At 45.8% G+C, this 143,482-nt stretch overlaps 3 protein-coding genes across 3 annotated transcripts; 2 read left to right on the top strand and 1 right to left on the bottom strand.

Moving 5' to 3' along the window:
- The first annotated feature begins 39,748 nt into the window (after positions 1 to 39,748).
- On the top strand, positions 39,749 to 118,057 carry B4GALT1 (beta-1,4-galactosyltransferase 1). The gene is made up of 6 exons (XM_049773662.1): positions 39,749 to 40,205; positions 86,907 to 87,142; positions 109,790 to 109,977; positions 112,389 to 112,511; positions 117,142 to 117,246; positions 117,386 to 118,057. The coding sequence occupies exons 1-6, from the start codon at positions 39,818 to 39,820 to the stop codon at positions 117,516 to 117,518; spliced, it is 1,173 nt and encodes a 390-aa protein (XP_049629619.1). The 5' UTR covers positions 39,749 to 39,817; the 3' UTR covers positions 117,519 to 118,057.
- LOC126009645 (ubiquitin-conjugating enzyme E2 D3-like) lies at positions 55,050 to 55,583 on the bottom strand. The gene has a single exon (XM_049774199.1). It carries the CDS (start codon positions 55,554 to 55,556, stop codon positions 55,110 to 55,112), a length of 447 nt encoding a protein of 148 aa, XP_049630156.1. The 5' UTR covers positions 55,557 to 55,583; the 3' UTR covers positions 55,050 to 55,109.
- An 8,162-nt stretch (positions 118,058 to 126,219) lies between the features above and the next one.
- LOC126004962 (40S ribosomal protein S18-like) lies at positions 126,220 to 129,423 on the top strand. The gene is made up of 3 exons (XM_049771042.1): positions 126,220 to 126,223; positions 126,408 to 126,863; positions 129,326 to 129,423. Exons 1-3 carry the CDS (start codon positions 126,220 to 126,222, stop codon positions 129,421 to 129,423), a joined length of 558 nt encoding a protein of 185 aa, XP_049626999.1.
- The last annotated feature ends 14,059 nt before the right edge of the window (positions 129,424 to 143,482 follow it).

The raw sequence follows: 143,482 nt of genomic DNA, 5'->3' as shown, positions 1-143,482 counted from the left end.
GAGGGGAAATGTTTTTTCCCTCTGTTCAAGAGAGAACATAGGCTTCCTCAGATTGTAGATAAGCAAGCAAAGAAACATGGAGACCAACAAGCAAGATATATGTTTAAGGAAAGAATACAGGCTGGAAGAGCAAGCCTTGAATGAGTTTTGGGAGGAACTTTTTATAAAATTCTTCCAAATGGGGTTATCTGGAGTTTTACATATATTAAAGTTAAGCTGGGGATCGTCACAGGAAATCCTTGATTTTCTGATGGTCGATTCAGATTTGTATCCTTTGTTGATGGTCTTTTCATAATTTCATAGTTTCTTCTGTAGCTTCTCCTTTTCTGAGGGTCCACCTTTTTCTGGTGGGGCCTAAATTTCTGTATCTGTGGCTCAGTTTCTCCTCTCCAAAGAGCTCAGAATTTTTATTTCAGAGGGATGTATTTTTCATGTCTTTAGGCTACTTCAGAGCTAAGCAATCTCTCTCTCTCTCTCTCTCTCTCTCTCTCTCTCTCTCTCTCTCTCTCTCTCTCTCTCTCTCTCTCTCTCTCTCTCTCTCTCTCTCTCTCTCTCTCTCTCTCTTTTTAAATAAATTATTTTATTGAAACCATTGTGATTTACAAAGTCCTTCATAGTTGGCTTTTTAGACATACAATGAATCAGGGCCAATCCTACCACCGTTGTTGACCTCCCTCCACCAAAATTCCCAGAGAACTTTTTTAAAATTTAATTTACTTTATTTAAAAAAAATGTATCATATGTTGACATAACTGATCACAATACAGTTGTTTCCAAGCGAGTGTGAGAGAATCATCAAAAAAGAAAAAAAAGAAATGAAGAAAAATAAAAATAATGTAGCAATGGCAAATTTGTGAAAATTGTTGTATCTCCAGTCATTGATGATCTTACTGATCATTAAGTCATTGTTAGAGGTTTAGTAAGTTCTTGTTGCTAGTTGACCATTCTGTTACTTTATTTTTTTCCCTGAACATTAGGTGACTTCAAAGAAACACTGGTGTCTAAATCGATGTGTTCCTCGGGGATGACAATATTAAACAAAAATAGAGTTGTTGGGGCCTGAGGGATAGCGCAGTGCTAGGGTGTTTGCCTTGCAAACACTGACTGAGGTTTGATCCCCTGCATCCCATATTGTCCCCTGAAACTGCCAGGACTAATTTTTGAGTGCAGAGCCAGGAGTAACCCCTGAGCACCTCCGGGTGTGTTCCCTCTTAAAAAAAAAAAAAAAAAAAAAGAACAACAACAAAATAATGAAGTTGTTGCACAGCTGCAAATGTGGCTGTGCGGTCTAGGAATTCCAAACACTATTGTTAATACTGTGGCTTTTCTGGGGCATATTTTTGACTGTTAGAGCTTCCAGAAATATGAGAAGGTAGGGGGAAAGTGCCCAAACTCACTCCAAAAAAGTCTTGGTGATATTAGCCCAAATACTGGCATATCTGAAAGGTTTTTTTTTTTTTTCTCCCCAGATTGTTGTCTCTGCAGAAAGCCATAGAAGAGTGGTGAAGCAGGATCATTGAAGAAGAGATGATTGTGGGTGATGAGTGTAGCAGGCTTGACCTTGCCAGGGCAGGGACGTAGCCTGCCCTCTCCTCCTGATATTGCCAGTTTTCAGCTGTGTCACCAGTGTACTCAAAAATTTTTCACAACTTGCTTGACATCTTTCAAGAACAGAGATAGTCTATGGAGCTGGCCAGGCTCAGACATGGTAACAGTGTTGTGGGCATGGTTTGACTGTCAGGGCTTCCAGAAGTATGAGAATGTGAATGGAGCGTGTCTACACTCACTCCAAAATTTCCTGGTGATGTCAGGCCAAATACCGGCATACCTGAAGTTTTGGCCAGATTGGTATCTCTGCAAAGAGTCAGAGAGGAGTGGTGAAGGAGGGTCATTGGCAGAGAGGCAGTTGTGGGTAATGGGTGCAGCAGGTGTGGCTTCAGCAGGTTAGGGACTTGGCCTGCCCTTTCTTTCTGAGATTGCCAGCTTTCAGCTGTGCTGCCAGTGTACTCATAAATTTTTCACCGCTTGGTTTACATCTCTTTCAAAAGCTGAGTGAGTCTATGGAGCTGGCCGGGTGCAGACATTGTATTTTGACAATATCTTCTTAAATTTCATTATTTCCCAAAGCTACTTGATGTGAGGGGTGCTACCTATGTGGCTCTACCAAAAGGAGTGAAGGGACCTGATGTCTGGAGAAAGTTTTCATTAGGGAAAGATCCTTGCTTGTAGAAGGAGTCTTCTTAGGTTGTCTTTCTGGTTCTTCCTGGGGGGAAAAAAAGGTAAAGTTGTTTAAGATTCTCTTACTAGAAAAGCGCATTTACATAGAACATAATTGTTTAGTATCATGCTTGCTATTTGGACATTTTACTATAACCAGTGCAGTTCTAGATCTCTTCATTTCATTGTTCTTGGTTCTCAGTGGGCCATTTCATTATGAAAATTTGTCTTTCTTCATTCTAGGAAACGTGTCATTACTGTTTCTTTTAGCCCTCCCCCACCATGTTATCTTCTTATTTTGGGAATTCCTATTAAATGGAATGGTAGGGCTTCAAGGTCTGTCCTCCAGGTGTCTTTCCTTCTCTCTCTCTCTCTCTTTTTAAATTTTATAACCTTTGTTCTTTTGAACTGCACTTAGAGGGATAGCTCAGTTTGATCTTTCTTGGTTTTTTGTTTTGTTTGGATGCCATATTCATAGTGCTCAGGGATTACTCTTGGCTCTGTGTTCACAAATCTCTCCTGGTAGTGCTATTGGGGGGACCATATGCAGTGCTGGGGATTGGATCCAGGATAGCCACTTTTTTTTGTTTTGTTTTTGGGTCACACCCAGCATTGCTCAGGGGTTACTCCTGGCTCTACACTCAGAAATTGCCCCCGGCAGGCTCCGGGGACCATATGGAATGCGGGGATTCAAACCACCGCCCTTCTGCCTGCAAGGCAAACACCTTACCTTCATGTTATTTCTCTGGCCCCAGGATAGCCACTTTCAAGGCAAGTGCCCTACCCCTGTACTATCTCTAACCCTTCAGCTTGATCTTTTAACTAACTATATTTTCACTTTTCAGTGATATATATATATATATATATATATATATATATGATATACACCTATGCATATATAGCAAGTTTTGTAGCCACATTCGACAGTGTTTAGGGCTTACTCCTGGCTCTGCACTCAGGTATTACTCCTTGCAGTGTTGGGGATCAAACCCGGGTTTGCTAAATTCAAAGAAAATGCCCTACCTGCTACAATGTCTGCTTACAATCTTATCTATTTTGTTAACTAGCTCATTAAAATATTTTTTTTTTTTTTTTTTTTTTTTTTGGTTTTTGGGCCACACCCTGTGACGCTCAGGGGTTACTCCTGGCTATGCGCTCAGAAGTTGCTCCTGGCTTCTTGGGGGACCATATGGGACGCCGGGGGATCGAACCGCGGTCCGTCCTAGGCTAGCGCAGGCAAGGCAGGCACCTTACCTCCAGCGCCACCGCCCGGCCCTCATTAAAATATTTTTAATGTGAGGCCAGAGCAATAGCTCAGTGGTAGGGCATTTGCCTTACACATGACGATCCAGGAAGGATTCTGGTTTGATACCCAGGCATCCCATATGGTCCTCCAAGCCAGAAGCAATTTCTTTCTTTTTTTTTTGGTTTTTGGGTCACATCTGGTGATGCTCAGGGGTTACTCCTGGCTCTACACTCAGAAATCGCTCCTGGCAGGCTTGGGGGACCATATGGGATGCCGGGATTCGCACCTCTGTCCTTCTGTAGGCAAGGCAAATGCCTTACCTTCATGCTATCTCTCGGAGCAATTTCTGAGTGCATATCCAGGAGTAACCCCTGAGTGTCACTGGGTGTGGCCCCAAAACCAAAAACAAATATATGTATGTTTTTTATGGTACCAAAGATCAAAGCTAGGGTCTCCCAATGCCACTTGCACTGCCACTGAGGCCATCCCATGCCAGAAGTGGTCACTAGTTAAGTACATAAGGAATAGTTCTCTTCCAATTTCACTCTGAAATCCCTGAAGTGCTTAGGACTTACTCATCCCTATGTTTAAAGGTTGCTCCCATTGGTGCCTGGAGGACCAAGTAGTATTGGGGCTCAAACCTGTGACCAGCGTATGTAAATTGTACACCTCAGCCTATTGAGCTATATCACTCTGGTCCCTGGAGTCCTTTCTTTCTTTCTTTCTTTCTTTCTTTCTTTTTCTTTCTTTCTTTCTTTCTTTCTTTCTTTCTTTCTTTTTTCTTTCTTCTTTTTCTTTCTTTTTCTCTTTCTTTTCTTTCTTTCTTTCTTTCTTTCTTCTTTCTTTTCTTTTTTCTCTTTCTTTCTCTTTCTTTCTTCTTTCTTTCTTTCTTTTTCTTTCTTTCTTCTTTCTTTCTTTTTCTTTCTTTTTTCTTTTCTTTCTTTCTTTCTTTCTTTCTCTTTCTTTCTTTCTTTCTTTGTTTGATTCTTTTATTCTTTCTTACTTTCTTTCTTTCTTTTTCTTTCTTTCTCTCTTTCTTCTTTCTTTCTTTCTTTCTTTCTTCCTTCCTTCTTCCTTTCTTTCTCTCTTTCTTTCTTCCTTTCTTTCTTTTTCTTCTTTCTTTTTCTTTCTTTCTTTCTTTCTTTCTTTTCTTCTTTCTTTTCTTTCTTTCTTTCTTTTCTTTCTTTCTTTTTCTTCTTTCTTTCTTTCTTTTCTTTTTCTTTCTTTCTGCTTTTATTTTGCATAATTTGTCAAACTGTTGTCAATTTTTTGTTTGTTTATTTTTGAGACACACTTACTGATGCATAGGAAAAACACTTAGCTTTGTGTCAGGAGCCATGCATGACCATCCTTGGAAGGCCACATGTGGTACCAGGGATAGAACCAGGTTGGCTGCATGCAAAAAGCACCTTATTCACTGTATTATCTCTGAACCCTACTGATGTCAATCTTTTATTATCTGCCTTGTGTTTTAAACTTGTAATAGTCTTCCATACTCCCAAAATAACAAAAATTCACCTCTTACTGACTTCTTACTATGTTTTGATTTCATGGCTTATATTGAAATCTTGCAACCATCTGGGATTTATTCTAATGTCAATCAAAATGTAAAACTGCTACTTATTTTTTGTTTCCTAATGGTGAGCCAGTTGTACTCATCGTAATGTGTGTGTGTGTGTGTGTGTGTGTGTGTGTGTGCGCGCGCGTGCGCACGGCGCGCACATGCACGCACTTTAAGGAAGCTCAAGGCTTAGAACTCGTCAAAAATTTGAGAGTTAAGATAGAAAAGTGAGGGGCTGGTACAACAGAGAGTGAAGAGGGGAGGAACATGCACTTTGCAGCCCAGAACCCTGGGTTTGAGCTCTGTGGCTTGTGCTTACAAGTGCTTGCAAGTAAGCACACTCATTCATAGGAAGGTAAAAACTATAAATTGATCAAATTCTAATCTGGGCTTGAGACTACTCCTATAACTAAGACAGTGCTCTGTCCTCCTTTGGGGAAAAGCTCCCACCAGTGACAAGTGGCCAGGAGGGCCAAGACAGCTGGAAAAGACTTTGCAGAGAACACTCAAGGGAAAGCAAATAGTCCTGTGTTCCTCCATTGCAAATAGTCCCTTGAAAAGCAGTTGCTTGATCTGGGGGAAAAAAAAAAAAGAAAACATACAAAACCTCCAGGGGCCTCAAACTTGCCTCTGCTGTATTTTCTATATTTAACTTCATGTGCTTTTCTAAAGACTCCACTGTGAAGCCTTTATCTGAGGGCTGAGGTGGTCCTGTTGTTTCTGCGGCCTGCATAGATCTCTAGTGATGATCTTGTAGTAGTTAAATGTGGCTGTGATGGAGAAATAAATTACTTTTTTTTGTTTTGTTTTGTTTTGTTTTTGGGTCACACCCGGCGGTGCTCAGGGGTTACTCCTGGCTGTCTGCTCAGAAATAGCTCCTGGCAGGCATGGGGGACCATATGGGACACCGAGATTCGAACCAACCACCTTTGGTCCTGGATCGGCTGCTTGCAAGGCAAAAGCCGCTGTGCTATCTCTCCGGGCCCATAAATTACATTTTTTAAAAAGGAACTAAGCTGGTTCAAAGAGCTGGTTCACAGGGCTGAAGTGAGCTCTGCATTCGGGAATACTGACTCTCATCCCTTACACCACCTGGGCCACTAGCATCATCACCCAAAAGAGCAAAAGCAAAAACAAATAAGCAGGAATCCAATCTTAGGAGAGAAACTACATGATAAGATACTGGTTTGAATAAGGCCCATTTGACTAACCTTGGTTCTATGCCAGGCACTACAAATGGTGCCGAGCACAGCCAAAAATAACCCGTGAGCCTTGTGAGGGTGACCAAGTTCGTCCCCCCACCCCACTAAAAGGCCATAACAGGGCTGGAGAAATAGCACAGCGGGGAGGGTGTTTGCCTTGCATGCTGCCCACTGAGGTTTTGATCCCCAACATTCCATATGGTCCTCCAGCCTGCCAGGAGTAATTCTGAGTGCAGAGCCAAGAGAAACCCTTGAGCACCACTGAGTGCGGCCCTCAAACCAAAAGCAACCAAACAAAAAGTCCAAAATAAAAATCCTAACTTATCAGGCTTGAAGAATACTCTTTGCCTAGTACAAGAGCAAGAAAACCACCAAAGGAAGTGAAATTGCTGCTCTACCCCTGGATGTATTTATCTGAGAAGACTGTGGGGCTCTGTGGTTCAGAAACACCATGGTTGACACACAGAGGCTGTGACTTTGATGATGTTGTTTAAGAAGCCTCTTTCCGGGGCTGGGAAGGTGGCGCTAGAGGTAAGATGTCTGCCTTACAAGCGCTAGTGTAGGACGGACCGAGGTTCGATCCCCCGGCGTCCCATATGGTCTCCCCAAGCCAGGGGCGATTTCTGACCTCATAGCTAGGAGTAACCCCTGAGCATCAAACGGGTGTGGCCCAAAAACAAACAAACAAACAAACAAACAAACCAAAAAAAAGCCTCTTTCCCCACTGGCAGTGCCGGGGATCAAATCACCTCCTGCATGCAAAACATGGGCTGAGTCAGCCATAGAATTCTCCATCAAGTTCAATACTTTTTTTGTTTGTTTGTTTGTTTTTTGGGTCACACCCGGCAGTGCTCAGGGGTTACTCCAGGCTTCATGCTCAAGTTCAATACTTTTTTTACTTTGTTTTGTTTTTTGGTCACATCAGTGGGCAGGACATAATCCTGGCTTAAGAATCACTCCTGGGGCCCAGAGAGATAGCACAGCGGCGTTTGCCTTGCAAGCAGCCGATCCAGGACCAAAGGTGGTTGGTTCGAATCCCGGTGCCCCATATGGTCCCCCGTGCCTGCCAGGAGCTATTTCTGAGCAGACAGCCAGGAGTAACCCCTGAGCACCGCCGGGTGTGGCCCAAAAACCAAAAAAAAAAAAAAAAAAAAAAAAAAAAGAATCACTCCTGGAAGTGCTTTGGGGTTGTGGGGTTGTGGGATCAAAGCTGGGCTGACCACATGCAAAGTAAGTGGCCTACTCAGTGTTCTATTGCTCTGGCCCCAACTTTTTTTTATTTTATTTTGTTTTGGGACCAACTGGTAGTACCCAGGGCTTACTTCTAGCTCTGTGCTCAGGGATCATTCCTGGCAGGGCTCTAGGAATGATATATGGTGCCATGGATTGAAGCTAGGTGGACCATGTGTAAGACAGATGCCCTACCTGCTGTCCTATTACTCTAACCCCATTTCTATTCTTTTTTTTTTTAACTTTATTTATTGATTGATTAATTTTTGGGCCATACCCAGTGGCGCTCAGGGGTTACTCCTGGCTCTGTACTCAGAAATCACCCATGGCAGGCTGGGGGACCATATGGGATACCAGGAATTGAACTGGGTCCCTCCCGGGCCAGCCACATGCAAGGCAAGCACCCTACCGCTGTACTATCTCTCCAGCCCCAACTTCTATTCTTATTGACCAAAAGGATTTCCTGGATTTCTTAGATTTCCCAGGTAAACTCAACTTTGTCTTTTCACAAAGCTGATAATCTGCTGTGTAGAAAGAATCTTGGAAGACACTTTAGGAAATGGGGAGTCAGGGAGATAACATGGGAGCCCAGGTGTACATGGTTAAGGCCCCAAGTTCTATTCCTGACATCACATTGCCCCCATAGGAAGCACCACTAGGATAGCCCTAGTGGCCCTGGCACTGGACCCTCAGCCTGAGTGGATCTGGCTAATCTGTTCAGCATGGTTGGCCAAATAGCATGAAGGTGGCCCCACTGCATGTTTTTTTTGAGAAGTTCTACTTCCATCCAAAAAGAGGAGAAAAGAACCTTCAGGATACAAAGAATTAAAATCGGGGCCGGGCGGTGGCGCTAAAGGTAAGGTGCCTGCCTTGCCTGCGCTAGCCTTGGACGGACCGCAGTTTCATCCCCCGGTGTCCCATATGGTCCCCCAAGCCAGGAGCAACTTCTGAGCACATAGTCAGGAGTAACCCCTGAGCATTACCGGGTGTGGCCCAAAAACCAAAAAAAAAAAACAAAAACACCAAAAACACACACACACACACACACACACACACAAAACCAAAGAATTAAAATCTTCAAAAAGAACAAGAAGGAGCAGAGTTATGGTGCCCGAATTTGTTCTCTGCAACTGATGCCTGCTTTCCCCTAGCCTGCTGGTGTGGCCTGGTGGCTCCTCAACACATCTCAAACCCATAAGTCCGGGCCTATTATGGGGTGTCTCCAGCTGCTCCCAGCATCTACCAAGAATAAGGAATGTAGGTGAGCTGGAGAAGGCTGCCTTATCTATAGAGTGTGCATGTATTCTATGCACATTTGTAAGTCATGACCTTTTCATTCACTTGGCCAACTGGATCCTCATAATAACTAGGTCTGGTCTTCAACCACCAAATCTTGGGATGGTGCTGAAGGTTGGAATCCACTGGCCCACAGCTTTGGATGTCAGTCAATGCTGGTCTGTGAACCAGTATGTAGGAGGTGGTCTTCATATTTTAAGAAGGTCTAAGAACACTAAACTAGGTGGCATTCCAGTCTTATGGAGTGGAAGAAGAAACCGACTTCTCGAGAGGGAAGATGATTTCCCTTGGTGACAATGTTGAGGCAAGGCCGGGGTTAACTGTCTTATCTTCAACCATCTGTTCTCTTTCCTCCTCCTACTTGGAACTACTGCGTATGTTAGGCAGAATTTTCAGTTTTGTTCTCTGGAGCTTTCCTCTATCAGCTTCCTCTTCCTGCTCTGTTCTTTCCAGCATTCCTGCTGGTAGAACCTTTCAGTTCTTTTAATGGGCAGCTCTAATGTCCTGGTCCCCAGAGGGTGTTTCCAACTGCACCACCCTCCTTCTCTTTCCCCTTCCTCTAGCCTTCAGTATAGCTGTTCAACCTAGCCTGGAGCTCTCTGATATATGTTTCATTTCAAGGTCAGCCCCCACCCTGTACCAAGACCCTCTATAGACAGACCCCAGAAGAAAGAAGGACTAATACCTTTTGGATCTCTTCAGGGCCTAACACTTTGTATGGATAGGAACAAAAACAATCATAAAATACTCATTTCTTTATCTACGTTAAGCATTCTTTTGGGGGGTGGCACACCCAGTGATGCTCAGGGGTTACTCCTGGCTATGTGCTCAGAAATTGCCCCTGGCTTGGGGGACCATATGGAATGCCAGGGGATTGAACCACAGTCCGTCCTAGGTTAGCACGTGCAAGGCAAACCCCCTATTGCCTGTATCACTACTCGGCCCACTGGCAATCTTAGGCATTCTCTTTTATTTTTTATTTTGTTTTTGGGCCACACCTGGCAGTGCTCAGAAATTACTCCTGAAAGGCTCAGGGGACCATAAGGGGCACTGGGATTGAATCTGGATCAGCTGCATGCGAAGCAAACACTTTACCCCTTATACTATCACTTTGGTCCTTCAGTATCATTTCTATAAGAAGTATCATGGTTTTTCTTTTTATTTATTGTTTTTGAGGGGGCTACTCCAGGATGGCTGCTTCTTCAGTTAGGCTTGCATTTGAACTCACTTAGGATAATTCTCTTGGTTAAGACTTACAAGTTATGATTGCCTACTTGTCAAAGTTTGCACTTCCTGGGCCAGAGAGTACCACGGATAGGGAACTTCCCTTGCATATGGACAACCTGTGTTTGATCGCTGGCACCTCAAGCATACCTCTGAGCACCACCACAGCTGTGAGCCCTGAGCCTAGAGTCAAAAGTACACCCTACTGGGTATAACCCCCAACAACAAAACATTTTGCATTTTGTATTTCCTTGGTGTGCTGTTCACACATCTTCTTTGTTTTCTAGGTTCACACCACTTTTGCATGGTGCTCACACACACAGCCGGCTGCAACGTGCCAGAAGCCACTGGTACCAGGAACTACAGACAGCAGCTCCAACTCCAGAGCTGCCAAGATTGTACATGTAAGACACCAGGATCAAACTCGCAATCACACATATGCAAGGCAGACGCTGCAAGCTACTGTGCCATTCCTCCCTGCCCCATTCAAAAATGTATTTGGAGAAATATGAAGGGAGAGAAAGGGAGATATACATGTTCAAGAGAGAACACAGGTTTCTTCAGAATGAAAAAAGCAAAGAAACAGAGAGAAATAAGCAAACAAGAGAAAACATGGGCTTGAAGAACATGGCTTCCTATGTGGGAACTATGGCTTCAGTCACTAGCACCGCACAGCATCTCAAGTACTTCCAGGATAATCTCTGAGCACTACCACGTATGACATCCTCTTCCTCAAATAAGTACACATCACAACACTGATCAGACATCTCAACTCAAACCAAGTGCACAGCACTATTCAGTGGCTTTAAGTAACATAATCTATCAGACAAACTTTTGCATTTTGCACAACTGACTTCATTCTGTAAATTAACTCTTCCATGTACCCAAGTCTCTGGAAATAATTCCTCTTTCTGGCTCTATTACTTTGATTGCTCTAGATACTTCATACATATAGAATCATGTAGTACTTAATCTTTGTTTTATGTTTGTTTGTTTTTTGGGTCACACCCAGTGGAATTCAGCGTTACTCCTGGCTCTGCACTCAGAAGTTACTCCTAGCAGGCTTGGGGTCCATATGGGATGCTGGGGATCTAACCTGGCTGGCTGCATGCAAGACAAATTCACTAGTTACTGTGCTATCACTCGAGCCCCAGTACTTAATTTTTGTGACTGGTTAATTTCACTTGCAAGATGTGCTCAAGATTAATTTATGCATAGCATGTGTTAGAATGTTAGTACATTTTGGGTGGGTTAGTCTGGACAGCTCTTCAGGGACCAGGAGGCACTAGTGGCTACATGCCAAGGCTCCCACATTTGTATATGCATTCAGGTTTTTAAGTCATCCCCCAAAGCTCCTTTATTTTAAAGGTCAATTAATATTTCCTCCAAGTAGTATTTTTGTTGTTAACTTTTTTTAGTGGATGTGGATGTGGGTGTGGGTCCTCCCTAGCAGTGCTTATGAGGCCGAGTGGCCCCTTCCTGTGAGTTTTGGCCAACTGGGCAATAGTTCAATGATAGACCACGGATCCAGTGTCAGTCCAGGGATTACCCAGGAAAAAAGGTGGGGTTGTATGAATAGAGAGCTTGCCTTGCACATGGCCACTCCAGGTTTGATCTCTAGCATCCCATATGGTTCCCAGAATACCACCAGAGTAATTTCTGAGTGAAGAGTAATGAGTACTGTCTGAGGAATGTCAGGTATGGCCAAAAAAAGAGGTGAGGCTGGGAACCTCCAGGGCAACAACTGGCAGTGTTCATGGATTTGTACTTTAACCTCAGTAAATTTTTCTAGCCTACTTTCGGTCAAATTTTAACCTTACAATTGTTTTTTATTTTCTGCATTTGCTGTCATCTCCCAGATTTTAGGCACTGGGGTTAGAGAATGCCACATACACTGCTTCTCTTTTGAGCTGTATAGCAATTTATTGTTTATGGGAAAAAATCTTTTCATGAGTTACATGCAACAACTTTTTTTTTTTTTTTTTTTTTTTGTGGTTTTTGGGTCACACCCGGCAGTGCTCAGGGGTTATTCCTGGCTCCAGGCTCAGAAATTGCTCCTGGCAGGCACGGGAGGACCATATATGGGACGCCGGGATTCGAACCGATGACCTCCTGCATGAGAGGCAAACGCCTTACCTCCATGCTATCTCTCCGGCCCCACATGCAACAACTTTTAACTGATCTATGGATACTTACAAAACATATTTTCACTTTTCAAGACAATGGGATTTGTTATTTTTTAGTTCTATCTACCTTACTAATAAGACATCTTTGATGTCTTTGCTAATTGTGTGGTCATGGTCTATTGATCATGGATTCGATGACTATGAGACAGACTAGGAGATTAACTAAAAGTTTATGCTTACTGTATTTATTCTATTTATCCACATATTTCCTATTACTTGGGCATAATGCATTTTAATTTTTAATTAGTTTTGTTTTGTTTTGGGGCTACCACCCCCAGTGACACTCAGGGGTTACTCCTGCTATGCGCTCAGAAATCGCTCCTGGCTTGGGGGACCACGTGGGGTGCCCGGGGATCAAACTGCGGTCAGTCCTAAGCTGGCGCATGCAAGGCAGACTCTTTACACCCTGCACCACCGCTCTGGCCCCAGCATAATGCATTTTAATAACATATTATTTTATGTATAAATATTTCTGATCTTCGTTGTGTCTGTGTTTATTATTATTATTATTATATTTTTGTATCTTGTTTCCCAATTATTTAATTAACCCATGCTTGATATAAATACCATAGCTATTGTTCTTGTTGCTCATATTTTCACATATTTTGTTTTTGTTTTCTATTTTTTTGACACTTTTCTCTTAGGAGCACTATTTTAGTTGTATCACTCATACATGACACCAGTTGGATTTTATTTTGAGACTCTGTGAGCTGTTTTTGAAGATTACTAGGTCAAAGTTAAAGAAAGCTTGTATAACTCTTGGCTCCATGACCAACTAAATTGTTTTCCACTGATTGAATCATTTTATTCTGTTCATAGTCCCTAGAACAGAAAGCTTAAACCTTCTCCCTAAATTGCCAGCATAGCTTTGAACTCAGTTAAATTGTTAACTGGTGAAAATGGCTTAATTTGCTTTTTATGGCACCACAAACTCCAATTTTAAGTTAATAAAGATTAAAAAAAGAGAGAGAGGGGCCGGGTAGGTGGCGCTGGAGGTAAGGTGACTGCCTTGCAAGCGCTAGCCAAGGAAGGACCGCGGTTCGATCCCCTGGCGTCCCATATGGTCCCCCCAAGCCAGGGGCGATTTCTGAGCACATAGCCAGGAGTAACCCCTGAGCGTCAAACGGGTGTGGCCCAAAAACCAAAAAAAAAAAAAAAAAAAAAAAAAAAAAAAAAAAAAAAAAAAAAAAAAAGAGAGAGAGATAGAAGAGGTCTTGGATCAGGGAGATGGTCCAAAGGGCTTAAGTGCATGCTTTGTATGCAAGAGCTCTGTGTCTGGGGCCGGCAAGGTGGCGCTAGAGGTAAGGTGTCTGCCTTGCAAGTGCTAACCAAGGAAAGACCCGGCGTCCCATATGGTCCCCCCAAGCCAGGGGTGATTTCTGAGCACTTAGTCAGGAGTAACCCCTGAGCATCAAACAGGTGTGGCCTGAAAAAAAAAAAAAAAAAAAAGAGCTCTGTGTCTGATGCTTGGCACCCATGATTCCAAGCATTATGCTGAGAGTAGCTTCATCACTACTGAATATGGTACAAAATGAAAGGAAGAAAGGAAAGAAAAAAGAGACATATAGAAAGAAAAAAGAAATAAAAAGGGAGGGAGGGAGGAACGAAGGATGAATGGGACAAAGGAAAAAAGAAAAGAGAAAGACACCTGAAGGCTCAGCAGCCCCCAGTCACATCCAACATCTTCAAGCACAACTGAGTTTCATCAAGCCTCCAAGTCACCAAATCATTCTAGTTCCATAGCTCCAAATTTCATAGTACTGACAGCCCTGTAGGTACACAGAAAATTTGATGAGAAAATTGTATATATCACCAAGCTCAATGAGCAAAACAATAACACAGAGGGCTCATTTAGTACCAACCAGCTCAGACAATGACTTTCATAAGACCATTTGAGATATAGCAATTATCACAAACTAATTTTTATTGTTCTACCAAGATTGGTGAGCCTAAACAGTAACACAGAAGGCTCAACTAGCACAAAATACAGTCCAGCAAATCTTTAGACACTGACGTTAGTAACACCATGAAGAGATATATAATTATCTCAGATTGATCCTGGTTGATCTAAATTTTGATAATTTCATTTGCCTTTGTGTTGTAACAAACAATATGAAATAAATTTGTGCCTGCTTAATGGGCAGGGCTAAGCTGGTAGGTGAAAACTGGGACATTGGTGGAGAGAAAGTCACACTGTGATAAAATTGGTGTTTGGAACATTTAAGTGCCTAAAACTTACATTATAAACAACTTTGTAAATCACAGTGTTATGATTAATTTTTTTTTTTTTGGTTTTTGTGGCCACACCCAGCGTGTTTCAGGGTTTACTCCTGGCTGTCTGCTCAGAAATAGCTCCTGGCAGGCACGGGGGACCATATGGGACACCGGGATTCGAACCAACCACCTTTGATCCTGGATCGGCTGCTTGCAAGGCAAACACCGCTCTGCTCTCTCGTCTGTGCCCATGATTAAATTTTTTAAAATAATAAGAAAAAAAGAGAGGAGCGGGAGAAAGAAGTTAGTCAAAATGATTATACTCATTTTTAGCTCGTCTACAGTAAGGTTTTTTTTGTTTGTTTTTGTTTTTGGGCCACACCCAGTGATGCTCAGGAGTTACTCCTGGCTCTGTGCTCAGAAATCGCTCCTGGCTTGGGGGGGGAACCATGTGGCATGCCGGGGGATCAAACTGTGGTTCGTCCTAGGTCAGCCGCGTGCAAGGCAAATGCCCTACTGCTGAGCCACTGGTCCCAGTGAGATTATTTTTATAGGGTGTGTGGTGAGGGGTGTATGGGTGGGTGTTTTGTACCCAGCAGTGCCTGGATCTATTCCTGGAACTGCATTCAGAAGTGACCCGCTGGCCGTGCTTGAGGAACCATTTGTGGTGCCAGATATTTGAACCAAGGTCAGCTTTATGCAAGAAAAGCGCCTTACCCTCTGTGCTATCTCTTCAACCCCAGTTCAGTAACCCAGTTAATATACTAGAAGGCATCTAAGGACAGTTCAAATCATGTCTCCTGTCCATCTATCACAAGCCTAATTGCATACATACTCTCTCTCTCTTTTTCCTCTCTCTCTTCCCCCTCTCTCACTCACACAGAGCTCTTGCTGGTGGCACAAGCCTTTACTTCTCTAATTCACTAAAAACATCTGCTCTCTTGCTCAGGCCTATGGAATAGCATTTGCTGAACAGGATGTTTTCCCGGAAGTCTGCACCCTTATGTGTACACTCCTTGTCCCTTTCTTTCATTGCCTCATTCAGGAACTCCACAAGCGCAGATGGAACTCCTGACAGACCAAGCCTGGGTGTCCTCAGAGGCAGCAAAGCTTTCTTGCTGTCTAGGAACTGCTGGTGTGTGAGGCCACCAGGCAGGGAGGTGATTTAGACAGAAGCTTGTGGGATCTCGAAGACTGAACTCTGAGTGGCCATTTGTCCTGTGTGCCCAGCTCCAGCTTTCCCCCTTAGCTAACTAACCCTGCCTGCTGCTGTCAAAGTCTCCCTGAGAACAGCTCTGCCTGGTACTGTATCTCCTTCCATGCTGTTAGGTCGCAAAATTTCCCCTAACAGAGCTCAGCCAATTCTCTCAGCGACAAGATTTATGGTTCCCCTCTCAAAAACTTTCACCATGTGCCTCACCAGTCCACTCCTCTTTGGCCTAGGGATTCCACCTAGCCTCATGCTTGGGCCTTTGCCTCACCACCAAGCCTCTCCCAGCTCAGACCCAGTCCTGCCTGTTTCACTGAATGCTATGGGATCACCTTTCCATTCTCCCAGTCTCCAAGACTGCTTGCTCTTGGTGTCTGACTGTGTGGCTAAAATGAGGAAGATTCTGTGGACCATAGATGAGCCCCAGGAAAGAGAAGGGATCAGTGAATCAAATCTTCCACGGACAATAAACTGGGTATGCATATGGTGCCAGACAGTAGGTGTGGGATTGGATAGTACAATTGGAGGCCTTTGCAGACTCTTCCAGGTTGAGGTATACTACAAACGTGTACATGCGCACACACACATTCAATATGTGTGGGTCACGCACAGTGACCCCATCAATTCCCATGAAGTCTTCCTTGCTCCTTCATAGGAAATGAATCTTTCATTCCTGAGATGTTATCCTATTTATTTATTTTTAATGCTTGATAGGTTAGGTCATGTGTTTGCAATGGTGTTGACATTGATGGTCTTACCTCATCACCACCAAAGTGCCTGGGATCCTTCACTCAGTCTTTCTGTCTTTCCTGAGCCTTTAAAAAACCTTCTCTCTATGTTCCTGTAGAGCAAAGCTTGTTCCTACCTTTTAGGGATACATTTGTTATTTTTTCTATTTATGAAGATAGATGGTAATCTACAAAGTATTTTATGAGGTAGAAGTTCATAATATGTTTAATTCTGGAGAGATAGCACAGGGATTATGGTGCTTGCCTTGCTTGTGGCTGACCCTGATTTGGTGCCCAGCACCACATATACTCCTCTGAGCACTGAACAGAGTAATTCCTAAACTCAGAGCCATGAGTAAGCCTGAACTCCATAAGGGCTCAAACCTTCACACTCTATATTTGATTTAGGGTATATAACAACAATAAGGAGGGGCTTAGTCACATCCGGCAGTGCTTTGTGCTCAAGAGAACTCCTGAAGAACTCAGGGAGAACTCAGGAAAAACAACAACAAAAAAACTTCACTCTCCTCCTTCACTCCCTTCCCAAAAGAAATAAACTATAACATATTTACCTAAAAGTGGACTCCTTGGAAATGCCACTCACCAGATCAGTATGGGAGTCACTATTTGGGGAGCCCTGTGGGTTGTACCAAAGAGCTGGTTTTCCTACAAGCCCAACATAGACTCTAAGCATATAGTTCTTTCTTTTTTATTTATTTATTTATTTATTTATTCATTTTGTTCTTGAGCCATACCTGGCAGTGCTCAGGGGTTACTCCTGGCTATCTGCTCAGAAATAGCTCTTGGCAGGCATGAGGGACCATATGGGATGCTGGGATTCAAACCAACCACCTTAGGTCCTGGGTCGGCTGCTTGCAAGGCAAATGCCGCTGTGCTATCTCACCAGCCCCTTTCTCTCTTTTTTTATTTTGGAGGGGAGTTATAAAGAGATGTCCGGGGTTGTGGGAGCCACAGGTGAGGGTTTAAAGCTCAGGTCTAGTGCTGCAGAGGGTCACCAGCGCCCCCCCTGGAGGTACTCAAGGATGACTAGAGTTATAGCCAGAGGTGCTCAGGGGATCCCTACAGTGCTGATCATCGAACTTGGGGCTTTGACCTTGTAAGACATGCATGTATTTCAGTTCTTTGAGCTCTGTTACTGGTCCAAGGTTGATACCCTTATTCCTGAATGATTTCTGTCTTGGTGGCTTCTGTTTGACCTGTCATTTGCTTATATCTTTTTTTGTCAGTCTGTTGCACTGAAGCCTGAGCTTCTGGCCTCTCTCATTCATTCCTTTACTCTTGTTACGGACATCTCTTCCAGGGCCAAATGGAGGATTCTAATTATAGGCAGAGGAAGGAATTCCTGCCTGGAATTCCATCCCTGCTTTGGGCAGAACCTGGTAGAGATGAGGAAAGACTGAGAGTAATGGGATCCCAGCCCCAAAAAAGCAAGAAGCAAAGACAGCTGGGTGAGAAAAGTTGAAGGCTTTGAGAGCAGGGCTGCTGCCATGCCTACACCCATACCCCACCCAGACAGCTCCCCCTTTCTTCTTTTGGGGGGGCACACCCGGCAGCGCTCAGTGGTTGCTCCTGTCTCTGCACTCAGAAATCGCTCCTGGAAGGCTTGAGGACCATATGGGATGCCAGGAATCAAATCCAGGTTCGTCCTGGGTCAGCCACGTGCAAGGCAAATGCCCTACCACTGTGCTATCTCTCCAGCTCAACTCCCCCTTTCTCTCTTCTCACCTCATAACCAGGCTCCTGAGGGCATAGTTCCAGGGGGCAGTGCAGACAAACAGAGACTATAAACTCCTTAGCCTCCTATCTCTGCCCACCCTACGTTGCACAAATCCAGCACTCTCCCAGTGACCCTTCCAGACGAGGGGCCTCTTTGAGGGACCTTCTCAGCAATTACAGCAGTACTCTGTACTCTGGGGCTCTGAGCATTTTAAGCCTCTGCCCCACGAACTGGTGCCTGCTGTGGGTGTCTGTGATATTTTTCTTCATCGGGGCATCTTAAAACTATGGACAAATTTACCCCCATAGAGCAGAAACCCTTCTCTGTGAGACTGGGATTTCTGATCCTTCTTGGGGCCTCTCTCCATACCCCTCCCTGCTGTCCTGTGTTGTGTCCCTCAGCATGTGTCGGCTGCAGACACAGCTGCAGAACTGTACAGCCCTGTTGGCAGGAGCTGGCTGGCTCGGGAGAGCTGGCTGGAGCAGAATCCTGAGGATCACGTTTCTCCGGCTCGTGCCAAATATTATTCAGATGTAGCCTTTCAGACAGACACAAATTGCTCATCCAATACACACAGAAGGCCTAATCCCAAGACGTTTATCAGAGTGGGGAAAGACAAGAGAAAGGAAAGTGACAAGAGGCTTTTGAGAGTAGTCCTGTAAGGCTGGTCCGAATAGAAGTGGTGAGGTCCCCTTGGGCACTCTTGGACTTTTCTCTTCAGAGAGCCTGAAACCCAGCACCCAAACTTTGGAATTCACTTTTATCTGGCACATACAGCCTGCTTTGGGCTATTGCTACACTTTGCAGGGTAAGCAGTGGAGATGAAATCTACATGGAGATTTTATTTTTAAAATCAGGTCAGGCTGGAGTTATAGAACAGCGGTAAGGCATTTGCCTTGCACACTACAGACCCAGGACGAACCTGGGTTCGATTCCTGGCATCCCATATGGTCTCCTGAGCCTGGCAGGAGGAGCCAGGAATAACTCCTGAGCGATGCTGGGTGTGGTCCAAACCCTTCCCTCACCTTAGGGTGGTGGGAGCGGTAGTAAAGTGGATAGGGCACTTGCCTTGTATGTTGCCAACCTAGGTTTCTGGGCACTTCCAGGAGTAATTCCTGAGTGCAGAACCAGAAGTAACAGGAGTAACCCCCAAGCATTGTCGAGTGTAGCTCAAAACAAAATAAAATAAACTCTTAAAAACTGGTGAAGGGGGGTGTTCTTTACATGACTGAAACCCAACTACAATCGTATTTGTAATCAAGGTGTTTAAATAAAGATATTGATTTAAAAAATCAGATAATGGGCCAGAGCAATAGTATAGTGGGTGAGTTACTTGCCTTGTGAGCAGCTGATCCAGGTTTGATCCCTGGCATCACATAAGATTTCCTCGCACTGCCAGAAGTGAATCTTGAGAGTAGAGACAGGAGTAAGTCCCGAGAAACATAAAACAAAAACATAAAACAAAACAAAACAAAAAGTCAAGGGGCCAGAGGGATCAAGTAGGACATTGTTTGATCCCTGGCACCAAATTGTCACCTCACACTGTAGACAGTGATATACCCTACTCCCATCACACACATAATAACACCACAAGGTATAGATTCCAAATTAGCTAACCAATTAAAATAGCAAACAAAAACCAAACCCTTGGTTTTTCCTGGCAGTCTTGATCATCTTATCTGGGCCAAAGTTCATTCCCATGAACTTCAAGACCCACCTATCTCTCATCCCTGCAGAACTCCTCCTCCGAGTAGCACATAATCAGGAAGATGGAAAAAAGAACCTACAGAGATGGAGTCTCTTATGGTTGCTAAGAGAGAAGACCATGATGTTAGGTCTTGCAGCAAGCCAATATCCTGGGGTTGGAGAGATAGGACAGTGGGTAGGGCCCTTCCTTGCATACTGCCAACTTTGCTTTGATTCCCAGCACTACATATGGTCCCTGAGCTCTCCAGTAGTGATTACTGAGCCCAGATCCAGGTGTGTGTTGCATTAAATAATTAACGATGGGGCTGGATGGCGGTGGATTTCTCTCTGTGCCATCCCAGGCCACGTGGCTCAGCAACCTCCATGCAGTTGGCGAGTCCCAGGCCCAGGTGAAATCACTCACTCACTCACAGTCAGGCGTTAGGAAGCAACAACTTTATTCAAGCCCTAGCCACCACGTGTGTGTGGCCTATTCATAACCTTTCAAGCACAGCAATATTTTGCTAGCCCTGCATCTTATTTCCTGTTAGCCATCTTCCCTTTGGGCTCCATGCTGGTCAAAGACCAGAACACAGAAACCCAGAAGCCAGAGCGCACAGCAGCGCAAAAAGGGCAAGGAGCCAAAAAGGCCGAATTCCCTTGGTCCAAGCCTTATCTAACATTTTCAAGACCCCTCCCAGGAATGGGAGGGTCTCGCAGGTAAGGTTACACCTACTATCCAGTTCCCAAGACCCCTCCCAGAAATGGGTGGGTCTCAGGGTCTCAAATAGGTACACCCACAGGTGTGTACTACCTGAGCATCACTGGGTTTGCCCCTCCCAACTAAATAGTAAAGAAAATAATTTTTAGGGCCGGGCGGTGGCGCTAAAGGTAAGGTGCCTGCCTTGCTACGCTAGCCTTGGACGGACCTCGGTTCGATCCCCCGGTGTCCCATATGGTCCCCCAAGCCAGGAGCAACTTCTGAGTGCATAGCCAGGAGTAACCCCTGAGCGTTACTGGGTGTGGCCCAAAAACCAAAAAAAAAAAAAAAAGAAGAAAAAAAAAGAAAAAAAAAAAAAGAAAATAATTTTTAAAAGGAGGGGGAGGGGGAAAAAAGGAGGACAGTTGAGGTTATAGAACAACAAATAGAATGCTTGACTTGTATGCAGCTGACCAGGGTTCAGTTCCTGGCATCCCATATGGTCCCCTGAGCATTACCAGAGTAATTCCTGTGTGCAGAGCCAGTAATAAACCCTGGACACCTCTGGGTGTGCACCACAAAAAAAAAAAAAAAAAGTGAGGAGGAAATTCCCAGGTGTGAATAGGCAGCCCGGCAGGCAGCCAGAACCTGGTGACCTCAAAGGAAGCCAGAGGCAGAGCCCTGCCAAGAAGGAAGTTTCCATTTCTTGAAACTTCACCTCTGCCAAGAAAGCTTCTCAATCTACCTGCCTGTGAAACACAGACACCACCTTTCCTGGGCTCCAGGCCATTACTCTCCTCCTTCTCTGCATGCCTACTTATTTTGAGATTTGTCTACTGATCAGGCCTTTGAATGGGGAGGGTCCACACCTAGAGGAGCTCATGGCTTGCATCAAAGGACCATTCAATGAGATTGAACTGGGATTGGCTGCTTTACCCTCTGGTCCAATCCTTTTGGCTGAGAAGTTCTGAAACTCACTGGTGCCAGTTGGGAAGATTTTCGAAGTAAGTGATGGGGTTCTGGCCCGAGGGCAGGAGTAAAAAATGCTCTCAGAATTTACTGGGGAACAGGGCAGGGAACCTCAGGTGTGTGGGTAATGCTCGCTCTTCATTTTCAAGTCAACGTCTCTTTGTGGTTTGCTTAGTTTTCTCAACTTTCTTTGTTTCTCTGTGTATTGGAGAACATGGAATATTTACATAATTTCAATTCCAGCCACACCCAATGACGGACTGACTGACCTGTTTTGGATCTAAAAACCAAATGCTCAGGGGAGACTGATGGACCCAGATTACAATAAAATACTTGCTTCAGGGTCCAGTGATAGCACAGTAGGTGAGGACACTTGCCTTCCACGAAGCCAACCTAGGTTCAATCCCTGGCATATGATCTCCTGAGCCTTCCAGGAGTAATTTCTGAATGCAAAGTCAGGAGTAACTTCTGAGCTGCTGGGTGTGACCCAAAAACTAACAAAAAATATACTCGTTTCTGGGCACTGGGAAATGGCTCAAAGACCTGGAAGATGGGATTTTCATTAGGGGGCCCCAAATTCAATCTCTGGCACTGCACAATTCCCCTGAACACCACTGGGTTGTGGCTGAAAGTAAAAACAAAAGAAAACTAATAGTCACTTCTGGTCCAAACAACTGTGACTAAAGGGCAGAGTCAAGCACAGGCAAACATCGACTACAACAGGCCTATCCCAGGAGGGCTAAGTTTTAGAACAATGAGTCATTCTGAGCTGGCTAGATACTTTCCCTAATTAGTATATAGCAGGGGTCTCAAGCTCAATTTACCTAGGAGACGCAGGAGGCAAAGTCGGGGTGAGGCAGGGCCGCATAAGGGATTTCACAAAAAAAAAAAAAAAAAAAAAAAAGGGACAGCGGGCAGGAGCAGCGGAAATGACGTCTGCACTAGGTGCAAAGTATTCGCGATTATTCGCTTACCGAATAATCGCAATAAAAAATCGCATTAGTAAGAAAAAAATTGCAAAAAATCGCATTAAACATTTGCATACCCCAAATAGAACTGCTTGGGGCATGCGAATGTTTGATGCGATTCTTTCTTACTAATGCGATTTTTATTGCGATTATTCGGTAAGCGAAAAATCGCGAATACTGCGATATTTGAAGGCCGGCCACGGGCCACAAAATGTTGTATGAAGGGCCGCGAGTTTTGAGACCCCTGGCTTATAGGTTTCTGGAACTGGAAGTTTGACTTTACTACTTTCTTTCCATAAACAAAATAAAAAAAAACTGTGGTGGGAAAAGTAATTGCACACACGTTATTGTTTGGGGCTAATTCTAACGATGGTCCCAGCAGATGCTGGGGGACCATATTGTCATGCTGGATACCAAACCCAGACCTCCCATATGCAAGACACACACTCCATCTTCTCACCTCTCACTTTGGCTCTGTAACTGTTTCTTTCATGATATCCTCAGTGTTTGGTTCAATGTATTCTGACTCTGGGTTTTGGGGTGTGTGTGTGTGTGTGTGTGTGTGTGTGTGTGTGTGTGTGTGTGTATAGACATACACTGTGATGCTCAGGACTACTAATGGCTTTGTGCTCAAGGATCACTCCAGGTAGGGCTCAGGGGACCATATGGGGTAAAGGGGATCAAATCCAGGTCAGTCACATGACAGGAAGGTGTCCTCATTGTGCTATCGTTCTATCACCTCTTTATTGTTTTTTAATTTGAGGCTACACCTGGATAGGGTGTTCAGTAGCTTACTGGCAGCTTAGTTTTCCTGGTAGTGCTTAGGGGATCATTTAAGCCTCCAACAAGCAAAGCATGTGCTCTCTGGTTCCAAAGGACAGTTCTTGTCTTTTTATTTATTTAATTAGTTAATTAATTAATTTGTATTAATCAACATCTTATCCTTTTTCATGTTTGTTTTTGTTGTTTTGTTTTTGCTTTTGGTCCACACCCGGCAGCACTCAGGGATTACTACTGATTCTGCATTCAGAAATTACTCTGGGCTGGGGCCAGAGTGATATAGCACAGGGGTAGGGTATTTGCCTTGCAAGCAGTCTATCTAGGATGAACCTTGGTTCCATCCCCCGGCATCCCATATGGTCTCCAGAGCCAGGAGCAATTTCTAAGAGAATAGTCGGGAGTAACCCCTGAACATCACAGGGTATGGCCCAAAAAGCAAAAAAGAAAAAGAAAAAGAAATTACTCTTGGCAGGGTTAGGGAATCATGTGGGATGCTGGAGATCAAACCCGGGTCAGCTCTGGGCAAGGCAAACACCCTACCCCCATTTCTTTTCTTAGCACTTAGATTATTATTTTTGAATATATATATTGGTTTTTGGGCCACACCCAGTGGTGCTCAGGTGTTACTCCTGGCTGTCTGCTCAGAAACAGCTCCTGGCAGGCACGGGGGACCATATGGGACACCGGGATTCAAACCAAGCACCTTAGGTCCTGGATCGGCTGCTTGCAAGGCAAACACCGCTGTGCTATCTCTCCGGGCCCGAATACATATATTTTTTTTTTTTTTTTTTGGTTTTTGGGCCACACCCTGTGACGCTCAGGGGTTACTCCTGGCTATGCGCTCAGAAGTTGCTCCTGGCTTCTTGGGGGACCATATGGGACGCCGGGGGATCGAACCGCGGTCCGTCCTAGGCTAGCGCAGGCAAGGCAGGCACCTTACCTCCAGCGCCACCGCCCGGCCCCCAGAATACATATATTTTTTAATTTATATATATATATATATATATATATATATATATATATATATATATATATATATATATATATATATATTTTTTTTTTTTTTTTTTTTTTTTTTTGGTTTTTGGGTCACACCCGGCTGTGCTCAGGAGTTACTCCTGGCTGTCTGCTCAGAAATAGCTCCTGGCAGGCACGGGGGACCATATGGGACACCGGGATTCGAACCAACTACCTTTGGTCCTGGATGGGCTGCTTGCAAGGCAAACACCACTGTGCTATCTCTCCGGGCCCTAATTTATAATTTTTTAAATAAAATCTTTATTTAAGCACCATGGTTACACGCATGTTTGTAGTTGGGTTTCAGTCATAAAAACTCTTAGATTATTGGGAGTGGAGGTGGGGTGTTGCACTTAGCTGAGTTCAGGACTTATTCCTGGTTCTGTCTTCAGGGATCACTTCTAGTGAGCTTGAAGTGCTAGCCCTTCAACTCAGGTCAGCTGCATGTAAGGCAAGTACCCTAACCACTGTACCATCTCTAAACAGAATTATATGGGCACAAACTCTTCAATGAGTATTTTATCAGTTTTACACTTTTTTTTGTTTTCTTTTTTGGGTCATACCCGCTGGTGTTCGGGGGTTACTCCTGGCTATGTGCTCAGAAATTGATCCTGGCAGACACAGGGGACCATATGGGATGCCGGGATTTGAACCAGCCCCACCAACCGTCCTGGATCAGTTGCGTGCAAGGCCCTAAAACTGTGCTATCTCTCCAGCCCAGTTTTATACTTTCTAAATGCAAAGAAGATGCTTTGTCTTGCACAAACAGAGCTTCTCCAATGTGGTAATGAAGGGATTTTTAAAACTGAGAATGGTAGTTGAAAAGGATTATTTAATTATATCTGGGCTTAGGTTTTTTTGTTTTGTTTTGTTTTTTGTTTTTGAGTCACACCTGGCAGCGTTCGGGGGTTATTCCTGGCTCTATGCTCAAAAATCGCTCCTGGCAGGCTCGGGGGACCATATGGGATGCCGGGATTCAAACTACTGTCCTGCATGAAGGCAAACGCCCAACCACTGCACTATCTCTCTGGTCCCTGGGCTTAGTTTTTAAATGATCCTGCAGAGGTAGAGGGAAGTTGGGGGAGGCTTGGTATAGATGAAGTAAAAATGGGTTGACAGAAACACAGACATTTATTATATTAGTCTCAATAGTATGTGGTTTTTGAAGTTTCTGATAACAAAAATTAAAAGAAAGGAATCATGGGAAGACATTGTAGAAGGATCAGATAGTCAAAGTCTGTTTTCTAGAAGTAAATTGCAATAACTAAGAGAACTTTCCAAGTGCTCAATCCCTCAGGGTTCTTGTCTTTGTTTTGGGGCCATGACTGATGACTGGTCAGACTGTGGGTGGTTGGTGTTGCTCTCAACTCCATCAAACCCTGTCTCCAACCTGCAAAGTAGGTTCGGCCCTTTGAGCTACTTTTCTGGCCCCCACTCAGATTTTTGGGGTGCAATAGGATGTAGTTTTGAACATTGGTCATGTACAAGTGACTTTCCAATTTTGCAAAAGGGAGGGTGATTATCAGTTTCTCTCCATTACTTCAAACAAACTTAAGGAAGAAAAAAAGAGATGATTGAGGAACTTCCCAGCTTTCATAACTGATTAATGGAGGGTGTGCCAGAAATGGCTATTCTTTGTCCACATCCTCTAGTCTTCTGGCTGCTTTCGAATGAAGAGAGCTGAGATTTCCACAGCATATCTGTGAGGAGTTGGACAGTGTGTGCAAACCTCAGAATAAACCTTATTTGGAAATAAGGACTTTGTAGCTATAACTAGTTAAGGCAGTTATTTTAAGGCAGTTTGGTATTTGGATCATACCAAATTAGGGCAGACTCTAAATCCATGCTTCTAAGGAAAGGAGAAGAGGGTACAGAGAGTTAGTACAGAAGTTAGGGTGCTTGCCTGCACACACCTGACCTAGGTTTGATTCCCAGCACTACAAGATTAAAACCTAGAGGTCCTTGATTACCATAGTACGAGAGCAGCTGTTCATCTTTGAGCTCTGGCATCAACTGAAGGCTCAGTTGGCTGAGAATTGCCAGGAGGGTCCCTGAGTCTGTGTAACACTTGGAAAGCTCCACCACCACCACCTCAAAAAAATAAAGAGGGGGGAGGAGAGGGCATATTAACCGAAGAGAAATGCATAGAGATGGCCAGTAAATACTGAGGGATGAAGCCAAGGTTTGCAAAGGATGCTGGGAGCCACCAGGTAGAAGAAACAAATTACTCTTTCCTAGTGCTTTCAGAAGGAGCGTAGTCCATTGACAGTCCATTGACGACTTGATTCCTATACACTCAGCTTTCCCAACTATGAGAGAATGAATTTCTGTCATTTGAAGCCACGGATTCTGGCAGTTTGTTAACAGGAGTCCTGGAAAAAGAACACAATTCCAGTCTGGCACGTAAGGAAGGAAGAACTTCTTTCTCAACATTTAAGGCAGAAACCCAGGGGGATTTACGAGTCTTGCTTCTTTTTACCTTGAATCTTGGATTGATGCCTGAATCACATGTACACACACATAAACACACTCACATAACATGTGGGAATTCAAGAGTGAACCAATGTTCTGATTGCTCAGATATGAGTCACCCAACTATAGAGGAGTCAATGATGAGTTTAGGCCCTCCCGAGCATCCCTCACTTAGGACAGAGGTATTCCTTGCAAGGAGTGAGCAAAGGCTTGCGCCCAATGCAGGAAGAGTTAATTCTGTAAACTATACTCCCAGACAAAAAGATCTTTTTAAAGATACAAAGTTAATGAAGATTTCTCAGAACAAGTCAGGACAGGACAATCACATTTCCTTTGACAGAGCCCTGAAATGATAGATCACAGAGCACAGAGCTGTACTTAGCAGTTTGTTTATTGGCTACTTGGGTTCTCTCTGTCTCTCTCTCCCCCTCTTGCTCTCCCCTCCTCCTTTCTCTCTCCTCTCTCTCCACTCACACCCCTATGTATTGTGAGCTTCATGGCCTAATGCATGCAAAGTAAATGCTCTATTGCTGAACTGTATCTTGTATCTCCAGCTCCTGCCATTATATGCTTATGGATAAAATGGAAAATATGAGTAAAATAAAAGCACAAGATTAAAGCAAAACAAAGCTGCTAAATATCCAGATGGAAGCTTTCTTACTGTGTTTGTGCACTGAACATGCAGACCTATTTTATTTTGGAAGGTTGTGGTGCCCCGGCTCCAGCCTGAAAGCAGAAAGGGAAAGTTTCTCCTTTTGACTTCCTGGCAGCTTGACTTACGTCCTACTGAATTAAGCCCAGCCACTCACACCACAAGCTTGGATTTTCCAGGAGATAACGCTAAGAGCAGTATAGAAAGTAGTCAAGCGGCAGCATTTGGTGTGATGTTGAGGTTTTTGTACTAAATGGTCCCTGATTCTAGTGGCTGACATGTTACTATTTTATATCCCTGACTATTTTCAAGACCCTGAATTGGTACAATGACTGTATTTAAAGTTTTCAAGGCAAACCCCCTACCCACTGTATTATCTCTCTCACCCCAGTGCAAAAAAATTTTTGAAGAAGTTAGATGGACCCGAGTTTGGACAAGAAAGACTAACTCAAATATCATGAAAACGGGAGAGATGATAGGTCTTAGTTAAGAGAGAAATTATTTTTGGGTTAGGAGATGGCACTTGACTGATCTCTTCAAGTAGCTAAAAGGTCACCTATTGGAAAAGAATTCAGTTTATTACAAGGCTCCAGGAAATATAGCTGACATCAGGTTTTGAATGCACGTAATAAGGACTTATTTCACTCACGGAAGTACTGGCCTCATTGTTTATTGCACTAAGGTTCTGGGCGGGGGCAAGATCCCTCTGCTCTGCTGCAGTCCAGGGGCTGCTCACAGATCCACCCTACAAATGCCTCCACAGCAATGGCCAGCTTCATGCCTTCTCTGTTCATGTCTTCAGAGACTCCTAGCCACCAAAATCTTCAGGTATGTAGATTTTGCGTCGGACATCTCCAGGGAGCTTTGGAGCCAGGTATTTTTGTACTTCCAGAAGTCCTGGCCCCCACGCCCTCGATCCCAGAGTCTTCCACCACGTCTGTGCAAGCAGCCAAGATCATAGACACATTTAACTATGAAGAGAAACTCAATCAGCAGGAAAAATTTATGGTTATACCAGCCTCATAGCTGATAGCACTAAGGCCCTTTAGAGGGCCCCTAGAAACCACCACTGTTGCCATATGGGTTTATCAGTCCAGTGCTACAGATTCTCAACTTCGTGGACTATGCAGCCGCGTATTTCCCAGTAGGAATACGCTAAATTAGATGTAAAATTATCATAGGTGCCATATAACTTCTACACACAAAATTAACAATAGAACTTTCAGCTGGTAATATACATCTTTATTTCTTTTGGTTTTTGGGTCACACCCGGCAGTGCTCAGGGGTTACTCCTGGCTCCAGGCTCAGAAATCGCTCCTGGCAGGCTTGAGGGACCATATGAGATGCCAGGATTTGAACCAATGACCTTCTGCATGAAAGGCAAACGCCTTACTTCCATGCTATCTCTCTGGCCCCTGGTAATATACATCTTAACTTCAGAGAATGACATAAGACTCCATTGCAAGATATGACAATTTTCATATATATATATATATATATGAAATATATATGTGTGTGTATATATATATATAGTTTTTTGGGCCACACCCAATGATGCTCAGGGATTACTCCTGGCTCTGTACTCAGAAATCGCTCCTGGCTTAGGGGATCATATGGGACACTGGGGATCGAACCTAGGTCCGTCTTGGGTCAGCTGCGTGCAAAGCAAATACACTACCACTGCGCTATTGCTCTGGCTCCACAATTTTCTTTCTTTCTTTTTTTTTTTTTTTTTTTTTTTTTGGGTCATACCCAGCAGCGCTCAGGGGTTACTCTTGGCTCTGTGCTCAGAAATCGCTCCTGGCAGGTTCAGGGAACCATATGGGGCACTGGGATTTGAACCACCATCCTTCTGCATGCAAGGCAAATGCCCTACCTCCATGCTATCTTTTTTTAATAAAGTTGTCTTTCCCTATAAATTCATTACCATTTAATTGTACCAATCAATATAAAGTAAATTATTGGTAACTGCCAAGTGGCAGACTATGGAGAGTTTGGAAAATCAACAACTTGGTTGGACAGAATGTCTTATTGGTAGTGGGATTGGTGTTGAAATATTGAATACCAGAAATAACTGTATTATGAAAAACTGTAGACCACAGTGTCTAAAATTTTTCAAAATTAATTAAAATAAATAAGGGCTTACTTCTTTTTTTTTTTTTTTTTGGTTTTTGGGCCACACCCGTTGACACTCAGGGGTTACTCCTGGCTATGCGCTCAGAAGTTGCTCCTGGCTTGGGGGACCATATGGGACACCGGGGGATCGAACCGCGGTCCATCCAAGGCTAGCGCAGGCAAGGCAGGCACCTTACCTCTTGCGCCACCGCCCGGCCCCAAGGGCTTACTTCTTGAGTCAGCCATAATCATGGGATGTATCTTCCTCTGTCATGGTTCCCTGTCACTAGAGGTGTGCAAACAAACCTGATGAGGCTCTCAAAGAGTACAGTGTGTTTCTTTTTGTGTATATGTATGTTTATGTACATGCATCTGTGTGTCTAAGTATGTGAATGTTCATGGACTTATGTATCTCTGTATATGTAAGTATATGTATATATGTGCATGTATTTGTGTATGTGAGTATAGGTATGTGAGTACATGTATATCTCCATGTGGAAAGACTTTGCAAATGATGAACTGGAGCATAGTTCCCAGGCATGATCCTTGGTCTATCTTTCTTCTGTATGCCACAAGAAAAGTGAGCCCTTTTGCAGTCTTCCCAGGTCTGCCTGTAGAAGAAAAAACCTTAAAGCAGAGCTGTCTTGGTCATCCCTTGGACATGTTAGAGACAAATGCTTTATTGTTGCATGGCATTGAGACTTGGTAGTTAGTGGCTACCCTGGGATCTGTTGTCCTTTGTAGGTTCCAAAAAGAAGTTTTGGCAACAAGAAACTTATCCCAAAGGATGATGGGCACAACTTGACCTGGATGTAAATGCTGTCAAGAGCAGATGGTTCCATGTGTGATGTAACTGAGCTCCTGAGCTGTTTAGTGGGGTGGAGTTAAAGAGGTGAGAGAATGAGGCCAACCTCATTGTAAAAGAAGAAAGAAAAAAAAAAGAAGGAAAAAGGTCTGCTGGGCACTTAAAACAAAGCAGGACAGGAGGAGCATACTAAATTACATTTGTTTTGTGGTGGGTTAAAGGTAGTCACAACTTTTTATTTGGGGGGGGGGTAGGAATTTGGGTCACACCTGGTAATGCTCAGGGACTGGTTATGGCTCTATGCTCAGAAGAAAGCCCTGAGGTGGTCAGAGGACCACATTTTGTGCCAGTGAATTAAGCCAGGTTTGGAGGAAGACAGGGAAACATCACTTTTAAATTATTTTTATTGTATCCCACAAATGAGTGAGATAATTCTATGTCTACCTCTCTCCCTCTGTCTCATTTCACTTAGCATAATAATCTCCATGCCCATCCATGTATAGTGAAACTTCATGACTTCATTTATCCTTATAGCTGCATAGTATTCCATTTGTAGATATAACACAGTTTCTTTCGACACTTATCTGTTGTCGAGTGCTTGGGTTGTTTCCAAATTCTGGGTTTTGTAAGTAAGACTGAAATTAAAATCAAAGTGCAGAGGAGATCTCTGTATTGTGTTTTTGTGTTCCTAGGGTATATCCTTATGAGTGTTATGGGGCTGGTGAGGTGGCGCTAGAGGTAAGGTGTCTGCCTTGCAAGCGCTAGCCAAGGAAGGACCACAGTTCGATCCCCCGGCACCCCATGTGGTCCCCCCAAGCCAGGGGCAATTTCTGAGCGCTTAGCCAGGAGTGACCCCTGAGCATCAAACGGGTGTGGTCGAAAAAACAAACAAACAAGTGTTATTGCTGATCATATTGGAGCTCAATTTCCAGTTTTTTGAGGAATCTCCATATTGTTTTCCATAAAGGCTGAACTAGACTACATTCCCACCAGCAGTGGATGAGAGTTCCTTTCTTCCCACATTCCCGCCAGCACTGGTTGTTCTTGTTCTTCATGATGCGTGCCAATCTCTGTGGTGTAAAATGCTATGTAATCACTTTTGATTTATAAAAACAGAGAAGGGTTGGATTTGGGCTAGGGAACATGTTGCTAATCCCTGAGACATATAATTGAAACAAAAATTGGCACCAGAAAGTGGGAGTGTGTATAGAAGTTTCATAACAAAAATCACAAAATTTACTGACATTGATTTTGGAACAAGGACGTTCATAGCATAGCATCCTAAGGAGAGTTAAGGAGGATGCAGGAGCTCTAAGAAAATTGTTACTTGGAGATCATACTTGAAAGAGATCATACTTAGGAAGGGGTCCTAAGTTACATATGGTAACATGGATGAAGCCAGATTTTTTTTTTTTTTTTTTTTTTTGCTTTTGGGCCACACCTGGCGGTATTCAGGGGTTACTCCTGTCTCTGAGCTCAGAAATTGCTCCTGGGGACCATATGGGATGCCAGGAATTGAACCCAGGTCCATCCCGGGTCAGCCCGTGCAAGGCAAATGCCCTACTGCTGTGCTATCACTCCGCCCCAAAGCCAGATGTTTTAAATGCATTTGTGGTATTGCTTTGGAAATTGCCAGGCAAAAATTTTCTGTTTCCACTGACCTAATTCAATTGTCTTCTTATCCTTTATGTGTAGGAAGAAGAAACTGTTTCAAGCAGTTTCTTCTGAATTAGAGGAACTGCAGAGGACCCTGCAAAAAGACACTCAAAACATAAGCTTTGTTTAAGACTCGAAGCCAGAGCCTCACAGATACAGAATGAGCTCTCTGTCATGTACCTACACCCTGCGTCTTCTGGCTTGCTCTTGAAATGCTCCTTCCAGGAAAACCCCCCTCATGTTTTATTGTGAGCAAACACAAAAAACAATGTGATGGTAAGACTGTATGGAGAGGGGCTGGAGAGATAGCACAGCGGTAGGACATTTGCCTTGCATGTGACTGACCCAGAACAGACCTGGGTTCAGTTTCCGGCATCCCATGTGGTTCCCCAAGCCTGCCTGGGGAGTTCTGAGTGCAGAGCCTGGAGTAACCCAAGTGCTGCTGGGTATGGTCCAAAAACTAAACCAACCAACCAAACAAACAAACAAACAAAAAAGACTGTATGGAGAGGTGTGAGTAAAGAATCAAGGACTCGGGCCCGGAGAGATAGCACAGTGGAGTTTGCCTTGCAAGCAGCCGATCCAGGACCAAAGGTGGTTGGTTCGAATCCCGGTGTCCCATATGGTCCCCCGTGCCTGCCAGGAGCTATTTCTGAGCAGACAGCCAGGAGTTACCCCTGAGCAATGCCGGGTGTGGCCCCCCCCCAAAAAAAAAATCAAGGACCCCTCCTCATGCAGCCTCCACCCTCATCCTCCACCTGTCAGTATCAAATGCCAACTATTGGAATGAGGCCATTTTGGAACTTTCAACTGTGTCAGTGTCCCAGCTAAAAGCATATGAAGCTATGACACTCTTGCCAACTTACATAACCAAGAGAAATAAAAAATGTTTGTTTTAAGACGAAAAGTTTGGGGATGAGGAGTTAGAAAGCAAAAGATACCTGAAATAGAGGTCAAAGAGATAGTGCAGTGGGTAAGGCACTTGCCTTGCACATGTTTGACCCAAGCACCTCCAGGAGTGACCCCTGAGTCCAGAGCCAGGAGTAAGACCTGAGCATTGCGAGATGTGGCCCCTTCCCCCAAAATAAAATAAAACATCTAAAATAACTGTCTACCAGGTATCAGGACTATTCTGTACCCTTCTGATCTACTGGGGTGAAATGCAAATGTATATTTTCATGTGTAGCTGAGGGTGCAATGAAGGGCTAAGGAAATTCCACTAAGATGTTGAAGGTAAACTTTAGAACAAAGCAGAGGGTCTGGGGATTTGTGGGGGAGTGTAGAGTGAGCATGATGGGATGAACAACCAAACCCAAACCACAACTATGGCCAGCTTCTTCCTCCAGATTTCCCGTCAGGATGAATATTTTTGTTTTTGCTTTTTTGGACCACATGAGGTTGTACTCAGGGATAACTCCTGGTGGGGTACAGAAGACCTTATGTGGAGGCAGAGATCAAATCTTGGTCGGCTGGTGCCTTCCCACTGCAGTCTCTCAGGTTGCCTCTCATCCCAAGTCCAAATGAATTTTTTGGGCCACACGTGGTGACACTCAGGTGTCATTCCTAGCTAGAAATCGTTCCTGGCTTGGGGGACCACATGGGACACCGGGAGATCAAACCGCAGTCTGTCCTAGGTTAGCATGTGCAAGGCAAACGCCCTACCGCTGTGCCATTGTTCTGTCCCCCCCCCCCCACCCCATGTGTATTTTGACAAACTTGACAGTGAAGAAAACTTGGGAAGGCTGTACTTGGGTCTATCTTAAGCATCAACTGGTGTCTCTCCAGTTAGACTCTCTTGTTCTGACAGGGATACTGGTGTCATGACTCATTAAGTACACAGTTAGCAAGTGTTGTTCCCTTTTCTTTACTTCCTAGCATGGAGCAGAGCCTGGAGCAGGCTTGTGACCCCTTATCTCCTCTCAGACCAGCTTGCTAGTCATTTTGGGGATATGTAGATGACATACTCACTTCTCTCTGTTAAACTAGGTTTGCTTAGTTGAGCACATGAAGAAAGTTTATGGTGGGAAACAAGGAGGTTTTATTTGCCAGTGGGCTGGGTCCAAATATCAAGGTTGCCTGAGAACATCAGCAGAGAGCAGTGTTCTCAAGATATTTTATAGGGCATTCCTGTGAAGTCATCCTTCAGATTCATGCTCAGTAATACAGTGTAAGCATTGTGGGGGTACACTTACACCATGGCATCAAGGACAGCAATTATGTTGGACTACAATAAATGCAGCAAAGACATCATAAGGAGTTACAATCATGGTTATAGCAAGCAAGGTTTACAGCAAGAAAATGAGGTTTTATAGTTAACGGCATGTACAAGGTAAGTTACGAAACACACATTATACCTCTTCTCTTCTTCTAGAGGAGGCCAATGTAAAGTAGCCTGATTCATTTTCTTTTTTGGGGGGGCCACACCCGGTGCCTCTCAGGGGCTATTCCTGCCTATGTGCTCGGAAATTGCTCCTGGCTTGGGGGACCATCTGGGACTTCGGGGGATTGAATCACAGTCCATCCTAGGTTAGCGCTGTGCCACTGCTCCACTGATCCATTTTCTAGTTAAGCATTTTCCAGCTAGGCACAAGCTGCCGGCTCATCTGCTCCCTTCCCAACTCCTTGGTGAACAAGTATGTTTTTGGGTCACACCTGGTGACACTCCAAGGTAATTGTCATTGATGTTTGGAGGCTCATGCAGAACTGGGGATTGAACCCAGGACTCGAGCATGCAAAGTATGTGCTCCAGTTCTTTGAGCTTGTCCCTGAGTGAAAAAAATTCTTGACTGGGGCCGGAGAGATAGCATGGAGGTAAGGTGTTTGCCTTTCATGCAGGAGGTCATCGGTTTGAATCCCGGTGTCCCATATGGTTCCCCGTGCCTGCCAGGAGCAATTTCTGAGCCTGGAGCCAGGAATAACTCCTGCCCGGTGTGATCCAAAACCCACACACACACAAAAAATCTTGACTTTCTTGTTCAAAAACAACTATACATTTCTTTTCTTCTTTCCTTTATACACCATTAAGGTTGTAAGTATTCATTCACAATGTATTTATTCAGTACCAGTGATGTGCCAGGTTTAGTTCTTGTTATTAAGGATACAAGAATGAACAATAAAGTTTCTGCATTCACAATACCTATATTGTTTTGTTTTTTTATTTTATTTATTTATTTTTTGTTTTTGGTCCACAACTGGTGAAGCTCAGGGTTTACTCCTGGCTATGTGCTCAGAAATTGCTCCTGGCTTGGGGGACCATATGGGATACTGGGGGATAGAGCCGTGGTCCATCCTTGGCTAGCATGGTCAAGGCAGACGCCTTACTGCTTGTGCCACTGCTCTGGCCCCACAATGCCTATCTTCTAATATGGGAGACAGAGAATAAAGGTAAAATCTTGGGTATTAGGGCCTGGAGAGATAGTATGGAGGTAGGGCATTTGCCTTGCATACAGAAGGACTGTGGTTCGAATCCTGGCATCCCATATTGTCCCTCAAGCCTGTCAGGAGTGATTTCTGAGTGTGGAGCCAAGAATAACCCCTGAGCGCTGCCAGGTGTGAACCCCCCTCCCCCAAACAAAACAAAGCAAAACAAAAAATCTTGGGTACTGATAACATCTCTGAAGAGACTGGGTTGGTGGGTAATTCTTCATAGGGTGGTTTGAAAGGATTTCTCTCTTATTCAGCGTTAAGCTTTGAAAAAACTGAATGGAATTTGGAGCAGCTCAAGTTAGGTTAACAGCAAAAAATAAAGATTCTAAGGCTGGGAAATAATGGGGGAAGGTTTTTTTTTTTTTTTTTTTTTTTTAAAGAGGGGGCTAAAGCAATAGTACTGAATCCCTGGCATTCCATATGGTCCTGCAAGCCAGTCGGGAGTGATTCCTAAGTTCAGTAACCCCTGAGCTCCACTGGAGTGGCCCAAAACAAAACAAAATGAAAAAAAGAATCTAGGCTAGAAACAGAGATTGCATTTCTGTACATAGTTTTTTATTGAAAGAAATTTACTTGGATATGAAGGAGGTATGGAGAGATAGTACAGTAAGTAGAACACGTGGCACATGGCAAATAGGGGTTTGATTCCCAGTCTCCCATACAATCTTCCAGGAACTGAGAGGAGTCATTCCTAAGTGCAAAGGCAGGAACAACCCCTTAATATCACTGGGTGTGGCCAAAATATAATGTGAGAGAGAGAAGGAAAGGAATATGAGAGAACACAGCTTGGAAGAGTAAGTAAAACAAGAGACATAGAGATAAACAAGATACATGTTCAAGAGAGTACATGCATTGGAAGATCATGACCCTAGTTTTGTTTTATTTTATTGCCAAAAGTGGGATGAAAGCATTGCAAGAAGTTTTTTTAAAAGTATTTCTTAAAAGTAGGCATGACAGTTTTGCAGTGACAAAGTTTACACACTAAAAGCAAACCCAAACGAACTTTGTTTTGTTTTGTGCCACACTTGAGGTTGCTCAGTTTACTCCTGGCTCTGAGTTTAGAAATTACTCCAGGCAGGTTCATGGGACATATGGGATGCTGGGGATTAAACCCTGGTCAGTCTGAAAAATCCGGACGACCCGACCCCCCAGTTGCCCAGCACAGAATAGTGAAAAAGGCACGTGCTCAGCAAATTGCAGGCAAGTTCCAAGTTTAATCTGATCGATCAGAGGTTCGAAACGTGCTCAGAGCAGAGCAGAGGTTGCGAACCCCAAAGTCTGAAATCAAGGGGTTTTTATACAGTTTTCAGGTGGGCTGTGTTATTTTTACAGAGGAAACAGGAATGGGCTTTGATATGGGGGAATCCGGAGGTTTTGGGGGTAGGTGTGAGTAGGGTCCAGACTTCAAGTCTCCAAGTGAGCGGGATCCAGACATTAAGTCTCCAAGATGTCTTCAGCACAATTAATGCAGGGTCTGTAAAACCATGGGGAGCCAGCAAATGGATCAGCACCTGTAACTCAGTAGATAAAAGACAAGCAGGTAGTTAACACAGAGGGGAGGTTGAGGGGGGAACATTGCATTGCATGAGAAAGAGACAGACAACTCCCATCAGGAATGTGTAGGGGAAAATATGTTTTTCACTTCTTTCAAGTCAAGGCAAATGCCCTACCTGCCCTACCTGCTGTGTTATCCCGCCAGCCCCCAAAGAACTACTATGGTATGGAAGAGATTGAAAACAGATTAGGCTTATTTATACAGATTTAGATTTTGTACTGAATTGAATTGCATACAAAGATCTCCTTGGATGTGGCATGGAGAATAGCCTGGGGAGGGTGCATGGAGGAAATGGCAGCTGGGTGACCAATTAGGAGGATGTCATAGAACCCAGACCAAGAACATGGAGGCAAGATGGTTAGAGCAAGTTAGAAAGTGATGTATTCTGACAATTTAAAAGTAAGATTTAGGGCCCGGAGAGATAGCACAGCGGTGTTTGCCTTGCAAGCAGCCGATCCAGGACCAAAGGTGGTTGGTTCGAATCCTGGTGTCCCATATGGTCCCCCGTGCCTGCCAGGAGCTATTTCTAAGCAGACAGCCAGGAGTAACTCCTGAGCACCGCTGGGTGTGACCCAAAAACTAAAAAAAAAAAAAAAAAAAAAAAAAAAAAAGTAAGATTTACCCAGGGTTTGGAAATAAAATTGGATAGTAAGAGAGGCACATGGAGAACCACTGAGGTCTGGGGAACAGGATAAACAATGGTACCTTCCTCTTCAGAATGACAGTGGAGTAGGGTAGTGGAGGGCAAGATGCAGTAGAGTTTGAGATGCTTGATTAAGAGTCTGGAGGTCGAGTTGGAGGCATTTTTTTGGGGGGGGGCATTATCATGCAATTATTACAAACTAGCTCCTGAGGAGAACAGTCAGGGCTTCATTCAGGGTGGTGGGCTAGAAAGACAGGCATTTTGTAGTTATTAAGCATGCAGATAAAAAATTCAGTCATACCCAGAGTGTAGACAGAAACAATCTGGCCAAGAGGAGACAGGAGTTGCCAGTGAGCAAGGAAGACCAGAAAAGCCAGGAAACCAGGTGAAGGAAGTATGTTCTGTACAATCAACACCCAACTCCTAAGCCTCAGGTTTCACATCTGTAACATGGACAGAAACAGCAATCTGCTTCAAGGTGGATGGGGCTGGCCGTACGAGGTGGGTAGGCCTTAAGTCTGGCTGGCATATAGTAAAGACTAGATGGAGCACAGTTACTATGGGGGCCCCTGGGGCACTACGAGGATCCACCTCCCGTGTCCTTCTTAGGGGATCACGTCCAGGTGGGCCTTGGCTAAGAGACCCCTCGCCTGGGAATCCTTGGCTAAGAGAATCCCTCGCCTCCCTCTAACATCAAATCTGAAGCAAACAACTGGGTTCACAGTCTCCAGTCCTGACTTGCAAAGCCACGGGGGCCAAGCAAGCAAGAAAGCAAGCGGCTGAGAAAACCATTTTGGAGCCGAAATTCTGCTTCTGCCTCTCCCATCCGCGTCGGAGGGCTTTTAGACTAAATGAGCTTTTGAACCTTTGCCTAAATTTTGGTTTGGGCCCCAGGGTTGCCCGCCTGGCTTCAGAGGATCAGATTAGCGTCCAGGGTCGTAAATAAATAAAAGCAGCCGCTCTCCTCTCCTCTCCGGAATGCCGGCCAGTGTGGGAGTTTTCAGAGGCTTACTTGCCTTCCCACCATGTTCTTCCACTGAAAGTTCAACGGGTGGCGGGGTGGAGTCTGGGGATGCACTGAGGCACATTCTCGCGTTCATCCCCAAAATGTTTCGGAGCGGGGAGGGGGAACAGCCTTCGTCTGGGGGCAGTGAGATGTGAGAAGGGGGCACTCGCGGCCCTTCTTTCGCGCCTCGCTGAGGTACAAAATGTGCTGCCTGGGCCGGAGAGATAGCATGGGGGTAAGGCATTTGCCTTTCATGCAGAAGGTCGGTGGTTCGAATCCCGGCATCCCATGTGGTCCCCCGAGTCTGCCTGGAGCGATTTCTGAGCCTAGAGCCAGGAGGAACCCCTAATTGAGCGCTGCTGGGTGTGACCCCAAAACCAATAATATTAAAAAAGAAGTGCTGCCCGCGCTACCGAACTCCGAACGCCTCAGCGAAACCCTCGAGCATCGGGGGCCGGAGCGCGCGCCGCTGGTCTAACTCAGATCGTGTCCGGGGCAACCTTGCCCACGCCACGCCGCCTCCAGAACCCCAAGGCGCCAGAGGCCTGCGACCCGCCGGCGGCTCCTCCGAGGCTCCCAGGAGGACGCGGAGTCAGTCGCCCTCAGCCTCAGCGGGCGGGTGCAGCTCGTGAGCACCCCAGGAAGTGGCGGCGCCTCTAGGGGGCCCGCTCGCAGCCGGCGGGACGGCGAGGCGGCGGGGTGGGGGAGCCAGTTCTCCCGAGCCCCCGGAGAGCGCCCGGGCTAGAGGGCGAACCCCTGTGGTGGTGCTGAGGCTCCCCAGAGAGCGGCTCCCCTCCACACAGAACCGACTCGGGCGGGCACCGACGACGTCTGACCTCGATCAACGCCAGCCCCGCCCCTGCAGCCCCGCCCGAAACCACGCCCACAGAAGGGCACGCCCACCTCCATAAACGCCACGCCCACCCGCTCTTCCGCCTCGCCATCGCCACCCGCCGCGCCCACCCGCATCCTCGACGCCGCGGCCCCGCCCTGGCCCCGCCCCCTGCAGCCTCTGGGCGGGGCCTCCAGCCTCGGCGGCCCGCATCCCGCGCTCCTCGGGCCACGCCCACTCGGCTAGTCCGGGAAAAACCCCTGACGAGGCCCCGCCTCCGCCCCCGCCCGCGCCCCGGGCACCTTCCTCGCCGGGCCGCGGAGACCCGCAGGACCGACTGACTCCTAGTTGAGCCGCGCCGCGCGCGCCCGCCCGCCCCGCTCCTCTCCTCCGCCGCCAGGTCGGGCAGGGTCTGGCCGGCGGCCCGCGGGCGGGCCGCCCTCCGGCAGGAGCCCACCTCCCTCTTAAGGCGGCGGCGGGAAGATGAAGCTCCGCGAGCAGCTCCTGAACGGCGGCGCCGCGATGCCCGGCGCCTCCCTGCAGCGGGCCTGCCGCCTGCTCGTGGCCGTGTGCGCGCTGCACCTCGGCGTCACGCTCGTCTACTACCTGGCGGGCAGCGACCTGCGCCGCCTGCCGCAGCTCGTGGGGGTGCGCGCCCCCCTGCACGCCGAGGACACCCGCGTGCGAGCCGCCGCGCCGCCGCCGCCTCCGGGCGTCGCCTCCGAGCCGCGCCCGCCGGGGCAGCCCAGCCGCGGGCCCGCCGGCCACTTGTCCGCCCGGCCCGCGGCGTCCTCCTCCGCCGCCGCCGCCGCCGCCGCCGCCTCGGCGCGCTCGCCGCTGCCCTCCTGCCCGGCGGAGTCCCCGCTGCTCGGTAAGCGCGCGGGTCCGAGCATCGATCGGGACGGGCTGCCTCGCCCGGCTGACACGGTTCCGGGGGCGCTCGGCGCGGCGCTTCCCTTTCCGGAGCGGAGCGGAGCCTCCAGACTTGTTGGGGCGAGGGCTGGGTGGTTGGGGAGGCCGGGAGGGTCGGCCGGGCGAGTGAGTGAGTGCTTGGGACAGACTTTCGAGTTGGCAGCCCGAGCCCCTCGGGCCCCAGAACCGGCCGGAGGAGGCCTTGGAAAACTTCCCTTCTTGGGCCAAACTGCAAGAATGTGACCAACTTTGAGATCGCGTGTACCGCCTGCACCCCCGATGGCTAGTTTAGGACCCTCAAAAGGGATCGGGAAACTTACCCCAGTTTGGGGTCCCTGGTGATGGCCCCTAGTGTCTATGCCCAGCTCCTAGGCCTCCACCCTTTGCCGCTCCTGAAAGTGAGTGGGTGGAATTTACTCCTGGATTTTTTTCTTTTTTGACTATGGACTTCATGGTAATCCTTTAGTTTCACGCCTCTTTAGGAGGACAAATAAATAAAGCTCGGGCACCTATTTCCTGGGAGATTGTTTGGGAAGATGAGCTGATACAGTGTGTGTTAACAAGAGTGGACTTTAATGAGGGTTGAATGGTCACAGTTGTGTTCAGTTCCTTCTCCTTGTCGGTGCATGCCCCCGAGCTGTCCTCCCTTGCTTCCCGCGGTGAGGTTCCCCAAACCTCAGTGAGTTGGGGCCCTCCGAGGTGCAAGAATATTTTCATTTTTGTGTATGTGAACGCCCTGTTGCTGTGAACGGGGCTCCTGGTTTCTGTCTCTCTAGTCTGTTTCTGAGTACATGGGGAGAGGAGTTGTGTTATTTCTGTCTGCAGGAAGCTATTTCCCTCCTCCCCAAATATAACACCTCTCTTTGGGTTGTAATTCACAGTTCTTGGGTTTGAGGCAGCCACAGGTGCTCCCCAAATCAACAGGTGGTTGCTCATCTCTAGCTGCCAGTTTAGAGAATGTTCTGGGGGCCCCTGGCAAGCTGGCAGTGAGGCATTGTGCCAGTAGGAACTAGCTCACTTTTCCTTCTAACTCTGGCATGCAGACCCCCTCCAGGATTCTTGCTCAATGTCTCCCAGAACCACTCTAGCCTTCTACCGAGTCTGGGAGGAAGAAGCTCTTGGAATTGTTCAGACGAGAATTGTGGTCATCTAGGAGGCTTTTCTATGCAGCAGAAGCTGGAATTCCTCTGGCGCGCTGGTTAGCGTGGGAAGCTGACCAGTCCTGGGAAACCAGGGAGAAACTGGGCCTAGCTGTTTCATGTGGGATCTGAGGCTTGTTGGAGAGTGTCTCTGAGACCCTTCACAGAAAACAAAAAAATCTAGGCTGCCTGTCCATGGAAAACTCACAGGGTTATTTTTAGGACTAAATGAGACTGTGCTGAGTACATGGCATCTTGGAGGGTGCTCAGTCATCATTCCCCCAGCATTGGCCTTGAAGTTCATTCCCCAACTCCAAAGGAGAGTGCTGTGAACAGTGGAGAGAGGGCAAGGAGGGAGGTTTCCATAGACAGCAGTGAGTGCTGGAGGGAGAAACCAATGAGCAAAGCACAGAAAGTACCTCAGAGTCAGTTTGGCCTTTGTTAGAGACTGGAGCAAAATGAAGCCCCTTCTGTTTGTTTTGTTTTGTAGCGGTGTTGCGAATGCTTAGTGCCCCTGCTGCCGACAAAATGTGTTTGGGATCCTGAGGACTTGGGCTTTGTGTGGTTCCATTGCTAGGGGTTGCTTAGGACCGTGGTGGCCAGACTGCTTGTTGAACCAACCTCAGAAAGTGAGGTGTAGAGTTTTTCTTTATCTTGGTGGAACCCACCCGTTTGAGTGGTTGGGTCTGAGGCGCCCAGGGGAGGTTTCTGGCTAGGATGATCCCCTCAAGAGAGCTGAAAGTCTGTCTGGGAGCCTGTGGGTTGAGGGAGTCAACCTCATCTGTGCTGGTGGGCAGGTGTGGAGTCTTGGGCTTTGCAGGTGGTTTTGAGGTCGGTGGGAGAAAGCATCCAAAGACTGGAGAGCTGCCACCTTTTCACTACTTGCAGTTCCTTTCTTTTTTCTTTTTTTTTTTTTTTTTTTTTTTTTGGTTTTTGGTTTTTGGGTCACACCCAGCAGTGCTCAGGGGTTACTTCTGGCTCTATACTCAGAAATCCCTCCTGGCAGGCTCGGGAGACCATATGGGATGCCGGGATTCGAACCTTCGTCCTTCTGCATGCAAGGCAAACGCCTTACCTCCATGCCATCTCTCCGGCCCCTTGCAGTTCCTGTCTGAGACTTGGCCCTGTTCCATTCTGTCCAGGGGTCTCAGCCCAAACCTGCCCTTGTTCCAGGCTGGGAGGCTGGGGCAGCTGGGCCTCATGCCAGTGATGATGAGTAATGTGATCTATCATGGGTGGGCAGAGACCTTTGGTGAACTTGGATATGGAGCCCATTTGTGCTACTCAGTATTCTTAGATATTTGGTGCCTCCTGGTGTCCTGCCTTCCTCCTCTCCAGGTCTGGGAGGGAAGTGCAGGGCATTTCCATATGCCCTGAGCTATTCCCTGAGGCATATTGACTATTTTATTCTCTTTTTTGTGGTGGGGGGGTTGTAGCGTGCCCGGGGATTGGGCCCCACCTGATCTTAGGACTTACGTACTCCTGGCTCTGCTCAGGGATCATCCTTGCAATGCTTGTGAGACCCTGTGGGATCCCACATCAAACCCAGGTCAACCACATTCTAGGCAAGAGTCCTACACTCTGGGCCCCTTACTGACAGCCTGGACCCACAGGGCTGCCTGCCTCCACTCTAATGAGCAGCGTAGCTCCCTTGTTTCTGTTCACGTGGCTGTTGGCCTGCAATGGGAAGGCAGCCTGGGAGGTTCGGGGCCCTGCATTGTGTTTCTTTTCCTGGAATGTTATTCTCTGCTCTCATTTGGCAGCAGCTCAACCAACTAAACTGGCACTGGTACTTCGAGGTGAGGCCAGAGGGAGGGGGGCTTGCTGGGGGCTGGGCAGTCTTTCAAATTGAACTGGTTCCAGTTTGAGAAGGCAGAGCTAGGGTAGTCACCTCAAAGGTGCTTTTGAGGAGACCGTGAAAAGTTGTAGACTCGGGGCCGGAGAGATGGCATGGAGGTAAGGCGTTTACCTTTCATGCAGAAGGTCATCGGTTCGAATCCCGGCGTCCCATATGGTCCCCCGTGCCTGCCAGGAGCAGTTTCTGAGCACAGAGCCAGGAAAAACCCCTGAGCACTGCCGGGTGTGACCCAAAAACCACACACACACAAAAACAAAACAAAACAAAAAAAAACCCGAAAAGTTGTAGACTCGTTAAGTCCCAGAGACTGGCGTGGCAGGAAGTCTTTGAGCACTGGTCTGATGGTGAGTGGAGAGAGCCTTCAGGGCCTGAAGACAGCAGCCACAGGAAGTCAGAGTCCAGATTCCCACCCCACCACCTACAACCAGCCTATGTGGGGAACTTTAGCCAGGGCCCCACTGGGTCCCTGGGCTCTGAGCAGTTGGATGTTGCTACCATAGCACTACTTAACCCTACTCCCCCCAGCACTTGAGTAGACAGACACCAGTAATCTAGCCGACCTCAAGGACCACAGTCTTGGCCTCCACTTAGAAAATGGGTTTCTCTGTCTCCCCACGTGGGAAGGATTCTTGGTTCCTTATCTCCTTTATGCTTGGGGTGGAACCTCATCCTGGGGGTGTGCATGGAAGCACAGGAGGCCTCCCTTGTACCCCACAGAACTTAACATTTGGGTGCTGAGTTAACTGGTCTTTCATTTCCATTTTACTTGATTGTGTTGTTGTTATTTGGCTTTGGGATCTTGTGAACTCAGGTAGTGCTCTGAGCTTACTTCTGACTGTTCAGGTCTAACTCCTGGCAGGAGTTGGGGAAACATATGGAGTACTTGGGTATTGAATACTAGTCAGCCGTGTTCAAGGCAATTGCCTTACCTGCTGTATAGTCACTGCCATTTCCTCATTTTAAATTTTCATTTCTTGTGGGGCCAAAGTCAAGGAGACAACCCAGAGCCTCACACATGCAAGGCAAGTGCTCTACCAATGAGCTCCTTTATTATTTCATAATTTTGTTATTATTTTAGTTTTTGGGCCACACCTGGTGGTGCTCAGGGGTTATTCCTGGTGGCCCCTGGGTGACCATATGGGATGCTGGGGATTGAACTGGAAGCCCTCCTTCCAACCAGTTTTGTTTTGTGATCTTTCCTGCAGGGAAGAATTTATTATTGGGGCCAGAGCTATGGCACAGTGGATAGGGCATTTGCCTTGTATGCAGCGGCAACACATATGGCCGACCTGAGTTTGATCCCCGATATCCCATCTGGTCCCCCAAGCCTGCTAGGAGTGATTTCTGAATGCAGTGCCAGAAGTAACCTCAGAGTGCTACCGGGGTGTGACCCAAAAAACAAACAAGATAAAGGAATTTATTATTATATACACAGATACTCCTTATCTTAGTCTGAGACTGAGTCATAGCCTGAATTTGTCTAGCTTGCTTTCTGCCACCTAATGGGTGGCAAAAGTGATTTCCGTTTTACACTCTTTCCGCTTTGCAAAAAGTAGGATCTTCCTGCCAAGTTTATCCCAGGATGAGCCAGGTGGAAGGCCTTTGAGGGCACAGCAAACAGGAGTCCTATGTAGGGAAGATAGAACTAAGACTGCTGTTTAGAGGCATCCCCTGAATGAAACTCTCCAGTCTTCTGGCTGTTCATCTTGCTTCAGACACAACCAGGGGCTAGTAGTGGGTCAGGATTCAGATATACTATTCCCAGCCTTCTGTTTCCTTTGCACACTGTGGCTCAGTTGACCCTTTAGGATGGTCTGGGTGTGCTCTGCTAAGGTATGTCTGGATCGCTCTGAAAACCACACGTGGCTGTGACTTATCTGGATGTCCTTCTGGCTGACTCTGTATTCAATTCTGATAATGTGCCTTCACTAAAGCTGCCTGCTAGGACAACCAAACTATGTTTAGGCTTTGCCTCTCTCTCTCTCTTTTTTTTTTTTTTTTTTTGGCCACACCCCGTGACTCACAGGGGTTACCCCTGGCTATGCTCTCAGAAATCGCTCCTGGCTTGGGAGACCATCTGGGACGGGGGTGAGGGGATTGAACCTCAGTCCGTCCTGGGTCAGCTGCGTGCAAGGCAAACACCCTACCACTGTGCCATTGATCCAGACCCTGCTTCTTTTCTTTTCTTTATTTTCCCTTCTTTCTTGCATTCAGAAACCCAAAATTGACATCAGAGTTCTCCAGTCCTGTGGTTTTTGGTTTGTTTGTTGATTTGGGGCCATATCTGTCAGTGCTCAAGGCTTACTTTTAGCTTGAGGGCACTCTTTTTTGCTGGGGGGCAGCCACACCTAATGATATTCAGAGTTTACTACTTGCTGTGAGATCATGTGGGCTCAGGACCAAATGGAGTGTTGGAGATTGGTTACTTGCAAAGCAAATGCCCTCTATTATTTCTCCAGCCCCAGAGAATGGCTTCTGATGTAGCTCCAGTACCATATGGGATGCTGGGGGATTGATCAGCCTTGACTATGTTCAAGAGAAGTGCTTTAATCCCTGTGCTATTTCTTTGGTCCATCTTTTCCTGGTCTTTTTTTGTTTTGTTTTGTTTTGTTTTTTTTTTGTTTTTGTTTTTGGGCCACACTGGCATTGCTCAGGGGTTACTCCTGGCTGTCTGCTCAGAAATAGCTCCTGGCAGGCACGGGGAACCATATGGGACACTGGGATTCGAACCAACCACCTTTGGTCCTGAATCGGCTGCTTGCAAGGCAAACGCCGCTGTGCTATCTCTCCAGGCCCTCTTTTCCTGGTCTTAACTTGGTTGTATGAAAATCCTTTTTCAATTTCTGAAACTATGTATTCGCTCTGCTGCTTAATTTTTAACTTGGCTGATTCCTGTAGTGTAACCTTGCTGCCTTGCCTGCCTGACTTGGTTTTCAGGGTCTTGGCAAGCAGCAGGCAGCAGGGTGGGTCTGACAGGCAGGGAGGGAGTAGAGGAATTGTTGGTTGGAATGACAATCAATGCCAAGATAATCGCAGGCCTCAGATGTCCCAGATCCACATTCTTTGCCATACCCTTCCAGACTTCTGGGGCTCTGCTGGACTATGAGGAAGGGCTGAATGTCTTGTGGTCCTCACCCCTGCTGCTTCCTTCACTGCTCACTTACCAGTGCCTCCTGTGTCTTGTTTTCTTTTTCTTTTTTTTTTTTTTTTTTTTTGTTTTTGGGCCACACCTGGCAGTGCTCAGGGGTTACTCCTGGCTGTCTGCTCAGAAATAGCTCCTGGCAGGCACGAGGGACCATATGGGACACCGGGATTCGAACCAACCACCTTTGGTCCTGGATCGGCTGCTTGCAAGGCAAACACCGTTGTGCTATCTCTCCGGGCCCGTGTCTTGTTTTCTAATGCCATGTTTTTTGCCTGAGACTGGTGGGAGATTAGAAATCCATGTCCACTAGAAAATCATTTGGTGGTGGGGTGGGGTGGAGTTTATCAGAGTTTACCCCTGGCTCTATGCTAAGGTATCATTCCTGGTGGGGTTTGAGGGACCATATGTTATATATACCAGGATTGAACCCTGATCAGGTGTATGTGAGGCAAGTGCCCTACCTGCTGTACAATGACTCCAGCCCCAATATCACTTTTGTTTTATGACCTGTGATCCTGTTGTTTTGGGAAAAGGGATCTATCTGCTCTGTGATGGAAGCTCCTTGAGGGCCTGGCACCTTGCCATTAGCCCACAAACGGCCTGTGGACAGTGAAGTCGTCTCTGTAAAGGACAGATTCTCAAGACAGGATTCAGTGACCAGGGTTGCCCTGGCTTTTACTGGGTGAGGGGTCTTGGGGATCACACTGTGGCTGTTATTTGACGGGCACTTGGGGTGAGATCTCTGGATCATCCTCTGAAGGTCCAAGTCCTCTTTATTGGAAGGTGCTGTGGTCAAGGCCTCTGGCTTTGGCTAGGAACTGGTTCTAGGTCCACTTGGCCTGGAGGGATTTGTCTTAGAAGGCAGAAGGACTAAGTTTTAGGCTCAGGTTTCAGGTTCCACTTTTCAAGCCCACTCCTCTATACAGATGAAACTCAGGCACTTAGGCATGGCCATGCCTCTGTGTAGTGGTTCTAATATCTCACCTAGCCATGCTCTCTAGCCGCTTCTCCAGCCCCTAAAGCCACGTGGTGTCCAGCACCCCTTGCCAAGCCCAGTGTCAGGGAGTTGAGAGGAATTGATCTGCTTCCACCTGATGCCAGAAATTCAGCCTTTAGCTTTTGCCTTTCCTGGTCTTGTTCTGGGAAGATAATCTCTTCCATCTCTTTGATCAAAGGTAATATTGGCCTTTTGAAAGTAATTTAGAAAGGCAGAGAAGGTCAGGCGGTATTTGCCTTGCTGGTAATAGAGTGCTATCAGGAATGTAACTTCATTTTTTATTTTTTTTTATTTTTTTTATTTTTTTTAATATAATTTTTATTTTGATCATAGTGTCTTACATATTGTTGACAATAACAATTTAGGTACATATTTACATAAAATCAGGGGGGATTCCCATCACCAAATTGTTTTCCCTACACCTCCGTTTTTGTCCTACCTCCCATTTCCTCTTCCCTCACCCCCAGGGCGGCTAGAATATGTGGTCCCCTCTGTATCCAACCCACTACCTAGTAGTCTTGCACCTGTTTGGTCTTGATGCCTCCTTTATCTCCCCCTCTAACTGTAGGCAGGACTAGCTAGTTCAAGTTGCATGGTTTTGCCGGAAAAAGAGAAGATATATAAACTGGGGTAAGAGTCTAATACTCCAAAAATGGGTGGAATCCTTCTAGAGGATCCTGAATCCTTCTAGGTACATATTTACATAAAATCGGGGATTCCCATCACCAATTTGTCCTCCCTATACCTTCGTTTTCGTCCTACCTCCCAAATCCTCCTCCCTCACCCCCAGGGCTGCTAGAAAATGTGGTCCCCTCTGTACCTAGTTTACTACTTAGTAGTCTTGCACCTGTTTGGTCTTGGTGCCTCCCTTATTTCCCCCTCTAACTGGGAGGCATGACTAGATAGTTCAAGTTATGTGGTTTTGTTTGAAGAAGAGAAAAGTAATAAACGGGTAAAAGTCTAATCCGCCGAAAATGGGCGGGATCCTTCTAGAGGCTCTCATCATCGATTTGAGAGATGAAGGAGAAAAATAAGGTGTAACACCCCAATAGTAAAAAAAGAAGTATCAAATATCCAGTGAGCACTCCAACAATAACAATGATAAGCACCACAAAAATAGCCATGGTCTTGAGATAAAAAACATGGCAGGGCATATAAAGAAAGAAAAGAAAAGAAGGGGGCCGGGTGGTGGTGCTAGAGGTAAGGTGCCTGCCTTGCCTGTGCTAGCCTTGGGCGGACTGTGGTTCGATCCCCCGGCGTCCCATATGGTCCCCCAAGCCAGGAGCGACTTCTGAGCGCATAGCCAGGAGTAACCCCTGAGCATCACCGGGTGTGGCCTAAAAACCAAAAAAAAAAAGAAAAGAAGGAAAAAACATAAATGTAAATGGGGACAACTTCAATAACCACACCAAAACAAGGAAATCGACAAGAAGTAGATAGGTAAATAAATATAAAAAAATAATAAAAAAATGAGTATTTAAAAAAATAATATATATAAAAAATTTAAAAAATGTTTTGTGCTTTTTGCCTTTTTTTCCTCCTGCAATGGCACAGTAAATATTGGGGTCATTCGAAAAGGAATTCACTTGGCCTAAGAGATATGTGGTTTCTCCACCCTTGGAGTACATTGTCATGGGATTAACTATAGACTCTGTTCAGGTTCATTTACTCTCCCCTTGGTGCTTTCATGGTGTTTGGAAGGCTTCTGCTCCTTCCTGGGTGATAAAATCAGACCTCTGTATCTAGAGATCTCAGTACCTGCACAGGTCCAGGAGTGGGATTTATATTGAAGTCTTTCTTTGTCTTTCTAGAAGTTCTGTTCCCTCAGTGTCATTTTAATCCATCTTCTGTGGTTGGTGGTCTTGGTCTTTGCACTGATCTAGGATGGAACCTAGGATAGCGTCTAGTGTTTCCAGAAGCCCCATTCCAGCCCCATTCCGTTGCAAGTGTCTCAGCCAGACCTTTGGAACTGGGAATCATGGTTGTTGTGCAGGTCGTAATTCAAACCCTAGACTGGGGCTTTTTTATTGGTCCCAAGATATATACAGTCCAGTCATGGTTCTAGTAGCTAGTCATCTGTAAATCGTGATCTTGGCTTTTGGACCGACCAAAGGGTGACAAGTCTTCTGATTTTGTCTTATCGTTAGCTGGTGAGGTAGGATAACCTGCTCTTAGGTCAAGTTGTTCCCATTTTCCTCGTTGTCAGGATATTATATTAGAGCTGGCACTTGTTGGTGGCCCAGCAGTATTAAGGATGTCCCTGTTGGGATTTGTTTCCCGTAGCTGTTGTGAAGAACTTTGTCGTTTCTATGTCTGGGATCCAGGGTTCAAGGCTGGACGGATGGTGTCTAATCACCTGGGGTCTAAGTGGGTCCACATGACATATTTTCAAGGTGGGAGATATCCCTGTATTGTTAACAAGTATGAGTTCTTATCCCTAGTAGATAAGAGCTCGTTTTTTACATGTAGGATTTCCCCTTTTATTAGTGTGCCTTTGCAGGGAGGAATGGTGCTACATTATATTGTCGGTGAATTTGGGGGTGGACAGAGAAGAAAACAGAAACAGGTCACACACCCAAAAAAGATAAAAATATATGTGCTCACCTATGTATATGTAGAACAAACATTTTTAAAAAATGAATTAAAGTAATTAAAGGAACAATGTGATGCAAGAGACTACTTTACTTTTGGGGATAAGCAGGTAAGGAGGTGGTGTAATACAGGTCTTATACTTATGTTGAAAGTTTAGGTTTCCCCATTGTCTTTTGGGATTTTCTTGTGGTGTGTGGGTTCCCAGGCACCTTTCCATCACAGCCCCTGACCTTCTTGAGATTGGTAAAGATTTGCGGCAGGGAGGTCTTGGAAGAGCTCTTGCATTGGGGATACTTTTAGAGCTAAGTCCGGTTTCAAGTAACATAGGGGGAGTTGTTAGGGAGGGCCACACAGCCTCAGTCCAAAGGGGAGTTGGTTGCCTTTTCTTGCAGGGGATGAGTTGTGGGTTTGACTGGGTGTCCCTTCGCTTTGGTGCTGAGTACTGGTTCGTTGGGGTAGGAGGTCAGTCTTGATGCCTAATGGATTAAGAACTGAGGGTGTGCCGGGCCTGGAGAGATAGCACAGCGGCGTTTGCCTTACAAGCAGCCGATCCAGGACCAAAGGTGGTTGGTTCGAATCCTGGTGTCCCATATGGTCCCCCGTGCCTGTCAGGAGCTATTTCTGAGCAGACAGCCAGGAGTAACCCCTGAGCAACGCCAGGTGTGGCCCAAAAACCAAAAAAAAAAAAAAAAAAAAGAAAAAAAAAGAAAAAAAAAAACTGAGGGTGAAGAGTTTTAATACGGTGGGAGGTCTGGATGGGATTGAAGGGTGAAGGGATAGTTGGATTTCCAAAGGGGGGAAAGGGAAAAGTATATGGAAGGGGTAGGAAGGAAGAAAAGAGAAAATACATTAGAAAGAAAGGGAGAAGAGGAAAGAAAAAAGGAAAAGAGAAGAAAGGTAAAGAAAAGAAAAAATAAAAAAGAAAGTAGTGAGAAGAGAGGAGAAAATAGCAAGGGAATGCTAGTTTGCTTGAATGTGTTCGATGAGTAGGGCCTGTAGTATAAGTTTGTACGTCACAGTTGCTGCTTCGGTGGTCTGACTGGTCACATGCTTCAAATCCTAAAAGAAGGTATAACCTAGAGATAAAGTGTATGTTAAAGAGTTTTCTCAGGACATTCTCGTAGTGCAAGCTGGGTATGGTATCTTGTGTGACTGGGCCCCAAGATGCCATCTTAGTTTGTCCACCTTAGTTTGTCCATCCAAGAATGCCTGTGGATAGAAAAGCTGAGAGGTTATTTTAAATATAGTAAGATTAAGGCATTAAAACATAGTGTTATGAGATGTTTCCATTGGAGTCAGTGATTTCCCGTGGTGTTCTTTACCTGTGATCTTGTATAAGATCCCTAAGGGATTATTATGGGCCTTTGTATTAGAAGGCTGATTACCTGTTCTCTCAATGCTGCTGTTTCTGCTGTTGCTGGTTTCTTTGTGGTATAATGTGTTGTCAAGAGTTTTTGTTGCTCCTTTTTCTTGTATTTTGGACCCTACTCCAGAGTATATGTTGACTATTACAGTGTTCGGAGTTTCTACCCTGTTAAACCCTGTTATTTGGTTGTTGAGTATTAGTTGTCTATATGTAACACCTTTTTGCCTCTAAAGGTGTTAGGTAGGCTATGCTGACTGGAGTTTGTCCGATGATTGGCTGTCAGCTCTTCTGATGGCATAAGTGCTGGCCCTCCAGCAGGGCTCTGCGTGCGTGCGTGCGTGCGTGCGTGCGTGTGTGTGTGTGCTGAGTTTTCTTTGGGTGGTGGAGGGGACACACCCAGTGGTTTCAGGGGTTAAGTCTGATTTTGTACTTGGGAATTATTCCTGACTGTTTAGGGAATCAAATGAGATGCTGGAAAGTAAATCCTCATTGGCCTTGTGCAAGGCAAATGCCATACCCATTGTACTCTTGCTTCAACCTGCTACTTGTCTTTAAAAATAATGTTGGGATCACATCTGGATGTGCTCAGAGCTTATGCTTGGCTCTGTGCTCACGGATCACTACTGGAAGGGCTCAGGATCATATGGAGAGACAGGAGTCAAACCTGGGTCAGCTGAGTGCAAGGCAGGTGGGCTCTTTTGCTACCCACTGAACTGTCTGTCCAGCTTGCTTCTTGGCCTCTTCTTAACAATACCCCTTTTCTCCCGAGAAATGCAGTATGTATAGGTAAAAACAGCTGGAGGTCTCTCAGATACATGAATGGGATTAGTTTTGAATTAACTCACTGAATCTTCTGTGTTCAGAGACTTTTTCTTGTCACCAAATTATGTGTGACCCTCACACTCAGTGGGCATCAATTCATAGAAGTGGGGCCTGGAGGAAATAACATTACCTGTTTTCTCTTTTTTTCCCTGGTACTTGTTTAAGTGAATAGCTGACAGCTTTGTAAACAGGTAAAATCAGTATAGACAGATAACTTGGTGAGAATAGGCACAGAAGAGAGAACTTAGTTCTATGCTATGTTTTCTCCAGTTAGGGAGTTTTCTTTCCTTTCCCTTCTACTTTCCAATAAATCTATCTGTTAAAAAAAATATAAAGAAGAGGCAGACTAGGGACCAGAGAGATAGCATGGAGGTAAGGCATTTGCCTTGCATGCAGAAGGACAGTGATTCAAATCCTGGCATCCCATATGGTCCCCCGAGCCTGCCAGGAGTGATTTCTGAGCATAGAGTTAGGAGTAACCCCTGAGCACTGCCGGGTGTGACCCAAAAACAAAAAACAAAAACAAAATAGAAGAGGCGGACTAGAAGTCACACAAGGAAATGGTGGTGGAGGGTCTCAGCTGCTCTGCTGATAATGGGGTGCAGTAGCTGTGTTGTGCATGTCAAAATAAAATATGTTAACACAGCTGTTTTCATGCTACATACACACGCGCACACATGTGTGCATGTATATGGGCACATGAGGTGAGTGACCAGGATTTGGGGATGGAGGGTGCTGAAGTTCCTCCTGCGTATTTGCTGTGCTAGCTGGACTGAAGTGCAGATCCTGTGGTACAAGGGCCCTATGATACTAGGGATCACCTAGACCACCGCAGTTCCTGGGACATCAGAGTTGTACCTGGTGAGGCTCAGAGGCTTTTGTACCTTACCCATTGGTGCTTGAGGTTTCTAGAGGCTGTACTGGCATTCAGGGCCATGCCTGGTGGTGGTGTTCAGGGGACGATTCCCTGAAGTCTCCTCCTAGACCAGAGCCATACAGAGGAGAGAGTAGGGTGTTTGCCTTGCATGTGGCCAACCTGAGTTCAGTTGCTGGCAACCCATATTGTCCTCTGAGCACCACCAAGAGTGATTCTCTGAGTATAGAACCAGGAGTAAGCTCCAGGTATCTCTGGAGTATGGCCCCCTCACCAAACATTTTTGCTTTTTACACATTAAAAAACCCCAAAAGACAATATCATTCTACAACTGGGCATGCCATTACTTTCTCATTCCACCATTTGTTTTTATTGAACATGTTGTTGAACACATACAGTATACGTTTTGGTGGTGTGGGAAGGCTTATGAATAAAGCTCTATGTCTTTTAGGGATTATGAACATGGTAAATTTTATGAAAATGAAAATGATCGGTTTGTGCTTTCTGAGATGGCTAGGGCTATGAAACCAGTCTTGCTAAAGGAGTGGCTCTTTGAAAATGATGGTTTGACTTAGTCTTGGCAGATTTATATTGCTGGCTGCTGAAAGAAGGATGTCTCTAGAATTCTGATTGAAAAGGAAACTAGGGGCCGGGTAGGTGGCGCTGGAGGTAAGGTGTCTGCCTTGCAAGCGCTAGCCAAGGAAGGACCGCGGTTCGATCCCCCGGCGTCCCATATGGTCCCCCCAAGCCAGGGGCGATTTCTGAGCACATAGCCAGGAGTAACCCCTGAGCGTCAAACGGGTGTGGCCCAAAAACCAAAAAAAAAAAAAAAAAAAAAAGGAAACTAACTGCAGGAAGCACCTGGGTCAGGGGCCAAGGGCCAGGCTACTGGCATCAGGGCAGACGTAATTCAGTGGATTTCTGGGAGTCAGGCCCCAGGAACCAGCTTTCCCAGGAACTCTCTTCAGCCCCTCCCCTGCCACTTGTTTCCTGAGCAGCCAGATCCTGGGAATCTGGAATTGTAAGGTCAGTGGTACTGGGTGACACCACCTCCTGAACCACATGCTGTTGGCCCAATTGAGAGGTAGTGCTTTCTTATTTATGTATTTATTTATTTTTGGTTTTGGAGGAACATCTATCCCTCTTTGGTGCTTCCTCCTGACAACACTCAGGGATTCTCCTAGCTAAATTGGGAGAATATATGTAGCTTCAGGGCAGGAACCCAAGTTGACTGTGACTGCCCACTGTACTATCTCTCTAGCCCCTTTTATTTATTTTATTTTTTTGGGTCACACCCGGCAGTACTCAGAGGTTACTCCTGGCTCTACACTCAGAAATCGCTCCTGGCAGGTTGAGGGAACCATATGGGATGCCGGGATTCGAACCACCATCCGTTTGCATGCAAGGCAAATGCCTTACCTCCATGCTCTCTGGCCCCTCCCTTTTATACATACATACATATATATATATATATATATATTTTTTTTTTTAGAACAGGAACAGGTCATTCCTTTATTGGCATGCATAAAATACATCACATTTTCTGTTCTGCCGATGCTATAGATTCAATACCAATTCTCCAGCCACCTCCGTTATGAGCACAAAGTACATCATGTAGCCTCAGATCTCTAACAGTGGAAGGCTTACACAGGATGGACGCTGCTAAACAATGCTGCTTCCTTGGATTTGACCACTGAGCCCCATTCAGCTCCCCCTCAGATGGCTTCTTCAGCATGTTAAAGCAGTGAGGAATGGTTTAGTGTCATAACCAAGTTAGAGTGAAGACATTGGCCACATAATACACATGCTCATTTTTAAAAAATTCTGAATCTTGGGCAACTGTTCTCTTGTAACTACTTGACAGTTTCTAAAAGCAGTTATTGTCCAAAGCTGGAAGAACTTAAGTCTTCTCAGATGAGCATGTGAATGAATGGAGGGAAGTAAACAAAAAATAAAATAAAAAAAGATGAGGTCTGATAGGGGAGCAGCCAGATAAGAAAATCAAAAAAGGAACAGTAATTTAAAGTTTATTCCAGCTATAATGCAGGTTATTCTGACTTTAAGGTAGCATCACATGGCGTACCTCTGAGTCCATTTCTGTTGTAATATTCTGTTGTACTTATCTCTGTCTGTTTTGTAGATCCGTGCAATCTCTGGCACTAGAGGGTCATCTGGGTTTGGATCACATAGCAGTGAACAAATGGATAAAAGAACTTTAGAAATAGTTAAAGCAGGAGACCACTGCGACCTTAGAATATCAAGACAAATGCTGCCATTACTGTTTATATTTGGATGATAAATTCTTGTTGTAAATGCAACCTTAGGTGGTTTGAAGGGGTAGTCTGTAGGAAAATGAATTGTCAAAAAGAACACACCGTCTTGATATGGGCTGTCATTAGGTCCCATAATTGTGGCTAGCCAATGAAACGTATCATCCCCAACTGGACCTGCAGAACATTGTGCTGGAGGGTCACGGGCCAAATCACTAAGTTCCTTGTTGATGCGTTTCAGCGACATCGTGGTGCGTGTGGGGCAGGCGTGCTTCGCGCGGGGCGCCGGTCGGTGTTGTCCGGGCTGTCGGGCGGCGGGGACGGGGCGGGAGCGTCGTCGGTCGGTTGGCGGCGGTCTCGCGAGAACCTCGTGGCCGGCCCGGAGCTGGCGGCTGGCGAGCAGCGAGGGCAGTTTTGTGCGCTCTCGCCGACGGCCCGCCCCCACCACCCCCTTTTATATTTTTAAGTTTATTCTTATTTGAGGGCCACACCTAGCAGTGCTTGGAGGCCACTGCAGGAACTGTGTTTGGATATCACTTCCAGGACCTCCAGGACCCAACATATCAGTAGGGCCCTATCCCAGTGGTCCTGCTATACCAGGATCAAACCCTGATAGCCCTTGGAGCTCTGAGACATTCTTTCTAGGAGCAGGGCACAAGCTCACCAAGCAGATGGTGACACATGCAATCTTTCTCTTCTTCCTCTAGCCTAACAATTGGCTCCAGAAAACGAGACCCTTTATTTATCTTTTCCAGGAATTCCTGTCTGGAGCCACCCAGGGCCACACACTAGGCTCTGCCCAAGATGGCTCCTTGAATGGCACTTGGCACTGAAACTGCCTCACTGGGGTTTAGCTATACTTGCCTCAGGGACACTGAAGGGCTGAGAATGTGCCAGGAATCACTTGGTCTAGTGCCCGGGTTAATGGGGAGGCCGCATTGAGGGATGGGGCAGGGTCACAGTAGACCTGTGTGACTGACATGCCCTGAGGTCAGGCTGCTTCCAGCTCTGTCATGTGGGCAGTAGGGTGTGAAGAAGGGCCCTGGCTAAGGCCTTCAGTAATACCCCATGACAGGTCACCTCTAAATATGCCTGAACAATTTCCTTTTAAAGTATTTTCCTCATCTGCTTCGGGTTCTCTTGAGTTTGATGTCCCTGAAACCACAGAGCTATCATTGGCATTTCAGCACACGGCCAGCCTGACAAAACAGGAAAAGGACTTTGAGTTGATGACTGGCCTAGGGAAAATAGTATTTGTGTTTCGTTTAGTTTTGGCTAAGGAACCTCTCCAGCCATTCCTGGGGACTTGAGGAGGTCCCACCAGGTGCTACTCAGTCTGATGGGGAGAGTCTTGAGAGTGTGATCATGCTGGTATCTTTGGGATTATACCTGTTAGTGTATTTAGGGAACCACCAGTAGTTTTTGTATTCTGAGATGTCCAGGTGATTTGGCTAGGCTATGTTGGGTCATTCCTAGCATTCAGACACACCCTTTCAGGCAGCCTGGAGTCCCTGCCTGCTGAGAGGGGTGTATTTGAGTCTTCACCCCCAAGTCAGGAAGGGCTCTTCAGAAGAAGATAAACACAAACTCATTTGCTCTTTGAGCAAACCTTGGTGGTTTTTTTTTTTTGGGTGGGGGGGTCCACATCTGAAGGTGCTCAGGGGTTGCTCCTGGCTCTGTGCTCAGAAGTTGCTTTTGGCAGGCTCGGGGGACCGTATGGGACGCCAGGAATTGAACCCAGGTTCATACTAGGTTGGCCACGTGCAAGGCAAACACCCTACTATCACTCCGACCTCAGACCTTGGTCTTTTGACAAAGTACTGGAAGTCTGTGATGGATGGGTGGCTGTATAGTGTTAGTGTGTGGTAGTGGATGCTTCCAGGGCATGAAAGGGGTGCAGGGAGGCACATGGGGGATCTGGGCCTGATCAGGGCTGGGGTCACAGTGAATGGACTCCCTCCTGGCCCTGACTTAAGCATCTCTTGGTCCCTAGTTGGGAAGGGCAGGCGTCTGCTATGGGAGCTGCCTGCATATCTAGCTGGTGCTTGGGAAAACCCCGCTGCTTTTTCCAGCCATCTTTGTTCCCTGTGGAACAAGCAGGGACAGGAAGTGGAGACAGAGCTCAGGGGTGGTAAGAGAAAGAAAAGGTGGAACCTGGACCTGCTCTGGACAAGGAAGTTTAGGGGTACGAGGGATGGGAGGGTGAGAGGCGGATGGCAGAGAGGTGCTTCCTGACATGTATAGGATTGCTGTGAAAAGTTGTGAAGATAGGGGAGGGTGGATTCTGACTGGAATTCCTGGTCTCCTGACTATTGAGGGCAGGTCCAAACTTTGTCCTTCCTTTGGAGCTGGGATGGTCAGAGCCTGTGAGTACTGAGTGTTTTTCTTCCTCTTCATCTTCCGGGCATCTAGAAGGGTCCTGGAGGCACCTGCAGTTCCCTAAGAGACTTAATCCTGACTTCAGGGCTCACAAGAGGATATTCTGCTGAGAATTTTGTTCTTTCTGTGTGAGCAGGCACAAAGATTTTAGAATGGCCTGGGAATGTTTCTTTGTATCACAACAGTTAACTGTGTTTTATGGGAAAGCTGTTAGCTCCTTGGAACCTCAGTGAACCCACCAGCAAAATGGGGGTAGCACTAATGATACTGTGATATTGAACCAGTAGGCACAGAAGTATCTTAAGATTGTGCCAGGTGCCACACACAGAATGAATAAATGCCGGTACTATTAGTCTACTAACACTTCTTTTACACCTTCCCCTGTTTTTTCCTTTTTTTGGTTTGATGGCAGGGTCAGGGGACCAGCACATCTAGTACTGATGTTTGCACTCTTGTCCAACGTGCTCGTGTGGGTTTTGGTTTTGCTGCTTGAGGAAAGGTTGCCAACGTAGTCACATAGATGCTTGCCAGGGACTAAACTTTCTGCTCTGTATGTAGTAGCTTTAGCTGTGAGCAATATTTATTTATTTGTATTTTGAGGCCATACCTGGCTGTGCTCAGGGCTTATTCTGGCTTTGTGCTCAGGGGACGATCTGTGATGCTGGGGATTGAACCTGGGTCAAATACATGCAAGGCAAATGCCCTACATACTGTATTATCACTCTGTCCCAAAGAAAATTTATTTTTACTTTGTTCTGTATTTGATTTGGGCTCACATCGGCAGTGTTCATGGTGTAATCCTGGTTTTGAACTCAGGGACCTGGTGGTGATGAGTGGGGGGTGAGGGGGAGACCATGTGAGATGCAGGCAATCAAGCCTGGGTAAACTGCATTTAGGGCAAGAGCCTTAGCTGCTGTACTGCCATTCTGGAATTGATTGCATATTTTAGTATTTTAGTTGCAGTTCACATAGACCTTTCATGCACTGGGAACTCACTCTTGTGTCAGTGGGGATCCTGGACATCAGAGTTGCTGGTATGATGCATGGCTGGATATATGTGGGCTGTACTGGGGATGAGATTCATGGTCTTGCACTTGTAAAGCAGGAACTTTTAATTATGGAGCCTTGGCCCTAGGGCTTATACTTATTATTATTTTCAGGATAGTATTTTTTTTTTTTGCTTTGTATAATTTTTTTGCCTCTCACCCCTTACCCTCTTTTGAGCTGGAAATGGCTGAAAACTTTTCCATATGAAAGGTTTTAAAATACACTTTGTTGCCTACCATTGTAACAAAAAAATGTGCCTGCTACTGTAACAAACTTGCCAATATTTTCCAAATGAATTTTTACTCTTGCAATTTTTTTGTCCCTTGTTTTACTTTTGGGATACATCTGGTTGTTACAGGGGTTGGTTACTTCTGGCTCTGCACTCATCACTCCTGGCAGACTTGGGGGTACTGGATAGGACCCGGGGCTTCAACCTAGATTAGCCAGTCATGTGCAAGGCAAGTGCCCTGACTGCTGTACTAGCTCTGGCACCCCACATTCAACTTCATCTCATTTTAATTATACTAGTTATCTTTGGTATCTACCATCTAAAATCTTTAAGGGTATTTCCTTAGTATCCAACATTTCAAATTTCAGTATCCCTAATCTTTTGTGGGGGTTAGTGTCAGGGATTTAATCTAGATGCCCAGTGTACATGACAGGTCCTTTAATACAGGACCATATTCCTGTACTACCTCTGATAATCCTGGCATAGGTGTTTTTATTGCTTACTGTATGTTTCTTTTACTTTAGTTGAATGATTTCCTTGTGACAAATTCCTAGAGAGGAATTTCTAGGCCAAAAGGGTGGGGTTTTCCCCACCAGGTCCCGTTGCCACAGCACTTTACAGAAAGGTTAGAATAACCTCTCTGCCCTACTTTGTAAATTCTTGCGCCAGGTTTTTAAAGTGTTGATTCTGAGAGAGGGTCAGATTTACACAGATTTCTCACATATGTAACCAGCCCTGTGCGTGTGCGTGAAGTTCCTTGAGTGGGGTGCGGGACCCTCCCTGGACATCTGGTTTTCCCTTTAAACAGTGGCTTCTGGGCAGTCCCTGCTGTGATTACTCATTGTACAGGAAAGGAGTCTTCTATATAGCTCTTTAAACATTTCTAGGAAGCTTGTTCAGAGTTTGTTTGCATATGATAAGAGCCTTTCTTTTTTTCCCTTTATGTGTGGCATGGGATAGATAAAACAGTGGCTACAAAAGCCTTATTAGTTAGTTGCTTGAGGTAATCTCAGAGACGGAGCACCTGTTTGGCTGTGTGAGGCTGAGGATGCCAGAAATTCTGTTGCTTAGGATCTCCCGTACCACAAAAAAGTGTGAGATCTTTAGCATGCCAAAACCAAGTTTGTGCAAGCAACAGAACTAGCTGTGTAGGATTCCTGGTCAATGCAGAAACAATAGCAACAATAAAAGAAAGGAAAGGAGGGGAAAAGAAAGATGAATGTTTGACTTAGGGACTGGGGTGATATCTCAAAGGGGGAGGGGGAGTGATTTGCATTGCATGGGACTCAGTTCCATCCTTGGTAACACTTCAGCCTGTGATTGCCTCTTCTTCCTCCACCAGCACTGATCCCCAGCACCTTGCCAGGAGAAGCCCCTGTGCACTCCTCTCCCCACCGGATTTAAAAATAGTATTGGGACCAGAGCAATAGTATAGTGGTGAGGGTGCTTGCCTTGCATGTGGCTGCCAAAGGTTTGATCACCAGTATCCCATATGGTCTTTGAAGGAGTGATCCCTGATACACAGAACCAGGAGTGAGCCCTGAGCATTTCCAGGTGTGACCCAAAAGCAAACAAACAAACAGACAAGCAAAACGGGGGGTGGGGTGGGGGCACTAATTTGAAATTAAAAACATCTTTTGCTTCACCATTGTAAGTAGCTGCCCATGCAAGCTCAGGTTCTTATCAGTTATTTTGAGTGTCTCACCCATGCTAGAGGAGCCCAATTCTTGGTTCATGGGATCTAGAAACAGGGTCCAAATGAAGAAAGACTTTTTGTTTTGTTTCATTTTGTTTTGGGGCCATACTCAGCGATGCTAGTTACTCCTTTCTGGCTCTATGCTCAGAAATCTCGTCTGGCAGGCTCTGGGGTCCATATGGATGCCAGGGATCAAACCCAGGTAGGCTGCGTGTAAGGCAAACACCCAACTGCTGTTCTATCACTCTGGCCCCAGAATAAAGACTTCTAAGACATTTTAGATCAAAGCAGTGTATTTGAATTCACCTGATAGCTGCCAATGTCAGGTCCTACTTCTGTTCCTTCTCATATGAATTGCTTTTTCTGCTCCTTCTATTGCCTTCCCATGTAGATGCCCCTTTGTAGGGGACACTGAATTAGATGGGGGGAGAAAGTGCCCCTTTGTAGGGGACACTGAATTAGATGGGGGGAGAAAGACTGGAGTTAGTGATTTCAGTGACTTACATACTATCTCCTGACTCCTGACTCTTTTTTTTTGGGGTGTGTGTGTGTGTGTCACACCCAGCAGTGCTCAGGGGTTACTCCTGGCTCTATGCTCAGAAATTGTCCCTGGCAGGGTCGGAGGACCACTTGGGATGCTGGGATTTGAATTACCGTCCTTCACCATGCAAGGCAAACACGCTACCTCCATGCTATCTCTCTGGCCTGACTTCTGACTCTTAACTACTCTGCCATGGGGCTGGTACGATAGCATAGCTGTAGGGCATTTGCCTTTCACATGGCTAACCCAGGACCAACCTGGGTTTGATTCCTGGCATCTCATATGATTCCCCAAGCATGCCAGGAGGGAGTTCTGACCACAGAGCTCAGAGTAACCCCTGAGTGCCACCAAGTGTGGCCCAACACCCCCCCAAACCCAACTCTGCCTGTCCTCTACTCTTTTTTTTTTTTTTTTTTGTGGTTTTTGTGTCACACCCGGCAGTGCTCAGGGGTTACTCCTGGCAGGCACGGGGGACCATATGGGACGCCGGGATTCGAACCGATGACCTCCTTCATGAAAGGCAAACGCCTTACCTCCATGCTATCTCTCCAGCCCCTTGTCCTCTACTCTTACATTCCATAGCATTCCACTTATTTATCAATCAGTAAGGCACTCTGGGTCTCCTGGACATTGGGCTAAAATTGCTGTATTATGAGAATATTGTTCATGGGAAATCAAGGGCAGGACTATTTTTCTGTGTAAAACAGAACTTCTTATCACATAGGGTTGGCAGACTGGTTGTGATGAGGTGTAGCATCATCTGTGTTTTATCATTTGTTTTATCAGTTTCTAAGTCCCCATTCCTTTAGGGGGGGCACACATGGCTTATAATCAACAGAGCAGGCTGCAGAGTTAAACTCCCTCCAAATGCACATTCATCTATTTAGTTTCTCATCTGTTCTTGGGATGAGTTTAGAGAGGCAGGGAGAGGTTTGAAGCTGGTGGCAGAGTTTAGGGACAGGGATTATTAGATTCTTTGGCCTGGCTTACATCTAACATCCTTCCCCAGGCCATAGCTTTTTCTTCTCCAGGATATTTCCAGGAGAAATACTGTCAAGTATACTGGGAAGAAGCCTTTAAAGACCTCTCAGTTGACTGAGTGGCCTGTTTGTTGGCTTCTCAAGGAGAGAGTGTGGGTTTATTAAAAAATTAGGGGCTAGGGGCTGGAATGATACAGTACAGTGACTCCTATGGCATTGCATGCAACGAACCAGGGTTTGGTTCCTGGCACCCCATATGTTCCTTCAAGCCCTGTCAAGAGTGATCCCAGTGTGCAGAACCAGGAGTAAACCTTGAGCACAGCCAGGTATACCCCCACTCCCAAAAAAGAAATTAGAAACTAAGGGGCCAAAGAAGTCAAGGCTTAAGGCCACTTACTTTGCATGTAGCCAACCCTGCTTCAAATCCTGAATTTCCTACATTATAAATATGGTCCCCAAGCACCACTGGGGTCACTTCTGAGGATAGAGCCAGGAATAATCGAGGCGTCAGTTTCGGGATTCTAGCAACCTCTGGTTGTAGCATCAGGACATTTGAGGTTCAGACCTGTAGGTGCCTGGAGTGTCAGCTGGCTAGTGTGGGAAACAGTGCTACCTCCTACCACCTTGCTTTGTGCCAGCCTACTGAGAAATGTGAGAGCAGCCAACCTTATCTCTCTTGGCATCTGTGAGAGGGACCTAGGAGTATCATACACGTGGAGATGCAGCACTACCCCATGATGTTCTGTACTACTGTACAACAACACTAGATAAAAAAATAATAAATAAGACCATGAATTAAGAATGCATAATTGGAACTGGGACTAGTACAGCAGGTAAGGCACTTGTCTTGCACATGTCTGAACCAGATTCAATCCCGGGCACCTCATGATCTCCTGAGCACTGCCAGGGGTAATTCCAGAGAGCAGAGTAATCCCTGAATATTGCTGGGTGTGGCCCTCCTCCAAAAAAAGTATAGGATCAGCCAGATATTTCCAGTCTTTTCTACCCATCTGTGGAAGCAGAGGAAGGGCTAGCTTGGCTGCCCTCCTGATCCCCTTCTTGTTGGGGAGTTCTGATGCTGCTATTCCAACCTACTCTACTTGGCTTCCCAATAAGTAAAGTAAAAGTGCTACTCTTATCAGGGGACCCCCTTTTCAGGGCCAAGTTTTAACTGGACAAATCCACCTCCACCTCCACTTTCAGCAATTCCACACAGGCAAATGTCGGAATAGAAAAGCATGGGGGATCAGTTTCTTTGAAAGTTGTTTTGAATCTTTATTTAAAGCTCTGCCAACAAACACATAAACCATTCCTACACCATGTGGACTTCATGCAATATGGTATGGCTAAGTATGGGAAAGGTGGATAGTACACTTGACTACGATGAACTCTCCAAGCACCTTGAATCTCAGGCATTCACAGAGGTTCCCAAACTGATTGGCCTACTGACCCCTTTTCAGGGAAAAAGAAAATCACTTAGTGATACCCTGGAAATTGATCTTCTTTAAGCAGGAAAATAAAAACCTGCCACCTTGATGCATTGATAGTACTGAGGGTAGAACACTTACCTTGCCCATGGCAGACCCAGGTTTGATCTCCAGCATCCCCCAAGCATAGAACCAGGAATAACTCCTGAGCATTTTAGGCCACACTGTGTGGCCCAAAAACCATAAATGAAAAAAAGGGGCATGCTATTTGCCTTGCATGCAGCCAACCCATGTTTGATCCCCAGTATCCTATTTGGTCCCCAAGTATTCCAGGAGTAATTCCTGAGCACAGAGCCTGGAGTAACCCCCGAGCACTACTAGGTGTGGCCCCCAAAGCCAAAACCAACCAACCAAACAAAAATGAAAGCTGGCACTTGGAGAAGAAAATAATGGCTGCCAATACTTCCCAGGCAGTTCAGTCAAGGCTGATACCTCTGTGGCTTTCTTAGAGAGAAGAGAGTTTTGTTTCTTCGTGAACAGTGCTACTCTGTCATCCTCTGACAGAAAGAGACTAGCTCCATGACCTAATGTTATCAAAAATCCAAACCATTTAACTTGTTTTAGATATGTAAATCCTGGACTGACTTGTAGCCATGCAATACTTCCCTAACCAGCAGTGTCAATCCAGTAGCGTCACAGGAAATCTGATGGGAAAGCTACATAGTAATCTACTAGCCACAGTGAGCCTAACCCAGGTCAGCAACCTTTAAGACATAAAGAGCCACTTGGACTGGTTTCCAAAGGAAAAACAAACCCGAGAGCCACAAAACCATTGACATTTAAAACAAATATAGCACTGCATACATTGTTTATTATCTTAATGCTATATACAGGATCGTGAAGTTAGCTGTCAATTTGAAGAAAAAAAGGACTTTTCACTTAACAGTGTAAAATATATTTGTGCAAATTAATCACCAATTAAAATATTTAAATGATACTGCTCCCCACCCCTCTGCTATGGGCCCTGATGTAGGAGCTGCAGCAAAGTTTCAAAAGAGCTGCATGTGTCTTTGTAGCCGTGGGTTGTTGACCCCTGGCCTAACCAGTACCACAAAAGGCTCAACTAGCACCAAACCACAGCCTAATCAATCCTTAGACACTGATGTTAGTAATATCACGGAGAGGGCCCAAGCAATAGCACAGCTGAAGGGAGTTTGCCTTGCATGCAGCTGACCCAGGACGAACCTGGATTCCATCCCAGCATCTCATGTGGTCTCCCAAGCCTGTCAGGAGCAACTTATATTTCTGGCTAGGAACATAGCCAGGAGTAACCAATGAGTGTCACCAGGTGTGACCCAAGAACCAAATAAAGAAAAGTAATACCTTGAAGAGATACAACAATCCTGTGTGGCTCTAAGATTTGATAATTTCATTTGTCTTAGTGTTGTAACAAGCAATATGAAGTCAGTTTGTTTATGCCTGCATGGATCCTGGCTGGGTGGTGGGTAGTGGTAGGTGGGAAATTGGTGATGGGAAGGTCACAGTGATGGTAGGATTGTATTTGAACATTTAATGCCTGAAATTATTATGTTATGAACAACTTGGTAAGTCATAATATTATCATAAAACTTAGAAAGGATGAAAGAAAACTGAACTTGCTCCTGGAAATTGCATCATTGGTTACTCTCTTCTCCCATTGTTCTAGCATTGGGTGGGGAGGGGCACACAATTTTGTCCACTTGGGGAAATTGTCATGTCACTGATGGTGAATGTCATGGGAGTCCTAATGTTTAAGCCTTTTAATTTCTGTGGCTTGGGTAGGGATGACTGACTTTCATTCCTGATTTTGGTCATTTGAGAACTCTTCTCTTAGTCAGCTTAGACCAAAGTATATTATTCTGTCAATGCTTTCAAAGAACCAACTTTGGTGCATCGATTTTTCTCTCGTTTTTCTGTTCTCTATTTCATTAGTTTCTGCTCTAATCTTTTTTGGGGTGTGTGTGGGGGTGGAGGGTCACACCTGGTGGCACTCAGGGGTTACTCCTGGTTCTGTGCTCAGAAATTGCTTCTGGCAGGCACAAAGGACCATATGGGATACCGGGATTCAAGCTACCATCTATCCTGGATTAGCTGTGTCTAATTAGCAAACGCCTTATCACCATACTATCTCTCCGGCCCCCAGTTTTGGGGGTTTTAACTTCATACATCTAGGTATACAAAACTAAGTTTCAGCAACCCACTTCCACTTCTTTACCTCTTCCTCCCATTTCTTTCCCCCTTTCCTCTAATATCTGCTATTTATATTTACTACCTTTGGAAATTCTTTTTTTTTTGGGGGGGGAGGGCCACATCCGTTTGATGCTCAGGGGTTACTCCTGGCTAAGCGCTCAGAAATTGCCCCTGGCTGGGGGGGGGACCATATGGGGTGCCGGGAGATCGAACCGAGGTCCTTTCTTGGCTAGCACTTGCAAGGCAGACACCTCACCTCTAGCGCCACCTCTCTGGCCCCTGGAAATTCATTTTGTTGTACTTGCTTTAACAATTCGTATTCCACATGACCAAGACATCTGATAATTATCTTCAGAATATTATCACCTCAGTACTCATTCATTTTATCTCAGAAGGCAGTTTCATCATTTTTTCATAGCAGATAAACCTTCAATTTAGTATGTAGATCCTTTTTGGGGGGGGGAGTTTGGGTTTTTGGGTCACACATGCAGCACTCAGGAGTTACTCCTGCCTCTGCACTCAGAAGTCGCTCCTGGCAGGCTCGGGGGACCATATGGGATGCTGAGATTCAAACTGGGCCCGCCCTGTGTTGGCCACGTGAAAGACAAACGCCTTACCGCTGTGCTATTGCTGTGGCCCCAGATCCTTGTTCTTTTTTTTTTTTTTGGTTTTTGGGCCACACCCTGCGGTGCTCAGGGGTTACTCCTGGCTGTCTGCTCAGAAATAGCTCCTGGCAGGCGCGGGGGACCATATGGGACACCGGGATTCGAACCAACCACCTTTGGTCCTGGATCGGCTGTTTGCAAGGCAAACACCACTGTGCTGTCTCTCCGGGCCCCAGATCCTTGTTCTTATCCATTCATTTATTGATGCTATTTTATGTTGATTCCAGATCTGACTACTTGTGAATAATGCTGCAATAGTGGACAACAGGATATATAACACAGAGGTGCATATATCCTTTCATACAAGTGTTTTCATAGCCTTTGGATAAAAGCCTAGGAATGGTACTGCTGGATTATATGACATTTGTATTTTTATATATTTTTGAGGCATCTCCATGACATTTTCCACAGATCCTGCATTACTTTGTGTCTGCTACAACAGGGTACCCAGAGTTCACTTTTTAGCAAGTCCTTTTGAACACATTATTTCCAGCCTGTTAAAAGCTGGTGTTCTCACAGGTGTAAGCTGATAGTCTCTTGTGGTTTTGGTTCACATTTTCCTAATAATAAGTGACAGGGAGTATTATTTATGTTCCCCGTGGGCCCTCCTGTGTCTTTTTAGAGAAGTGTCTATTCAGGTCTTTTGGCCATTTCCTTGGGGGGAGGGCATTGCTGTTTTGTACTAGAGTTGTGTGAGTCCTTTGTTATTTTGGATATAAATCTCTTGTCAGGTATGCAATGTATAAAGGAAAAATAAGTCAATTTCTAGGTGTCTTTTTGACTTTTAGGAGCTCTCCTTCACTATGTAAAAGCATTTGAATTTTATATTGTACTATTAGTTTGTTTTCTCCTTTGCCTTCTTGTTTTTTTGTGGTTTTTTGGGTCACACTCGGCAGTGCTCAGGGGTTATTCCTGGCTCCAGGCTCAGAAATTGCTCCTGGCAGGCACGGGGGACCATATGGGACGCCGGGATTCGAACAGATGACCTCCTGCATGAAAGGCAAACGCCTTACCTCCATGCTATCTCTCCGGCCCTCCTTTGCCTTCTTGTCTGTGATGTCATTGTCATTGCAATGACAGGGTATATTTCTGGCTTAGTGGTGGTGTCACTGAGCATCATATATCTCCTTGTTCTTGAATGTTCAGCCATAAAGCCCACATCTGCTCTGAGGGTCAATCAAGGTCACATATTTCTGTGACTCTGAGGGTCTCAGATAGAAGAGTCACTGGTAAGGGGTGTGACACTGGGAATCAAACTCTGGGATCTGTGTTTGCAAGGCAGATCTTTTTTGGTTTCTGAGCTAACTCTGCCTTTTTTTGTTTTTGTTTTTGGGATACACCCAGTGATGCTCAGGGATTACTCAGAAATCGGCCCTGGCTCCTGGGATTGAACCCAGGTCTATCCTGGATCAGCCGCGTGCAAGGCAAATGCCCTAGCACTGTGCTATCACTCCGGCCCCGACAGAGCCAACTCTGGATTCCCCTAATAGATTATTTTTGTTTTTGTTTGCCTGGTCATTGAAATTGATGTCCTGGAGTTCATCGACTGTTTTTCTCCTACCCCCTAGGTATGCATTGTTTGTTTGCTTTTGTTTTGGTGGTGATATGGGCCTCTTCCTGGCTTGCTTCTCCAGGGGTTGATCCCAGATTCTGGGGGGACCATGTGTTTCTGGGACTCAGTCCAGGGCCCAATATCGTACAAGTATTTACTACTAAGACACATCCCTAGCCCCATTTTCTGTGTAGTTTATGGTGTCAGGTCTAAATTCAACTTTGTAAAAGTGTTTTTGGGTTCATTTTTGTGTGTGGTAATGATACATAATGTAGTTTATTTGTATTTTTTCCAAGTTGCTGTCATATGAAACTCACTCTATGAGAGCTTTTCATATTTTCTTATGTGGTTCTGGCTTCTTTATCAAAAACTTGATGTCTATATATCTTTATTATTCATATAAACATTTGCATCTATCTCTACCTATATCCCTTTATATGTTCATATATCATTGATTTCTTGGCTTTCCAGTTCATTTGTCTGTGCACCCGTTTTGTTTCAGTACCAAACTATGAAAAACTATTGCTTTGTAAAACAGTTTGAAGTTGGGGACATACCATTATTTTTTTCCTCTTAGAATTAATCTGACTATCTGGGTTACTTGTGAATCTATTTGCATTTGAGTTATTTGTTTTAGTTCCTCGAAAAAATGCCAGTGCTATTTCAATAGGGACTGCACTGCAGGATCATATACTTTCATTTCGCCTTTCATTGTTTTTATTTTATTTTATTATTGGGGGGGTCACACCCGGCAGCGCTCAGGGGTTTCTCATGGCTCTATGCTCAGAAATTACTCCTGGCATGCTTGGGGGGCACCATATGGGATGACGAGATTCGAACCACTGTCCTGCATGCAAGGCAAATGCCTTACCTCCATGCTATTTCTCCGGTCCCTTTCTCTGTTTTTAAATCATCCATCATCCATTCTGATTCACAGAATATGAGAAGTGCTTGTTTCTCATATACTTGCCAGCACTGGAGCTTACTGATGTAAATGTAAATTGCAAAATTTGCCTCTGCTCATTGGATACTTAGATGTTTAAAACATTTCTCTGATTATACATGGTATTATACAAACTTGGCATTTGTTGACCTTTGTATCTCTGAATTCATCTATAGTTTTTTGTTTCTGTTTTTTGACCCACACTCAGCAGTGCTCAGCATTTACTCCTGGCAGGCTTGGGGGACCATTTTTTGATACTGGAGATTGAATCTGGGTCAGCTGTGCTATCACATTAGCCCCTCTCCTATAGTTTTACTTATGCTTATATCAGTTAAAGAAAACGTTTCTAAGTTTTTAAAATTTTGGATATCACTTCTTTCTCTTACATTTTTTGGGGGAGGGCCTCCCAAGTGGCATTCAGGCGTCTCCTCACAGTTAATCTTAACCAATGTGGCCATGTTAGGCTTTGCAGCAGTGCTCGAAGTCATGCCCTTCTCATATATATTATTTGTTAATATCTTCTTTCTTTCACCTGTCTTTTAACTTTATCTCTGACAGCATTGATTATATAGAAATATTTAGGGGATGGTAAGCCATAGTACAGTGAGTAGGGCTCTTGCCTTGCATGCCTGGATTTTGATCCCCACCTCCCATATATTTCGTGGTTTTTTGTTTTTTGTTTTTGATTTTTGGTTTTTGGTTTTTGGGTCACACCCGGCAGTGCTCAGGGGTTACCCCTGGCTCTATGCTCAGAAATCGCTCCTGGCAGGCTCAGGGGACCATATGGGATGCCGGGATTCAAACCACTGACCTTCTGCATTGCAAGACAAACGCCTTACCTTCATGCTATCTTTCAGGCCTCCCCCATATAGTTTCTTTTTTTTTTTTTTTTTTTTTGGTTTTTTGGCCACACCCATTTGACGCTCAGGGGTTACTCCTGGCTATGTGCTCAGAAATTGCCCCTGGCTTGGGGGGACCATATGGGACGCCGGGGGATCGAACCGCGATCCTTCCTTGGCTAGCGCTTGCAAGGCAGACACCTTACCTCCAGCGCCACCTACCCGGCCCCTCATATAGTTTCTTGAGCCTACCAGGAGTGATTCTTGAGTGCAGAGTCAGGAGTAAGCTCTGAACATCATCTGGGTGTGGTCCTTACTCCCCCCAAAAGTGCACGCGCGCGCGCGCGCGCGCGCGCGCGTGTGTGTGTGTGTGTGTGTGTGTGTGTGTGTATTTTCTTTGCCTTGCCAGAGATTGAACTCAGGACTTGAGATAGTTAATGTGGCTGAGCCCAATTTGATCCTTGGCACTGAATATGGTGGTCCCCCAGTACCACCAGGTATTTGCTTAGTGATCCATGAGCACAGAGCTAGGAGTGATCCTTGAATACAACAGGGTATGCTGCTCTACCCCCACTCACCAAAGAAAAAAATTGAACTCAGGATTTCATACATGAGACATGTATTTGACTATTGAGCCAAATCCCTGGCTCTAATAATTTTTAATTTGGAAGTCAGGGGAATTCTTAAGTAGTGATAAAGAGTCTAGGGGCCACTCCTGGTGACTCTGGCCAACCAGGAAGGTGACTTCATATGAACAACCTCTGGTGTCAGTAATTCCCCAACCACCTAGCTGTTTTGGGACCTCCAGCTGATACTCAAAAGGTCGTATGGTGTCGAATTAAACCTGGGTCAGGCACTCACTCATTAGGCATGTGTCCTAGGCACTGTGCTACCTCCAAGTTTTTTTTTTTTGGTTTTTGGGCCACACCCGGTAACGCTCAGGGGTTACTCCTGGCTATGCGCTCAGAAGTTGCTCCTGGCTTGGGGGACCATATGGGACACCAGGGGATCGAACTGCGGTTCGTCCAAGGCTAGCACAGGCAAGGCAGGCGCACCTTACCTTTAGCGCCACCGCCCGGCCCATCTACCTCCAAGTTTTAATTTTTATGTGTTTAAATGTCTTTTTAACGACTACTGTTGTTTTTTTTGGGGGGGGGTTGGGAGGGAGGCTAAGGAAGGCCTTCATCTCCCACGGTTCTAAGATGTATCCTCTGTTGTCTACTCTAGCTCGTGATGTTCTAGATAAGGCTTATTTTGGTCAATAAGGAGAAACATTCTTCATCCCTCATGAAGTGCTATAAATATGAGTGCTATAGGCAGTGCTTATACCCAGAGGATCCTTGTGGGCAGCATTTTTCTTCACTGTTTATCACAGGTGCAAGTAGATATAAGTAGAAATGTGAAGTTTTGCCCACTTAGGATTATAGATCTGTGTAAACAATCTATCTGTTTTGAAGTCATGGAGAGTTAGGCGGAGGAAAGAAAGTGCTCTCTGGTCATGCCAACCACTGTGGGTAAGTACATCTATGCGTTATCTCACTTACCTCCCGAAAACAGCAGTTTATTAGGCCCACTCCTTAAAGAAGAAAATTGGAGCTGGCTTCATGGAAAGGATCCTAATATTGGAGAGACAATGCCAGGAATGCAGGGCTGGCTGACAGCCCAGTGGTACACATAGCAGCAGGCAAGGCTATAGCTAAGGTCCTGCTTCTTGATAAAAGCAGAGGTGGCCTCTTGGCACCAGCATTGCTGGTTTTGAAGCCCAGCCAGGGCCCCAAAGCTGATCAGAAGGACCACTGATTCACAGTGAAACTTTTTATTTTTTTTAAGAGCTGAATTGCTCTTTAACTGGATTAAAACTGTTGTGAAATGTCTTGGAATTTTAACCAAAGGTTGCACAAAGGAAGCAGCAGTGTATGTAACCTCAGAGCTGGGAGCTGGAGTCAACGCCAGAAATTGAGCTGTGCTGTGCTGTAATGTTTGGGTGATGTCAGGCTGTCCAGGCTGACAAATTCTTCCCGACAATGCAGCAGACCTACCTTAGGGAAATCTGGTCTGGTCTAGAGCTCAGGGTTCTCCCCGTCTGTTGCAGCTCTTAAAAAGACACTCCCTGACCCACCTTCTGCCTCTCTTCTTGCTCCTTTTCTCCCCGCCCCCTTCCTTTCTTGTCCCTATCCCATTCTCTACCTTTCTTCCCTCCGATCCCCTCCCCTCCCCTTCTTCATTGTTAGGATTTTCACATGGTGGGGAGGGTCACAAGTTAGGTCTTTAGGTCACCACAGTACTTGCATGTGTGGCTGAGAGATTTGCTGGCGTCTTGGTCCTTTAGTTATAATGCTCACACACATTTTTTTGGTTTGCTGTGGTGTTGCTGGAGTGACAATGTCACTGGTTTAAGCATTCACACATGAGTCTTGCCTGAGTCTGTTCTTAGGGTGTTTGATGAGCTTATTCCATCTTTATGTCTTTGCTGTTAACTGGCATCCTCTGTCAGAAAGAACTCCCATCTTTCCCCTATATTAATGCACACATCCTGTAGACTTAGCAGTCATGTTTCTCCAGCACTTAATTCCCAGATTGACTTTGGTGACCACAACTGCCCTAGGTACCATCCAGGACTTCCTCTGCAGGTTGGGTTTCTGGGATCCTTAGTACATAGTCCATTACTTTTTTAGTTTTCGTTTTGTCCTTGTTTTTAAGTTGTATCCTGTGGTGTTGGACGTGGGGGGACTGTTGCCTGCTCTGTACTATAAGTCACTCCTGTTGGTGCTTGAGGGCCCATACAGAGCTGGGGCCCAAACCCTGGCCTCCTCATGCTATACATGTGTTCAATCCTTGGAGCTCTCTCAAGTCTAGCTCTTCATTCTTTAAGTTCTTCCTTAACTCAGCTCCTCTGAGTTTTCTGCTCCTCTGATTTTTTTTCTTTGACTTGGCCAGCCCAGGAGTCAGTCATTTCTCCAATGAGCCCTTTTTTGTTTGTTTATTTTATGTATTTTGGCCTATACCTGTAGTCACAGGGCTTCTTCCTGGCTGTGCAGTGAGCCCTCATTCTCTTTAGTTGAGGATATTATTTCTGAAACGAAAAACTGAGCTCTGTGTGTGTAAGGTTTCTTTCCTATGTATCCTCAGGTATACTGCTGTGAGCAACAGCTTTTGCATGTTTTTTAGGGCTAGGCACCTCTACCATGAATAACAAAGTGTCAGCATCCAGGAGTAATGAGGCAAAAAAGAGGGAGGTAACTTGGGGAAGAAAGATGATAGTGCAGTAGGTAGGGCACTTGCCTTGCAATGTAGTTGCCCCAGATTAGCAGACTTTAGCAGCCCATATGGTCTTCTGAGCACTGTTAGGTGTGCTCCCTTCCCTCACCAAAAAAAAAAAAAAAAGTGGATTGATTGGTGGTGGGAGAGGGAGCCGGGCACCACCTCAGTCTGGTGGGGGGGGGGGTCTCCTGTCCTCAGGCTTCACTCCTCCCTTTCTGAGAAGCTCAAGTCATGTATCCTAGAAGAGATGGGACAGTTTCCTTCCTGGGGGCAGATAAAGCATTGTTGGGTCTTTCCTGATAAGTTTTGATAACTGGAAACAAACTCACATTTCAAAGTTCAGAGGAGTGAGTTTGAGAGACAGGAAGAGAAGCTCGGGTGAGAAGGGCTGGGAGAGGAGGAAGTCCATTTTTGAGCCACAACTGGACAAAGTACAAATTTCCTCTGGGGTCATTCTCTTCAGAGGACAAGCTCTGAGAGCCTGTTTACTAAGTTGGACAATCTCTGAGAGCCTGTTTACTAAGTTGGACAAGCTCTGAGAGCCTGTTTACTAAGTTAAACAGCCTGTGACCTTCCAGCACTCACCAGTGATCACAGGGCCTGGCCTCTCTAATGTTAGACAACCCTCTAAGGTCATCCTAGAAAAAAAATTCAGGCCAGTTCCTAGTCTGGGGCCTCTGAGACATTTCCCAGGACTCAACTGCTTTTCCCCAAAACCCTGGTACTGTATAGGAACACCCTTGAGAATATTAGATTAATGATGTCTAGCAAGATTCATTTCCTAGGATCATCTGCTGGCCACAGTGTACTAGATACTTCCATTAACTAAGCACTCAAAAGGATGATCAGCAGAGGAAATGAAGGTTTTTGATTATTTTCCTGTTTTCTTGCTACCCTGGTTTTTGGGGTCATTTCTCTCTCTCTCTCTCTCTCTCTCTCTCTCTCTCTCTCTCTCTCTCTCTCTCTCTCTCTCTCTCTGTCTCTCTGTCTCTCTCTCTCTGTCTCTCTGTCTCTCTGTCTGTCTGTCTGTCTTTTTGGGTAACACCCGGCAGTACTCAAGGGTTACTCCTGGCTCTACGCTCAGAAATCGCTCCTGGCAGGCTCGGGGGACCATATGGAATGCCGGGATTCGAACCACTGTCCTTCTGCATGCAAGGCAAACAAACGCTCTACCTCCATGCTATCTATCTCTCCAACCCCCGGGTCATTTCTCATAGTGCATGGGGACCCTTGCAGTGCAAGACAAATGCAAGACAAAGTCAAACCTTGGTTCATCATATTTGAGGCAAGTAACTTAACCCCTGCTCTTTCCTTGCCCCAGCTCCTTTGCTGTTGGTTGTAAATCCAAGAGTATCTTAGAGGAAGTATGTCACTTTGTCTCCTTTAGTCTCCCACATGTATAACAACTCTGGGGTGGAAACCTTCTCATGTTCCCCTCAGACCAAGTTCTGGAGGTGAAGGCTACTGGTATTGGCTTTGGTTTTGGTGCCTTGGGGCCAGGCTCTGGGACTACAAAACAGAAAGCAGCTTTTCTAAGGCTCTATAGTTCCTATAGGTCTTTTAACTTAAGGTGAGGGAGTTACTCTCTCAAGTTGCTAGCAGTATTTGAACAAGAGTCAGTTTAATGTGGCAGTGTGAAGTTTACATGAGATACAAGATTGTCATTAGGAGTTTAGACTGCCCACTGCCATGGACTCAAATGATAGGCCTGGAGCCCAAAATAAGTATTTCAAATTGTTAATAATAATTTAAATTTATTTATTTGGTGGTAGATCTTTACCAACTGGGCCAGCAGTTCAATGTGAGGACTTCAGGAGCTGGGAATCCCCAACTGTGTGATGGAGTTTAGGGTCTGCAGCACTGCTCAGTTTGATGCTCAGTGTGATCTGCTGGAAATGGGCAGATATACTTGAGAACTGGCCTTAAGTCCAGTGTTCTCTCTCACCTGGAAGAAACCTTTGATAAGATTGAGGGTGGGAAATGGGACCATAGATTGAGATTAGATCTGGTGCTGTTTCTGAACACCATGTATGTGCATTTTCAGAAGGGACAGTGCTTGGGCCTGAGTAATAGCACAGTTGGTAGGGCATTTGTCTTGCACATGGCACTGGGGTTTTCAAGGTAGCTTGTAGGATACTAACACATACCATAAAAGGGATCAGTATAATAGCAGCAGTAGAAGGAAATGTGACTTCAAAAGTGAAGCAGAGAGATTGGAGAGATAGTATAGCAGTTAGGGCACTTGCCTTGCATTTGGCCGACCCTGGTTTGAATTACCCTGGCATCTCATGTGGTCCCTTGAATTACTGAGTGTAGAGGCAGGAGTAGAGTTCCTGAGCATTGACCTGTTTTGGCCGGTGTGGCCAAAATAGCCGGGGGTGGGGGGGGGTGGGGGTGGGGGGGGGTGAGAGGTGGAGACAGAGACAGAGACAGAGACAGATCTGTTGCGCTTGCTTTGCATGAGGCTGATCAGGTTCAATCCCCAGCACCCTATATGGTCTCCTGAACACTGCCAGGAATGATTCCTGAGTGCAGTCAGGAGTGAGCCCAAGCAGAGTAAGGGGATGGCTTAACTTCCTCCACTTGCCCCCCCCCCCAATAAGTTATGCAGAACACTGTGTGTAGATGCAGTGCTCTGTCCCAGCCACAGACTACCAGGAGCTCTTGAGAGCCGGAACCAGGAGTGTCCAATTCCACAGGTTTTTCTAGATAATTTTTCTTGCTCCGTTCAACTGAGGGCATGGTAACATTGTAGCAGTTTGCAAGCTGTTGTAGCCAGTGAGATCTTGGTGCCCTTGGTCAGTGATTGGAGGAAAGCTGAGGTTAGAGAACAGAACGCATAGTTTCTGTGGAGTACATGTCATTGAGCCCCAGCACCTCTTGGCCTCTGAACACCATCAAATGGAACCTCTAGAACAACCAGTTGTACTAAGGTCAGTGGCCCACTCTACACCATAGTTTGAAAAACCCAACTGTGTGAAGGCATTTGCTAAGGCTGCCCCAGAGCAGAGATAGACAGAGGAACGGTGCCCCTCCCTTGTCATGTGGCCCGCTTCCCCTCTGCCACCTGTGCTATACTCCTGGACCTTCCCCTGCAAGCTTCTCAATTGTGTGAGCAAATACTTTGTTTTTCTCTTGTCCCCCAAAGCAGGTTTCTGAGACCATAATGTGTTTGGCTTCCTGTTGACAGAAAGTGTTGCTCTCTCAAGTGTGTCAGGGACTGGGATTTGTGAGTTGATATGAAGCTGTAGCTATTCTTTTTCTTTTTTGAGAGGGTGGACCACACCTGGCAATACTCAGGTATTACTCCTGACTCTGCATTTAGGAATTAACTTCTGGCTATGCTTGGGGAAACTGGGATGCTGGGAACTGAACCTGGGTCAACCGTGTATGAAACAAGTGCCTTACCCACTGTACTATTTCTTTGGCCCAGGCCATGGATAGTACCTGTGTGTTCTGAGTGCTGTGCTCTGCCTAAATCAATTAGGCATGAGGCAGAGATTATTACTGTTTCCTATACCTAAGATGTAATGTTATAATTTTCTCTTAATTCCTGAAATTATTTTAAAAAGCAATATCGGTCACATCTGATCTGAGAGAAAGATCATTTCCAGTTATCTTTGAAGCTTGTGTAAGATTCTAAAATACAGTGAGAAATAGCTAATGAGAGATAGAAGAGGCCCCTTCCAGGAGCCCTTCCATCAGATGTTCTTGTTTTGTTTCTCCTCTTTCTCTTTTCCTTATTGTTGCTGTGGCAGTCTTGACTGGGATTTTTGCACACTGGGTAGGTATGGCGCTCACATGGAGTGGCACACTTTGACCTCAGTGGCCCACGAGTGTCGTGAGGGGGCTGGTGCTCACACCTGTGTTGAACAGGACGAGGAGGGGCACTGCAGGCTTCGGGGGCCAAACAGAACAGTGGTGGTGTCACCCACCCTAGGCTGAGCCATAGAGATCAGACTTTTACTGGTGGTAGCAGGCATCCCTGACAGCAGGAGCAGCCAGGATACACTGAGTGACCATGAGGATGGAGCTCATCCTCTCCTACTGCAGGGCACGCTAGTAGCCTCTGAGCCACACTTGTGCAGAAGCCTCTGTTTTCTTATGTATATTGGACCCACACTTAGCAGTGCCACTGTGGCCAGGGCTCTGTATTCCTTGTGAGGGTCTGTCCTCTAGTGCAGAATTGATCGTTCAGTGCTTGAGGCTCATGGTAGTCAGGGCCTGTAGGGCTGCCCTCGGAGGTGCGGGTATATGGGGTGGGGAATATAGTGTCATGGTTGAAACCCAAGGCTTCTCATCTGCAGAGGCTCTGCTCTACCCCTGAGTTATGTCCCGGTCCTCTTTACTCCAGGGATCTTAAGCTCCTCTTAGTCTCTTTGTGTCCTGGTGGGGAAACCAGGGAGAAGAGCGTGGTGCTTTCCACTTAGCTTTGTTTTTTTGTTTTTTCTTTTTTTCTTTTTGGGCCACATCCAGTGACGCTCAGGGGTTACTCCTGGCTCTGCACTCAAAATCGCTCCTGGTTTGGGAGATCATATGGGATGCTGGGGATTGAACCGAGGTCTGTCCTAGGTCAGCTGCATGCAAGGCAAACACCCTACTGCTGTGCCTTTGCTCTGGACCCTTGACTCAGCTCTTGTTGGTGGCATCTTCGTGTATTTCACTGGTGTGGATGCTCGCTCACGGCAAACTCTTTTTTGCTCTCTTTTGACCTCTGAGTGTTTCCTTTTCCTGTATTCTCTTGTCATCTTGGTGTCATACTTACTGTTGTCACCATTTCCATTGGCTTTCCTTTCCTCCCTCCTCACCAAGGCCAAAGACTTCTAATGAACAAGCTCCCATACTGCTTGCTTGACACCAGCTGGCATGCAGGGTGCTAAGCAGGAATGAGTCTGAATGACTGGAGCTGAGAGTGCTGTGCAGAGTGGAAAAGAGGAAGAACTGATTTTGAGTGCTCTGAGGTTTCCTGGGGAGGTGCTGTTTGAAGGAGCCCGGGTACCTGTTGACATGGTGATATTCCTTGGAGAGCTGCATTGAGCTGCTTCTCTGGATGATGGTGTAGATTTGCAATGGACTTTCTGCAGCAAAGGTTGGGCCTCCCTCCCTCTCTCCCTCCCTCCCTCCGTCCCTCCCTCCCTTCCTTCCCTTTTTCCCTCCCTCCCTTCCCTCCCTCCCTCCCTTCCCTCCCTCCCTCCCTCCCTCCTTCCTTCCTTCCTTCCTTCCTTCCTTCCTTCCTTCCTTCCTTCCTTCCTTCCTTCCTTCCTTCCTTCCTACCTACCTTCATTTCTTCTTCCCTCTGCTTTCTTCCTTTCCCCCCTTCTTACTTCCTTCCCCAAACCAGCTTTGCTCAGGTCTTACTCTTGGGTCTGTGTTCAGGGATCACTTCCTGCTCTCTGCTCAAGGAACCATATGTAGTGTTGGGTATCGAACTGGGATTGGCTATATGCAAGGCATGAAATTCTCTGGGGAGGGGAGAGATATGAAGGTAAGGCATTTGCCTTGCATGCAGAAGGATGGTGGTTCGAATCCTGGCATCCCATATGGTCCCCTGAGCCTGCCAGGAGCGATTTCTGAGCATAGAGCCAGGAGTAACCCCTGAGCGCTGCTGGGTGTGACCCCCCCCCCCCCCCGCAAAAAGAAAAGAAAAGAAAAGAAAATCTCTGTGGGCTAGGGAGATATTGCAAGTGTCTGAGATACATGTCTTGCATGTATGAGATCCTGAATCGATCATTGGCACAGCACAAAATAAAATTGATGAAATTTAGAAATGATGGTTCTAGGTAGTGATCAGAGCCCTGTGGTTCTACAAGTTGGGAGGTAGAATGTCTTTCTTCTGCTAATACATAACTTTCCAAGCTAACTCCTCCCACTTTATTGTTCTTCCCAGGTGGGCTGTGTGCAAGCAAACACCCTACTGCTGTGCTAGCACTCTGGCCCCATGCCCTAGCCTATTTTTATTTTATCTGTTTATCTGGCTTTTGGGGCCCACACCTTCAAGTGTCACTCCTGGTAGCGTTTGGAAGACCTTATGGGATGCTGGGGATGGAACCTGGTTAGCCATTGTTCCAGTCTCAATTAAAAAGTTTTGTTGTGGGCCCGGAGAGATGGCATGGAGGTAAGGTGTTTGCCTTGCATGCAGAAGAACGGTGGTTCGAATCCCGGCATCCCATATGGTCCCCTGAGCCTGCCAGGAGTAACCCCTGAGCACGGCCGGGTGTGACCCAAAAACCAAAAAAAAAAAAAGTTTGTTGTGTTGTAATTTAGGTAATAGTTACAATAGTGTTAGCCTTTATGGTACTGATGTTACTGTACCCATCATGAAAGTGCATCAGAGCCTCCTCCACTAAGCTTATGTCACTTCTGACTTACCTCTTCATACCACCCCCCATAACTGTTTTCAGCTTATTGAGAATCCCCTACAGTGTCCTGAATGGGAGAGACTGTCATACCAAGCAATAAGGCGGTGGGGGGGGGGTCCTAAAACCTCTTGTCCATTGGTAGGAAACAGTGACTATCAGGTGTAGCCCAGTGGTCGGCAACCTGCGGCTCTTGAGCCACGTGTGGCTCTTTACACTTTTAATGGTGGCTCTTTACACTTTTAATTTGGCTCTTCTGTGTCCCGGGTGGCTGCTCCAGGAGTCAGGACTCTGCTCCTAGCCTCTGTCGGTGCATGCCCTGTGTGGCTCTCAAAATAAATTTCAATCGTGGTTTTGGCAAGATTTGGCTCAGTTGACCACTGGACTCTAGCCTGTTTCTCTGAGGTAGGAAGGAGGGCTGAGCTGGAGGTATAGCTGAGCTGGCGAGGCAGGGGTTTAGGGTAGGTGGGCTGGGGCTTCTGGAGCTTTGGAGAGAGGAGCATGTATGTGTTTGGGTTTTCCCAGAGCATGAAGGACCAACGGAATTTGTCTTGTTGAGCTCACACATTGAAGTTATTGAGCGACTTACACATAAGGCCTTGACCCTGACTCCCAGCCGAGAGGCCCACGTGGCGAGCTTGAGCCGGGGGAGCCAAGGACAAGCTCACATCTGCTCATCTGCTTATGTAACCCCAAGCCAAGCAAACACACAAGCCAGCGCAGCAGGGCCTGGGCCTGTGGTAGCACACGCCACACCACCGGGGAGCCTTGGCCGGGCCTGAGGACCATCCGTCCTTCCTCCCCTCCTCTGTTTCCTCCAGGGCTGAGCGGGAGGCTGGCTCTGGGTAGAGCTGGTCAGTACTCCCATGGAGTCTGAGCTCTGGTTTCTCAGGGAACAGCTCCAGGCCAACAGCTCTGCAGCCTGCCTGGAGGGGCGGGCACTCAGGAGGCCTCCTGCCTGGCGCCTGACCCAAGAGGACAATTTGGCAGGAGCTGCAACTGCCTGCCTAGCCCTGTCCAGTTACTGAGGTTGAAGGTTGAGGAGTCAGAGAGTTGAGAGAGAGAAAAAAATTGCCAGATGCCTGGAAGTGGGGGAAAGGAACCCTCCTCCTATTAGTGGGAATGTCAGTTGGTCCAGCCTCTTTGGAAAACAGTTACGCACGTATTGCAAAAGACTAAGGCTTGAACTTCCATAGGACCCAGCAGTTTCACTTTGTGGCATCTTGCTCAGAAAAGACATTTGTTTCCCAAAGTGCAGCAATATTCACAATAGCTAAGATTTAGAAACAATCCACATGCCCCAAAATAGATGATTAGATAAAATGTGGTATATATACACCATAGAAGACTGCTCAGCTATAAGCAAAGATGATTGTGTGGTTTTGCCCCTGCATGGGTAGAATTGGAGCCATCATGCTGAGTGGTCAGTAAGAAGAGTGACAGGGAATATCTCTCAAATGTAAGATAGAAAGAACATCATAAGGGAGCAGGAAATGGCCAAAGGCAACAGAATTTGAGAATTGGCCTAAAAGAAATGAGTCTACAAAGTAGGGGGAGCTTACTGGGTCAGTAGTAGAGGGAAGCAGACACTGGTGAAGGGTGGTATGGGGCTAGAATGTTATGGGCTTAAAAACTGTCTTATGAACAAGGATTGTAAATCATAGTGCTTCAAATAAAATTGAGAGAGAAAATAGATTTGCCAGATTGTGGAAGAAGACCAGATTGGCGCCCTCTTCATGAGCTCTCAGAGGAAGGGCTGCAGAAAGGAGCATTAGAATTAAGGAAATTGATTCAATGAGGAAGCTCAACATGGAGGGCATGAGATGTCTCAGGGTGAGGCACCCGGCTGATGCCAGTTCATTCCTGGGCATCACGTGTATGACTGCAGAGCCAGGAAGAGCCCCAGACAGCCTCTTGGTGTGGCCCTCAAACTGAAAAAGAAAGAAAATCCATATGAAGTTGCTGGAGGGGCAGATGTGACACAGGGTGGGTGGGGGCTGGGTGTTAGGTTCAACTCTGTAGGGAGCGTTTAGAAGGCAAAGCCTGCCTCTCCACCCCATCATCTCCTCTCCACTCCAGCCCCTGTCCTGACACACCCCTGGGGACTCAAAAGGTTCTCGGTGAAAGTTGAGTGAAGTGTAAGACCACATCCTCAGGTGGAGTGTGGGTAATGTGGCAGAGTCTGAAATAGGCCCCGAGGAACCTCCCATGAATATGATCCCTTAGTCACCTGGGTGTGAGTACAGCTGGGGCGAGGGACGAAAAGGAACACGGTCCATTCAGTGATGGGTAAATGTTGCTCTTTGTGGCTGAGGGAGCCCCAACATAAATGGAGGTGTCTGTGTGAAGGGCTAAGGGTTTCTTTAGGGTAGTTTGTATTCCAATCCTGCAGTTTCTATGGGGAAGGTCAATATGAGGGGAAACCATGTGGTAGGGCTGAGTGCCCACCAGACACATGACACATCACATACATAGAATACACATTTGTACCATGTATGCAATACAGTGACACACTTGTGGTATACACAATACATGTATGCAACGAACAAAATGCACGATACATGTGTACATATATAACATGTGTAAGTATATAGCAAGTACACATAAACATATATGCACGTAGACACCATTTACACACCAGACACATACATAAATATATAATAGGGGCTGGAGCAATAATATAGCATTTGCCTTGCATGCTGCTGACCTGGTTAAATCTCTGCCATCCTATATGGGCCCCTAAGCCTGCCAGGTGTGATTTCTGAGCACAGAGCCAGGAGTAACCCCCTAGCAGGGCTTGGTATGGCTCAAATCTAAAACTAACAAAAAAAATATATATAAAACAAATACATATACCGCACATAGACAAATACATGTACACATGTGTGCACAGAAACAGACACATGCCACACATTTACACATTCATAAATACGTGCATGCACACACATACAAATATACCATACAGAGAGACACATATACTGACATAGCTACATATACCAGCCACACATTTACACACATACATAACTATATACATACGTTTATCTCCCACAAACATGCATAAACACAAACCCCACACATATACCCTGCACATACATGCATGTGCCACATATGACACACACATGCCTGACTGGAAAAACAGAGCAGAGCCGCTTTCCAGCCCACAGGTGTCTGTTGGGGGTTGGCAGACCCCTGTGAATTTCCGTCCTCTGGAGTGGTTTTGGGTACGAGCAGACTGTAGGGTATGGTGCAGAGACCCCTGCGGTTCCCAGAAATGGGGTTATGTTTAGTGACATCTGCAAAGCCCAAAGTGAAATGGGGTCAAGAGCCTGGCAGGTGCTGAGGGACCTTGTGAAGTAAGAGGAGCCCAGATTTCTGCTTGTTTTTCCCAAGAGGTGTCAGCGAGCCTCCCAGAAGGTTCAGCTCAGAATTGGGGAGGCTGGTGACTGCATCCTAAGTGCCTGGAGGGGACCCCGAGACTTGTGAGGATGGAAGTATGTGAGAAACCCTGTTCTTCTGTGTGCTGTCCCATTCCTTCCCAGGAGCCTCGAGAAGGGCCTGAGCACCTGTAATTTTCTTTTTCGCCAATTACCTTGAGATTCTCATAACAGGTTTGGAAGAAACTGGTTCCTGGTGACCCTTATTTCATCTCAGAGTATCAGTTGCACTGACTCCCTGGGGAACCTGGGAGCTGGGTGCTTGGAGCTGGATCAGCAGGTACTAGGCCAGGGAACTAGGAGCCTCTGGCCCTGCAGGGAGGGTGGGGCATGGCTTGAAAGAGCCAGTCCTTAGGAGCGAGCACTCCCCTTAGATCCCCGGATGTCTGAGCTCTGTGATAGTAAAGAGAGCCAGAGGAGGAAGCCAGACTGGGGCTGTGATGTACAGGTTCCGTGTGTCTCTGGATCAAAACTTTGCAGCTGAAGAAGTGGGGAAGGGCTTTTCTGGTAAAGAATGTGAGCCACAAGGGTTTCTCAACTTCCTCAATGGGTTTCCCTGGCACAAGATTAGGGGTTCAAACTCAAACTGTAGAGTGGGGGGATCCACGAGGAGGAAAGTAGATCGGAAAAGAGTGGATAAACACTGGGTTGCAGGAATGGTGGGGGAGGGAGAGAGACAGAGACAGACAGGGAATAGGGGCTGGGATCTGGGAAGGACATAGCTGCCAAAGCACAGCTGCGTGTCCTTGGGCTCTCATTTCAGGTGGGGAAGTGGCTTCTGGGGACAGGGGTGCTGGAAAGCCTCTTTGGACAGATACTCAGGGCAGCCAGGAGCTGCACAGAGGGGGGATGGGGAGACTAGCCTGAGCTGCTACACAGGTCTAAGCTGAATGTGGGGCCAGGACAGGGCTCTGCTGGGCAGCTGCAGCCATGAGGTGAGCTTACTCCTGAGTTCATTCTTGGCCAGGCTCCATACATTGGAGGCTCCTTCTTTTGATCTCCCTCTTTGTTTGTTTTAATTGCCTGGGAAATACTATTATATTTTATGAGGGTACTACTGATTATTACTACTTGTGCTAGTATTTGTTTAAGACTTATAGAAAAATTTGTTTTCTGGGTTCAGGAGACTTTACAATACAGCTATAGGTACTGATGAAGTTCTCTGAGAGCTGGTACTGCAGCGTGAACTTGGCTAATGTCCAACAGCTTGGAGGATTCCTGCCTTTTGGTTCTTCATCTTCTGGATCTGTTTTATTCATCAGACGATAAACACCAAGGCACATAAATTTTTGCTCCTCTAATAAGCCACAAAATATGCCTTGAAATAATTATTTGGACGTTATATTTGCAAAAGCATCACTTTCTAAGAACAAGCTTGAACCTTGTTTTTCCAGTGTGCATCGACTTCTGGGACTTTTATTTTATTTATTTATTTTTTTTTTGTGGTTTTTGGGTCACACCCGGCAGTGCTCAGGGGTTACTCCTGGCTTCATGCTCAGAAATTGCTCCTGGCAGGCACGGGGGACCATATGGGACGCCGGGATTCGAACCTATGACCTTCTGCATGAAAGGCAAACGCCTTACCTCCATGCTATCTCTCTGGCCCCGGGACTTTTATTTTTATCAATAAGTAATTGCATATGAAAACTTATTCCTCCTCTTACAAACATTTCGAGTAACTCAAGAACATGATTATTGTGTAAGGCCGGGCTGCTAGTATAAGTGGTACCCTCTGTGTCTAGCTTGTAGATTGGGTATTGTTTCTGTTGTCATTGGCTTTGGATTTGGTGTTTAAGTCTGATCATTTTTTATTTCTTCTAAATGTTCATACGATTGTTTGGGCTTGGTACCCTCCATTATTTCCCCCTTAATTTGTGAGGCAGAACAAGATGGTTCAAGTTATGTGTTTTTCGGGGCCCGACCAGCTCCTCCCGCCGCGGGGACAAACTCCAGCGGCCTCTTCGGCCCAGGTGGCGGCTTGGCGGGGCCTGGCTCTGGCTCCAGCTCCGTGTCTGCGTTTGTGTCCATCTCCCTCGCAGCGCTCCTGGCTCCCGGCTTGGAGGACACGGCAGCCACAGCATAAGCACTTCTAGGGCATATAGAATTTTAAGAGCAGATCTGGCAGGGGGTTCATATCTCATGGTGCTCAAGAGCTATTTCTTTTATTTTCTTTTGTTTTGGGCCACACCTGATGATACTCATGGTTTATTCATGGCACTCCACTCAGGGATCACTCCTGGAGGGGCTCAGGAGACCTTTTAGTGGTGCCTGGGATTGAACCCTGGTCAGCTGCATGCAAGGCAAGTGCCCTACCTACTATACTCTGTCTTTAGCTCAGGAGTGGCCTGGTAGTTCTCTAGATCTAAATATGCTGGGTTTTGAACTGGCCTCTGCTGTATACTTGGCAGTGCCTTGCCTCCTTTACTTCCTCTTGGCTTCATGAAAATCCTTGGATTCCCCTCCCCTTCACTGTTGATGTTGAGTTGTGCTGGCCATAGGATGCTCTCACCTGGCCTGGGGTGTGCAACCTTCAGTGGTGGGGCCTACACTCAGCTGTGGCTCTGTCAAACTATTACTGTCCTTTATTTGTGGGGCTCATACATTTGTGAGCTCCTGACTGTAGGCTGCAGACCACAGAGCTGCCAGGCTGGAACTGAGGACTCTTATCTGTGACTCTATACCTGCAAGCATGTGCTTTCCCTCCCCACCCTGTTTGTTTGTTTTTTTTTTTTTGGATTTTTTTTGTTTGTTTTGTTTAGGTTTTTTGGGTCACACACCAGAGGTTACTCCTGGCTCTACGCTCAGAAATTGCTCCTGGGAGGCTCGGGGACCATATAGGTTGCTGGGATTTGAACCACCGACCTTCTACATGAAAGGCAAACGCCTTACCTCCATGCTATCTCTTCGGCCCCACCACTGTGCTTTCTTTATTTGCTTTTGTAGAGACTTTGTGTCACAGGATGCTGGTAACATGACATTTCCTCAGTGGGGCCCCTGATCAAAGGGGTCTGTAGCCAACTGAGGTTACAAAGTGAAAGGATCAAATAAGCTTAAATTGAGGGGCTAATATTCTTGATTGTACAGTCTCTTAGTCTCTTTGGGGTACAGCATGGCTTTTCAGAGCAGAATTTAGTTGGCAGGGAGTTCCACTCACTTTACTAGACCAGGGAATATTGAATCTGTTGTTTGAATGAAAGTTCCTTGGGCCTCACTTTGAGAAAGTGAAACAAGGTCATGGCATCAAGGGTGACTCTTTCCCCATTGTGTCCAAGTCAGTCTCTTTTCCCCTTCACCAGGTGTGCTCCCTGAGAGACAGTCCCCAGCCTGTGAAGAGGGCTGCTTTCCCCATCCCATTCATGGGACCAGGATGTGCTGGTTGGCCTTTGCTATTTCCTCTCCTCTCAACTTCCCACCTCCCTGAACTCTAGTGGCTTATCAATCTTTTAGGACTGTGTCTTCCTTCCTGTACTTCAAACCCCCAACCCCAGTTGAGAAACTCTGCCCTTGAGCCTTGTTCTTCTAGGCCCTAAACTGTGGGGTCCTTTTTCCTTCCTTCTGCATCCCTCTACTAGTCTGTAGCCCCACCTTTTATAAAATTTACTGCTTTGATGTTCTTTCCAACCATTTCCCACCTTCCCCCCACACACATACCCTCTCTGCTATGTTTGTTCTCCTGAGACTCAAGTTGCTCATTTTACCTTTGGGGTGACTGTTGTGCCCCTAACACTGCACCGTGTCTTGCGTACTCCTCTACTTGGGAGTCCTAGGCTTGGAGTAGCCCATCAGAAACTACACAGCTAGGAGTTGGTGGGATAAGGTATTAGCCTTGGGAGCTCTGGGGCTGGAGAAATACTACCAAGGTGGTTGCCTTACACATACCAACCCCTGTTCAGTCCTTCACACTACCAGGGGTTGAGAAATGGAGCATTAAGGTGTGTCCTGTTGTAACCAGGTGCCTGGGTTTGCGGGAACATGTGGCTCTCATGGCAGCTGATACCTTTTTTTCTTCACCCCTCTAGTTGGCCCCATGCCCATCGATTTTAATATCAAAGTGGACTTGACGCTGGTGGCAAAGCAGAACCCCAATGTTAAGATAGGCGGCCGCTACCGCCCCAGCGACTGTGTCTCACCTCACAAGGTGGCCATCATCATCCCTTACCGTAACCGCTATGAGCACCTCAAATACTGGCTCTATTACCTGCACCCCATCCTGCAGCGCCAGCAGCTGGACTACGGCATCTACGTCATCAACCAGGTGAAGTCCGGGGTGATGGAGAGAGTGCTGTGGGGGGCTCAAAAGCATGCAGATGCTTGAGGATTGGGGAGATAGTCTCTCCTTGGAGGGACTGTAGTGACATTCATCATCTCTGTGCTCAGAACAGTGGGAGTTGAATGTGTTTCCTTGGTCTTTCAGGCAAAGGAAGTTGCTAGAGTGCTTGGTCTCTGTGTTAGAGAGCCATCCATCACAATTTAGGAGGTAAATCATAGCCCAAGTTCTCCCTAGGTTAAGTCCCAGTTAATTTCTGTACTATTTTTGTATCTAAGTATTTCTATTTATTTTGGGGGGGGCCACACCTGGTGACCCAGTGACACTCAAGAGTAGGTAGGGCACGTGTTTTGCACACAGTCAACCCAGCTTTAGTCCCCAGCATCTCATGGTCCCCGATGCCTGTTAGGACTAATCCCTGAGTGTTGAAACAGGAATAAACCCTTGAGCATCACTGGGTGTGACCCCCTCCCCCAATGTAAATAACTATTTTGATGGCAGGTTTTTAGGCAGCGCTGAAATTGTCCAATCAAACTGTACATCCCCAGAACACCTGTCGGGACAGACTCAAGTTTAGACCAGAATGCCAATACCCAGTGCATGTGTGAACATGTATGCACATGTGAGTCTGTCTGTGTGCGCATGTGTGTAGACGTGAATCTTTGCCATCACCCTCTGATTGATGTAAGGAATTTTTTTCCTTTCTGAAATAACTGCCTATTGCTAGTTTGTTTGAAGATTACTTTTTCTAGCAACATACTTTGACATTTCAAGTTGACCATAATCATTTAAATTCACATCTTTCTCAAAGCGGTATAGACCAAAAAAAAAAAAAAAAAAAGGCAGTATAGACCAAGCATAGAACTGTACTGCATTTTAAGCAGGAGTTCAGATATAACTAGATTCTAAAGGCAGAACAAGGAAGTAGCAAGAGCCAATGAACAGCTTTCATTAGGGTAGGAAAGAGGCAGAGATTGTAGGGCCAGGCTCAAGAGCTGAATCTATGAGGCTGAAAGAACAGGACCACTGTGCAGGGAAACCAGGTTAGGCATATAGAAGGTGATGGGTAAAAGACTCAAGGCCATTTGAGTTCTTTGGTCAACTAAGACACAGACAGTATCCTGAGAAAAATCTTTAAACAAGTGCTTCAGAGAGAGCTCATTGGGCTGAATTCTTGCAAGCAGGAGCTGTCTTTGAGCACTGTGGTATGACCCATATATTAAAAAACAAAAAGATGGTGGGCCGGAGAGATAGCATGGAGGTAAGGCATTTGCCTTTCATGCAGAAGGTCGGTGGTTTGAATTCCGGCATTTCATATGGTCCCCTGAGCCTGCCAGGAGCGATTTCTGAGCATAGAGCCAGGAGTAACCCCTGAGCGCTGCCGGGTGTGACCCCAAAACAAAAAACAAAAACAGAAAAACAGCCTGCAAACAAGTCCTGTGACCATGAGGCCAGTTAAACACATTAACCATGGCAAAGTTCCGGAGTCTATTTTCAATGAAAGCAATGACTGGGAACTCTTTCAAGTGGAAACCTGTCACGGGAATTCAGCAAGGGTTACTGAGAACAAGGCTTGCCAGCTGTATCTTCTTTCTCTGGTTGACAGTTTTAGACCAGACGAGTGATCCATTGCAGACAGTGTTGTCGGATCTTATTCCTGAAGGCATCCGATGTCCTCCCACAAGTGTGCCTGAGCAGAAAGTAGACAGCTGTGGTCTGGGTGGCATATAAATCAGATAAAAGATACTTGGATAAAGATGATAAAAAAAAAAACTTGCTGATACTGGTCAAATTTTTTTGGGAGGTGTGTGGAATGGGGAGGGTTAGGCCACACCCAATAGTGATTAGGGGCTATTCTTAGCTCTTGGCTCAAGTCTGACCCCTGATGGTGCTTGGAAAACCATCTAGAGAGCATGGGGATTTATTTATGTATTTGTTTATTTTTATTTTATTTATTTTTGTGTGGTTTTTGGGTCACACCCTGCAGTGCTCAGGGGTTATTCCTGGCTCCAGGCTCAGAAATTGCTCCTGGCAGCCACGGGGGACCATATGGGACAACTGGATTTGAACCGATAACCTCCTGCATGAAAGGCATCCACCTTACCTCCATGCTATCTCTCCGGTCCGAGCATGGGGATTTAAACCAGGGTTGGCTATGTATAAGACAAGCAAAAAAAGTTAGGTTTTAGGTGAATGTCAGACTTCCCTTTGTAATGGTAAACTTGTTCAGTGTTGCAAGTTTTCATTAAAGTTGGAAACAAACTGTTTAAATTAGCCACCAAACCCTTTTTACTCTTACATTTCTATGAGGTAATCCATTTAGATCAAGTCCAGGTTTCAAACAAATGATTTTTAGTGCCCTGTACTAGCTGAAACTGCGGGAAGGAACAGCTCTACCCACTAGTAGCTCATGTGGCCCCAACTGTACTGGCTTGGCACAGACACTGTCTGGGTGGGGCTTCTCCACTGTGTGCTTTTCAGAATGCTGCTCTAGGAGCCAAATCTACCTGAGGGAGGATCAAATCACATGGGCTAGCCTCATTCCTGTGGCTCCCCAGGATGAAACCCAGCATACCACATTTCCTGTGTGTGTCTGAGAAGTGGTTTCCCAAACCTCATCACATGAATGGTTCTTGAAATACACTCCAAGAAACAGGCACCCCACTTCTTTCCATTCTCTAGAATATTGAGGAGCTTCCTGTCCTGCTCGCATGCGTGCACACAAGCAGGCACACACAAACACATTCTCCATCTTTTTTTTTTTTTTTTTTTGGGCCACACCCGGCTTTTGCTCAGGGGTTACTCCTGGCTGTCTGCTCAGAAATAGCTCCTGGCAGGCACAGGGGACCATATGGGACACCGGGATTTGAACCAACCACCTTAGGTCCTGGATTGGCTGCTTGCAAGGCAAACACTGCTGTGCTCTCTCTCCGGGCCCTCCCTGTCATTTCTTAATCTTTGTTACTGAGCTGTTAGATGTTTATCATTTTGCATGTGGTTGCCCTAGGTTTTATTCCCAGCATCCCATTTGGTCACCTCATGCTTTTCCAGGAGTAACCTCTAAACACCGCTGGGTGTGGCCCCAAAACAAAACAAATTAGAAAAAGAAATGTTTGACTTTTCAAAATATATACATTTCCCCCCTGCAGTATTTCAGGTTGTCTCCCACAACCGTCTCCCCTCCATATACACCCTCTATGGTCATTTTTCCTTCTCTCAAAGGATGACTTTTCTTTTTTTAGATGGTGTTGTTTTGTTTCTGTTTTGGGCCATACCTGGAGGTGTTTAGGGCTTATTCCTAGTTGTGTCCTCAGGGATCTCCCCGGGCAGGGCTCAAGGGACTTTTGGTAATTGAACCAGGCCAGTGCAAAGCAAGCACTCTGTCCTCTGCACTATACCACTCTGACCCCAAAGCAAGATAGTTTTTTGTTTTGGGTTGGATTTCTTTGCTTTTGGGTCATATCCTGCAGTGTTCTGGAGTTAACTCCTGCCTCTGTGCTCTGGGGTCATTTCTTTTTTTTTTTTTTTTTTTTTTTTTTTTTTTTTTTTTTTTGGTTTTTGGGCCACACCCGGTAACGCTCAGGGGTTACTCCTGGCTATGCGCTCAGAAGTCGCTCCTGGCTTGGGGGACCATATGGGACGCCGGGGGATCGAACCGCGGTCCGTCTCCTAGGCTAGCGCAGGTAAGGCAGGCACCTTACCTCCAGCGCCACCGCCCGGCCCCTCTGGGGTCATTTCTAGCGGTACTGGGGAGGGGACATATGGGACGTGGCCATGTGCAAGGCATACACCCTACCCCCTGTACTGTCACTCCAGCCCTAGCTAGATGGTTGTTTTTTGGTTTTTTGTTTTTGTTTTTGGTCACACCAGGCAGTGCTCAGGGGTTACTCCTGGCTCTATGCTCAGAAATTGCTCCTGGTAGGCTCAGGGGACCATATGGGATGCTGGGATTTGAACCACCGTTTGCATGGAAGGCAAACGCCCTACCTCCATGCTATCTCTTCAGCCCCCAGCAAGATGGTTTTTATTGAACAAAACTTACTCAGAAATATGTGAAAGGGGAAAAGTACAAGAATACATAAATGAGGGAGGAGAAAGCAAGCTTTAAAAAGTAAGCAACTAGGGCCGGGAAGGTGGCGCTAAAGGTAAGGTGTCTGCCTTGCAAGTGCTAGCATAGGACGGACTGCAGCATCCCATATGGTCCCCCCAAGCCAGGAGCGACTTTTGAGCACATAGCCAGGAGTAACCACTGATCATCAAACGGGTGTGGCCCAAAAACCAAAAAAAAAAAAAAAAAAAAAAAGTAAGCAACTAAGCAAAGAGACAGAAAGATATGTGTTCAAGGAGAACAACAACTGGACAAGAGTTGATTTTCTAGTAAAGGAATTTTGTTCTTTTTTTCCTGAGCTACACCTAGGGATGCTGAAGATCAAATTTGGGCCTCCTGTGTATAGCCTGTTCTCTCACCCTTTCAGCCATGTCCTTAGTGCAAGAACCTTTTCTCTTAATCTTCTTTTCTCAGTTAATATTTTTTTTCTTTTTCTCAGTTAATAATTCTTTTTTTTTTTTTTTTTTTTTTTTGGTTTTTGGGCCACACCCGGTGACGCTCAGGGGTTACTCCTGGCTATGCGCCCAGAAGTCGCTCCTGGCTTGGGGGACCATATGGGACACCCGGGGATCGAACCGTGGTCCGTCCTAGGCTAGCTCAGGCAAGGCAGGCACCTTACCTCTAGCGCCACCGCCCGGCCCCCCCCCCCTTTTTTTTTTTTGTTTTTGGGCCACACCCGGTAACGCTCAGGGGTTTCTCCTGGCTATGCGCTCAGAAGTTGCTCCTGGCTTGGGGGACCATATGGGATGCCCGGGATCAAACCTCAGTCCATCCAAGGCTAGCGCAGGCAAGGCAGGCACCTTACCTCTAGCGCCACCGCCCGCCCCCCTCAGTTAATATTTCTTAGGCTATATCCCAACCCAATAACTTTTGAGACAATATCAAGTTCCCACTTGATAATCAAATAGAATCTGGAAGTTGACCCACCCTTTGTAGTAAAGAATTTGATGGCTCATCATCACTATTTACAACTTAACACCCTGTGTACTCTGCCATACAATCAGTCTTGAAGAAATACAGATTTGGAAGCTTCTGACTTTGACTTTTGGCACTATTTATTGAGTAAATAGATATCACTAAAGTTTAGTGTCTCCCTCTCCTAATCTATTTGCCTTCACTTCTCCATCAGCCTGAGGGAAAGAAAAGGGGCTTAATTTAGGAGGTATCTCTGTGACCTTTGAACCTCAGACTTTTTTTTTTTACTTTTTTTTTTTTTTTTTTTTTTTTTGGTTTTTGGGCCACACACAGTGATGCTCAGGGGTTACTCCTGGCTATGCGCTTAGAAGTCGCTCCTGGCTTGGGGGACCATATGGGACACGGGGGGATCAAACCACGGTTCATCCAAGGTTTGTCCAAGGCTAGCGCAGGCAAGGCAGGCACCTTACCTCTAGCACCACCGCCCGGCCTCGAACCTCAGACTTTTTTTTTTTTTTTGGTTTTTGGGCCACACCTGGCGCTGCTCAGGGGATACTCCTGACTGTCTGCTCAGAAATAGCTCCTGGCAGGCACAGGGGACCATATGGGACACCAGGATTCGAACCAACCACCTTTGGTCCTGGATCGGCTGCTTGCAAGGCAAACACCGCTGTGCTATCTCTCCGGGCCCGAACCTCAGACTTTTTTTTTTTTTTTTTTTTTTTTGGTTTTTGGGCCACACCCAGCTTTTGCTCAGGGGTTACTCCTGGCTGTCTGCTCAGAAATAGCTCCTGGCAGGCACGGGGGACCATATGGGACACCGGGATTTGAACCAACCACCTTTGGTCCTGGATCGGCTGCTTGCAAGGCAAACGCCGCTGTGCTATCTCTCCGGGCCCAGAACCTCAGACTTTTTAAGAACTGAATCTCTGCTCCATAAAAGAATCATGGAGGTGCCATTGCCAGCCACAGTCAGCAGCCCAGTCAATGGCAGCACTCTAGAGTCTATCAATTCTGAGTCTTATTCAAGGAAGAACAGCCCCTCTGAAAAAGATGGCAAGTGTTAGGCGTTGGTTCTTTGGCATGGCTGTGACATCCATATCTTTTTTTTTTTTTTTTTTTTTTTTTTTTTTTTTTTTTTTTTTTTGGTTTTTGGGCCACACCCGTTTGACGCTCAGGGGTTACTCCTGGCTATGTGCTCAGAAATCGCCCCTGGCTTGGGGGGACCATATGGGACGCCGGGGGATCGAACCGCGGTCCGTTCCTTGGCTAGCGCTTGTAAGGCAGACACCTTACCTCTAGCGCCACCTTCCCGGCCCCGACATCCATATCTTAAGGTGAACCTATTCTTGGTGTCATGGAAGGCAGATTTTTTTTTTTTTTTTTTTGGTTTTTGGGTCACACTCAGCTGTGCTCAGGGGTTATTCCTGGCTCTACGCTCAGAAATTGCTCTTGGCAAGCTCGGGGGACCATATGGGATGCCGGGATTCAAACCACCATCCTTCTCCATGCAAGGCAAACATCCTACCTCCATGCTATTTCTTTGGACCCTGGAAGGTAGATTTTTTGTTTTTGTTTTGGCATTTGAACTACACCCAGTGATGCTCAGGGGTTATCTCTGACTTTGCACTTAGAAATCACTCCTGGTGGGTTTGTAAGATCATATGGGATTCCAGGAGTCGGCCACATGCAAGGCTGTGCTATCTCTATTGCCGTGGAAGACAGATTGAAAGAAGAAATGCTGGGTCTTGGACCCAGCTGCCTCTTCCTTAAAACACCAGAAACAGTTTCTGCCAAAGGTACATTTCAGCAAGTTTATACTGTGGTACATTCTAGACTTCATTCTTGAATTATCAGTGTCAAATCCTAGCTCTTTATTCTATTGTTTATTATTATAGTTTAGGCAGCATGGTTACAATAGAATCAACATTTATGGGGGCCAGAGCCATAGCACAGTGGTAGGGCATTTGCTAGATCCCAGCGTCCCATATGGTCCCCGAGCCAGGAGCAATTTCTGAGGCTGTGAGTGTCATCAGGTATGGCCCAAAACCAAAAAAAAAAAGAAAGGATCAACATTTATGATTTTGAAGTACAAAGTTATTGTATCTTACCACCAAAGTGCTCTGGACCCTCCCACCTCTGTCCCCAGGTCATTTTCTTGTCCACCTCTTTCTCTCCATACTCCACACACCACCACCCACAACGTTGCTTGGTAATCTTTGTTTTGTAATTTAAGGCCAATAGTTTGTCATTATTTGATTTCCTTGATTCAACCCTAGCTCTTTTAAGATCTTTAATACTTCTCTGTCTCTCTGTCTCTTTCTCTCCAGAAGTGCTCAGTGATAACTCTTGGCTTTTTGCTCAGAGATCACTCTTGGTAAGGCTTGGGAAACTATATGGGGTGTCAAGGATAGAATGCCCTAGTTGGGCATGTGCAAGACAAGTACCTTACATACTAGCCCCTCAAGATCTATGTTTTATACATACATGGGCCTTCAAACAGTTTTGCCTTGCTACCTACTTGGTATCAAAGTTTCGATTTCTAATTGATTTTAGGTGGAAATCCAGTTTGTCAATAATAGGAGAAAACATGCGAAATTAGGATGTAATCAGTAAAAACACTGATGCTTACCTTTAAAAAGTAACTGGAAAGAGAACACAGCGGATAAGGCATTTGCCTTGAACACTACTGGCCAGGTTTTATTCTCAGTACCCCAAAGAGTCCCCCAGGAAATGCCAGGAGTGACTTCTGAGTACAGAGCCAGGTGTAAGTGCTGAGCACAGCCAGATTTGACCTAGAAACCAGGGTGTGGGGAGGACTACTGCATATAGATTCCACCCCTTACTACAGCTGAGCACAACTATGTTCTTGTACTAAAGAGGGCCCATGTGCCCATCTCTACCTCTTCACCTGCCTTCTGGGAATGTGTGCAGAGACCAGCAAGGGTGATGCAAGAGAGATAAGATAGGCTAGAGGGTGGGATCCAGCTGCAGCCCCTAGCCCCTGTGTCTTTTATTCTGTCTACAATAACTGCAGAGGGAATGAAGTGACACCTGAGCAGGGGCTGAGGTAAGGATTGTCCTGTAGATCTGTTCTCAAAGTTTTTCTTTAGGGGCTGAGATAGCATAGTGGACAAGATACTGGCCTTCTATGTGGTTGACCAGGCTTTGGTCCTTGATACCTCGTATGGTTCCTTAAGCATAGAGCCAGAAAGAAACCCTGAGCACTGCTAGGCATGACCCAAAAACAAAAACAAAAAAAGCTGTATTTAGAAATCTCTGGGGCTTGCAGCTAGAGCCATAGTACAAAGGATAGGGCATTTGCTTTGCATATGTGGGTCACATTCCTGGGATTATGGCCCCCTGAATATTGCCGAGTGATCTCTGAGCCTAGAGCCAGGAGTAAATGCTGAACACTCTCAGTTGTGCTCCAAAATACTTTCCTCAAAAAAACAAAGGTTGGGGGCCGGGCGGTGGCGCTAAAGGTAAGGTGCCTGCCTTGCCTGCGCTAGCCTTGGACGGACCGCGCGGTTCGATCCCCTGGTGTCCCATATGGTCCCCCAAGCCAGGAGCAACTTCTGAGCACATAGCCAGGAGTAACCCCTGAGCATTACCGGGTGTGGCCCAAAAATCAAAAACAAAAAAAAACCAAATGTTGGGGGTTAACTCTTTCAGGCTAAAGTTGTGTCTTCGTGTGCCACACACAGGGTTTTTTGGCTTAGGTACCTCCAACCTCCCAGAGCTCAGTGCTCATCGGTGTCGTGAAAGGAGCTTCATGAATGGGATAGAGAAGAACAAGTATTTGTTCTTCTAGCCTGCACCCCTCCCTTTGTCCTGACCCACCCTTGTTTGGGGATCCTAGAAATACCGTGGTGTGTGAAGAGGAGGTGGTGTTCTAAGGTGTTTTAAGGTGTGGATATCCTGCCCAACACCCTGCATGGCAACATTGGTGCAGGGTTGGTTATCAGGATGTTATCAGAGCAGATGTTGGGGTGGGGAATGTCGTCATTCTACATTTCCTGTACATTGACAGGAAAACTATAAAACCAACTGAAGTAGAAGAAGGACAAGGTGCCAGCAGTTAACACTCAACCCACATTCCTAGATGCAGGATCACAAGTTAAATAATGTTGGAGCTGAGTGACATTACAATGGGTAGGGAACTTGCCTTTCACATGCTTCACCTGGATTTGATCCCCGGCACCCCAGCAGTGATTCCTGGGTGACAAGACAGGAAAAAGTCCTTAATACTGCCAGTTGTAGCCCCCAAAACAAAAACAAAACCAAAGCAAAAAGGTTATGAAATAAATGTATGAGGCCCATGTGCTCTGCTTGGTGGGATGCACTTGGAGATTGCATGTCACTCCCCTGCATCCTGCCTACTACACTGTGCCTATCTTCTTTCTGGATACCTTGGAGATCCCTGTGCTTCCTGAGACTTTCTGGCACTGACTTTTTCAGTGGTATATCACTTTTCAGAGTGTCCTTGTGCCATTGAGTAAGCTGGGCATTCAAGACATCCAACAGTCCTCAGGCCTTCTACACAGGGATTCTCCCTGCACCTCTCTGGTGCATTAATTCTGCTGTTTTGCTGTGCAGGGGATCAAGCCCAGGTCTCATGGATGCAAGGCATGACTTTGCCACTGAGCAACACCCCCTACCTCTAGCCACCCATTTCCAGCCCCCATTAACTGTTATAGCTCTGCAGGGCCTGTGCTTTCCAGCAGGCTGCTGGGACACAGCCTTAACTTCCCACCTTCAACCAACTTTACTACTTTCAGGGAAAATGCAGAAAACTTTCTTCCACCCTTGGGATTTGTGGTGTATTCTGGGGGATGCTGAGGATTGGTCATAGGGACTCATGATACATTTGAGTTATGCTCTCTTCCATCCACATGCCCAGCCATCCTATGTTTTTTAATTATATTTTGGTTTTTGAACCATAACTGACTGTGCTCAGGGCTTATTGTGCTGAGGCTTTGTACCCAAGGATCACTTTTGGTGGATCTTGGGATCATAAGGGGTACTGAAATTAAATAATTGGTGCTATGCAAGGCAAGTGCCTTCCCCACTAAACTACTGTTCCAGCTCCACACCCTCATGGTTTGATTGTCCTACAGCACCAGCTGAGAACTGGCATCTTTTTGGAATCAGAAGAGTAATATAATTGGTAGGGCACTTTTCTAACACAGTGTTGACATCGGTTTATCTCAGGGATCCCATATATTCCCCCAAGCCTCAGCAGGAGTGGTCCCTGAGCATAGAGCCAGGTCTAAGTCCTGAGCACTGCCAGATGTGGTTCTAAAACCAAAAACAAAAGAGCTGAGCATCTTCCATGGTCTTTGTGTTCCAACCTTTACTATCCCCCTCCACGAGAAAAGGGGTATTCTCATTATTCCTGTTGAGGAAAGGAAGACTCATGAAGGTAAGTGGTACACTTGGCTCCCTGGTGGCTGTGTGGAGATGAGATTTGCACAGCGGTTCCCTTAAGGTTTTGGAAATACTGCCCTTTGCTCTGTTGCTTTCCCTTGAATACTCCACTCCCTGCACCAGGCACATCCTCTTGTAAAGGTTGTATGTCTGGAGGGTACTAAGGGGTGAGGTGAGAATGGCACCAGTGTCCTGCCTGCTGTCAGGTAAGCATCAACAAGAACGGTTGGGGAGACCAGCTCTTGTCCAAGAAGTCTCTGATTTAAGGATTTCCTCGTGTTGTCTCTGTACCATGACGTGTTCACAGTTTGCTTGACTAGGAATGAATGGGGCAGGGGTGGGGATAGACTTGGCATGCACTCTTTGTACCCACTACAGCAGCTTATCTCTTTGGGTAAAGACTCTGTTTCCTCAGTGAGGCCAAGAAGAATTGGAGTGAAGGTGACTCATGTTGAGTTCACCCCCTTCCTGGTATCATCTGCTGGTTTCAGCTCCATCTTGTCTTGATCATTTTATTTCATTGCACCCCTACCCGACCCTACCCCTGCCAGCTGTCTCCTCCCAATCCACTTAGTGGCAGCATTGATGAGTTCTTGAGGGAGGAGGTCATTTCCTATTCACTTTTCCTTTGGGCACTCAAACCTTTGGGCATTCAAAACCTATGGTCTGCAAGAGCTATGAAGACCTGGGATGTATCTCTCTGAGCCTGACTAAAGCCTGGGACTACTTCCGGTGTGGTTTTCCCTTGATATCTATGTGTCTCTGTTCCTTTCTGGGAACAGTTGTCCAGGTTGTCACAACTGGTAAATCAGCCCCATGGCCATAATTTTAGGAAATAACATTTTGTTCATCCACCTTTTTCATCAGGGGAATGAGAGTATATTGGAGTTTACCTTGGTCCTGGAATAGGGCTGAGGGGAATGGCCCCTTCCCCATTGCCTTTCATAACCAGCCTTCATAGTTGGCCTCTCTTCTTCCCCTCTCCCTCTCATTCAGCCTTTTCTCCTCATTTCTTTCCTTTCTACTGGGGATCTTTTGCCTTTACTTGTTGATTCTGTTTGTAGCAAACCTGAAGGAGGAGTCTCTCTGTGATCTGCTTCTTCTCCGCCTGCCTTCTCTTCCGTCCTCTCCACCTCCTAGAGAGAGAGAGAAAGCCGGCCTAACTGCCACTGTGACCGCTACCACCAATCACCGCTGCTACCCTGGTAATGTCTACTCCCCTGAACAGACCCCAGAGTCCAGGTCCTGCTGGTCAGGCTGAGCTTTGTAATCATTCTGTTTGTAGGCCTGCCCTGGGACCCCTTCAGACAAGGCCAGGGCCTGGGTGTGCCTGGGCACTTCTGGATCACCATAAGCTAGCATCTGTTACAGAGGTCTGGAGACTTGACTTCTTCAAAGGAAGTCAGTGTTGAGCTCATACCATGTGCACACGCACATGTGTTGTGTGTCTGTGTTTGTGTGTATATGTGTACCTGCACACACACTTGGAATCTGCCTATTTTTTTTTCCAAGTCTGTACATCTTCCCATGTCATTTGCAGCCTCCATAATCACTGCTCTCCTTGTCTTCATACTCATTATTTGGGGGGAGGGGTCAACCCAGCAGCGCTCAGGGGTTACTCCTTGCTCCTGGCAGGCTCGATGGATCAAACGGGATACCAGGATTTGAACCACCGTCTTTCTGCATGCAATGTGAATGCCCATCCTCCATGCTGTCTCTTTGGCCCCCCTTCATACTCATTATTAATTTTTAAGAACTCCACCCTTCCTCTCTGAAGAGGAAGAAACAAGTTTCCATCTCACCAGTGTGACATCACGTGGCATATTTTAGATTCTGCAGCTATACCCTATTTACAGAAGTACCTTTAGGATCCCTTCCCCAGGTGAAATTTGCAGATGCCAGATTAGGGGTTCAGAAGTGGTTGAACTCTTTGTCTTTGGAGTGGGGCTGAAGGGGCTCCCAGATAGTGTCCAGGAGGTCCAAGGACCTCATCAGTGATTCTTAGCCAAACAGATTGTTGACTCAGCTCAGAGGCCCCCAAGGATGCTATTTGGACCCTGCAGAGCCAGGTGGTGGTAGTGGCCCCTAGTGCTGCACCTAGAAGTGATTAGGGGCTCATATTGTAGCAGGAATAGATCCTGGGTTGGGCATATGCCAGATATGTACCCCTAACTATTATACTATATCCTTACTCAGTTGAAGTATTTATGGTTCTAAGGTTCAAAGACCAAAATGCCTTCTGAAGAGGAAAGCCTCTTTTTATTTTTCAACTGCCCCTTCCACAGCAGAAAGTTAGGTCTCAGAACCTCGGGTCTAGGGAGAGAGGCCAGTATGTGCCACAGCCACTGGAGCTGGTGTTGAATATCCCCTTGATGCTTAACTCACCTCACATCCCAGCTTGCCTGAGACAAGTTCTTTCAGAGTTCAATTCTCTCAGAGGCAGCTCACAGTGCTGACCTGTGTTTTCATACCACAGGGGCCCAGAAGATCTGAGGATCATAAGAGCTGACCAAGGACCCTGATACCAAGGGGCCCAGTTCCCCTTCTTTCCTCGATCAGTAAAGAGCTTCAGTTAGTCAGAGCCAGGATTTGCTTGGGGCCCTCTCTAAGCTCAGGGGTACCGTGTTATTATGGCTCAAAAATAGACATCCCACTCCTGTGAAATCATAGCTAAGGGGCTCTTAGCCACTTGCAATGCAATTTGCACTCTCCAAGTGCAGGATTCTTGTTATCTCAGGCCCTTCCCAGTAATTCCTGGGACTCTGAGCAACTGTCTTAATACCCACAGGGACCTGCAGGTCAGCTCTAGCACTCTAGCCAGCCAGAGTTTTTCTGCAGTTACTTTCTGCTAGGCCCTGTGCATGGAGCAGACACCAAAACACACACAGAGGGTAAGGCATTTTTGCCTTGCATGCAGCCAACCCAGGTTTAATCCCAGCATTCCATATGGACTGCTGAGTGTGCAGCCCCCCACTCCCATCTCATGGAATGGAAACCTGCCTCTGCATTGCCTACAGTATGGGGATTGGGTGCAAGGACATGTACACAGGAGCTTCCTGATTTCTCCTACGAATCACAGAGATCCTGGTTCTTTGAGAGGTGTGGATATGTTCAGTGCATCTTTGCGTCTTTTGGTGAAGGAGAACTCAGAGGGACCTTGACTGTGGACAGTGGGTGGTGTGATGTGATGGTCTCTTCCAAAAACTCCTAGCCTTTGAAGATTTCTGTCCCCTGTTGAAATTGGGAAGAGGCTAGGTTGAGCAGTAAGGATTTACTGGACTTACTGGATTGACTTTAAAAGCTCCAGGAGGGGCCAGGAGATAGCATGGAGGTAGGATGTTTGCCTTGCATGCAGAAAGACAGTGATTCGAATCCTGGCATCCCATATGGTCCCGAGCCTGCCAGGAGCGATTTCTGAGCGTAGAGCCAGGAGTAACCTCCAAGTACTGCCAGTGTGACCCAAAGACAGACAAACAAACAAACAAAAACTCCAGGAAACTGACTATTTGCACTCTTCTCTGGGCCTGGTGCATAAGCCAGGAACATGCAACCCCTGCCCTTGTCCCCTTGCCACCAGAACTGCCAGCTCACAGGGTCTCACAGCACCTTCCAGACAGGGCCCCTACTTTAGGTTGGGAATAGAATGAAAATTTCACCCCTCCCAATATGCAAAGACTCCTTGCTTGTTTATTTTATTTTATAATATACTTTCTCAGGGCCAGAAAGATGGTATAGCAGTACTTGCATTGCATGAGGCTAGCCCGGGTTGTCTCCAGCACCCCATATTTTCTCCTGAGCATTCTGAGTGCAGAGCCAAGAGTAACCCCTGAGAACTGCCAAGTGTGTCTCCCCAAACAATACATAAATAAAAATTAGGCAAGATGATTTTTATTGAATAAAACTTACTTAGAAAGATGTCTGGGTCGAGAAGAGGAGGAATGTGTGTTCAAGTGTTTGAAGAGCAAGCATAATCCTAACATAAACTTTCACACATGCTCGAGCACGTGCAAGATTACTCTTCACTCTTAGCAGGCTGCCCACTTCCTCCTTCACATTTTGTTCTGGCTTCTTGTATTTTCTCAAATGTTCTTTTTCTTCATGTCATTGCTCCATGCAGTTACATCTCCAAGGAATTATTTTGTTCATGCCCTTTTTTCCAAAGCTTAGCCAACATTCATTCTTTTTCGTTTTTGTTTTTTTTTTTGGGGGGGGGGGGCCACACCTGGTGGCACTCAGGGGTTACTCCTTGCTCTGTGCTCAGCAAACACTCTTGGCAGGCTTGGGAGGATATATGGGATGCCGGGAATCGAACCCAAGTCCGTTCTGAGTCATCGGCATGCAAGGCAAATGCAAGCACCCAACCCCTGTGCTATCTTTTTTCCCTCCCCACAACATTTACTCTTTTTTATTTTATTTTATTTTATTTTATTTTATTTTATTTTATTTATTTATTTTAGTTTTTGTGTCACACCCAGCGGTGCTCAGGGTTACTCCTGGCTCAGCACTCAGAAATCTCTCCTGGCAGGCACAGGGGACCATATGGGATGCCAGGATTCGAACCACCATTCATCCTGGTTCAGCTGCTTGCAAGGCAAATGCCCTACCGCTGTGCTATCTCTTAGGCCACCAACATTTCTTTTTTTTTTTTTTTGGTTTTTGGGTCACACTTGGCAGCGCTCAGGGGTCACGCCTGGCTCTGTGCTCAGAAATCGCTCCTGGCAGGCTCGGGACCATATGGAATGCTGGGATTTGAACCACTGACCTTCTGAATGAAAGTCAAACGCCTTACCTCCATGCAGTCTCTCCAGCCCCACCAACATTCATTCTTAATGGCTTCTCTGACCTACTAGTTAGTGTCTCCACCTGAGTTTGGCGGTTTTCCACACCCTGGTAGCTGTCAGCAAGCTCTCATCACCCCCTCTTACACTGCCTGTTTAATTCAGATCTTTTAAAAAGTAGGGCAAGGCCATATCTGTTCCTTTTTTATTTCCCTACTGCAAAGCATGAAGTAGATACTCAACAAATGTCATCAGGGGCTGGAGCAATAGCACAGCGGGGAGGGCATTTGCCTTGGCACACAGCCTACCCAAGTTTGATCCCCATTGTCTCATAGGGCTCCCAAATCTGCCCCCAAAACAAAAAAACATGTCCAGGGAATGAGTGAAAATGGATCAAAAGCAGCCTCTCTCAAGGGCTGGCTATTTTTCTCTGTAACTACCTAACTAAGCTGTATACACACCACTATCTTATAAAAATGGGGCTGTAGACATAGTAATATTCTTACTTTGCACACAGTTGACCAGCTTTTGGTCCTTAGCATCCCATATGGTCCCCTGAGCACTGCCAGGAGTACTTACTGAGTTCAGATTCACCTCTGAGCATTACTGGGTGTGACCCCCAAACAAACAAAAATGTTTAGCTCAGGGGGTCAGTATAGTGGATTAGGTGCTTGCCCTGCATGCAATTGACTGGGGTTCTGTCTCCAACATTCCATATGGTCTCCCATGCCCATCAGGAATGTTTTCATTGGTACAGAGCCAGGAGTAATGCCTGAGCACCACTGGCTGTGCTTCCAAAAACAAACTAATTGCTTAACTCGAGCCAGGGAAAAGCCAGTGGAGCTCATGCCTTCTATGTGCATGTAAACACTTAGGTTCAGATGCCAGCACCATAGGACCTTATGGACCACCACCATGTATAGCGCCCTCGGCACCAGGCTCAGCTCACACCACCATCCTATCATCACATCAGCTCACACCACCAACATTTCCAAGTGTCATCCCTATTTTTTAAAAAGAAAGTTAATTCATGGCTAGAAACATGGGGGAGGTTGGTTAAGGTGTTTGTCTTGATACATCCAATCCTATTTCAGTCCAAAAACAAACAAAAAGTTACAACTCAGTCTTATTAGGATTTAGAATTGAGCAGCCATCACACAAGATTCATTTCACAACACTTCACTTACACTAAAAAACTTCTTAGCTACCAATACTTTGATGAGTTTTCCCTGAGAAAACAGGGATTTTTCTGTCTCAGAGAATTTTCCAATGGTATGTATTATGTGAAATAAAGAAACCCTCGGCAGGAGAAATAGCATTGCGGTAAGACGTTTGCCTTGCATGCAGCCGATCCAGGACAGACAGTGGTTCGAATCCCGGCTTCCCATATGGTCCCTCGGGCCTGCCAGGAGTACCCCCTGAGCACCACCAGGTGTGACCCTAAAACTAAATAAATAAATAAATAAATAAATAAATAAATAAATAAATAAATAAATAAAAATAAAGAAACGAGTTGAAAATGCGACGATGCCATGGGCCGGAGTGATAGCACAGCGGTAGGGCCTTGCACAAGGCTGACCCAGGATGAACCTGGGTTCGATCCTTAGAGTCTTATATGGTACCTCGATTTCTGAGCATGTAGCCAGGAATAACCCAAGTGCCACTGGGTGTGGCCCAAAACCAAAAACAAAAAGAAAATGTGATGCCTTTTGATAGGATTATTTTATGTAGCATGTTTCCAAGGTTCATATGCATTGTTGCATGTGTCTGCACCTCTTTCATTTTTATTGCTGAGTAACATTCTGTTCTCTAGATGCTTTTGATTTATTTTATTTATTCACTCTTCAGTAAGTGGGCATTTGGCTTGTTCCCACCTTTCATCTGTAATGAATAATAATATGCACCTTGTCTTCAAGGTTTGGGCTGCGCTTTATTTCTTGAAGGTCTAAAAGTGGTTAGTTTTTATGTATCCATTGAAGGACTGGCACACGGCTTTACAGGTTGGCTATACCATCACCCATTCCCATTGGCAGCCGTACAAGAATCTGTCCAATGCTCAATCCTATTTGCTCTTGTATGTCTTCTATATAACTGAGGGTTCTAGAAAAAGGATCAACGGTCCCAGAGAGCCATCCATGCTTGCCCCTACCTCCCTCTTAGAACTGCAAGAAGGGTACAACATTGGTTATAATTTCTTTATTCTTTCACATTGAGGAACCTGGCCTTTGGGCTAGTGCCAAGCCTGCCATCTCAGGCTATCATCCCCGACCAAGTTCAGCCAGTCCCATGAATATGTGCTGAGTCATAAAAGACTTTTCTGTAGCTTTGGCCAGTTGGACAGCAGCCTTGTCCATCTGTGGGATGTTCTATCATTTGGGACCTTTATTTCTTCTTCCATTCTCTCCCTGTTAGAGGAGCCAGTTGCCAGAGAAGGAAGGGGTTAAGTCTAATTCAGTGAATGCAGATGTACATCGTGCACTTACATTCCTGCACCCAGTGTGCCTCCTCACCAAATATGTCTTCCCAAGCATTTCTCAATGTTACTCAGATTTTTCGTTTTTGTTTTGTTTTGTTTTGTTTGTGTTTTCTTTTTGGGCCACACCCAGTGGCGCTTAGGGGTTACTCTTGGCTTTCTCTGCACTCAGAAATCACTACTGGCAGGCTCGGTGGACCATATGGGATGCCGGGAATCAAGCCTGGATCTGGCCCAGGTCGGCCTCTTGCAAGGTAAATGCTCTACCACTGTGTTAGCACTCCAGCCCCTGCTTATATTTTTTCTGCTGCTATTATTGAGAGTCTTAATTCTGTGAGCCAGAGGCAAGCTCACTTCTGCCGTAATCCTGCTTAGAAATCTCCCCTATCCAAAAACAGAAGGTGGAAGGAATCTAGAAGTTGGTTGGGAAAGAGAGACACTTATTTTTTTCTCTCTTCTTCTTTCTCCTCTGCTCTCTCTCTTCTTTCTCTGCTTTCTCTTTCTCTCCCCACCTTCACCCAGATAGATCCCTGGCAGATATTGTGAATAGTCTGATCCTTTGAAAATGGCTGTGAAACCCATCCTGTGGTAACAAGAGGCATCTGTCGCCAGGCAGTATACTAAGGCCTTCCACTTTTCTCATTAAATAAATTCAACCTATTGTCATCCCCATGACTAAATGAGGAAGGTGAGGTTTAGCGGTGCAATATGCCTAAAATCACATATATAATATGTAAAGAAGTTGGCATCCTTGGGATAAAATAGACCAGAGAAATACTAGAGCAGATAATGACACTTGCCTTGCACTCAACTGATCCAGGTTCAATTTCGGGCACCACATATGGTCCCCCTTTTTTTCCTTTTTTTTTTGGGGGGGTGGTCACATCCAGCTGGCTCTGTGCTCATAAATTGTTCCTGGCAGGCTCGGGGAACCATTTAGGATCCCAGGGACAAAAACTCAGGTCCGTTTCAGGTCAGCCACATGCAAGGCAAATGTCCTACTGCTGTGCTGTCGCTTCGGTCTTACATATGATCCCTTGAGCCCTGACAGGAGTGACCCCTGAGCACAAAGTTAGGAATAAGCCCTGAACACCACTGGATATGACCCCAGAACAACAGCCCCTCCCTCCAAAAAAAAGTAGGGTCAGAGTGATAACACAGCATGTAGGACATTTGCCTTGCATCAGCCTACCTGAGTTTGATCCTCCGGCATTTCATATAGCCCCCACAAAACCTTCCAAGAGTGATTCATGAATGCAGAATCAGGAGTAACACCTGAGCACTACCAGGTGTGGCCCAAAAGCCAAAAAAAAAAAAATGTATCACAGTTAATCATTAGGTCTCATTGGATAGGAAATACTTAATAAAAATTTCCCAGAGTCAGTGAAACTTCAGGCTGCATTAAATGAATGTTCCAGTGAGCAAGGGCAGAAGTGAAAGGCTCTGTCTTCTGCCTTCTTTGGAGAGGAACCTCCTGTTTGATATGGAGGTTGGTGTTTCTTATCAAATGTTATCCAAGATGTTCCATCACTTCAGCCAGAGCAGCCCAGAACTGACTTTCCTCTGACCCCAGGGAAGAAACACAAAGGCAGTTTTCATATCTTATGTTTTATTGGTATTCATAGGAGCCCTTGTAGGTAATAATATCCATGAATTTTACCCTTTCCCAAGATCACAAAGGTGAGAGCCAGATAAGGAGAAGACATGTTTATTTCAGGTGGTTTTGAAGACCCCATCTGACTGATTCTACTGTATATAGGCCAGAGCCTCTTGCAACTGGTCTTCTGTTTCTCTGGTTAGAAATTGTTGCTGTATGTATGAGAGGAGGTAGGGCCAGGATTCTGCAGGCTGCCCTGACAGCCCAGCTCCAAAACTAACCTAACCAATTATGGTTCCATGTTGCAGATTCTACAGAGGGAAGAGCCCCTTTGGGTGAGTGGGTGGGGTCTTTGCTCATATGGGGTGCTAGGGATTTGAGCTTGGCTCGGCCGCATGCTTGGCAAATGCCTTACCCGATGTACTATTGCTCTGGCCCCAGATCCTGGAGCAGGAAGAATTTAGAGTGTCACCTTGTCCATCATCTGCTCAGATGCAAGTCTGGGCCCTGTGGGTTGAGACATGGCCTCCAGACACACAGCCTTTCACATGTTGAAGTGTTCAGTGGGATTGAGCTGTGTCTGGAAAGGCCCAGAGACAACCAACTCAGGTTTCGTGGGCCTGGAGACGGAAGTTGGAAATTGCTTTTCTAAACCCTCTCCCCAAAAGCTGTGTTGGGATGGGCTGAAGCAATATTATAATGGGTATTTGCCTTACATGCAGCCAACCCATGTTTGATCCCTAGAGTCCCATATGGTCCCCTTAGCCTACCAGGAGTGATCCCTGAGCTTCACAGGGTGTGACCCCCCAAAAAAACAATAAGGAAAAAATATTTGGAGGGAATGAAGTATCCCTGGGTTGACTTTAAGATTGTCCCAGGACTGGAGTGATTAAATGACTCTGCCATGCATGATGAAATCATTTATTGTGAGCCTGGGTCATATGTGGCTCTAAGAGCAATAATAATTTTCACTCCAAAGTTATCCCAGGCAATTTCAAACGTTGAATTTATTTTTCCCCCACAATTCACACAGCTGACTGCAGAATCATCTGTGACTCTGCACCATAAGAAGAGCAAGGAAAGCTGCTGCTGCCTGTTTCTTTTTTGCCATGCTTGGTGAGATACCAGCCTGCAGCCAAGAAAGCTTTTGTGTGAGATGTTCCCTTAGCTCACTTAGTATTTTCTTAGCAGCTTTAGCCAACTTCCTAGTACTTAGATACTTTGCTTAATTGCCTTGATTCCTGAGGCATTGACCTGCGTCATGTGGTTGAGCCTCTTTTTTTTTTGTGTACTAAAATATTTAATAAACTCTAACAGAATAATATTTCAACCATGTAAGGGACCAGAGTGATGGCGCACACGCTAACCTAGGATGGACCACAGTTTGATCCCCTCCACCCCCACTCCCACCCCCAACCCCGTGTCCTATATCGTCCCCTGAGCCAGGAGTAAGCCCTGAGCGTCACCGGGTGTGGCTCAAAACAAAAAACAAAAAAAAAATTTCAATCATATGAATAAACATTAGTCAACATGACATTAAGAATCATTATGACTGTGTCTCTTCCCCTGCATTCAGACTTCAGGCAGCATTCACTTCATAAGGTACATCATTTTTTTTTTTTTAGGAAAAGGTGCATCTTATGGTACAAAAATAAGGTAATTTCTGAAAATATTGATCAAAAGACCCATCACGTGTAATTGAGCCTCTTGTTCTCTTACTGCCTCAGGAGAGATGAAGTCCGGCATATCTCAACTTTGTTATAACAGGCCCAGAAGGGATACATACTGTTTTCCCACCAAGTTGAGCTCCTTGATCTTGTGTACCCCCAAAGATAACTAGAAGGAGCATTCATGGGTAATCTAGAATGTTGTGTTTGTGGGCAGGGCTGTGAGTCCCAAAATTGTAACTTCTTCATGGCTTATGGAGAAAGAGTGATACTATGTGGGAGCTGGTAAAGGAAAGGGCTAGTGAATGTCAGCGTTGTTACTATCATTATTAACCTGAGACCTGGAGTTGGCAAGAACAGAGATCTGGGACCCAGAGAGATAGCACAGCGGTGTTTGCCTTGCAAGCAGCCAATCCAGGACCAAAGGTGGTTGGTTCGAATCCCGGTGTCCCATATGGTGTCCCCCCTTCCCCCGCCCCCCATGCCTGCCAGGAGCTATTTCTAAGCAGCCAGGAGTAACCCCTGAGCAACGCCGGGTGTGGCCCAAAAACCAAAAAAAAAAAAAAAAAAGAACAGAGATCTGTGCTGGTAACCCTTTAAAATTTGCAAAGGGTACAAGTGGAGGGAATGGGAGGGGGAAGAGACGGAGAAAGAGAGGGAGGAGAGAGAGATGGGACTAAGAACATCAAGGTAGGGCACTTGCCTTGCACACAGTCAACGGGGTTCGATCCCCATACAGTCCCCTGACCATCGCCAAGAATGATTCCTGAATGTAGAGCCAGGGATATGGTCCAAGAGCAAAAACAAAAAAATTCCCTGAAAGTACCACCCCTTTGCCATTGTATGTTGAAATCCATCAGTCTGCTCATTTATCCATCCGTCGTTCCATCCTCCTTCCATCTGTTATTTTATTGAGCTCTTACTAATGTGCCCAGAAATGTTGAAAGCATTGAGTGAATAAAAAGTTAAGTCTTTGTTGAGCCTACTTTAGTGTGGGGACTGAAAATAAAGAAGTTAATGAAAATATAAAGTAACTTTGTGCTCGAAGACCTGGTGTTTGCCTGGGGTGGAGTCCTGGAACAGGCCTGTCCCTGTCTTGCAGTCACCCTCCTGCTGCTTCTCACTCTTTACTGTTTACATTCTCAGGGAACAGAAAAAGATCAATCTTGGATTCATCTTTCTCTGAAATCTTGTTTAGTGACAGATAACTGACAGGGACACAGTACAGTGTGCAGTCAACCATGTGAGGCTCAGAAAAGCAGAAAATGCCATAGGCACTAATTTCCTGGGTGTCCTTCCCAGAATGTCCCTGTGTCAGTGTGTCGGTGTCTTTTCACCGAACAACCCTATCTCAAAGATTGTTTCCTTTTAGAGCTTCCTTATTACTTGAAGTAGCTGTTAGGTGAGTACACCATGATTTAGAACTAGTTCTTTTGGATGCTTTCATCATTGTGAGATGAAATCTCTTACTTGTGAGGAATGCCCCAGGTCATCCCTAGAACTGGGGTTCCTGGCTTAAGGCCTATCACATGGGCTTCATCTCTTCAAGGAGGCCAAAGAAATGAGGCCTGGAAGAGACCGAGAAGCTGCACATAAGTGCACAGATTACTGGTCTCCTTGTGCCTCTCAGCAGCCCCCTGATGCCTTTTCTTTTGTTTCCACACTAGGCTGGAGAGATCATGTTCAACCGGGCTAAGCTCCTCAATATTGGCTTCCTGGAGGCTCTGAAGGACTATGACTACAACTGTTTTGTATTTAGTGATGTGGATCTTATTCCCATGGATGACCGCAATACCTACAGATGTTTTGCGCAGCCCCGGCACATTTCTGTTGCTATGGACAAGTTTGGATACAGGTGAGCAGCCTTTGGGGTTGTGTTAGGAACATAACTGGGAAATACTGTCTCTTGGATGCTTTTTTACTAGGGCAGGGTTGGAGCACACCAGTCCGTATTCAAGGGTTATTTCTAGTGGAGCTTGGGAGACCATGTACAGTGGTGCCAGGGATTGGAACCAGGATTGGCTATGTGCAAGGCTTTAACAACGTTGTACTATATGTCTGAGACAGGAAGTGTTAGTATTGAGGATAGTTCTGGTCTTTAGACTCCAAACAGATGTTATTTCCTTGCTTTTTTTTTTTTTTCTCTCCCCTACCCACAGATTTTGGGAAGTGCACTGGAATCAATTTCCTCCAATAAATTCTTAGACTAGGTTATTTCAGCAGATGTTCTCTTGCACTTTAAGAAGGAACATGAGGTTAAAGAAGTAGTATATTAGAGAGAGCAATTGCCTTGCATGATTCTGTCAACCCAGAATGACTCCCATCACCACATAGGGCCCCCTAGTGCCCACCAGGAGTAAGCACAGCTGGGTATGACCCCAAACAGAACAAAATATGAAGGGACCTGATTCTGTTTCCCAGCAGCACACAAATTCAAAAAGAAAAAATAAAAATTCTTACACACAGCACTGCCTCCTTTCAGGTTCATCCTATGCACAGTTCTCTTATGTCTCTTATTTGAGGCATAAGAGCTAGAAATAAACTAGGGATATTCTGAAGGCCTCACCACAGATCACGTAAAGGTGGCTTATATGACATGAAATGATAAAGCTTAATTTCAAATAGATTTCCTTAGGTTCATGAGAATAGAGATCTTTGCTTGTAGAAACTTGCATCAGAATCCACCAGACATTTAGAAGTAATAATTGCATCTTTTTTCCCTATAGATTCTATATAGTTTAGCTGTCTTACTTGTCAAAGTCTAAATTAAAGGGTTCCTAGAGTTTTGTGAGATATTTTGGTCTCTCTGGATTCCAGTAAGAGCCTGAGTGTGGTTTGTAGGTTGTCACAAAGCCACAAGAAAGACTTCTGGCTGCCCTCTGGGCAGGCCCTGGTTTTTACTGTTGTCTTCAGTACTTATTCTGCAACCCCCATAAATCCACAATTGCTAACCATTGAAACCTTGAGATACAGAAAGGTTTGAAAGGATGCTCTCATCCCCCTACAAGCCTATGTGTGACTAGAAAATGCATTCGGTTCTATAGAGATAAATACAGGGGATTAAGGCACTTGCCTTGCATGAAACTGACCCCAGTTTGATTCCTAGTACCACACATGGTCCCCCAAGCATCACTGAAAACTGTCTAGTTCTGCGAGATTGGTCTGGATAATTCCCAGCATCTCTCCACACAGAATCACTACATCTTTGAACTGCCATTCCAGTTGTCCAGATATCACTGGAAGGGCAACCCCCAGGTCCCCTGAGTACGTCAGTATGGTTAGTATCCCCTCCTGTCCAAAAGATAGAAAATGTGCTCAGATAGATTTGCCATAAGATATTTTGCTAAATGAAATGGTAGGACTTTCCTGGAAATTTTTTCTATAGTGAGTTTTCAGAAATAACTTTCTTTGACTATTAGAGTCAGTTTTGGAGCTCAGTCTTCCTCCAGAAGAAAGTTCAATCCAGGGTGGGCGAGCAGGTGGGCAGGACAGCAGAAATAACTCCTGGCCATGGAGAATGGGCTTACACTGCTATGTTTCTCATAACCACACAAGCAACAATAGTATTCCCGCAGAGAAGAAAAAGGGTCTCTGGGTTTTTGTTTTGTTTATCTAACTGTTTTGGTACATGCCCTCAAAGTTCCTGAAAATGACTGTTCTGGCCACATATCTGAGCCTTGTCATGGCAGTCTTTATGTCTAAAGCAAAGCCAGAGTTTACAGAAGCAAACAGCAGTTAGTTCCAAACTTAAATTCCCCTCTAGTTTTTAACAGGGCTTGAACTCTGGTCAGTTGCCTGCAAGGCAAATACCTTACCAGGGGCCGCTGAGGTGGCGCTAGAGGTAAGGTGTCTGCCTTGCAAGCGCTAGCCAAGGAAAGACCGGGACCACAGTTCGATCCCTCAGCGTCCCATATGGTCCCCCCAAGCCAGGGGCAATTTCTGAGTCCTTAGCCAGGAGTAACCCCTGAGCATCAACCGGGTGTGGCCTGAAAAAAAAGAAACAAAAACAAAACACAAAACACAAATACCTTACCTGCTGCATTCTGTTAATCTAGCTTAAAGAGTCTTCATTTTCATATTTGCATCTTCTCTACAATTATATGAGGCTTATTTGACTCAAATGGTTTGAACTCTTAATTGTTTGAAAATCATAATTGTCTGAAATTTTTTTTCTCAAATGTTTGTTTTGAACAAGCATGATTTTGAGAAAGTCACAATTCACTAACTATTGTTTATGTATGTGTGTTTGTGTGTGTTTTATCCCAGCCTACCTTACCTCCAGTATTTTGGAGGAGTCTCTGCTCTCAGTAAACAGCAATTTCTCACCATCAATGGATTTCCAAATAATTACTGGGGCTGGGGAGGTGAAGACGATGACATTTTTAACAGGTAATACTCACTCTCCTTTCCTATATACTTTTCCTTCCAGAGTCTTGTTCAGAGCTTGTTATCAACAACCATGACTCCATAGGCCTAACTGTCCCAATCCATGCTCTAGGGCTCCTCGTAAATGGATGCCAGGAGTCTCAGTGTCCCCGTGGGTTAAAAGCATTTCATCAGTGGCATTGGAAATCTAGTTCTTCCTGGATTTGGGGATTCAATCCTGCTTGCCTGTGAAATCACCCCACGTTGTAAATCACCCCCCATGTACCATATTTCCAATCCCAGGTGGATTGGTCTGAAGAAGAGTAGTTGCAAATAATTAATAAACCAAGCCAGTCAGGAGGGAAACCTGGAGCCTGGCTGGCTTCTTGTCTTATGGTCTCTCTGCGCCATGCCAGACTGACCTTTTTTTATTTCTCCCAGTACAAATTCAGCCAGTGAGGGGAGGAATGGAGTGAGATACAGGTGGACTTTTACCTATCAAAGGGATAAGTGAAAAGGAAAGAGAAAGATGGGGGACCACCTTTGTTTTGGTAAAGGCAGGTTGTGACCTAACACCTGCCTACCTCCTAGAAACTAGAAACTGGATTTGAGCTTATCACTAGTTTGCTGTCACCATATACCTTGGAGCAAATCCCTGATTATTTGCAAATGAATGGAAGGTGTCTTATCTGTGCAGCACTCAAGTCATTCAAGGCTAACTTCATTTGAGAACTTCACCTTCCCTTTGTAAGGCTGTAAAGAAAATGCATTTGGGGCTGGAGCAAAAGCACTATGGGTAGGGTGTTAGCCTTGCATGGGGCTGACCCAGGTTCCCTTTAGGCATTCCATAATGTCCCTCTAGCCTGCCAGGAATAATTTCTGAGCACAAAGCCAGGAAGAAGCCCTGAGTGCCACCAGGTGTGGCCCAGAAACCAATCAATCAATCAATCAATAAAAATAGTGTGCACTTGCTTTGAGAAAAAAATTTTTATGGGGCTGGACCAGTAGTACAAGGTAAGACACCTACCTGCCTTGCAAGTACTGGCCTGGATTCAGTCCCTGGCATCCATTAAGATCCTCAAGCCCTGCCAAGGGTGATCCCTGAGTGCAGAGCCAGGAGTAGCCCCTGAGCACAGCTGGGTGTGATCCAACCCTGTAATTAGTTGTTCTTTGGTAGTTGGGTTTAGGTTTGGTTATCCCACAGTTCCCAGAAGGGAAAAGAATATCCCATGCTCACTATCCAGGGAGGACAGGACTAGCTGGTTCAGTGGCAATTCCCAGCAATAAGTAATCTACACAGATATGGCATAATTAAGATACAAATGAGAACTATTTGAAACAAATGGGAACTATTTTAAAGGCCTCAGATTACCTCATACAACCCTATCCATCCATCACCCCTCCATTCCTTGTCCCTTTCCATTTTGTTTTCACTTTTCTGTTTAAAGGTAGTTTTTTTTTTAATTTTTCAATTTTTAATTATGAGAACAAAGATGCAAAGAAAGAGGACAAGGTAAAGTTACCGTGGAAGGACAATCACCAATAAAGTAATTCTCAGAAGAAGTCCCCTTGCTGATATCTTAACTTTGAACTTTCAGCCAAAGAACATTAAGATAAATAAAACAGAATCCATGTACAATTACTTTGTCCCTCAAGTCCCCAGATTGTAACACATTATAATATTTCTTTTTTTTTTTATTTAAACACCTTGATTACATGATTGTGTTTGGGTTTCAGTCATGTAAAGAACACCACCCATCACCAGTGCAACATTCCCATCACCAATGTCCCAAATTTCCCTCCTCCCCACCCGACCCCTGCCTGAACTGAACTGACAGTCTTTCCATTTCCCTCATACATTCTCATTATTAGGACAGTTCAAAATGTAGTTATTTCTCTAACTAAACTCATCACTCTTTGTGGTGAGCTTCCTGAGGTGAGCTGGAACTTCCAGCTCTTTATAATAATTCTTAACAGCACACAAGGCAATCTAAAGCCATAAAACTTAACGTAACTCCTTAAACTAGAGGCATAGTATTTTTTTACATTTTCATGTACATTCATATTAGCTTAAGTTAACCTCAAATTTTAAGTGTTTTTTTTTTAAGGATTAGAGTCAAAGAAGCACAGTAAAAACGGTGTTAGAGTGGCAATTGTTGTTTGCATAGGCCCACCAAAATATGAGGGGCATGGAAAGGAATAACCTTGGCCTAAATACAAAGAGACCCTACCCCTGAAGTTTCCTGGCATAAGACCAACTCTAGGCTCCAGGCAGGCTAGATTGTCCAATCCAAGACATTGTCTGTAGTGCCAACACACTTTTATTTTTCACAGTCTCTGTTGTTGGTATGATGTTTCTGTATTAAAGATCCTGGAATCTGCATATCCTACATTGAAGTCAGGATGTGGAGCGTCCTCTCGTTTCACCTCACCATTAAAGGGCAATGCAGGAAGCCCTGTCCTGTAAGCAGGTCGTTGTTGTTAAGTCTTCTCAGTGTTAAGGGAAGTTTCTTTTGAGCAGGTCGATGCCTGAACAGTGGTAGTAGGGTCTTCTGTGGTAGAGAATTGCTTCCAGGTGATGTTATAGACAAACCTGGATGTTTCGTGGATGGCTTCCCTGGTTCAGGGGTGAATGGAAAATGCCCTTTCTTCTGAGGCCTGTGCCAGGTCGTTTTGTCAATGTTCAGGGTGTAAGGTCCCTTTGCACTACAAGATTTGTGTGTTCCAATCGCTATTAAATAGAATCATATTTGTATGTATAGTATTTTCCCATTTTAATGTGCCTATGCAAAAAAGGAGCAATGTCACCTGGCGTTATTGGTGCATATGGGGGCCATAAGAACAAGTCCAACAATCCCCATGACATGGTTCAATAATAAGCATTAAACTGGGGATTCTTTCACCAAAATTTCTTGTTGAACAGCTCATAAAGAGAAGATAAAAAAGTGGTTAGAATTGTCACTGTATAAGAGAATATTTAGTAAGACTTATAGCTGTCAGAGAAAAAACACAAAATATTCTAAAGAAGTACATGTCCATTTTATATCTTTTGAAACAGTTTGGGGTTGTTACACACAATGCACAGCTTTGGTCTGTGATTAGGATTGTGCAATACTGAAGTTAAAAAGAGTAATGTGGGTTAATGATGTACTTACCTAGGACAATCACCTGAATCTGACATTCTGTAGACTTTCGGTGCCTATGCACACTGGGTTGAGCTGTCGTGGGTAAACCACATCCCTTTCTGTAGCCTCAGGAAACCCAGATGGCAGTGCTTCAGGGATTGCACTTGGAGGGCTGTGCTAGAGACTGAATCAGTCCTCAACCTCTCACTGCAGCTTCGACACTTTTGCTCCTGAGCTATAGCCAGACCCCTGAGCATGCATGTACTGAGTATCTATTACATGCAAGGCACAATGCCGGTAGGCCCAAAGAGAAGGACACGGAGGATGTGGGCATGCGGTCCATGCAGAAAACAACTGATCTCACAGCACTACACCTACCTGGGCATGTTGGTTTATAGAACTACTGAAACTCTCTAAGCCTAACTGGTCAGAAAGGTTGGGGGCACAGCTCTAAAGGAAGAAGTTATCTGAGGGGAGGAACTAGAGTTGAGCAGCCTTCCTGGTCTACAGAAGACCTGGGCCTCTTTACTGGCTGCCTCACAGGGGAGCTGCACTGCAGGTAGGTGTGGCTAGCAACCATGTCCCAGCTGAGCCCATCTCTTGGATTTTCTTTTCCTGCTTGCCAGCCTCTACTTTGGATCTTCATTACTCTTTGCCCCACATACCCCCAAGCCTAACCCAGATTTTTCTACCCTCTTCTCCCTAATTTTGTTCCCTGATCCCTTATGCTTATACATTTTATTAGGAGAGACTCCTTGATGGGAAAAAGCCTATGGACACCAGCTCATTACTGCCCTTCTGGGTGCTTAGTGCTCCATGATAGCACTTTGCTAAAAACTCTACAACTTCCTTTCTTGCCTCTTCCCACCCCAGGTTTTTTTATTAGCCCCAAAGATTGTGTTTCTTCCTGGGATTGCTGGTGCCTACTTTGGCTGCCTACCTTGGCCTGCACTGTCCTGGCCAGGGGGCTGTGCAGTCCAGTGTTCACACCTCTTGGTTCTGCCTGGCCTTACTCAGGTCCACCAGGTTACTTCTCCACTCACGTTGCACAGCCCTCTCTCCATCCTGTCTTGGACAGGCCCAGTGTTAGGACCTCCACACTGTGAGATCCCTGAAGGCAAGATTCCCTCCCATACTCTCACTTAGTTTGAATCATCCCTACTAACTGCAGAATCAGCAGTGAAAGGACACAGGGTAGAGTTGTGTATATCTTGTGGTGGGGTGGGCAGCACACAACTGGCGATACTCTTGGCTTACTCCTGACGTTGACTAAGGAATGACTCTTGGTAGTGCTCAGGTAACAGATGGAATAAGTTGTGTGCAAGGAAAGTGCCTACCCTGCTGCACTATCTTTCTAGCCCCAGGGGTGTATGTGTGAGAGTGTGTTTGGGTGGGTATGGGTGTGGATGTGTCTTAACTCAGGGGTATGAAGGACTGGGATGTGGGTGTGGGACCAGTCTTACAGACTGAGGCTTCCCCACCCATTATAGCAGCTCTGTAATGACCTCATGTCTCTTGCCTCCTCACAGGTTAGTTTTTAGAGGCATGACAATATCCCGCCCCAATGCCATGGTTGGAAAGTGTCGGATGATCCGCCATTCAAGAGACAAGAAAAATGAACCCAATCCTCAGAGGTACTATGTGTTTGCCTTCCTATTCCTTCTTTGGGCGGGTGCAGGAAAGCTAAGGATGTCCAAACTTTTTGCAGGGTTTTATTTCCCCTTAAAATCTTTGTTCAGGTACCACCCTTGACCTTTACTTTTTCCCTTGTAGGTTTGATCGCATTGCACACACAAAAGAGACGATGTTGTCAGATGGTTTGAACTCACTCATCTACCATGTGGTGGACACAAAAAGATTGCCTTTGTACACCGAAATCACAGTGGACATCGGGGCACCGAGCTAGCATTATGGTGCCCCAACAAGCAAGCTGAAGAGGCCAGGACTCTGCTGCAATCTGCCAATCCACTGGGCTGGTCCCTCTCTCATCAGCGATAGGCCTTCACTTACCATTTGGTTGCCTTTCCAGGCAGCCAGAGTGAGACAGTTTATCCCCACGTTGGCTCAGCACATGACTTGTCAGCGTGACCGGGTGGTTGCGCATGTAGTGACTGTCAGCCCTCGGGAATTCTCAGCATGATTGTGGCATCATCCCAAAGAGAGCTGGACAGGGTCCGGCATCTGGAGACCATGGGGCTCATTCCCTGGGATCAACTGCTAATGTGTTGCGAAATAAGTAAGAATTTTGCTTTAAATCATGGTATTCTTATGACTTTACGAAACTTTCGAGAGTGCTGCTGAAATGAAAATGATGGGATTTTTGGTCAGCATGTTTCAAGGAAAAACACAGTCCCCACTGTTGACATTTTCTTCCCAGCTCACACCCTGTCAGTGTATTCAGCTGTTACAATCACTCTGTGTGTGTATGTATGTGTGTGTGTGTGTGTGTGCAAGTGCATGTGCATGCACATGGATGTGTCTGTGCCTTAGCAAAGGAATTTTAAAACATGAGCCTTGGGTCTTTTGCTCTGCTAATGTCTGTCTTCCTAGTCAACTGTCCCCATAGGAGCAGAAGCGTGGGGTATCCTCGGGCTCAGTGGCCTTTTTCCAAATAGTCTGATTTCTGAATGTAAAGACTGTTTAAAAAAACAACAACAACAACCAATTCTTTTTAAGATTTTTTTTTAAAGCAACAACAAATCAGGTTCTAATTATGGCTTGATTTTGTGTGGATCCAGATTTGCCTAACTGTCTAGTGGTAAGTCATGGCAATTTATTTTTCTGAGCATTCTCTGCAAACTTGAATTTCCTATATATTTGTACTGTGGTGTTCTAAATATGAGGGATGGGGTTGAATGAATTTGGGGGGTGGTGTAATTAATGTATGCTGTAGTGATCAGGAATTTGCATCCATGTAGCTGACAAGCCAGGTCTTAGATGAAATCGTTCTGGGGTTCCTCGATGGGGTCAGACTTGGTCAGAACTATCCTGCACATCCTCTGAGCAAAGGCAAGGCCTGCTGGACACAGCATGCTACTTCCTTCAACCTCCTGGGTCTTTCTGTTGGAACCCTGGGCTGTAGAGTTGGAAGTGAAGGCAGCCAGACTTTATACCGGCCCTCAGCTAGGGCCAGTGTCCTCTGCTTCCCCTGGCACCCCCACACCCCTGTGCCCATCTACCTATTGTCTCCCTCCTTCCTGCTTGCCCTTGGCTTTTTTTAAGTTGGCCTGTGGCACTCAGGGTCAAACTCTTTATTCTATAGCCCAAATGTGCCTTTTAGATATTTGGGGTGCCATTCTAGGGGCTGGGGGACAGCACAGTGGTTAGGCACTGGCCTTGTGTGCATAAGGCCCTGTACCTATACCACAGAGAGGGGAAATTGAGCTGGAATTTCCCAGATGTCTAAAGCCTCTCTTTTCCCTCAGGTTTCTAGCAGGTGCTCCTACTTCAGGGAGGACTTATGGGGGTGGGGGGTGTAGCTTCAACTGACTGCAGGGAGATGCTCAGTTGTACCACTGAGCATCCTGGCTGGGTCCTGCCTGGTAAAGGGCTTCCAGCTGCACCACCTAATTGTGACTTTTCATGGGGATCAAACTGTACTTCGCCTCTGGCTTCAGTGTACAGACTGAGCTTGCTCCCGGCCCCAACCTTACCTGTGCCTTTATCTTTTTGGAGCACCTCAGATGCTAATTTGGGTCATCCCTTCCCCAGACCTTTGTATGGTTGATAATGATTGTCAGAAGCAGCTGGGCTGTGTGAAATGTATCCTTTGTCACTTCCCCTTCCTTGGTGACAATGTTAATAAGACTAGGAGTGGCTGCATGGAGGGAATTTTGGGAAATGCAAAGAATAAAGGGTCTTCTTTTTCTCCCCCCAATTTTGATTTCTCCAAAGTGCCTTAAAAGAAAAGAGTGATCCAGGTGGTCACTTTCTTTGGGACAAATAAAATACTGATTGGTTTCTTTTCCCTTTATTTGTTCTTCCCTTCTTTCTGTTCAATTGGAATAATCGTGTATGTCATTTATTCTCAAAACCAGGGTTACGCTGCCTCCCTGAGCCCATCTGCTGACCTTCCAGTGCTCTTGGGGCACCTGTGCCCAGAATCTAGACACTTCCAGGTCCTGAGCTGCCATGGGCACTCTTCTTTTCTCCCTGGGGTGCTCAGGAAGCATTTCCTTCGCCCGGAAATTGTCACCAGGAAATTGTCCTCTGCCATGCCTTCGTTTCTTCTGTGATTGCCGACCTAGTGGTCTTTAGAGAATGATCAGAGGACAGAGCTGGTGGCCTGGGAGGTAATGGAAATGCAGGTGCTGGCTCTCAGCTTTACCAGGGTCCCTACTGAGCTCAGGGCTGGGGGTGGTGGGGACCCCACACAGCTGAGGCAGCATCATTCCTGTGCTGGAAATTGTGTTGTATGCTTTTTTATTTCTTATGTAAGCATATGAGTCTGTCACCTTTTTATTTTTCTCAATGGGCAGTGGAAAGAAATGCCTGACATTGGTGTTCAAAACACAATTGTATTTTCTTGACGATCCGAACATAACGTGAATAAATGATGGTATCTTTGTAACTGTTGTGATTATCTTTTGAATTCTGGGCTTTGGACTCGACACCTGACAGTCAAAGGGAGGAGGATCTTTCCATGGCCCAAAGAGCTCCTAGGACTAAAGCAATGATGAGTCCCTGGTCAGCACCCCTGAGGAGAAGCTTGGGTGATTTCTAGGCAGAACATCCTGAGCCCTTCTCTGGCTACATTCTGCTGTGTTCAACAAATTTGTGACAATTTGTACCTCCATTTGACCCTACAGTATTACTTAGGAAGAGGGGAATACACCAGCACACCCAGATATGGTCAGTCTAATGATCATCTAGGTACTAAATAACTGGGATCTTCTCTCCCTCCTCCTGGCTGTGTCTCTGGGCCCCAACATCTTTTTTGTGTGGGTTGGATTGAACAGGCCTCCAGAAAGAGAGGAGTGACCCCATTGCCCAGTCTAAGAGCTGGGACTATGAGGATGGGAGTGGGAAGGGAAGACCCTCAGCTCCAGAGACATTGGTCTGTTCATCTGCTGCCAGGTACCACAGAGGTCTCAGGCCTGAATGGAGCTGGTCTGGGACTCAATTTGACCTTCAAACCCAGATTACACTGTGGGACCCAATACGGCCTTTCAGGACTTTTTGATATTTTTCATTTTGGGGCCACACCTGTCTATTCTCAGGGTTTAGTCCTGGCTCTGTGCTCATGGGTCCCTGCTGGCAGGGTTTGGAGGATCCTGTGTGGTGCCAGGATCAAACCTGGGTCAGCCACACAGTCAAGCCCCCTACTTACTGTACTATCATTCTAGCCCTGTGTATTTCAGGTCTTTGCCAGCTCTAAAATTTGGGCTAAGGGAGCACCTTTTTTTCCTGAGGCACATGTACAGATTTGTATACTCAAACATACATTTAATGACCCAGATGTTTGCCTGTGAGAGCATCCAGAATGCTGGGACTCAAATCGCATTTCTTAATTTTTTTTTCCTAACCCCAGCAGTGCTTGGGGACTACTCCTCACTATATATGCAGGAATCACTCCTGGAGGTGCCTCTGAGGACAATTTGGGGTACCGGGAGTCAAATCTGGCTGCATGCAAGACAGACACCTTACTCAATGTACTGTTTCTCTGGCCCGGCCTCCTCTTAAATCTTACAAAATTAGTGAACTTAAACAAATGAGTTAGACTCCCTAGCTGAGATAAAACAAAACTGCTCATTTGTATAATGGGATTAACTATCTATTTTTTAGGGCTATTATAAAGATCGAGTCGATCATACTAAGTTCTTTTTTTTGTTGTGGAGGGGCACAACCGTGGCACTCAGAGGTTACTCTTGGCTCTGCGCTCCTGACAGGCTCAAGGGACCTTATGGGATGCTGGGATCGAACCCAGGTCAGCAGCGTGCAAAGCAAACACCTTCCCGCTGTGCTATCACTTTGACCCAATCATACTAAGTTCTTAATACTTCCCTGGCTCTTAGCATCAACTACATAACAAACGTGTTTGCTTTACACACCTACACAGGCCAGGTGTGCTAGAGATCTTTTTTCCCTCAAGGGCACATGTCTAGGACTAACTGGCTACTTGGCACTTAACCCTCAGGAAAAATAGTACCCATCTTTTTTTTTTTTTTTTTTTTTTTTTTTTGGTTTTTGGGCCACACCCAGGGCGTGTTCAGGGGTTACTCCTGGCTATCTGCTCAGAAATAGAGGAGCACCCATCTTCTAAAGGTTCTCATGCCCTCACTCACCTGTTTCAAGTGTTTGAAACATTGACCTTGGGAGGGTCCAAAACAGGCTCCTGGAAAGGGTGTTATCATTAGTCCTGACTTTCTGGTTGAACCCTTACTGAGTGTGATTCTAGCAGGGTGCTGGAATCATACTAATTGATATGAAGGGCACCACCAGCCCCAGCATTTCTCCTGCTGACCAGGGTGCCAATCACAGGCCTTCTTGTGCCTTCTCTTGTACAGCTGTAGTGCTGACTCGGACACCACCACCACCAACTACCAACCCCACACCCAGGAGGGGAATCTGGGAGGGGAAGGAATGTGAAGAGGCTGAGCTTGCAGTGCAAGTAAAATGGCCATGACTGTGTCCTTGGACCCAGCGAGTCTTGTCAGGTGCTCCTCCCTTGCTCCTTTCAGGAGCCAGGAGCACAGACCCAGTTTCTCCTGAAGACTGGAACTCTCAGTAAGGAAAAAGATTTGTGTTGTATTTTTTTGGTTTGTTTGTTTGTTTTACTTTGCAGGCCACATCCAGTGGTGCTCAGGTTACTCCTGTCTCTGCCAGGAATCACTCCAGGTGGGTTTGGGGGACCATATAGGATATCAGGGATGAAACCGGGTTTGCCGCATTCAAAGTAAATGCCCTCCCACTGAACTAACATTTCGAACCCAGGAAACAAGATTTGTGTCACAAATGGCCCTGCCAGTCAAGCCTCGCTTCTTTTCTGGCAGAGTCCTGGAATGGTGGTCAATTCCATGTTGCCTCCCCAAGCCTCACGGACCTGGAGGGATTTGGATCAGTGTGGCAGGTGGGTGAGTGTCACGGAACTGACAAAATCAGTGACTAGAAACAAAAGGAATGTGGCTGTCCAAGGACATCATCATATCAGCAAGGTGTTTTCTGGGTCACCTGGCATGGGTCTGGGATGTTGGGCAGGCAAAAGCCACATGCATACCACTACTGACCAGGCCCTGTTCTATTGAGTTTGCTTCCCTGTCACTCTGAATTGGTTATTGGGTCTCATGACTCAAACAGAATCCACCCCAAGTCTCCCCAGAGTTTTTCCTGTTTCCCAGGAACAAGGGTTTGGTCTTTTGTTTGTTTGTTTGTTTTTCTTATACCACATGATTCTTCTGGAAGGAAATCATTTTCTACATCTTGTCTTGTGAAAACAGCAATGCCAGGGTTGGGGAAACAGCGCAATGCACTGGAGGTTTTTGTTTGTTTTGTTTTGTTTTTGGGGTGTGTGTGTGTGTGTGTGTGTGTGTGTGTGACACTCCGAAGCGCTCAGTGGTTACTCCTGGCTCTACACTCAGAAATCACTCCTGGTAGGCTCAGGGGACCATATGGGATGCCAGGATTCGAACCACCGTCCTTCTGCATGAAAGGCAAAACGCCTTACCTCCATGCTATCTCTGGAGTTTTGCCTGCACAATTTGATCACAAGTTTGATCCTAGAAACCACACAGTTTCCCTTATACATCACTGGGAACAACCCCTAAATATGGAGTCAGTTGTGACTCAAGCAAGATCCCCCTGCCAGCCTTCCTCATCTAGAGTTCCCTTGAACCTCCCCTTCTAAGCCAAAGTGGTGGTGAAGCTACAAGTGGTGTGACACCTTCATAGGCCAGAGCCTATGAATAGCTCCTTCCTCCAGCCCACAATGATGAGTGGTAGATGTGGACTGAAAGGAGGCTTTCTGCAGGGCTAAGGAAAATGGACCACAGACTTACTTTTGGCCTGACTGTAGGATCCAGGATCTTGTCAGTCTTAGAATTGGACCCACAAGACATTCCAGCTTGAGCTTGGTAAAACTGCATAGTGCTAGCTACTACAGCTGCCCTAACACCAGGATTGCCTGAAGTGTCAGTGCTATGTCCCCACCTGCCCAGTCTTAGAAGTACATCTGACCTAGTAAGCTTGTGACTACAAATTCCCAGTTCTACTGTAGCTGCTATAGGTTATACATGACTATAAATCATCAGTGGACATGCAGGCCCACGCAATCGCAAAGCCAAAAGCATAGGTTAATGTGGGCAGCATAAATCATGCTCAGGCCAACGTGAGGTTGGATTTCTACCACCAGCCCAATTGAATAAAATTGGAAAAAAATAGTTTTTACCCTCACCCATGGCTGGTGTCAAAAACCCACAAAAGTCACCAAATAAGCCAAAATTTTCTGAACTGACTAAGGAAGATTTTTTTTTTTTGGTTTTTTTTTTTTTTTTGGTTTTTGGGCCACACCCGGTGGTGCTCAGGGGTTACTCCTGGCTGTCTGCTCAGAAATAGCTCCTGGCAGGCACGGGGGACCATATGGGACATCGGGATTCGAACCAACCACCTTTGGTCCTGGATCGGCTGCTTGCAAGGCAAACGCTGCTGTGCTATCTCTCCGGGCCCCTGAGGAAGATTTCTGAACAAAAGCGTTCAGGGCAGAGGAGGAAGTTTTAAATAAAGTAGTAAAAAAAAAAAAAAACTCACTTAAAAATGAATGTGCTACGGGCCGAAGAGATAGCATGGAGGTAAGGCATTTGCCTTTCGTGCAGAAGGTCATCGGTTTGAATCCCGGCGTCCCATATGGTCCCCCGTGCCTGCCAGGAGCAATTTCTGAGCATGAAGCCAGGAATAACCCCTGAGCACTGCCGGGTGTGACCCAAAAACCACAAAAAAAAAAAAAAAAAAAAAAAAAAAAAAAACGGATCAAAAAACACTAAATAAATGTTTTTAAAAAAAAAATGAATGTGCTAAAGGATAAACTAGCTAAACTAAATAACTTATTAAAGGAGGGTCAGGGAGATAAAGAGCTGAGTACACTCTTTGCATGCAGGAAGTCCAGGATCAATATCTAGCATTTTATGATCTTCTAAGCACCATATAAAACACAGAGGTGTGACCCAATTTCCTACTCCAAATCAAGGAAGAAGAATGGGGCTGAAGCAATAGCACATTTGGGCATTTGCCTTGTGCTGGTCTGACCTGTATTCGATCTTCGGCATCCCATATGATCCTCCAGGTAAGCTCTGAGTGCTGCCAGGTGTGCCCTTATCCCCAAAAGAAGAAAGGAGAGGAGGAAAGGAAATGGGAGAGAAAGGAATAAGAAGGAAGAAAGAAGAAAAACAACTCAGCAGAAACTGGTGGCAGAATGGAAGAAGCTAAAACATGAGTTAGTGACCTCCAAAGATAAGGTCTAGGATACCATGAATAAAGAAGAAAAAAAAAATAAACATGAAGAGAACAAAAGATTTATGAGACTTTATAGAGAAACAACAATGGCATCAGAGGGATTCCAGAAAGGAAAAAAAAAGGGTAAGAAATGTTAGTGGAAGAACTAGAAAATCTAGAAGGTTGTCCCCCAACCTGGTGAAGGAGATATGTCCAAAGAGTTGAAGTAAAATAAACCTAAACAGAAGAGTAATACAGACTGTAATCAAAATAGCAAACAAGGGGCCAGAGAGATAGCATGGAGGTAAGGCATTTACCTTGTATGCTGAAGGATGGTGGGTTGAATCCCAGCATCTCACATGGTCCCCCGAGCCTGCCAGGAGCGATTTCTGAACAATGAGCCAGGAGTAACCCCTGAGTGCTGCCAGGTGTGACCCAATCCCCCCCTCAAAAAAGGCAAAAAAAAAAAAAAAAGATAGAGTCCTAGGGACCAGAGCGGTGGCCAAAGTGGTAGGGCGTTTGCCTTGCACGCGGCTGACCTAGATGGACCAGGGTTTGATCCCCTAGCGTCCCGTATGATCCACCAATCTGGAGCAATTTCTGAGCACATAGCCAGGAGTAACCCCTGAGCGTCACCAGGTGTGCCTCCCCCCCCCCCCCCAAAAAAAAAGTCGAGTCCTAAATATAACAATTAAGAAGCAAAGCTTCAATTGGAAGGGAATGGAGAAAAAGTACATTGGGTTAGGCACTTGCTTTGCATGTACCCAACCCAGGTTTAATTTTGGCATCCCTGAGCACCTGAGCACTTGCAGGAATAATTCCTGAGTACAGAGCCAGGAGTAACCCCTAAGTATGGATAAGATCCAAAAACTAAAAGTCTTAAAAAAAAAAAAAAAAAAAAACTCCACAGAGAAAAATCCTTTGTATTGTCAAGTTATATCTCAGATTTGAAGGAGAGATAAAAATTTTCTTTTAGGGAAAACAACTAAAAAGGTGTTTATGGATTCTAAACTGATATGCAAGAAATATTAAATACTCTATCAGTGACAAGTTAACTTACTTTGATAATACAATATATAAATAACAAACTGGATGCTAGGAGAGATGCAGCAAGTAGGATACTTGCTTGCATGCAGCCAACCTGGCTTCCATCTTTGGCACTACATATAGTCCTCAGATCTGTTATGGGTGACTTCTGAAGAAGAGCCAGGGATAGCCCCTAAGCACATTTGACTGTGGAAAAGAAATAAACAAAAAACATAAAATGGGGGGGGGGGGGAGCTAGACAGCAACTAAGAGGACTCCCAGAATAAACTCAAAACACATTGGATATAGCTCTTTCACTGTGGGCCTACACGCTGCTTCTGTGCAGTCGCCATATTTCTAGTGATCCCCGAGAAGCTCCAGCATATTTCACAAGAACTCAACACCAACATCGAAGGGCAGTGGAAAATAGCCTTTGTCATCACTGCTATTAAGGGTGTGGACCAAAGATATGTTCATGTGGTGTTAAGGAAAGCAGACATTGACCTCATGAAGCAGGCAGGAGAGCTCACTGAAGATGAGGTAGAGTGCATGATCACTATTATGCAGAATCCTCGCCAATACAAGATTCCTGATTGGTTCTTGAATAGACAGAAGGATGGGAAATACAGTCAGGTTCTGGCCAATGGCCTGGACAACAATCTCCGTGAAGACTTAGAGCGACTGAAGAAAATACAGGCCCACTGGGGTCTGCACCACTTTTGGGGACTTCACGTCAGAGGCCAGCACACTAAGACCACAGAACTCTGTGGCCACACTGTGGGTGTATCCAAGAAGAAAGTCTGTAGGCTTTGCCTATAAAAAATAGTTTATATGCAAAAAAAAATGAATATAAATGGGGAAAAAGTATAGAGTACTGGGTGTATTTTTTTTTCCCCAAAACAAAGGGTATTTTCAAAGCAAAAGTACTTAGAAAAAAGATAACCAGAAATGACAGATGGAAGCAGATAACTATAAAAGTATGATATCTAAATACAAGCTGGGAAAATAAAAGAAACAATGAGAAACTGAAAAACACCCAAAATTCTCATAGAAATTTTGCGATACTTTTATGGCAATAATTTGTTTAGAGCTGGAGAGATTGCATAGGAGGTAAAACACTTTGCCTTGCATGTGGTTGTTTCCAGTTTGATCTCTAGCACCATATCTTGTCTCCTGAGCTCCTGATAACAGAAACAGGTCCTGAGCCAGAAACAAGTTATAAACACCTCTAGGTGTAGCTCACCTTCCTCCAAAACCAATGTCTCTAGAAGTCAGAATGATAGTACAGTAGTAGGCATTTGCCTTGCACATGGCCGACCTAGATTCCATACCCGGCATCCTATATAGTTCCCCAAACATCACCAGGAGTAAGTCTTGAATACGGAGCCAGAAGTAACCCCCAAGGTTTGCTGGGTGTGGCCCCTTTCCCAAAAAAAAAAAAAAAAAAAAAACTAAAAATAAAAACAATGTCAACAAATTGAATACCACAGTCAAAAGACAGAGTTGTGGGGCTGGAGCAGTGGTGCAGAGCAGTTAGGCATTTGCCTTGCGGGCCCTAGCCTGAGACAGACCAGACCGCAGTTTGATCCCCCCCCCCCCCGAGTCCTATATAGTCCCCCAAGCCAGGAGCCCCTGAGCATCACCAGGTGTGCTCCCCCCCCCCAAAAAAAAAAGACAGAGTTGCACTTCAGAACTTATTCAAAGACAAGAATCAAATTTATACACAATGATGTATGTGCTCATCTGGCATCTCTCCTAACACTGGAAACCTAGACGCCATCATCGGCAGAAGTCTGTGCTGAGTGCACTGGGATACAACCAACAATTCAGTGTTCTGTGATCATTGAGGATAATGAAATTAATCTATCTATCGATTGGAAAGAGGTCTAAGGAAGAAAAAGCTAATTACAGAATGAAGTTTCCATGCACGACAGAGAAACACATGAATAATTTAATCCAGAAATCACTCTCAAATTGTTCTGGTGGCAGATGCACAAGCAATAAACAAGGCTCTCTGCTTCTCCTTGGGCACTGACTATGCAGCCAGACTCCCCTGCTGGGGTGACAACCTTAGGTTTTCAGGTGTTACCTGAGGGGCTTTAATATTGTTGTCTTTAATATTGTTGTTTAATATATCCATAAGTTGGTGAGATCACCCCAGGCACTGTGGCAGCCAGGTCTGATGAAGCAGGGTGGAGAAATAATACACCAAGCAGTCAGAAAATTAGTTGGAGTTAGTCTGTTTTACTTCATGGCCTCTCTCTGCCATGTCCTGCCTATCTGCCATGTGCTCTCTCTGCCGAGCCCAAAGCCAGCACTACTTTCTTTATTCCCGAGAACCAAATCCACCAGGATAGGGGGAAATCCTGTAATCCAGGTGGGTTTTTACATCTCAAAGGAAGTTAGAGGAAAGGTCCACTTTACATTGACCTCATAGAGAGAATAAGCTGGGGGTCCCTAAGAACACTTCCTGAAAATATCCTGGACTTGGAAAAATGATGGGACTTTCTCTCCCAGTGGGCCTCTGCCCTAGTCACTTGTTAGGGATATGGCATGCTAAACCCCATCTCCCAAAAAGGTGAACATAAAGGGGACAGGGAGGGCTATATGGCTGGCTCTGAAGGCAGGACTGGTCTGGAAAGCCCTAGGATGGGCCCAGAAAGAAGAATCCAGCCCCTCTGTGCCCCTGGACATGCCCATGTGCCCCAGAATCCAGGAATCTGCTGCCCAGGGAGGCCGTCTTAGGTAGATTCTGACATATAACTGAGCCTAGAATTTCTTCCTTGGGTAATACAATACATGAGTGCCCAGCAGCTGGCCTGCATTCCTGGCCTTGCGCCCTACCTGGAGGCATGTGCCTGCAGCCTGAGGGTACTAGGCTGTCACCAGCCAGCACATGCTTCTATCTTTGATGGTTTTCTGGCAGGGTTCCCAGTGCCATAGACTCAGCCCTTCTGTGCTTTGCTGAGCTTAGCATGGCCCTGCAGAGAAGACTGCCGATAGGAGGCTGAAACAATAGTACAGCAGGTAGGGCATTTGCCTTGCATGTGGCCCACCCAGATTCCCCGTCATCTCATATGATCCCCAGCACCTCCAGGAGTGATCCCTGAGTGCAAAGCCTGGAGTAACTGGCTGGGTGTGACCCCAAAAACAAACAAAAAACCTTTAGACAGAGTGGTATGGAGGTTTTCCCACAGGTGAGTGGACCTCAGGCAAGACCTTCAGAGTGCCCTCACCATGACTATGTCCCATTGTCACCCATAGCTCTGGTGAATCTAGCCTACTGGGTTGACAGCAGCACAGGACACTGGTCTGCCCTGAGACTCCAGCTCTGTGGGTCTGACTCCCAAACACATGTCTGAGGAGGGAGGGCATGAATGAAGAAGGGTGCGGACAGATCAGCTAAGGTCACTGTGATTACCCTTGAGAATCCTGCACAGCATTTCCTCACCTGCTTCCCAACTTGAACAACTCCAGCTCCAGGAGATCACAACTTGTGCACTAGGCAGAAGGAATTTTTCGTTAGCATTTGCTAACCAGGTTTCTATGGTTCAGTGGGAGTGGAAGGATGGGGTGCCAGGTAAATTAGTTAATCTAATCCAATAATTTTAATCTCAACCAAAAAAGGTATCTAGGGCCAGAGAGATAGCATGAAGGTAAGGTGTTTGCCTTGCATGCAGCAGGTCAGTGGTTCAAATCCCGGCATCCCAGATAGTCCTCCGAGCCTTCCAGGAGCGATTTCTGAGCGTAGAGCCAGGAGTAACCCCTGAGCGCTGCCGGGTGTGATCCAAAAATCAAAAAAATCAAAAAAGGAGGTATCTAATCAAAAATATATAGTATGGCTAGAGTGGAAAATAATCAAAGAAAGACACTTAGGAAATAGGACATAAGGACATAAAAAATTGTCTCCCCCCATCTCTCTCCTCTCCGCTTTCTCTTCTCTTCCCTCTCCTCTCCTCTCCCTCTCTCTTCTTTTTGTTTTTTCTTCTTTTTTGGTTTTTGGGTCACACCTGGCAGCACTCAGGGTTACTTCTGGCTCTACTACGCTCAGAAATCGCTTCTGGCAGGCTTGGGGGACCATATGGGATGCCAGATTCGAACCACCATCCTTCTCCATGCAAGGCAAACGCTCTACCTCCATGCTATCTCTCCGGCCCTCCTTCTCTCTTCTGTCCCTTCTCTCCCCTTGTTCTCTTTTCTCTCTACTCTGTCCTCTTGCCTCTCCTTGTCTCCCCTTTTCTTCCTTCCCTCTTTCTCCTCTCTCCTTTTTCTCCACCCACTAACCTACACCCAAACAGATAGTGCTCTTAGGCCCAGACAATAAATTGTTCTGGTGAACAGTGAAAACACTGATACAATAAGGTAACAATAAAACAATAAGGTATAGAGCACAAGGGTCATACCCATGTCCTGTGGCCAGAGACTAAGGAATCCAGGACTCGAGAACAGATGGGATAGAATCCTAGATGGACCCAGTGACAGATTACAGAGCAGCAATTCTCAGCAAGAGATCACAGGAGACAGGGTTTCTCTCAGCTAGAACAGAGTCCAGAGTAGAACATGTACATACCTAAAATGAGAATAGCGTAGGGGCAAGATCACATCATCAAACACTGGAGGTGACCAGGACACTAAACTGGATCAGATAAAGACATGATGTAAGATGTACATAAACATGTACAGGGTACATTGTATATGAGGAACCCAGATTACTTAAACTTAAGCCCATCTACTTAAACTGTATAATAAACTTTAAGTTCTTTTTTTGTTTGTTTATCTTGGGGTCACACCTGGCAGTGCTCAAGAGTTACACCTGGTTCTGCACTCAGGAATCACTCCTGGCTGGTTCAGTAGACCATATGGGTGCTGGGGATCAAACCTGGGTTGGCCATGGGGCCGGAAAGATTGCATGAAGGTAAGACATTTGCCTTGCATGCAGAAGATCATGGTTCGAATCCCGGCATCCCATATGGTTCCCTGAGCCTTCTAGGAGCGATTTCTGAGTGTAGAGCCAGGAGTAACCCCTGAGAGCTGCCAGGTATGACCCAAAACAAAACAACACCTGGGTTGCCCACATGCAAGATCAGACCCCTACTCACTTTACCATCACTCGGGCCCCAGAAAAGTCTACTTTCATGTAGTATTTGGCACCAGATTCAACTACTGCTCAGTCCAGAGCCATTACTTTCCATAAAGCAGCCAGGGAGCAGATGACTAGAGGCCAAGTTGGCTTCTCCCCAAACTGAGAAAGACAGCTTTGCCCTCCAGCTTTGCCAAGAGAAGTTCAGTTTTGGACTCAGAGTGCCCTAGCCCCAAACCATGGTTTCTGTTTTGCTGTTTTCTTTTTTCTTCTGTCCCCTCAGCTGTTGCAAACAACTTGGCGGGATTAGTGGTTGCAGCTCCCCAAAGCCAGAAACCAGGACAGCATTGTCTGCAAGACTGGGAGAGGCACATGTTTGTTGCTCATCCTGAAATGGCCTTGGGGAACTGGAGGCCAGTAGGAAAGAAAAAGAAAGAATCCTGAGTGCTGAGAAGTGGGTCTGATCTCAGCCTCTCAAAGCCTACCTCTAGGCAATACCCCCCAGACCCCAGATACCAGAAAGATCAGCTCCTGCATCCCCTGCTCAGCTCTGTCCCTGCCTGCATGCATATGTGCTATCCTGGAGACCTTGACACAGAGAAGGGGTGGAATAGGCAGCTCTGCTGAGACCTGGACCCTTGCACATTTCCCCGTGTTCTTTCCTGGAACTCCTCCCTAATTTCCAGTGCCCTCCCCCAACTGTGTACCCCCACTGTCCTCAGAGGAGGGCAGCTTCACCTGTTTTTCTTTTCCTTTTCCTTTCTTTTTTTGAAATAATTTTTATTAGGGCCGTTGTGGTGGCGCTAGAGGTAAGGTGCCTGCCTTGCCTGCGCTAGCCTAGGACGATCCCCCGGTGTACCATATGGTCCCTCAAGCCAAGAGCGACTTCTGAGCGCAAAGCCAGGAGTAACCCCTGAGCGTCTTCGGGTGTGGCCCAAAAACCAAAAAAAAAAAAAATTTTTTTTTATTGTGATCAACGTGAGATACTGAGATCTCTAGATACAGAGGTCTGATGTTATCACCCAGGATGGAGCAGAAGTCTTCCAAACACCACGAAAGCACCACCGGGAGAGTAAATGAACCTGAACAAAGTCTATAGTTAATCCCATGACAATATACTCCAAGGGTGGAGAAACCCCATATCTCTTAGGCCAAGTGAATTCCTTTTTGAATGACCCCAATATTTACTGTGCCAGTGCAGGAGGGAAAAAAAAAGAAAAAAGCACAAACATTTTTTATTTTTTATATATTATTTTTTATCTTCATTTATTATTATTATTATTATTTTTTATTTACCTATCTACTTTTTGTCGATTTCTTTGTTTTGGTGTGGTTATTCAAGTTGTTCTCCCCATTTATACTTATTTTTTTTTCTCTTCTTTTCTTTATGTGCTCTGCCATGTTTCTTATCTCAAGACCATGTTTTTTTTGTGTGTGTGGTGCTTATCGTTATTGTTGGAGTCCTCACTGGATATTTGACACTTCTTTTTGTACTGCTGGGGTGTTTCACCTTCTTTTTCTCCTTCGTCTCTCAAACCGATGATGAGAGCCTCTAGAAGGATTCGCCCATTTTTGGCACATTGGACTTTTACCCCAGTTTATTACTTTTCTCTTCTTCAAACAAAACCACATAACTTGAACTATCTAGTCCTGCCTCCCAGTTAGAGGGGGAAATAGGGGAGGCACCAAGACCAAGACTACTAAGTAGTAAGCTAGGTACAGAGGGGACCACATATTCTAGCAGCCCCGGGGGTGAGGGAGGAGGAAATGGGAGGTAGGACAAAAATGAAGGTGTAGGGAGGACAAATCGGTGATGAGAATCCCCCCTGATTTTATGTAAATATGTACCTAAAATATTATTGTCAATAATATGTAAGCCACTATGACCAAAATAAAAATTATATTAAAAAAAATTTTTTTTATTGTGATCAACGTGAGTTACAAGTCTTTTACAGTAATATTTAAAGTACATAGTGACATTGAATCAGGGGTATTCCCACCACCAGTGTTGTCCTCCTTCTAACCCTGATCCCAACATCCCCCTCCTTTGCCCCCGGACTGTTAGTATAACTGGTCCCCTCTGTGTATAGTTCGTTGATTGAGTATTGATTCTATTGTTGTTGGGTTTGGGTTTGGTATTTAAGTCTGATCATTTTTTATTTCTACTCAGTGTTCATATGACTGTTTGATTCTGGTACCATCCATTTTTTCTCCCTCAATTTATGAGGTAGAACAAGATGATTCAAGTCATGTGGTTCTGTTTGAAAAAAAAAAGAAAGAAAAGAAGATGAAAAAAGAAAAAATATATATATAAAAAACAAAAAACTGGGAATCCGTCTAGGGGTTATAAATATCAATTTAAGAAGGGGAAAAAAAGAAAATCATAACAAAAAAAGTAAAAAAGAAAGAAAGAAAGGAAAGAAAGAAAGGAAGGAAAGAAAGAAAGAATGAAGAAAGAAAGAAAGAAAGAAAGAAAGAAAGAAAGAAAGAAAGAAAGAAAGAAAGAAAGAAAGAAAGAAAGAAAGAAAGAAAGAAAGAAAGAAAGAAAGAAAGAAAGAAAGAAAGAAAGAAAGAAAGAAAGAAAGAAAGAAAGAAAGAAAGAAAGAAAGAAAGAGGGAAGGAGGAAGGAAGGAAGGAAGAAAGAAAGAGGGAAGGAGGAAGGAAGGAAGGAAGGAAAACAGGTGGAGCTGCCCTCCTCTGAGGACAGTGGGATACACAGTTGTGGGAGGGCACTGGGAGTTAGGGAGGATGAACCGCGCTTCCATCCCCCGGCATCCCATATGGTTCCCCAAGCCAGGAGCGATTTCTAAGCGCAAAGTCAGGAGTAACCCTGCGCATTACCGGGCTTGGCCCAAAAAACAAACAAACAAACAAAAAAAAAAACCCTATAATTTACAAAATCATCCATCATAGCCATTTTAGGATTCAATGTTTCAAGACCAATTCCACCACTGTGTGACCTTCCCTCCACCAGTGTCTCCAGGTTCCCTACCACCCCCCAACTTGACCCCTAGATGGGCACATAATAAATTCACTTCATATTGCTTACTCCATCAAAATAAACTTGAGATTTTTTCCATAAAAGTTGAAGGAATAGGGGCTGGAGAGATAGCATGGAGGTAAGGCGTTTGCCTTTCATGCAAGAGGTCATCGGTTCGAATCCCAGCGTCCCATATGGTCCCCCGTGCCTGCCAGGAGCAATTTCTGAGCATGAAGCCAGGAGTAACCCCTGAGCACTGCCGGGTGTGACCCAAAAAGAAAAGAAAAAAAAAAAAAAGTTGAAGGAATAGCAAATGGAATTTCAACCAATAAATCAAAATTCATGATGATTATTTGCTTATATGGTTTAAATTTATGTAAGAAATTATAATGCCTATTCTTATTTATACAATACGTTTTCAACTCTGGAATCTAAAATTATTGTACATTATATTGTCCATTCAGTTATTATCATACCATACATTAAATTGTATATTGTATATTAAATTTTAATTTGTAGTTGGAAAACTAGGTCTGTTCTGTCTTTCCCTGGCACTTCATCAATACTGAGGTGAAGACATTTCTCTAAGGCTCCTGCCTCTGTGGGAATTCAGTCAAGAAAAGAGGCCAAGAAAATCTTAGATGAAGAGCCAGAGTTGACTCCTTCAAAACCTAGGCCCACTCACTTCTGGTCCACATCTGGAACCTGAGTGGGGAGATTCAAAAGGCCAGTCACAGCTTCTGGTTTACAATTCTTGGAAAAATCTTGGAGGTGTTTTTGAGTTTTATTCCTCAAGTCCCCTTCTCTGCGTGATTGAGAAGACAGCCTTAAAAGTCTCTTTTGTCAATCCAGGAAACTGAGGACAGGGAAGGAGGAAGGGAGAACACCCAGAGGACATGATGCAAAGACTACTGGGAACTGGGTCTTCCTGGAAGACTCTTTGGCTTCTCTCACACTTGACCTCCTGGCCAGGACTGAAGCAGAAATAACACAAATTTCAGCTAATCCAGTGAAACACAGAATGTCCTCAGGAAGGAAACTCACTTTCTTCAGAACACCACTTAGAGATAGACCTGAGGGAACCAGAACTTCTATTCCTCATAGAGTTCCCTCTTGATTCTCTGGACTGAAATGGTAGGCTCTGGCTACCATTTAGAGATCTCTCTTTGCAATGGCCTATGTATTCAGGTGCCAACTGTAAGAGAGGAGAGGGACCCACTAGGACTTTGGGACTATGGGACAAGACCACCTCACCTGAAAGGCAGTGAGCTCAGTGACCATGGTGTCTGTCGCTATGCTATAGCAATGCCATAATTTGTAACCCTGTTGCTCATGATAGCTTGCAGAGGTCACAGGCTGTTGGCAAAATGTGACAATGCGAACTTTTTTTTGGTGGGGGCACACTCTGCAGTGCTCAGGTGTTACTATTGGCTCTGTGCCCAGAAATTGCTCCTGGCAGACTCTGGGGACCATATGGGATGCCGGGGATCAAACACGGACGGGTCCCTCCCGATTCGGCCGTGTGCAAGACAAATACTCTGCCACTGTGCAATCGCTCCTGCCCAAGAGAGTACAAACTTTAGAGCTCTATAGATTTATGTGTTTTGGTCCTTTTGGGGGCCATATCCAGTAGTGCTCAAGGGCTACTCCTGGCTCAGTGCCCCAGACCAAGTAGTACAGAACATGAAATCTAGGTTTCCTCCGTACAGAGCATGAGCTCAGTTTATTGAGCTCTAACTGGCCCTTTATCAGTTTAAATCTATGAGAGGTTTCTTAACCTTTCTAACTTTGGTCATTCTTTAACTCTAAACCTTGTCCTTAAGTTCATCAGTGGCATTTTTAAATGAAGTAAGGCAAAAGAAGGATAAATACATAATGATATGTGGTATTTAACATAACTGCATGAAGAGAGACAGTGGTCTAAATGAGAATTGTCTTAAACATCCTTGGCCCCAGAGTATATCAAGGAGAAGGAAAACAACTGAGCAAAAGAGGAGAAATACAAATATTAAAGGATGGGGGCCAGGGGCCAAGCAGTCTCAGGTGCCTTGGTTAAAAAGGGACAGAATTAGGGCCAGAGCAGTGGAGCACTGGTAGGGCATTTGCCTTGAACCCGGCTGACCCAGGACAGACTGAAGTTCAAACCCCGTCATCCCATATGGTCCCCCAAGCCAGGAGCCAAAAGTAACCCCTGAGCATCACTGGGTGTGGCCCCCAAAAAGCCAAAAAAAAAAAAAAAAAGAAAAGGACAGAACTAAATATTCAAGCCAAAGGAAATATCAGTGGAATCAAGAGACCCAAACTTTAACAATATAAACTTAAAATGAGCCTGCTTTATTGGCAGGCTAGGGGAGGGTGGTGGTACAGGGGGGTGGTATGGGAAGCACTTAGGGAACATTGATGGATGAAGGAGGAGGACACTGGTGATGGGATCATCCCTGATTCATTGTATATCTGAAGCCCAACTATGAAGAACTTTGCAAATCACAATGATTTTGATAAAATAAAATAAAAAAAATTTTGGTTAGGCCACACCCGGTGACACTCGGGTTACTCCTGGCTATGCGCTCAGAAATCACTTCTGGCTTGGGGAACTATATGGGACCCCAGAAGATCTAACAGCAGTCTGTTAGCAGTGGGGAGTCTGTGCTAGGTCAGCCCGTGCAAGGCAAACGCCTTACTGCTACACCACTGCTCCGGCCCTAATAAAATAAAAATCTTAAGTGGCATTTGCTTTTTGGTTTTGCATTTAATAACTCTTGGCAGTGCTCTAGGATAGATAGAATGCAAGAGATCAAATCTGAGTCATCCACATGCAAAGCAAGCATCCTACTTGTTGTACTCTCTTGAGAAATATCTGGAGTGCCAAGTACTTTTTTTTTTGGCAGAGAGAGGTCCAAAGAATAACTTTGGGGTCAGAGATGTTACTCATGCTTTCCATACTGCACTCTGGGATTAATTCATTCCTCAAAACTGAGTGTAGCCCCATACCAAATTCTACTTTCCACTTAACAACACTTTTCAGCTTCCCACTTCTACAAGCTGAAACCCAAGTTTCTGTGTCTCTCCAGATTCACTCTCTTTCTCTTTCCTCAGCAGTATATAGGATAATGTCAGTTTGTCTAGGGAAGAGATGTCTGGGTAGCTTTAGATCAGGAGAAGTACCCTATGCCTCAAGGTTCCTTTCTTCAGCCTAGGAAACTGCCCCCACTATTTTTCTGCCTGGGGAAGCTTTCTTGACCTTGCTAGGAGCCTCTGTGGCTTTCATTCTATTGAACCAGAACTTTCATTCCAGGAAATCTTCCAGATCCAAGGCAATGCACATCAGGTAGGGCATTTGCCTTGCACGAATCTGACCTGGGTTTGCTCCCTGACATCCCATATGGTCCTCTGTTGCAAGTCAGTCCTTTAAGGGGCTGACTGATGGAGGGATGGAAGATGAGGTCTTTCTCCTCCAGCTCAGAGCACGTGTCTGCCACCCTGTTCAGTTGGCAGTTTTGAGATGAATGTGGCTAACAGGTAGTCAGGCTTCAGAAGATATCTGCTTTATTCAGCAGACAAGGCTGAAGCCAAAATCCCCAGAATCAGTCCTCCCAAAAAAAAGCCCTTGCCTTCCACAGACCCTTGCTTTTATACATCAGAATCAGGTACCACCCTAGGGTGGGAGCAGAATGCCAGGTCACACCCTAGAATAGAGCACAATCACCTATCAGGGTAGGATCAGTACATATAATTCCATGGAAATGTTTGCATACACAACAGTCCTCCAAGCCTGCCAGGAGTGATTTCTGAGTGCAAAGCCAGGAGTAGCCCTAGAGCATTGCCCAAAAACAAAAACAAAAAGAAACCCAAATGTTGGGGACAGAGCAATAGTACAGTGGTGCTTGCCTGGCATGTAGTCAACCAGGCTTTAATTTTTGCACCCCGTCATATGGTCCCCCAAGCACCACCAGGAGTGATTCCTGAGCACAGGAGCCAGAAATAAGCCCAGTGCACCACTGGGTGTGGTCCCAAAAAACAAATAAATGAACCAAAAAGAAGAAACCCAGGGGGCTGGAGAGATAGCATGGAGGTAAGGCGTTTGCCTTTCATGCAGAAGGTCATCGGTTCGAATCCCAGCGTCCCATATGGTCCCCTGTGCCTGCCAGGAGCAATTTCTGAGCCTGGAGCCAGGAATAACCCCTGAGCACTGCCGGGTGTGACCCAAAAACCACAAAAAAAAAAAAAAAAAAAAAAAAAAGAAAGAAGAAACCCAGATAGATATTCTCTCTCTCTCTCTCTCTCTCTCTCTCTCTCTCTCTCTCTCTCTCTCTCTCTCTCTCTCTCTCTCTCTCTCTCTCTCTCTCTCTCTCTCTCTCTAGATGCTTTTACTTTTTTCTTAACAACCTAACATTTTGTGTGTTTGGTTTTTTTTTTTTTTAGGGGGAACCTGGATGTCAAGAATCAAACTCAGGTCAGCCACATGCAAACAAGTGCCCAACCCACTGTACTATCTCTCTGGCTCAGCAACCTAACTTTCTTTACTGAATAGTTGGGTAAGAGAAAACCAGTACCCACAATTTCTCAACATCTCAGAACAAAAATATTTTGAATCCTATTGTCTTAGCTTGTTTACTACTGAATATGGAGGAAAGAGAGAAACCTAGTAACATGTTACTGTAGCAAACCCACCACTTTTGAGAGTTGGTGCAGTACATATAGGAATAATAGTATTTGAAAGTCAGTGAGACATCCCCAAACATCTGTCCAGTACAGAGCTGGGAAATCCCAGTCTATCCTTTGATGGTTATAATGAGGAAAATGCAGCTGGGGGCAGGACAAACATTCCAGGTAGGGAAATTTAGTCCTTCTATGTCAAAGCCCTTGGAGAAAGAAGGAAAACTGTTTAGGAGAGGAGAGAAAAAAAAAGTGGTGTGTGTGGTGTGTGTGTGTGTGGTGTGTGTGTTGTGTGTGTGTGTGTTTTATAAAGAGGTGAAGCCCTGGAGGTCAAATTCTAGAAGCTGCTGGGGCTCTCACACTGTAGCTGTGTGTGTGTGGTGTTGTGTTTTATAAAGAGGTGAAGCCTGGAGGTCAAATTCTAGAAGCTGCTGGGGCTCTCACACTGTGCTGTGGGCCCTGTGGGCAGGAAATCTCAGATCAAAGAACTAAGGAAGCCCTGGAAACTGCAAGTCCTAGCAAGTACTTGAATTGGCGGGGAGGTGGGGCAGGATTCTCCACCACTGGCTTCCTATCCTTCCATTCTGAGCCCTGGGCTTATGGGAAGAACTCTTCCCCCAAAATACCACATGTCTCCTGCTTAACTTTGGGTCTCCAAAGCTGAACTAACTAATCAGTGGGGTGACATATCAGGATTCCAAGACCAAGTGGAGGATGACAATAAGGGGCAGAGGTCACACCACATGCAGGCAGAAGAGCAAAATATAGATCCACTTGCAAACCCAGCTCTGAATCCCAGAAAGAAGAACCCACTCAGCAATCTACCCACCATTAGAGTTTTCTTGGAGGGGAAGGATGGAGAGGGCACTCTGGTACTGCTGAGGGGTGTGTATGTGTGTGAAGGATCAAGCTTCACACATATAGGGCATGTGCACCACCATAGGAGCCACACCCTGTATTTTGACACACCTTGTACTTTGACTTTTAGTGTTCATTTGTGTGTGTGTGTGTAGCATGTGGTGTGTTAAGAAACATACATGAGGGCTGGAGTGATGACACGGTTGGTAGGAAATTTGCCTTGCCTTAAGTTCAATCCCCAGCATCCCATATGGTCCCCCAAGCCTGCCAGGAGTGATTCCTGAGTGCAGAGTAACCCCTGAGTGTTGCCCAAGTATGGCCCAACAAATTTCAAAAAACATAAATGAAGGTTGGAGAGAAAGATCAACAGTTTATGTGCTTGCTTTGCATGCAGACAAATTGGTTTTGATTTCTGGTACTGCACTAGAAGTGATCCCTGAGAGCATAGTCAGGAGTAAACCTGAGTTAAGGTTCTTATTTTGTACAGGTCAGTCTTAATCTCTAGCACCACCATATGGTGCTATGAGCCACCAACCACTCCTGTTCACAGAACTGGGAATCAGTCCTGCTGCACTGCCAGATAATACCCAAATACTCACTCCCCACAAAAAATAAAAGCAAAAATATAAACTCTTATAATAATAATAATAATAATAAATATATAATTAAGGGGCCAGAGAGATAGCATGGAGGTAGGGCATTTGCCTTGCATGTGGAAGGACTGTAGTTCGAATCCCGGCATCCCGTATGGTCCCCCGAGCCTGCCAGGAGCAATTTCTGAGCGTAGAGCCAGGAGTAAGCTCTGAGTGCAGCTGGGTGTGACCCAAAAACCAATATATATATACATACATATATATAATTAAAATTCTTATTTGCTTTGAACTAAATGCCAGGCATAGTTATATTTTGCATATATTAACCTTTGTTGAATAAAATAGGTACTATGACAACTTTTGTTTTATACATAAGGCAGCCAAGGCAGAGAGTAGGCCAAGCAACTTATCTCTGTCACACAGCTGGAAGTCATTGAGTTGGGGCTGTAAGCCAGGCAAACTGCTATCACCACTCCTGGTACACTGTGCCAGAGGTGTGTCTTGCATAGGCATTCTTGAAGCAAGAAATAGCCTTCTTTAAACTACTTCAAATAAAAAAAATAAGTAGGTGTTAGAAGCCAGAGGTATAGCAGGTAGATTGCTTGCCTGGCACATGGGTAACCCAGGTTCAATCCCCAATAACCCATTCATTCTTTGAGTCTGCAAGAAATTATCCCTGCTGCTGTCTAGGGTACCTTCCTACTGCTCCCTTCTGTCCTTTCCAGATAGACTACCTGGTATGGCCAGATATCTCAGAGTGGTGTTAAAGGAAATTTAGGCTTTAGAAAGAGAAGCCTAAAGGCTTACAACATGGAGCCTTTTATTTATTCAGAACCTAGGGCTCCACATTCCCTCGTCTTCTTAGGGACCTGAGTCAAATCATTGACTCTCATTGAGGCCTCTCATCCCTTTCTCTGCTTATGGGCATGTATTGTGACCTTAGCACAAGCATTTTATTTTTTTGGTGTTGTTCTGTTTTGTTTTGGGGTCACACCTGGCTGCGCTCAGGGGTTACTCCTGGCTCTGTGCTCAGAATTCACTTCTGGCAGGCTCGGGGGACCATATGAGATGCCGGGATTCGAACCACTGTCCTTCTGCATGCAAGGCAAATGCCCTACCTCCATGCTATCTCTCTGGCCCCAGCACAAGCCTTTTTTTTTTTTTTTTTTGGTTTTTGGGTCACACCCGGCTGTGCTCAGGAGTTACTCCTGGCTGTCTGCTCAGAAATAGCTCCTGGCAGGCACGGGGGACCATATGGGACACCGGGATTCGAACCAACTACCTTTGGTCCTGGATGGGCTGCTTGCAAGGCAAACACCGCTGTGCTATCTCTCCGGGCCCAAAGTCAACGTGCTTTTTTTTTTTTTTTTTTTTTTTTTTTTTTGGTTTTTTTTTTTGGGCCACACCCTGTGACGCTCAGGGGTTACTCCTGGCTATGCGCTCAGAAGTTGCTCCTGGCTTCTTGGGGGACCATATGGGACGCCGGGGGATCGAACCGCGGTCCGTCCTAGGCTAGCGCAGGCAAGGCAGGCACCTTACCTCCAGCGCCACCACCCGGCCCCCAGCACAAGCCTTTTAACTGTACCTATGCATGCCTGAATAAAGCTGATGAGAAAATTAATTATACAAGGACCTTACTAAGAGCATCATAAAAAGAATGAACAGTGGCCCAGCCATGATGGTTGTCAGGGAAGTTTTCCAGTGTGTTTGAATGAACCACTGTTCATACCAGGAAGCAAAATCTTTCCACTCCTGATTACTGGCCTTCACCTGCTGCCGATCTGTTTGTGTAGAAGCAACACTGTTCCCATAAGGCCACACACATTCCACCTTGTTTTAAGAACCTTAGGTCCTGGGGCCAGAGAGGTAGCACAGTGGTAGGGCCTTTGCCTTGCATGCAGCTAATCCATGACGGACAGTGGTTCAAATCCCTGCATCCCATATGGTCCCCCAAGCCTGCCAGGATCAATTTCTGGGTGCAGGGCCCGGAGAGATAGCACAGCGGCGTTTGCCTTGCAAGCAGCCGATGCAGAACCAAAGGTGGTTGGTTCGAATCCCGGTGTCCCATATGGTCCCCCGTGCCTGCCAGGAGCTATTTCTGAGCAGACAGCCAGGAGTAACCCCTGAGCAACGCCGGGTGTGGCCCAAAAACCAAAAAAAAAAAAATTTCTGGGTGCAGAGACAGGAGTAACCCCTGAGTGCTTCTGAATGTGACCCAAAAACCAAAGCCAAACCAAAACAAAAAGAACCTGAGGTCCAAACTCCTCCTGTTCTGTAGAGTCACTTCTGTAAAGAAATCTAGAGAGGGGCCAAAGAGACAGCACAGTGGTAGGGCATTTGCCTTGCAAGCAGGCGATCCAGGACTGATGGTGGTTAAAATCCTGGCATCCCATATAGTACCCCATGCCTTCCAGGCTTGATTTCTGAGCACAGAGCCAGGAGTAACCCCTGAGTACCATTGGGTGTGACCCAAAAATCCCCCCCCCCAAAAAAAAAGAGTCCAGAGAGTGCTCTAGATGTATGTACAATTAACAATCCTTGGCAATTTCTGGGGAAGCCTGGCACCTTAAGGTGATGTTGAATTGCTGGCTAACTCCTCCTTATTTGCCTTCACTGATGCTTCCTTGCTAGGAAGTAATACTGGGTACATTCTCTTAAAGGCCCTACTGATCTTTTGGTACTAGACAGCTCTGGGTTTTTGTTTTTTTGTTTGGTTTTGGTTTTGGTTTTGGTTTTTGGGCCACACCTGGTGACACTCAGGGGTTACTCCTGGCTATGTGCTCAGAAATCACTCCTAACTTGGGGGACCATATGGGACACCTGGGGATTGAACCATGGTCTGTTTTAGGCTAGTGTGGGCAAGGCAGATGCCACCCCTCTGGCCCCGACAGCTCTGGTTTTCTGCTAAATAAATAGCCCTCCCAAAACTCTACCTGATACCTCCAACCTTAGCCTTAGCCATGGAGTCTGGATCTCTAATTTGATCTTGGGTCTGGTGTGCTGTAAGGTAGCTTTCCTGACACATTCCTATACCATACAGTGAAAGTCTGCCTCAACCCCATATTTTGGGGGACTCTCTTCTGAACATGCTTAAAAGTTGCTCTGAGGGCAAGTTCCCTAACCCAGAACCTGCACCCATGTGGTGGTACCCACTTCTTTTAAAATCCAGTTGCCCTGAGAGATGAGCTATGAGGGTAGTTGCCCTTCCTGCACTGTGTCTGACAGAAATGCTCCCCACACCTGATACTAATTCT

Source organism: Suncus etruscus, chromosome 1 (genome assembly GCF_024139225.1).
Source record: "Suncus etruscus isolate mSunEtr1 chromosome 1, mSunEtr1.pri.cur, whole genome shotgun sequence".
NCBI lineage: Eukaryota > Metazoa > Chordata > Mammalia > Eulipotyphla > Soricidae > Suncus > Suncus etruscus.
This window is presented reverse-complemented; position numbering and strand designations above follow the sequence as displayed.

Bases quoted from the DNA above. Each gene is read 5' to 3' on its own strand.
- LOC126009645 (XM_049774199.1), bottom strand. From the start codon at position 55,556: ATGTCGCTGAAACGCATCAACAAGGAACTTAGTGATTTGGCCCGTGAC.
- B4GALT1 (XM_049773662.1), top strand. From the start codon at position 39,818: ATGAAGCTCCGCGAGCAGCTCCTGAACGGCGGCGCCGCGATGCCCGGC. The intron at 112,512-117,141 runs GTAATACTCACT...GCCTCCTCACAG, and splicing joins GACGATGACATTTTTAACAG to GTTAGTTTTTAGAGGCATGA. The intron at 117,247-117,385 runs GTACTATGTGTT...TTTCCCTTGTAG, and splicing joins AATGAACCCAATCCTCAGAG to GTTTGATCGCATTGCACACA.
- LOC126004962 (XM_049771042.1), top strand. The intron at 126,864-129,325 runs GTAGGCTTTGCC...TGTCACCCATAG, and splicing joins TGTATCCAAGAAGAAAGTCT to CTCTGGTGAATCTAGCCTAC.